This window comes from Juglans regia, chromosome 4, assembly GCF_001411555.2.
Source record: "Juglans regia cultivar Chandler chromosome 4, Walnut 2.0, whole genome shotgun sequence".
Lineage (NCBI taxonomy): Eukaryota > Viridiplantae > Streptophyta > Magnoliopsida > Fagales > Juglandaceae > Juglans > Juglans regia.
In genome coordinates, this window is record NC_049904.1 from 24,303,724 (window position 1) to 24,447,902 (window position 144,179).

At 35.1% G+C, this 144,179-nt stretch overlaps 9 protein-coding genes, 1 long non-coding RNA gene and 1 pseudogene across 18 annotated transcripts in view; 7 read left to right on the plus strand and 4 right to left on the minus strand.

Moving 5' to 3' along the window:
- LOC108990269 (endoplasmic reticulum oxidoreductin-2-like) overlaps positions 1–141 on the plus strand; it is an 8,586-nt gene extending 8,445 nt beyond the window's left edge. For all 5 annotated transcript variants that reach the window (XM_018964181.2, XM_018964180.2, XM_035689889.1 and 2 more), the window contains one exon: positions 1–141. This exon is cut by the window's left edge and continues 160 nt beyond it. The gene's annotated coding sequence lies outside the window, so the exon portion shown is untranslated.
- Positions 142–2,870: 2,729 nt separating this feature from the next.
- Positions 2,871–6,210, minus strand: LOC108990183. The gene is made up of 4 exons (XR_001995945.2): positions 5,871–6,210; positions 4,680–4,792; positions 3,445–3,539; positions 2,871–3,291 (listed from the first exon to the last, which is right to left on the minus strand). It is a non-coding gene; the product is annotated as an uncharacterized LOC108990183 (long non-coding RNA).
- Positions 6,211–13,449: 7,239 nt separating this feature from the next.
- On the plus strand, positions 13,450–16,035 carry LOC108990277 (p21-activated protein kinase-interacting protein 1-like). Its single transcript, XM_018964194.2, has 3 exons — positions 13,450–14,246; positions 15,293–15,590; positions 15,670–16,035. Exons 1-3 carry the CDS (start codon positions 13,596–13,598, stop codon positions 15,741–15,743), a joined length of 1,023 nt encoding a protein of 340 aa, XP_018819739.1. The 5' UTR covers positions 13,450–13,595; the 3' UTR covers positions 15,744–16,035.
- A 5,728-nt stretch (positions 16,036–21,763) lies between these two features.
- Positions 21,764–26,968, minus strand: LOC108990192 (pentatricopeptide repeat-containing protein At4g19191, mitochondrial-like). Its single transcript, XM_018964077.2, has 2 exons — positions 24,427–26,968; positions 21,764–21,969 (listed from the first exon to the last, which is right to left on the minus strand). Exon 1 carries the CDS (start codon positions 26,929–26,931, stop codon positions 24,772–24,774), a length of 2,160 nt encoding a protein of 719 aa, XP_018819622.1. The 5' UTR covers positions 26,932–26,968; the 3' UTR covers positions 21,764–21,969; positions 24,427–24,771.
- A 5,704-nt stretch (positions 26,969–32,672) lies between these two features.
- Positions 32,673–33,960, minus strand: LOC108990202 (annotated as a pseudogene).
- Positions 33,961–49,579: 15,619 nt separating this feature from the next.
- Positions 49,580–61,608, plus strand: LOC108990278 (putative ALA-interacting subunit 2). Of its 5 annotated transcripts, none has more exons than XM_035689718.1 (10): positions 49,580–50,629; positions 50,725–50,775; positions 55,602–55,704; positions 56,922–56,983; positions 57,078–57,152; positions 57,258–57,374; positions 58,645–58,715; positions 59,339–59,636; positions 59,969–60,258; positions 61,178–61,608. In XM_035689718.1, the coding sequence occupies exons 3-10, from the start codon at positions 55,626–55,628 to the stop codon at positions 61,227–61,229; spliced, it is 1,044 nt and encodes a 347-aa protein (XP_035545611.1). In that variant the 5' UTR covers positions 49,580–50,629; positions 50,725–50,775; positions 55,602–55,625; the 3' UTR covers positions 61,230–61,608. The 5 variants fall into 5 exon arrangements, with proteins under 5 accessions (XP_035545611.1, XP_035545612.1, XP_035545610.1 ...); XM_035689719.1 differs by having other exon boundaries at positions 50,728–50,775; XM_035689717.1 differs by having other exon boundaries at positions 49,580–50,775.
- An 18,349-nt stretch (positions 61,609–79,957) lies between these two features.
- Positions 79,958–88,818, minus strand: LOC108990201. The gene is made up of 5 exons (XM_018964090.1): positions 88,374–88,818; positions 88,098–88,268; positions 87,949–88,049; positions 80,940–81,005; positions 79,958–80,143 (listed from the first exon to the last, which is right to left on the minus strand). The coding sequence occupies exons 1-5, from the start codon at positions 88,816–88,818 to the stop codon at positions 79,958–79,960; spliced, it is 969 nt and encodes a 322-aa protein (XP_018819635.1).
- Positions 88,819–91,436: 2,618 nt separating this feature from the next.
- Positions 91,437–101,633, plus strand: LOC108990241 (CBL-interacting serine/threonine-protein kinase 23-like). The gene is made up of 16 exons (XM_018964133.2): positions 91,437–92,303; positions 93,918–93,980; positions 94,208–94,279; positions 94,393–94,500; positions 94,705–94,785; positions 94,995–95,048; positions 95,144–95,269; positions 97,365–97,454; positions 97,539–97,658; positions 97,761–97,886; positions 98,421–98,537; positions 98,701–98,742; positions 99,069–99,125; positions 99,390–99,464; positions 99,725–99,797; positions 101,405–101,633. Exons 1-16 carry the CDS (start codon positions 92,124–92,126, stop codon positions 101,428–101,430), a joined length of 1,410 nt encoding a protein of 469 aa, XP_018819678.1. The 5' UTR covers positions 91,437–92,123; the 3' UTR covers positions 101,431–101,633.
- Positions 101,634–105,203: 3,570 nt separating this feature from the next.
- Positions 105,204–107,648, plus strand: LOC118348217 (receptor-like protein EIX2). Its single transcript, XM_035689252.1, has one exon. It carries the CDS (start codon positions 105,204–105,206, stop codon positions 107,646–107,648), a length of 2,445 nt encoding a protein of 814 aa, XP_035545145.1.
- A 14,232-nt stretch (positions 107,649–121,880) lies between these two features.
- On the plus strand, positions 121,881–131,860 carry LOC118343686 (CBL-interacting serine/threonine-protein kinase 23-like). Its single transcript, XM_018964136.2, has 15 exons — positions 121,881–122,844; positions 124,675–124,737; positions 124,964–125,035; positions 125,155–125,262; positions 125,471–125,551; positions 125,710–125,763; positions 125,852–125,977; positions 127,321–127,410; positions 127,496–127,615; positions 127,719–127,844; positions 128,371–128,487; positions 128,631–128,687; positions 128,804–128,878; positions 131,041–131,116; positions 131,561–131,860. The coding sequence occupies exons 1-15, from the start codon at positions 122,665–122,667 to the stop codon at positions 131,584–131,586; spliced, it is 1,371 nt and encodes a 456-aa protein (XP_018819681.2). The 5' UTR covers positions 121,881–122,664; the 3' UTR covers positions 131,587–131,860.
- Positions 131,861–140,909: 9,049 nt separating this feature from the next.
- Positions 140,910–142,546, plus strand: LOC108990199 (receptor-like protein EIX2). The gene is made up of 3 exons (XM_035689253.1): positions 140,910–140,975; positions 141,152–141,990; positions 142,141–142,546. The coding sequence occupies exons 1-3, from the start codon at positions 140,910–140,912 to the stop codon at positions 142,544–142,546; spliced, it is 1,311 nt and encodes a 436-aa protein (XP_035545146.1).
- Positions 142,547–144,179: the final 1,633 nt, after the last annotated feature.

Below are 144,179 nucleotides of genomic sequence, written 5' to 3' on the forward strand. Positions count from 1 at the left end.
ATATTGCTGGTTTTAAAAATTTTGAAATCTTAATAGTGAACATTCTGCACTCTTATTTTTCATTATTTCTTTTTCGCTTTTCACAATGTGAGATCTGTTACATCATGCGTCGGAAATTTGATAGTAGAATTCGCAGCAGTATCTTTCCTCTTGCTAGCTGAGTTTTTTAGGGATATCTTTTATTTTTCATTTCAGTGTTATGTTTTTAAGGGGGAAGGGGAGTTCCTTGAGCTGGGTATTTCAGGTCTTTACCAGACTTGTTTCTTTTCAAAATGGAGGAGTTTGCCAGACTTTTTAATTTCAGAAACTCAATACCCATGAAAAAGAATAAAGCAGGAAAAAAAAAATGAAAAAGGAGATGAAACCATCCATAGGCAGATACCATAGACAGCCTCTCCTTGTCGCCAGGCTCTGGCTTTGTCAATTTTCTGTAAGTTGATATATTATAGGCTGGTTTGGATAGTGAGATGAGATGAGATAGTTTTAAATTAATTGAATAAAATATTGTTAGAATATTATTTTTTAATATTATTATTGTTTTGAGAATTAAAAAAATTGAATTATTTATTATATTTTGTGAGAATTTGAAAAAACTGTAATGATGAAATGAGATGAGATGAAACTATCTCTGAATCCAAACAGGGCCTAAGGTTGTTGGAATTGGAGGGATGTAGTTGCTCAAAATTGGAAATACGAAAGGCCATGTTTAGTTTGCAAATTTTTGAGAAAATTTAGAGAATTTTTGAGAAATTATTGACATGTATTGTTTATTGGGTTTGTAAAAGAGGAGAATTTTGAATAAAATTTTCAAAAATTATACTCAACCTTCGGTTTGCTTATCACATATCACACACCTGCCTACTCATCAACCTAGTTCGTCACCACGTCACGGTCTGCCTTTCTCCCTCACTCCTTAATCCTTACTCACCCAGACGAAGATCAAAGTTCTCACTCTCCATTCTCTGCACAGCCCCTCCCAGGCGAAGTCCACCGAAACCCTCAATCTTCACTCATCCAGACGAAGATTGAATCTCACCCACTCTCCCTTCTCTGTGCAGCACTACCAATAATGGCCACCAGAAGAATATTAGCTCTCAAAGTACACAAACAAATAAATGAACGCTCGAGCAAAAATCCAAACTAGTACTCCTCGAAGCAGCTGAGTTAAGCTTCGCTGGATTGCTGTTGCTGCCACTGAGTTTTTGAAGAGTTTTGAGTGATGAGAAACCTATCAAGTTCAACCTCCAAGATCATCTTTGACAAGTTGGTTCCACCCAAAGGGTGTCTTCTTTTTAGGCTCAAAATTTGTTCCTTGTTGCGGTCACAGAAAGTCATCAATTTTGGATTATTGCATTTGATATATGTACGCCACAAGGCTGCACACCCAATGGTCACTTCTCTCTCCTTGAAAACCTAGGTCTTTTTTGGACAGTTGCTTTTGGTTTTACGAAAGGATTTTGTTTTACTTTTTTTGAGAAGAAAATGAGGAATAAAAATGTGATTTTTGAAGTGTTGAGTTAGGTGTGCTATAGAGAGAATTGTTAAATCACCAATCCTCCTTGAATGTAAACGGAGATAGGATTCTTTGCTGTAAAATTTAGAAAAACGATAAGCTTTCTTTTTTCCAGATTTGCTCTCAATCTCTCTCGGTATCAATGAACATAATATCATGCTTTTTGTTAAAATCTGTATGTATGTTTGTATATAGCTCGCCATAAGATCCTTTCGATCCAACGTGGTTACAAACACACTCACATAGGGGTGTAAAAATTAATCGGGAAATCGGAAAATAGGGGGAACTGGTTCGATTTTGGACCAGTCCGGGATCGGTTCCCTTAGTTTCAAAACCGGCCAGTACCAGTCCGTTTATATGCTTTTTAGGATCGGACTGGATCAGTTCACTATATTATATATTTTTTTATATAATATATATAATTATAATTTTTATAATTATATATAAGATAATGTTATTATAATTTATGACATAAAATTTTAATCTTAAACATAAAAATTTATTTGATCATATGATTTAAACATAATATATATATATATATATATTAATAACATTTTATGACTTAATAACTTCTCAACATATTTCTTTTGATAACTACATAATACATTAGTAATACTAATATATATTAGTATATTAATTACATTTTATACCATAATACTAATACTAATAAAATCAGAAAATCGGACCGAACCGGTAAAACTGGAGGTACCGGTTTAAGATAGTAACTGATGTGTAATCGATTTTCAAAAATGTAAAATCGGTACATACTAGTTTGGTTATAAATTTTGTCCAAAATCAAACCGGATTGGTTACACCCCTACACTCACATTGATAAAAATTACTGATCTTAAGTTCCAAACCACATTGATAAAAACTGGTATCATATCCAATCCATGGCCATGCAATTTTGTTTTTAATTTTTCTTAGCAATAGGGCAGGGGAGTAGCCATAACAGCATCTTTTATTTATTTAGGAGCCCCTATAAGAAGGGGCGTAGACGTGGGAACCTGATCTCAATACCATCAAAAGCATAGCTTTATAAAGTCAGAATGCATTAATAATAAACACTAGTCTCATCTAATTCGTGTTGTGCTTGTTGACACCAGAATCCATAGATGAAGCCAAGGATTACAAGTTCTATAACGTACACCTCAAATTGTCAGTTTTTTTTTAATCATTAAGTCAATCAAAAATAAAATATATGAAACAACTTTGATGGTCAGATTGTAATATATGGTGCAAACACCACAAAATATTTATTTGGAGTGTAAATTATCAGTTTTGAAATTTTAAAGTGCAAATTACAAACACTGGTAGTAATTTGGGAACATAAAATGTATTTTTCAAACAATAATAATAATAAAAAAAACATGCTTTACATTTCGGGAATCGGGATAATATCAAACCATATTGTATTCCATTGACAGTATGATATGTACAATACAGTGCACCAGCGTACAAATTCTCAATGAACCATAGATTTTACATTTCTAATCCCCCTCTCTTCCGACTTCTCAGTATCAAGATTCGGAAAAGTGCCTCATATAATGAAGCAGGGAATCCATGCAACACTGGTTGCATCAAAGCATCTGTAAACAGAAACTTCAAACATAGATGGATGTGACTTCCTGAATGGTGCAGCTGAAGCACTGAACACCTAGCGGGCTGCTAGTTATGCAAAAAAAATGAATGACAAACACAGGGTACTGAGAGAGGGTACACAGTCCAAAAATTGTGGAGATACCTTCGTTTTCTGATTGAAGATTAATGTTTGTACCCTGTCATGGTCCAAGAAAACCTTAAAATCAGGAACATAACCTATACAAATCAGAATTTCCTAATGCAAAACCATTAATCTTCGAAAAGTTATGTAAAAACTTGAACAAAACAGCAGAATTTGCTAATTCAGAATCATCAGATGCAACTCTTACATTAATATCAATGCCTAGCGGGATTTTTTTACACGTTTGGAAGGCCGAATTTTATCTTTCTTTGAATCCTCTGGAATCTTCAAGTCAACAAATGGCTGCAAGCATATTTAAAATCCGACTGAAGTGAGAATCATTATGATATAAAACAATTCATGATATTGTCAAATCTAGACCCTTCTTTTCTCTCAAGAAAAGAAAAAAAGGGCAGAAAACGTAACAAAGAAGTTTCTTCAGTTGACAATTAGCTCTATGATGGGTTTTACTAGAAACAATTGTCCGATGTCAAAAAAGTTAGACGACTTAAGAAAAATGTAAGATTAAGCACCAAGGGAAAAGGATCATAATGCAAATATCAAGAAATTAAATGGGAGTTAATCAACCCATGCTAGACATATAGGTACCATAAAGTTTACAGGCAAGTGGCTCCAACATTATATCTATAGGTCACTAGCCTAAAATTTTTTATTTGCAAGCCTCTTTATTGATATACCAGCCGCACCAATGATTTGGAAGCTTGCCACATTAGCTTATATAAAAAAGTATTGGGACTTTTGAGTCATGTTATAAATATAACAGGTCCCACAGTAAGTGGTGTTATACACCAAGCTTGTAAATAACACAACTCATTGCTTAATTTGTCATGATCCATTCTCAGCTGTGAAAAGGAATTGCACAACTTGTCAAGGTCCGTCCTAAGTTATAAAGAGGAAGTTCTCCCTATTAGTGTCTGTTTAATTTTCTTGTGCCACAAATTGAATGCGCTGTGTTATAATAAGTGACTGCAAGTGTCTTTGTTCATTCTGTTAGACCATGATCATCTGTTCAAGAAAAATCTAATAAATTATCAAAATTATTTCAAGTTATCGTATGAAAATTCGGTTCTAAGTCTAATGTGTTTTAGCTTTCACTCACTTTCAATAGACCATTTTGCTGAATCTTCTTTTTGTTTTTCCTATGAGTAGTTCAAGAGTAATAAGTATCAAAGAAAACCATAAGAGGTTACAAATGCCTGACACAGGTGACCTGGTAAATTCGATACATGGACAGACTGAAGTAGGAAACGTGGAAGGACACTAATAACCATCTTGATGGGTGATTCTATAATCAATTTTCAAAAAGAAACTTTATGCACTGATGACTATCTGAATACATCAAGATAACAGAACATAACAGCAAACAAATGAGTAAAAATATGGTAATATATAAATCACAAGTAGAAGGGCATTATTTCTAACCTCTTCCCAATTTCTTTGAAGTTCCAAAAGCTCTTGACAATATGAAAGGCACTCCGCATGGTATACCGCAGCTAACTCTTTTATCAAGGCCTTCCTTTTAATAATGCCAATCACTTCAAAGAAAAATATGGCAAATGTGAGGTATAGAGCAGGATGATTGTCAGTCATTTTCTATAGCTAGCAGAAACTAGACAGCCAAATTATTAATGAACAAATATTGATGCTTTCCTTCTGTTAAACATTATATCTGAAATATCCTGCCTGCTGATCTCATATCAATAACCGAGTTCTTTAAACACAAGTATTTCATTTAGCCACAAGAAGTCACTGGCATGAAAAGCATGCATAGGTCCAAACCTTTTGAGACATCACGTTCACAAAACTTAAATGACATCTGGAGTAGTTGAAGTGCATACATAAGTGGGAAGAAACAACTCCATAACTACAACAATAACTTCTTATTTTCATGAATGACAAAGATTGGATTTTGAATTTCTTGATTTCATTGTTGGTAGAGGATTTTTTTTTAGAGCGACCAATCCCAGGCAGTTCAAGCAGCATACAAATAGAATTGTGAAAAGCCAGCTAAATTGTGACATAACATTCCCGTTTCACTATACACAAACAGACATTGCAGTGCAAAGTTGTTTGTTTGTGAGTCCGAATCACTTTATGGCATCGTTTTGTAGAATCAGACAGCAACTGGCCTTGGTCACATAGCTAGGGTGGTAGGAAGACCGATGTATAGAGATAATATGACATCTACAAGATGCAGAGTCAGCTATGCTAGCGTTTGTGTGGAGGTAAACGTGTCAGAGGATCTAGCAAAATAGCTTGACCTGATAGGTGAGAATGGGGATTGGTGGAATACTTATGTGGAGCATGACTGGATTCCTGCAATTGCAAATCCTGTAAGGTATTTGGGTATTCCGGAAAAGCTAACGCAAACAATACCATTACCCTATCTTTGCCAAGATAATAATCTGAGAATGCTACATTCTACATAAAGAACTAAACACACAAGATCGCAAACCCTAAAGATCGTCGATTAAAAAAAAAAAGATAAATATCCCATGAATTCTCACGAGAATCAAGTAAAACTAAACCGAACATATACTATTACATTATTCCTATCTTACATAGAGGAGTCAAAAACCCTAAAACACAAAACACAGAGAGAGAGAGAGTTACTCCGACTAGGATCGAACGGTGATGGTGGTGGCTGCGGAGGATGGGTATCGGCTTGAATTGGACGCTGAAGAGGCGGCGCCGGAGGAATCGGTTGTTCCGGATCTTGGACCATGTTCTGGTGGGGATTATTGGAATAATGCGTCGCAGGTTGTGGTAGACAGGAGACATTACGGGACCGAACGAAAAGGTTTTATTTTTGTTAAGAGCCGAGCATCAGAATAAGAGAACTGCCACGTCATAAAAAAATATTTCAAAAAGATTTTGCTACTAATCAGTAATCTCAACTGCCCGATTACGTCAGACCGCTTTCCCCGCAAAATGCTTTTCATCCCAAAGCCCTAAACACTCTCGCCACGCGCCTACATATCTACTCGTGGTGGTTTGATTCGAACCATCTGTCGTTTGTTATTTATTTATTTTTTGTTATGTTTCCCCTTCTCCTAATTAGGGGTGTAATCTTTTCTATATTTTTCATCTAATATCCTCTCACAGGATTTCTTGGAGTAGAGGATTCTCTCTTGTCATGTGCAGGGTCTCATCGTTCATCTTGATTCTACGATACATTATTTCTCTCGATGCATACTGGATACAATATGAATCCGAGTCTTGAATTATTGTGTGCACACTTGTCGTTAACCAAGCAGGAGGAAGAGGTTCTAAAGATTGAGGAGCATTCCTTGGGGGATGCTCTTGTTAGGGGCAAAATGTGTTTGTTGTTCAAGTTGTTAACCTCCAAACACTTTAACAAGGAAGCGTTTAAGTCTACTATGAAGAAGGTTTGGCGTCTTGTCCATGCTTTAACCATTCGTGACTTACAACCCACGCTATTTATTGCTGAGTTCGAATATATGAAAGATAAAGACCGTGTTAAACGTGATGGCCCTTGGAGCTTTGATAAGCAACTTGTTCTAACCAGTGATGTGGACGGATTGAAACAAACTCACCAAATTCATCTTACTGAGGCTCTGTTTTGGGTCCGCATGCATGACCTACTTGTTATGGCACGGAATGATACAATGGGAAACCTCATTGGGAAGGCTTTAGGCAAGGTGGTGGCACTTGATATAGAACCTGATGAAATGGCCTGTGGTGAGTTTATTGTATCAGGGTTTGCATGGATGTGTCAAAGCCTCTTTTAGGTGGAAAGAAGGTCTGTGTGAGCTCATCTCAGCCCGTCTGGGTGAACTTCACATACGAACGTCTTCCTAATCTGTGTTACCTCTGTGGTTTGATTGGACATAGCTATCGTGATTGTGATCTTTGGGAGGAGTCTATGAATTCCTTGAAAGTATCTAAATTTCTCTACGGTCATTGGCTCCATGCAGGGGGTGATAAAAGCCCTACTCTGAGTCGTTTCCACCAACAACTTGATCAGCGAAGCCCATCGGTGCACTCTGAGTATTAGGCCTCCGGTGAATCTGAGAATAACCATCAGATGGAAGTTTTAGTGGATCATTCAAATTCTAAGTATGTTTTGGAGCAGTTACACCAAGGGGCCAATCCAAATCACGTAGGTTCCAAAAAGCAGTTACACTATGAGGCCAATCCTAATCAAGTAAGTCCCAAAATGCCGTTATTTTCAGTTTATTGTGATGCAAAAAATCCGGGTTCTGGTCTCTATAGGATATCTGGTGCTAAAAAATGAGTTTTAAATGATACATGTTTGATGGGGGTTTCTGAGGATTTTGTTGCTAATGGGGGTATGGTAGTAACTACTGAAGAAGTTGGTTTTGGGACTCAAGTTGGTGGGACTGAAGAAGCTTTGGATGAATTCCAACTTCAAGTCATTGATTCATGTAAATGGAAAAGGCTCAAGCATCCTTGTATGCATGACAAACTAAAGATTAGTTATCAGATTGGTGCTAAAAGGGCTTCTGTTTCAAGTCCTGGAGTGGAGGCCCCTAGAGTGTCTAAAAGATTGAAAAATAAGAAAAAATTGGGTGAGGAAGTAGATGGTATTAATCAAATTAATTCGGTGGTGGCTAATGTTCAGCCCCACTGAGCCCCATGAGGATCCTAAGCTGGAATACTCGAGGGCTTGGGAACCCTCGTGGTATTCGAACTCTTGTTGATTTGATCAGAAGAGAAGATCCCGAAATTTTGTTTCTTCACTTAGAGCTGCTGAAATGGAACTATGTAGAGTGAAATTAAAGTATGCAAACTGTTTAATTGTTAATGCTCGGGTGGAGGAAGATTCAAAACAATGGTTCTTAACTGGTATTTATGGCCAACCTAAAGCTTCTAGAAGAATTGAAACTTGGAATCTTATAAGAGGGTTGCCTAGAGGTCATTCAGACCCTTGGCTTGTATTTGGTGATTTTAATGAGATCCTAACCTAGGGAGAAAAATGGGGAGGGAGGAATAGACCAGTTCAGCAAATGTTAGACTTCTGCAAATTATTATTTGATTGCAATTTGAAAAATCTTGAGTTTAGTGGTCTGAGATACACATGGTGTAACAAGAGGGAGGACTCAGCTCTGGTTTCTGAAAGATTGGACAGATTTTTGGGGAATCTATCATGGTGCAACATGTTTGAAAGGACTGTTGTATTCTATGGTTTTTCAAGTTCTTCAAATCATTTACCACTGTGGGTCGATATTAGGGGAGTCCAACCAATGATAAAAAGGCCTAAGCCATTCATATTTGAGGCTATGTGGTTAGGGGAAGATGGATGTAATCAGATTGTGACTAACTCTTGGAATGTGCTTGGTAATCAGTCATGCTTAGAAAATGTTATGTCAAGTATCTCTGGTTGTGCTACTAAATTACAACTATGGAATAAAGACCAGTTTGGTAGAGTTCATTCTAATCTATAGAAAGCAAGGCATAAACTTAAACTGGTGCAACAAAAGACCCTTTTGAACTAAACTCTGAAGAAGTTAATGTAGCATTTGAAGAAGTTCATAAATGGTTGAGTAGGGAAGAAGTGATGTGGAAGCAGAGATCTCAAGTCCTGTCGTTAGATGAAGGTGACCAAAACACAAGGTTCTTCCATGCTAAAGCATCTCAAAGACAAAAGAAGAATAAGATCATTAAACTCATGGATGAAGGAGAGAACATTGGCATGAAGGAGAGTGATGTGATAACCTCATCATTAACCATTTTAGTTCCTTGTTTTCCTCTTCAAGTACTCATAATATACCTTATGTGCTTGATAACATAGATAGCAAAGTCACAGAGGAGATGAATGCAGATCTTATTAAGTCATATTCTGTGGATGAAGTCGGTAGAGCTTTGAAAGAATTGCACCCCTCGAAGGCTCCAGAACTTGATGGCATGCCCCCTTTATTCTTTTAACAGTATTGGCCTCAAATTGGTAATTCTATATTTGCTGTTGTCCTCCATGCTTTAAACTCTGGTGATTTCCCACAAGTAGTCAATTATACCTATATTACCATGGTTCCCAAGAAGAAGAATCATGTTAGAGACAATGGCTTGACCCATTAGCCTCTGTAATATAATATACAAGCTAATATCTAAAGTCATTGCTAATAGGATTAAATATGTCTTACCTACTGTTATTTCAGAAACCTAATCTGCCTTCTTACTTGGTAGATTGATTTCGGATAATGTCCTTGTTGCTTATGAGGTTCTTCATTTTTTTAAAATGGAAAATGAGGGGTAAGAAGGGTTATATGTCTCTAAAGCTAGACATGAGTAAATCTTATGATAGGGTGGAATGACCCTTTCTTGAAGTAGTTATGTTAAAAGCTTGGTTTCCATGAGAGATTAATCAAACTTGTTATGGAATGTGTTCAAAGTGCCTCATTTTCAGTCTTATCAATAGAGCTCCTACTGGACATACTATTCCTTCTAGAGGATTGAGACAAGGAGATCTCATTTCTCCTTATCTATTCCTATTGTGTACAAAAGGTTTAATTGGTTTGCTGAGGAGAGCAACAAATTCAAACTCCATCCCCAGTATCAAAGTCTGTCGAGGGGCCCCAAGCCTTAATCATCTGCTGTTTATAGATGATAGCCTCATTTTCTTTACTGCTAATGTTGAGACTAATCACAGATTACTTGGGCTATTGAAAACCTATGGGGATGCTTTAGGTCAGCTGATTAATCTAGACAAGACTGCCATGGTGTTTAGTCAGAATACTTAGGCTACTAAAAAGAGAGCTATTATGGAACTGTGAGGTAATTCACAAATTCAGCACTATGACAAGTACCTAGGTTTAACACAATTGATTGGTAAATCAAAGATGACTGCATTTGCTGATATTAGGCACAAAGTATGGTTGAAATTACAAGGATGGAAATGCAATATATTTTCTCAACAGGGAATGGATGTGTTGCTCAAAGCAGTGGCTTTAGCTATTCCATCTTATGCCATGTCTTGTTTCAAACTTCCTCATAAGTTGTGTGTTGATCTTGAAGGAATGATAACAAGTTACTGGTGGGGATAGAGGAAGGAAGAAATAAAGATCCATTGGGTTAGCTGGCATAGTATATGCAAGCCTAAAATTGTAGGAGGTTTAGGTTTCAAAGATTTGGAAACCCTCAATATGGTTATGCTAGCTAAACAAAGTTGAAGGTTGTTGCAGTACATAGATGGTTTGTTCTACAAGGTTTACAGTGCCAGATTCTTCTCTAATTCTAATCTATTTGAGGCCCCTCTTTTTGCATGGAGAGGGATATGGGAGGCTAAGAACCTGTTGTTCAAAGGAGGCAGATGGAGCGTGGGTAATGGTAGTAGAATTCATATCCTCAAAGACTCTTGAATTCCTGGTTTTCAAGAACTAAACAAAAAACCTTTTGTTATTTGTAACCAATACAGAAATGCACAGGCTGAATTGGATGATCAAGCCTCTTCTTTAATTGATTGCAATACACATTGGTGGAATATATCTAAGACCAGGACTCTCTTCAATCCAAAAATTGCTAGGCGGTGTTGAGGATTCATCTCAGTTTTTCAAATGAACCAGACAAGTGGATTTAGGAGCATGAAAGGAGTGGAGTTTTCAATGTTTGAAGTGCATATAGATTTTTCAGAGGTTAGTCACCATTAATACATGAGAGACATCAACTGAGGCCTCAAGTAAGAATTTCTGGAAGGCTATGTGGAAACTAAAAATTCCCCATAAAGTCAGAATGTTTGCATGGAGGGCATGTAAAGAGATTCTTCCCACAAAGTCTAACCTGGCCAGAAAAAGGGTAATGGTGGATGACTCTTGTTGTTTCTGTGATAAAATAATGGAAGATTTAGCCCATGCTCTATTCTTTTGTCCAACTATACATCAATTTTGGGTGAACAATTTTGTTATTTTACAAAAAGTGGAATCTTTTAGATCTTTTATGCTAACTGCTATGGAGATTTATTCTACAAAGTCTGCTGAATGTTTAACAGATTTTATTCTCACGGCATGGGGTTCTGGTATAGAAGGAATAAGATGATTCATGAAAGTATAAAGTTGCCTCATCAACAAGTCATAAGCTATGCTCTCTCTTTGAAGGGATCTTTGCCTACAGGTTCTCAACAGTAGGTTTTGGTCAAGAATCTGAATTATAGGTGGAATCCTTCTCCACCAGACTGGTTTAAACTGAATGTAGATGGGGCACTTTTCTTTGACTGCAATAAAACTAGAATTGGAGCTATTCTCCGCAGTGATTATGGTGAGGTGATCATGACCCTTAGCAAAGTAGAAGAGAAATTTTTAGAACCAGAAAATGTGGAGGCTATGGCAATTTTGAGAGGTCTCCAATTATGTTTTCAGACTGGCATTCATAATCTACTTATTAAAAGTGATTGCTTACACTTAGTAAATGAGATAAACAGTGTTGCCGAGCCTTGTTCATCTATGAGAACTGTGATTATTGAAATTAGAAAACTTAGGCTCAGATTTATGCATTGTAATATCCAACATGGCTTCCACATGGCTAATGCAGTAGCTCATCACCTAGCAAGGCATGCTTGGTCTATTTCTGATGTGGAATTGTGGTGGCATGGAGTTCCTTATTTTATTGATAATGTTATTTACATGATGCCTTTTCTTGTAAGCACTCTTAAGGCCCTTTGTACCTATTTGCAATAAAGTTATTTTCCTATAAAAAAAAAAAGAAAAGAAAGGGTGTAATCGATCTGGTTCGGTTTAGTCAGAAGAATTTAGATCAGATCGAAAATTTTGATCCATCCTTTTTCCAGACTGAGATCAGACTGAACTGTTAGCTATCGATCCGGTCGATCCAATTGGTCCAATTCTATCAGGGTCAGTGTAAAATGTGCCAAATATACAAAAATTTCAAAATCACTTTTAATGTATATTTTAAAGTCCACAATGTTTACACTTCTTAATATAAACTATTTAACTTTATTTACACATTAATTGAGCTCTTTAATGTGAATTTTGTAATTAACTCATTAAAAAATAATTAATTATAATTATATGTATGATGTTAATAGTTACTAACTTAGTACTCAATGGTATGTAAATTATATTATGATATTTAATGCATAATGACCTATATTAAAATTTTAACATTTTATACATGGGTAATGAATAATTGTCATTGACCATAGATATTTCATACTTACTATTAACTTAGGTATCTTACAAAAAATTTACCTAATTACTTTAATTAGATATAGATACTAAAATATGTATCATTGCATATAATATTATGATTTATCATAAAAAAATAATATTATGATTTATCATAAAAAAATAATATTATGATTTATCATGATTCATATAATATATTAGTTAATTGATAGCATATGCTATCAATAATTGTATAGTTAACGCTTTATATTGTCAAAGGTGATAGTTTAAATGAAAATTACATAATTAATTTACATAACTACTATATAAAATAATATATATAATATTTAAAAATATATATAATTATATTCAGTTGGTCCAGGGTGAAAAAACCTCATCCTGGGACCAGATCAAAAACTCAAATTTCCCATCTATTAAGATTGTAATTGACCGGTTTCACTATCTGTTCGGTCCGGACCAATTGGAACTATTAGGTTTGGTCAGATTTTCCTGTCCGAACAAAAATTTTACACTCCTACTCTTAATCAAAGATTGTGAGTAAGAGGAAGTGAAAGTCTCTTTCAACCAATCCAGACAAGCAAAATACAGAACAAAACAATCCATTACGGCTTTAAATTCAGATTACATCAAAACCACTTCAAATTGCTCCCCTTATGGGAAGTGGGTGGGGTCAAATCATTGGTTTCAGATATCTCTTTTATTTTTGTTGTATTTGTTGATTTGGGATGATTGTTAGAGCTTTCACCATTTTAAATCTTATATTTTGTGATTGATTATAATATATATAGATAAATGTTATTTATTATTTCTACACCACGTATCAATATATGATTAATTATTTTTATTTTTATATTTAAACACATGAGTAATGCTACATACAATCGTAGAGTACATAAGCACCGTGTAGTCGCTTTAAAAAAAATGAGATCTATTATTAAAAAATTAATTTCTTTTCATGTAAATCTCATATTTATTTATTTTTTTTAAAATGACTGTACGACACTTGCATACTCATGATTGTAAGTATCATTTCTCTTTATATATATATATATAATATGCTTGCTTAAAACAAAACAGAACAAAAGAAAGAAAGCAGAAAAACTTGTTTTTTTCGTCTCTTTTTCTCCCCTAAACCCTACTGACTAAAACCTCGTCTTCGTCCAGCTTAGATTCTTACTTACACACCGAGAGAGAGTTAGGAGAGACAGAGGAAGCAAGGATGAGTCTGATAGCAGGCTCATACGAGAAATACATATGGGGCTTCAAACTCAAACCCCATGAATCCCCACACCTGATCCTGACCCCACTTTTCTCGTACCCATCCCACCAATCCTCCATCACCACCGTCGCCTCCTGCGGCCACTACGCTGCCTCCGGCGGCTCCGACGACATTATCCACCTCTATGACCTCCCTTCTGCCTCCTACCTCGGCTCCCTCCACGACCACTCCTCCTCCCTCACCTCCCTCTCCTTCGTCTCCCCTCCCAACCTCTCCTTCCCCCGCAACCTCATCTCCTCTGCCGCCGACGGCTCCGTCTCCATCTTCGACGCCGACCCTTTCGTCCTTCTAAAGTCCTTCCGCCCCCACAGGAAGGCCGTCAACGATCTCTCCGTACACCCCTCTGGAAAGCTGGCTTTGACAGTTGGCCGCGATGAATGCTTGGCCATGCTCAACTTGGTGAGGGGGAGGAGGAGCTTTTGTTGCAGGCTGGGGAGGGAAGCGAGCATGGTGAAGTTTGATTTGGGTGGGGACAGGTTTTTCATGGTTGTGGAGGACAAGATTGGGGTGCACGAGGCGGAGGATGCCAAATTGCTATGTGAGTTAGAGAACCCCAAACAAAAGCGCGTTCTTTGCGTCGCGCCCGGCGAGGTTCGTTTTTATTGGGCTTTCTGTGATTTTGGGTGCTTGGTTTTGGGTTTTAATTTAGTTTTTTGAAATTGGGTTGGGGCTATTGCTGTTTGCTGAATTGTTGTCCAAATTAATGGTGTATGTTGATCACATTCCGAAAGGTAAATTGACGTTCTGTTGTTGATAAGATTTTTGGGGGAGCGGGGGTGAAATGACTTTTTGAGATTTAGATACTTTGTTGCTGAGACGGCTTTTAATCTTTGAGCAGTTTCCTATGAACTCTGGCAATATATGGTGCATACATGCGTTGTATTACTATTTATAAGTTATTAGATCTTATACAATGATGGCGCATCGTGTATGATCCCTTACCAAAGAAAAAATTTTGATAAATTTTTTTTTTTTTTTTTTATAATTATCAAAATTTTAACAATTTTTTCTTTCCATACCAAAGAAAAAATTGTTAAAGAAGTTTATGGTCTCAGTTAAATAACATAACCATAATTGATCATAATGAGCCTCTAAAACTGGCATAAGAAGGTATATTATGCTTTTTATTGCAGAATGCTTGTTTTGATTCAAATTGATATGGTCAAACCATAATTCAACCTTCCACTTATCCTATGAAGAATAACCATGAAATAGAAAAAAATACAAGGAAAAGTGATGTTCCCCTTGGCCATCATGATATTAGCTTTAAAACATGTATGAGTGGGTGGAGGTAATTAGTTGGATTTTGTTTTTGTAATTGAGATAGACACGTGAGGTTGCAAAGTATCACCATTTTTAGGCTTACACGTGATGTAAACTTCTAATTCTTGACAGTTCAGGGACAGAGTTCTTGTGGGACACAAAAAAGATCTTTCATTTTTATGAGATTGTATTTCCTTCTGTCCTTGGAATTTTCAAAACGAATCCTACTTTCTGGAGTTAGAAAAGCAACTGAATGGATTAAAGTGGATACCATTTTCTAGTTATGGGTTTAAGTTCCATTGAACAACCATCTCGGATCTTCTTGACAATTTCTTGTCTCATTTTAATTACTTAAATTTGTCCAATATTGACAGAATGGAGTTCTATATACTGGTGGTGAGGACCGGAATATTACTGCATGGGACACAAAAAGCGGGAAGGTTGCATATTGCATTGAAGATGCTCATTCTTCTCGTTTGAAAGGTGTTGTTGTGCTCACAAGGAACGATGGTACTGCTTCTGTTGATGATCCGTATTTAGTTGCATCTGCATCGTCAGATGGTGTTATACGCGTCTGGGATGTTCGCATGGTCATTAAGGAAAAGCCAAATCCGTTGGCCGAAGCTAATACAAAGTCTAGGCTAACTTGTCTTGCTGGATCATCTCTCAAATGTGAGTGTGACAAGTTCCCCGCCTGCATCATGTTCTTGAAAGTTTGTGAATCATTAATATGTTCTTGCTTCTCTTTCAGCTTTCAAACAACCAGGACCTGGAAGCAAGAGTATTCAGAAAGAAGAGCTGGATGCAGAGATGGAAGGATCATAGCGTTAATAACACGATGATGATTTGGGGAAACTGCCTGGTTGAATTGCTTTTGGGTTCTCGTTATGAAATTTATTGTGTTCTGTTGAGCCCATCATGTCAACCCAAATGATGGGCTCAACCAGTCTAAGTGATAAGTTTTGACATTTGTGATACCTGCTTATATTAATTTTATTCAAATTAATCCAAGTTATTGAATGGAAAGTAATATATGTAATTGCTTAACATTTTTGGATTGTACTTTGGAATTGGGCATCTGCTATTATGTACTTCATGGGGCCTGTTTTTATGATTTTCTAGTTTCTAACTTGTAATTAGGTGTACTCTCTTTTATGCTCTCTGTTCTTAGATTATGTCTAATTACTTGGTTTCATAAATTTATTTTTACCTATAAAAAAAGAGAAATGATAGTTATAGTCGTGAGTAGGCAAGCGTCGCGCAATCATTTTAAAAAAAATGAATAAATATACATGAAAAAAATATATTTTAATAGTGGACTATATATTTTTTTTAAAATAACTGTACGATATTTGCGAACTCTATGATTATATTTAGTATTATTTAAAAAAAAATATTTGTACCGTACATCACTATTAATCATTACTTGAAACGTTTGGTAAGATGCCATTCAAAATCATGAGGAGAAGATATTCTAAAAAGAGAGAAATCATGGGGAGAAGATGAAGCTGATGTGGATGAACGGTGGTAAATATTAGCTTATAAAGAAGTCAAATACTAGTTAGCTTCTTGTATACAGATATAGCCACGTGTATTTTACACTTTACCGCATGTAAATACTTACACATGTACACAGGTTAATAATCTATATACAGTTAATATACAGTTACAAATTACGATTCCCACTCTTTTTCTAATTCCTAAATTCTCTCTGTGTTTTCCCTTCACCAAGCTTTCACTGTGTCTTCAATTTCTTGGATTAGTTGCAATGGCAATCCAAGTTTTGTCATGGTATCAGACGGTACCTTTCTCTTTTGATACAGAACTTGAAGTTATGCTTGGAAGGTAAGATAAAATGAGAATTTCTGAATTTTTTGTGAATATTGTTAAGATTTATGAGTTGAGAATTTGAGATGGTTTTAGAAATTTTTGTGGGTCCCATAATCAAGTTTTATTTCAAGATTAAAGATTTTCAAGATTTCTTCAAGAATCAATGGGTTCTCTCATTGTTCCAAATGTGTGTAATGAAGAGTCGAGCCCATACTTCTTCATCATGGAGAAAATTTAAGAACTGTACTGATTACACAACTGCTTAATGAAGATAATTTTCATATGAAATTTATTATGCATCAGCCACTATTTACTCACACACCCCACATCTATAACTTTTTCATAGGATGTGAGAGTGTTTTTCATAAGGTTTATGGGTGTTTTTCATAAGGTGTGTAGTGTGGTGTGGTGGATAATGACTGATAAGAAGAATTTTTCTTTTCATATGTGGAAGAGTTCAAAATCTATGGCAATTAGTGCCAAGAATAAGATTGTATTCGTGAATGAAAGTTTGCCCAAGCCCACTGAAAATGATCCCTTGTGTCCTTCTTGGTTAAGGTGTAATGATATGGTAATATCTTGGCTCGTTAATTCAATTTCCAAAGATACAGCTTTTACTATCTTGTTCATGGATGCATAATAGATTTGCACACAATAATCGCCCTAGAATCTTTCAACTTTGGAAATATATTTCAACCATAGCACAAGGGCATAGTTCTGTGAATATCTTTTATTCTCAATTAAAAGGTCTTTGTAATGAATTGTTAACACTTAAACCTATACCAATATGTGGTTGTGAACCAGTTTGTACCTGTAGTTCTAGCAAGCTTTTAATAGAAAATCAAGAAGAGAAAGTTTCACAATTCTTGATGGGTCTTAATGACTCATATTCTCAGTTCAAAGAGCAGATTATGTTGATGGAACCATTCCCTTCTGTTAGCAAAATTCTTTATTTACCTTTACAAGAAGAGAAACAAAGAGGGATTCTGATTAGTAATGCATAGAATGTTGATACCTCCACTATAACAACAAAAATAAGTCTTGGTTCTTCAATAGTAAAGAGTAATGGTAGATCACAATAAGTGGTAAACTACAATAATGAAAGACAAGGTGGTATGTAGTCACTATGGCTATAATGGTCACATTGTAGACAGATGTTATAAAATTTATGGTTATCCTCCTGGTTGGAAATCTACAAAAGGCAAAAATGTTTTGTCCAATGTTGTGAATCAAGTAACCAATGTTGATGAATCCTCCCAAGTTACAACTATTTAAGAGCGGTGTAGGCAACTACTTGCTTTACTTCAAACTACCACATATACAAAATCTGCAGGAGATCAATTTGGATTGCTGCAATCTGCAGTGAATTAGGTTGGGCTATTGCCAACACCCATTTCAGACAATAATGCACTTACAAATCTGTCAGGTAAAATTCATACGTTGTTTTTAATTCTTATTTTCATAAACCTTATTCCCATGAATATAAACCATGGATCAAAGATAGTGGAGCTACTGTCCATATGGTCAATTTCACTTCTTATCTTAGTTCAACATCTTCGACTATCGATCATACAATAAAACCTCCAAATGGAGCCACTGCACATGTAACTCATAGCTTTTCATTGTGTTCCTAGCTTAAAATGTTCAATATCTTGAAAAATGTTCTTTGTGTTCCTAGCTTTTCATTCAATCTTATTTCAGTAAGTAAATTTTATGTGGATCTGAATTGTTGCTTGATATTTCTAACCAATATTTGTTTTATCCAGGATTTGCATTCTTAGATGATGATTGAGTTGAGTGAGCAGCAGCTGATCTATACTATCTATTACAGGATTCTGCAACAAGCTCCAAGATTGTCACAGTTCTTCCTCATTTTATACATAATGTTTCTTCTAGCCATTGTCCTTTTGACTTGTGGCATTATAAGTTAGGTCATCTTTTTTTACCCCAAATGGTTAGTTCTCAATAAACTTGTACACGATTCCTTGTACAGTTTGCCCTTTGGCTAAACAACATAGACTTTCATTTCCGTTGAGTCATAGTGTATCACATTCTCCTTCTGAAATAATACATTGTTGCATTTGTGACCTTTCTCAATATCTTCTCTTGATGCCTCCAAGTATTTCCTTACAATAGTTGATAATTGTTCTAAGTCTACTTGGCTTTATCTCATGCATGACTAGAGGTGTAACCGGTTCGGTTTGGTCCGGTTTTGAATATTTTTTAGAACCGAACCGGTTTACACTGATTTTGAAAACTTAAGAACTGATACCGGACCGATTCACCACCGAAACTAGAACTTTCAATTTTTCTGGTTTCAGTCCAGTCAGGTTCGATTTTTTTAATTTTACGGATAAACGAAATCATACTCCAACAAAAGCTTAGCAAGTGATTGACCCATATCCCTCATTTTATGTAAAATGTTTTATTAATTTTATGTTATAAAATTAAACATAAAAATAATATTTATATGTTATATCAAAATTCAAATGTTATATTAGTTTTATGTTATAAGATTAATAGACATGAATAATAAGATTTTAAGATTTCATGTTATATTAATTATCAATTCAACATATAATATAAAAAATCATATAAAAATATTTATATATAATAAAAAAATATATATTTACTAGTCCGGTTTGGTTCAAACCGGTGTTTTAAACTCAAAACTTGAACCTAACCGAACCAATTTAGAACCATACTAAACACACAAGTTCGGTTCGGTCAGGTTCACCGGTTTTTTTATTTTTTTTATAGCCCTATGTATGACAAGGGTCAAAGCCAACAATTAGTTCAATCCTTTTTTACATTAGCTTGAAACTCAATTCCACATAAAAATAAAGGTTGTCAGATTTGATAATGGCAATGAATTTCATATGCGTGATTTCTATGCCTCTAAAGGAACCATTCACTAAAAGACTTGTATTGAAACACTACAACATAATGGAGTGGTTGAAAGAAAACTCCAACACCTATTGAATGTTGCTCGTTTCCTAAGATTCCAAGCTCACCTTCCATTGAGATTTTGGGGAGAATGCATCTTAACAACAGCCTACCTAATCAATAAAACCCCTAGTCCTCCCTTATCAAACAAATCAACATATAAAATCCTTTTCTCTAAAGTTCCTGCCTATTCTCATCTAAGAGTTTTTGGATGTTTATGTTTTGCTTCTACCATCTCTAGAAATAGACACAAATTTGACCCTTGTACAAGGAGATGTTTATTTCTTGGATATCCATTTGGAATAAAAAGGTTACAAGGTTTTTTACCTTGATAATCAAACTCTTTTTGTTTCTCGGGAAGTAGTTTTCTTTGAAACAACTTTTCCTTTTCAGTCACTTTCTCCTCCCACTTTTATTCCATATACTTCTTTTGTTCCATCTAATTCTATTGTTCTTCCTCGTCCAATTTCTAACACTACTGCTTCTTTTCCTATGTCTTCTCCTTCTATTGCTGTCTCATCTCCTTCCATTCCAATTTCTATCTCTTCCTTGAAACTTCTAACCCTCCTACTTAGGTTGTCCTCTAGAGCTCGCAAAGTATCAACTTACTTGCAAGATTACCATTGGAAGTTAGCCATTGCCCATACTATCTCGGCACCTAGATAAAGACATTGGTAAATCCATTGTTCCTTATTTTATTTCTTCATTCCCTTCTTACCAAAAACGGTCTCCTACTTGTAAGTCTTTAGGTCTTTCTGTTTCTACCAATTTTGAGTCTAGAACCTTCAAACAATCTATTTAATATCCTCATTGGCGTGAAGCCATGGCTGTTGAAATAAAACCATTAGAACTTAATCATACCTAGACTCTCACCACCTTACCTGATGGAAAAAAAATTTATAGGTTGCAAAAGGATATATAAGATCAAGTATAAATTTGATAGCAGTATTGAATAGTATAAAGCAAGGTTAGCTGCCAAGGGTTACACTCAAATTGAAGGTCTTGATTTTCAAAAAACTCTCTCTTGTGGCTAAACTTGTGACAGTCAAATACTTTCTAGCAGTAACTGCTTCTCGAAATTGGTTTTTTCACCAGTTAGATATTAACAATGCATTTCTTCATGGTGACTTAGATACCTCTATTGACATCCCACTTGGTTTTTCTCGTAAGAAGGAGCATGATGTATGTAAGCTAAAAAAATCTTTATATGGTCTTAAACAGGCATCTTGACAATGATTCTCTAAATTGTCTTCAGCTATTACTTCATATGGTTTTATTCTTTCCCAAGCTGATCACTCATTATTTACTTTACATACCTCATATCACTTTGTACTTTTGGAATATGTGGATGATATAATAGTGATTGGAAATAATCTTTCAATATATTTTGAATTTGAAGTATTTTCTTGATCAAAAAAGTTTAAAATTAAAGATCTTGAAGATTTGAGATTTTTTTCTTAATTTAGAGATGGCTTGGTTTGCTAAAGGAATTGTTCTCAACCAGCACAAATATGCACTTGATATTATTGAAGAATCTGGTTTTCTTGGTTCAAAAGCTCTCAAAATTCCTATGCAACATAATTTGAGGCTTAGCAAAGATGGTTATCTTTTACAAGATGCTTCTCTTTATCACAGACTTATTGGCCGCTTTATATACTTGACTATCACTAGATCTGACTTTGTTTATTCAGTTCAAATACTTAGCTAGTTCATGTATAAGCCTCGACAATCGCATCTGAATGTTGTTCATCGCATTTTTAGGTATCTAAAATCAACCCCTGGTTAGGGATTATTGTTTCCAGCAGTTAGTGATTTGCATCTCAAGGCATTTACAAATATAGATTAGGTTGGTTGCCCCAATTATGGTAGATCTGTGATAGGTTATTTAGTATTCTTTGGCGATGTTCTTATTTTTTGGAAATTCAAGAAACAAAAAAGAGTATCTCACTCCTCAATAAAGGCTGAGTATCGGGCCATGGCCTCAGCCACATGTGAAATTACTTGGCCCATTTCTATCCTTCAAGCTTTACATATTCCTCGTCCCAAGGAGCTTTTCACATTGCTGGAAATCCAATATTTCACAAAAGGATCAAGCACATTGAGATCAATTGTCACCTTATTAGAGAAAAGTTACAAGCTGGAGTCATAAATATTCTTCATGTTTCTAGCCCTCATCAGCTTAGTGATATTTTGACCAATCCCTTGGTGCATCCCAATTTCATCTCTTTCTACGCAAGATGGGTGTCATAGACTTGTACACTCCGAGAGTAATAGCCTACAAAGAAGAAGTCAAGTACTAGTTACCTTTTTGTATACAAATATAGCTACCTATAGTTTACACTTTATTGCATATAAATACCTACACATGTACACAGGTTAATAATCGATAAACAAATACGAATTATGATTCTCTCTCTCTTTCTAATCCCTAAATCCTCTCTCTCTACTTTCCCTTCACCAAGCTTTCGTTGTGTCTTTAATTTCTTGGATTAGTTGCTATCACAATCCAAATTTTGTTAATAAAAGCTCATATTGAAGGCTTATGTTCCCAAAATTACATATTTTTATAATTACGAAGAATGAGAAAAATACTAGTTTTTCTTTCCCTGTATCTTCTACATTATATACATTTTACATTCGAAAATGATGAGAGAAGCTGAGCTTGATAAATGCGAGCAAAAAGTTTTGAGTCTGGCATTATGCTGATGGATTCGTCAACTTTACCACTTCCCAAAATTGTATTCTTATCTTCCTTTTCCCCTTAAACGTAACAAATGCCTCCTCATTTAGTTGTAAGACTCAGTTGAAATCAACTCAGTTGTAAGATTTAGTTTAGTAAAAAACTCAGCTTAGCTCAAAATTCAAATGCAGCGGCGCTCAAATGGGTTATGAGCATCCCATATTCTCATGGACTTGAATGAAGTAAGGTATTTTTTGCGAGTAATGCTAGATATAATTATGAGTTGTGTTTGGGCATCTATTTACTCACTTTTTTTCAAAATGAGTGTGGTGTTTGGGCATTTTATAATTGTAAATATTATTTTTCATTTTTTACTCTTACACTTTGGTCTGGGACTGTAAATGAACCAGTCTGCTCGATAGCCCGCTCGGTACTTGTTCGGTTAAACTCGAATCGAACTTGACTCGTGAAAAAAAAAGCTCGTTCGTGAAAGTAGATACCCGCTCTAATTATAAATGATACATACCCGACAAAACTTGACTCGACTCAACTAAGACTCGTTAAGGCTTGCTCGTTTATGCTCGAGTCGACTCGTTAGCTCGACTGAATTAAAACTCATTCATATATTAATAAATATATACATACACCTATGTGTACACACACATACACACACATATGTAATAATTAATAGTATAAGCATATCACTTTTATAATTAAATATATAATATATAATTTAATTACTCATGTCTATATAGCAAATATACGTCATAAGTATATTTTATAATTTGTATAATAATTAGTCGATAAAATTTAATAATTTCATATACTAGTATGTGAGAATCATATATGAAATAGATATATGCTATCATATTAAGTGTATGTATTAATAATATATGTAGGCATATAATATATTATTATTTTGGATAAATATCAACTAGTTATATATTAATTATTTATAAATTTCTTAAAATTTTATAATTCAATAGAGGTTCTACTCGTTAGTTGTATAAATTCAATATCAGATTTTTTAATTTTTAATTTATTTAATTTATTAATTATTAAATCTTATTCAAAAAAAGAAAAAAATAAACAGTTCGAGCTCGAGCTCGAGTTGAGAGTTTAGCTTATCGAGTCGAGCTCGAACAAAAAATAAAAAAAAAAAAATCTCGAGTTCAAGCTCGAGCTCGAGATCGAGTATTTTGAGTCGAGCCGAGCTCGGCAAGCCAAAGACCGGCTCGGCTCGTTTACGGCCCTACTTCGGTCCGCTATATCTACGTCTCAAGAGTACATCCAAAGATAACCTTTATGTGTCAGTATTCGGGTCAAAACCTTACCCACATCAGTGAATTTATATTCTTAAGTCTGATAAAAGAACACACCAGACACGTAGGAATTGCAGTTTGACCTTATTTTACAAAGCAACTTCACCAGGAAAAATTAACTAACTAAAATTAAGAAACAAAACAAGAAAATAAATATTACCAAACAAGAATGAGTAATTTTTTCTTCATTTTCTTTTATGAGAAATGATACTTGCAGTCGTGAGCGTGCAGTCGCCGTGCAGTCGCTTTGAAAAAAGTGAATAAATAAGAGACCCACTTGAAAAGAAATTAATTTTTTAATAGTGGACCCCACTCTTTTTCAAAGCGACTGCACGGCGTTTGCGCATTCCACGACTGTATGTAGCATTATTCTTCTTTTATATATGTATCTTTATCTATATCTTGGGCTGGCTGCATCAGAGATTCAGATGTATGGGTTGGTATATTGAGCTGTGAATGTAAAATGGAGCCTGATCGAGTGAAGTCGGTAGGAACACGTAAAAACAAATAATCAGAAGCTATTGGCCATTCCCTGATGGGATTGGAAATAAGACACTTCGGTTGTTTTTTGTGTAGACTAACCAAATTTGTGATTATTCGGTATAGTTTTGCAGAGGATGAACAGGGAAAGAATTCTTTGCACTGTATAAAAGAAAGGAACGCAGGAAAAAGGGGAAAAAAGAAACGGTAGAGGGAACAAAGGTTCCTCACGGAGTTCTAAAATAAGTACCTTTGAAACTCTGTAAAAGGTCGTATCTTTTCGGCTAGTGTGAGAACAAGCCACAGTAGCTCTAGCCCAACTTGTTCACTTCTTCGCCTAGAAAAGAAAAACCCGTTTGCTTCTTCCTGCCTTGATTCTATTTCGCATCTGACTCCTGTAAGAGTTAGTCCATCGAAAAGCTCGTAGCTCTAGTCCATTAACATAAAAAATTTAACTTCTTTGCCAGAATCCTTCCCATGATATATACCCCTTTTGACATCAATTCAAATGCATCCATCTCTGCGCAACTCGACTAATGGCTACCACATGTGCTTTGCGTTTCCAAAAACTTTTCCAAAGAACTAAACTGAAGTTTTAAGACCGTGTTTCTGAACTCTTGTTTCTAGCCGTGATTTCAACCTCTATGTTTCTTAAAAGGGTATAGATATCATCCGACCTAGGATGAGATTTATCAGCAACACGAAACTCGTGTACATGTCCATTTACTTCTAGCCAGCTCGAGCCAGGGGTTTTCTTCAATCCTCTATCTCTAAGAAAGCTCCTCATTTTAGCAACCCCATCCCACTTTCCGGCTGCAGCATAAATATTTGAGAGCAATATGTAATTGCCAGCATTTTTTGGTTCCATGATAATAAGCTTCTCTGCGGCAAACTCTGCAAGCTTGGTGTCTGAGTGCATCTTACAGGCACTTAATAATGGGCCCCACACTCGAGCATCTGGTTTGAAGGGCATAGTTTTTACAAGTTCTCTGGCTTCAGTCGTTTTCCCAGCACGCCCTAATAAATCAACCATGCAAGCATAGTGTTCTTGGGTTGGTTGGAAACCATAGCTTTCCATCTCCTTGAAACACTCCTGGCCTTCTTTAATGAGGCCAGAATTTACACAGGCTGTCAATAGCCCAAGAAAGGTTACTTGATCCGGTTTCAAATTTGAATGCTTCATTTGGTTGTACAAATCAAAACATTTAGGTGAGTCTCCATGCTTAGCATATGCACCGATCATAGAGTTCCACATGATTATATCTTTACCATCGATTTTCTCTTCATCAAAAATCTTCCGAGCCATTTCTATATATCCACATTTTGCATAGCTGACAAGAAGTGCGGTATTAACGGAGGAAAGTATGTTGAGGCCTAATTTCAATGAGTACCCATGAATGTATTTTACATTTTCTAATGCCCCAATATTCACACAGACAGGCAAAATGTTGATAACTGTCACAAAATCTACTCTCACTCCTTCCTCTTTCATCTTGCCAAAGAGAGACAAAGCACCAATGCACTGATCATTGGTCACATATCCTTTAATGATTGCGCTCCATGAAACCACAGTCTTGTTTATCAATGAATCGAAGATCTTCCTAGCTGAACTTAAATGGGTACACTCACAGTACATGTCAATAAGAGAATTATGAACTGATACTTGATAGTCTGAACCATTTCTTATTACATAACCATGCAATTGCTTGCCCCACCCAATAGACTTCAACTGTGTGATTGAAGAAATCACAGGAAGTGCTGTGAACAAATCAGCTCTAACCCCTGTTCTTACCATACACTGCAATATTTCAATGGATTTCTGGGGGTACCCATTTTTAGAATATGCTCCAATCAATATATTCCAAACAACACAGTCCTTCTCGGGCATTTCCTCGAATAGGAATCTTGCATATTCCAGACTACACAACTTACAATACATGGACAATATTGCTGTATTCACCGATAATTCCTCGCACAAGTTGCTCACAACAACCAAACTATGAATGGCCTTTCCCGCCCGTAACGAGTTCAAATCAACGCTTGACCTTAACAAGTTAATTATAGTATCTGAATCCGGCTCAACCCTCTTATTTCTCATTCTCTTGAAAAGTCGAAAACTCTCCTCGGAATCTCCATTTTGAGAAGCCTCAAAAATCAAAGAATTCCAATCATACAAATCACAATTAGACTTTCTTTCAACCAGCTGTTGCTCATTCTCAAAATTACCGCAGCTCCTATACATCTCTACCAAAGCAGTACCCACCAAATAAAATGAATCAAACCCGAGTTTCACCACTTGCCCATGAACCTTTTTCCCATATCCAGCATCTGGCAAACAAAAACATGACCTCAGAACAAAAGGGTAGGTATCTTCATCTGGGTACATGGAATTCATGACCATTTCTTGGTACACCAAAAGGGTTCTCTCAAACTCACCAAACTTGAACATATTTCTCAAATTCGAGCTGTAAAGAACTGAACTTGGGTTACTAATGGAGTTGAATACTTGTTGGGAAAGATGGAGGAGGCCAAGTTTGCCATAGCAGTCCATGAGTTGGGAAGAGAGTGCTGGGTTTTGGTGTAGGCCATGGAGGGTGAACCTGGCATGGACTTGTCGAAGTTGTCGGGGTTCGGTGCAGAGATCCAATAGGGAAGAGAGCGTGCTGAAAGGTCTGGTTTGGGTGGCGGGAAAGTGTCGGAATTTGAGTAGGAAAGGATCGTGGAGGAGATGTCTGAATCGTCGAATCCGAGGCATGTTATAATTAGCATTTCGGTGGCTTCCGATTACTGACTATTTTACTCGGATTTTAGCGTTTATAGGATGAGCAGTGATACATAAAAAAAAAAAAAAATCTTCTTCACACTCGACTGTTGATAGAAACCCAGCTCACCTAACGTGCTGGGTTTCAAAACAAAAAAAAAAATATGTTAGGTGTGTAAAAAATGTAATGTACAATAGACTGATATCTAGTATTTCTCTAAATAAAAGCCCCTAATCTATCTTCATGCTTGGCCAAATTAATGAAAAATTCTAGATATAAGTTCTTTATTTTTTTACATCACTTAAAAATATATAATTTTATTTTTTTATTTTCATATTTCTTAACATGTGAAATATGAAATATGAAATATAATGATAAAAAAATAAAATTACATATTTTTAAGTAGTGTACAGGAGTATGAGGCTTCTGTGTAACACGTCTCTTAACCAATATCACACTTCTTTATATTTCCCTATTCTATTAAAATTTAATCTCCATATTGAATTATTCATTTACTCTTTATATAATAATGAAATATTATTATTTTAATAAATTTTTTATTTATTTAATTTTTATCACATTTTATACTTCTATAAATCAAATGTTAATAATAATAATATTCAAATTAAATTAATATTAAAAAATCATATTTTTAAAAATTATTTAATATTAATAACAAAAAAAATTTGATTAAACTCATTTAAATTTCTATCTAAATTTCTTAATTACAAACCAAATAATATTTTTGTTTAGAGTGAAAAACTAATATTTTAATATTTAATGAACCTGCAATAATCTTTTATCTTTGGCCAAATACTATAGTTAAAATCTAAATTATTTTAGATATGCCCAATCTATGAATTTTTTTTTTACATAAATTATCTAAATTTTAACCATCATTCTGTCACGAAATGCACACGTGGATAAGTGAGGTTCAAAAAAGAATTAAAACTGTAAAACACAGCTCTCTGTATTCCCGCTGCTCTCCTCCAAATCGCTTTCTTTTCCTGAGAAACCCATTGCCCAAAGAAATTGTGCATCACTCATTCGCGCTGCCCTCCTTCCGTTGTACTAAGAAGCCTATTGCCCAAAGGGAAGGTAATCACCTCTCTCTCTCTCTCAAATTAACAAAACCATTTCAAACCCAACGAATATAACTTTTGAATAAGAATTCTAAAACCATTCGCGTGCTTATGAAATCAAACAACTCCTTAAAGATTGAAAACAATTAAAACAGAAAGGGAACAAAATCTGATACTGGCATTTACGAAGCAGGGTGTCCAACAATTGCCATTGTTGTCTCTGTAAAATTAAAATAATTTGTTATCACGTGTTTATTTTCATGTTCGATGTTGGCTGTAATTTGTAATTGATAGGAGGAGCTAGGTCTTGCATGAGTTGCAAAAGGCACCATGCTTCCAGACTCTTGCAAAAAAAAAAAAAATTTAGTAGTATAAGTGGCAAACCTGGAGAGATTTTGGAAGGATATTGTTTTGTGTTGAACTGGAATTTGCCCACAAGAATTTATTTCAGCAAAGGGCAGGTCTATTAAAAAGAAAAAGGAAAAGGGCAGATATCGCCATTTCACAATTTTTTTTTTTTTTTTCCTTAAGTAGTTTTTATTTTTTCAGATTTTTTAAAAGTTTCTTAAATGAAAATACCGTTTTATTTAACAAAATCTAGCTCTGATTTACTTGGTTTTTCATCTTCTTCCTCACTTTTACACATTTTCTTCCACTTTCTCTCTTTCATTCTGATCGGAAGTTTAGATGAATTTGAATAGTGAATTGAGATAAAATAAAAAATAAAAAATAAATAAAATATTATTAAAATATTATTATTATTTTAAGATTTAAAAAAATTAAATTATTTATTATATTTTATGTAGAAATTTTAAAAAATTATAATGATAAAGTGTAATAAGATGAAATATATCCAAATTGGGCCTAAGATCAAGACTAGTTTAGAGAGTGAGATGAGATGAAAATTTTATAAATAATAGTAAAATAGTTTGTGAATAGTAGTAAAATAGTTTGAGTTGATTATTTTTTGGATTTTGGGAAGGGACATAGAAAAAAGTTGAATAAAAAATATTATAAAGTTAAAAATATTGTAAGAATATAGTTTTATAATATTATTTTTATTTGGAGATTTGAAAAAGTTAAAATTATTTTTTATTTGAAAGTTTGAAAAAATTGTAATGATTAGTTTGAAAATTTTGTATTTAAACTATATTTGAAAATAAAATGAGATAAGATAAAATGATATGAGAATTTTGTCTCTCGTCTAAGTCTCCAAACAAGCCAATTACACCGCGCACTTATATAACGTGGCAAACAGGGTCTAAAGAGAAATTCATAAACCGGACAAATGAGAATAGGGACAAAAGGGTCTGGGTCTGCCTATTCTTTCCTTCTATAAATTTCGAAACAGTCCCACTTCTAAGTGGTCAGGTTGTTTTTTTAAGTATAGCAGCCTTCCTTTACACTGCTGACTCACTTAAAATGAGTAGCACAAAGGCTATCCCAAGTGCAGGTGGATATCGCGTAATAATTAGGAATAAATTTCTATATCGTCTCCTCAGGAAAAGTTACTTAAAATTAAACTCGTTTAAGATGGTGAAAATATTCACAAAGGAAAAATAAAAATGATGGTATGTACAATGAATGGAAGAGTGCAACAATAATGAAAAGGGCACTAGTCATGAACTAGATTCATATTTTGGATTTTTGAGTGTCGAAATGAAATGTAAAAACAAAACTAACAAATTAAAATTAACAATAAAAAAGTTCAACTAAACTAAACAATCTTAATTAATCTGAAAATTAAACAATAAAACAAAAATTATTTAAGTCTTAATTAAGTTTTAATCGATTTAATATGCAATGGAACTGAGTGATTAATAAAACTAATCTAAAAATTAAACTAAATTAGAAAGTAATTGACAAAATACGAAGTGAAAATTGAAAAGTCCCAAAATCAAGATTCTAGGATTCATCCTTGTATTCAAATCACAAATTCTCAAAATTAATCCATAGCAATTGTAATCACTGTTAAATGAAAGCTTAAAAGAGTAAGGAAAATAACGACATTAAGTAAAATAAATAGCAAATAAATTTTCCAAACTTTTAAGCCAAAAATCTCAAAAATACTCCATAAACTTTAAACTGAAATTAAATAAAAAGTAGGGAATGAAAAGAGTAAGCCAAATAAATGGATATAGAGGCGGTAGGCAATGGAGGCAGCGGCAGATGGATCTTGGAGGAGTTCTTCAACTGTGCGGCGCTGCTGCGTCTTCTTCTTCAAGCCGGAAAAAAAGAAACCTCTCTCTCGTGTGGAGTTCGTATGAAAAATATATATAAAGAAATCGTGCCTCTTCTGTAAACTAGAGTCCATTCTATACAGGAAACCTTGTAAAGATATTCGTATACTTACTACAAGAAAATCATTTTAATCACATTAATACTTTGAGTTCGACACAAATAAATAATAACAGAATATAAGTCATTATGGATGAACTAATAGTGTCATTGAGATCCCTTCTTTGGGAGTGAACTACAACACACAAAATGTTTCCTCTAATTTTAAATTCTGTGGATGAACTAGTTTTATCATTAGAATTCTCCGTTGAGAGTAAACTTTGACATACAAAGTGTTCCCTCCAGCGTCAAATTATATAGATGAACTAGCTGTATCACCAAAAATCTCATTTGGGAGTAAACTCTGGCATACAAATTGTTCACTCTAACTTTATTTTGATGGATGAACTAGTAGTATCATCAAATTCCTCTTTTGGGAGTAGATCTTTATACACAAAATTGTTTACTTCAACTTTACTTTAATAGATGAACTAGTAGTGTCATCAAAATCTTCATTTGAGAGTAGATCTTGACAAAAAAAATTGTTCACTCCACCATATCAACCTTACTATGGGGTTTAATGATTTGTCACCAAAATTAAGAAAATCTTGTAACTTTGGGCAACCAATCTTTTCTTTAATTTTGATATAAATCATTTGCCCCATATTAGATAAACAAATATATATAGCATGATAATAAGAGCCAAAATAAACAATTCATACATGTATTTAATAATAATAACTTGTATATAATATTTAATAAAATTTAAAACATGTATGTAACAATAATAACATGTATATAACAATAATAACATGCATAGAAAATAAAATTTAATTAATTTTAATTTAATTTAATTTTTTTAATAAATAATATGACCGGTCCGGGTCTAAGCCAGACCAGTCTAGTAATCCGGGTCGATCCCAGTTCATTTCAATGGGTTGGGCCTAATGATACCCTTTCTCCTTTTTTTCTTCACTTTTATTGGGCTGGTCCACAACAGTGGCCAGTAGGCCTGTTTGGTTTGTTGTTTTCATTTTCGATTGGGCCAGTGCCCATAGCCCTACCCAGTAGCCCAACCCTTATGGCATAACAAAAACCCTAGTCTTTCTTCAACCTTTAGAAGTTCAGCTGCTGCCCATTCTTTCTCCAGATCGTGAGTTGTCACGGCTACTACTTGTCACCGACGAGGAGAGGACCGCAAGGGTCTCTGTCCACCTCCTGTGGCCAACCTCCAGGTCACGTGCCACTTTCTTTTTCTTTTCTTTTTCCGTCCTTACTTGAACACTACCGCGGCAATGGGCTTTAGAGCCCTCTATCGCCGTTATAGGGACGTCGGCGAGGAGTTCGACTCCTCCTCCCAGCGTCGGCCTTTCCCACATATCCGACGAGAGCCATGAACAGGCAGGGGCAGTGCCCATTCGAGACTTCATAGCCCCTCTATGTCGCCCCTCAAGGCCAACTCATTTACACCGCCGGCTTGTTAAGCCACCGACCACCATACACGGTGCTCTGCCCCACACCTAGTGACTACACAATACAAGGGTTAAACAAGTGCCTCACATGGTGTTTCTCCACCCCTCAACATTCATTCCCATCGCAACACAGTATAAAAGGAAAATGATATTTACAACAATGCACAATACAACAAAGGAAAGTGAAAATAAAACCCAAGCATGATTAGAAGGCAATACGTGAAGAAGTTTCTCTTCCTTCAGCACAGACTCAATATGGCAAATTTGGAATCGATACACTCAAAACTGAAATACATTAACAAATGTTAGTGTATCACTACATGTTCTTTCATAAAAAATAACAGAGTTGATGTTTAAAAACATCATCATAATTTTATGTGTCAGATCAAAAGGATAGTATTTTCAATCTATCCAACAAGATAAAATCACAGATTCACTAAAACATATATTCACTGTATATTTCATCAAGATCATAAAAAATCTATAACCTGACTCTGATACCACATGTTAAATATTTTAACATGAACATTAATAATTGGATCTTCGATTTTCTATAATCCACAATAACAAAATAATAACAGTTAGAAAACGTACCTCATTTCATCTAGCTTAAATAATCTGATTTGACTATGAGAGAATGATTATCCTAACAACTTTACATCCGAGTGTTTCCCGATGGCTAGAGGCACAATGATATTGTAGGTGAGAATCCTTTAACCTCTCAGCCCTATTTATAGACTTCTGACCATCAAGAAATCTAAGCCTTTGTATTTGACTGTGATAAGAGATATAGAGTTAATCTTATGTCTTAGGAGTTTTCTTATCCCATTATAATCTATATATTAACTGATAAGTTTTGAGCTATTTCAAACTTTATCAAGATAGGTGTGTGGGACATAGAATTTAAATAAAAATCTTACAGTACATGCATAGCACCTTGCTTTTAACCACACTGCCGTGGATATAGAACCTAGGTGCAACCATGATCTAGACCACAGACGACATCAATGTTCTCATCTTATCTCCACCCATATCCTCCATGTAAACTCCATCAAGCCCCGCCCCTTTATCCACCCTGAATATAGGCAAGCTCGGGTGCACCGAGGTGGCCAAAAGGTGAACCAACCACACACTTTTTGGAGCAACAAAGAATGCTTGCAACAGTGGCTCCAACCATGCCTTGTTCCACCCCAACTGTGAGAGTTTCACTCATTTTCCTGTCACAAAACCTATTGAAATCTTCACTAAAATGCCTTGTCCCCTTATTCAAGACCTCCTCCCATGTCAACTCCTGAAGCAAGGTGAAGGACTCAAAATTAGCCTCACATCGATCAATCGGGTTCAATATTTGATTCAAGGTGTTCTTTTGAAACCCAACATATTTGAAGTCCTCATAGAAAGCTTGGTTCATCAAAACCTCAAGGCAGGAAATCAAGCTTCTTGGGTTCTTCGAGAGTGAAACCTTTATATCATAAGATTGTAGAAGAACTGAAATTCTTTCATATACTTTGTTTCCCATTTGCCTGAGTTGCATAGTGAGCGTGTGGCACAAGAGCTGGACCGAAGATCGAGCCTCCTAAATCGAAACCAGAAAATGCTCAATCACTTTGTCATTAATGCTCAAGGAGCCGTGATGATTCACCAGCCGATTACTGTGGCTCTTTCTTATTTGATAGCCTGAGTTGGTGCTGCACTCTTCGAGGCCAGACTTCAAGTTATGGTAATAAATCTCGAGCTTGTTGAGCTTCATCTCTAGCTCAGCCATGGAGTACTTAAGCCTTGAAGCTTCAAGAAGAGACTCGTCTCTCTTTCTCATAGCCTAAATCAGCTTGTGCAAGAGCTCAGCCACTGCAATCTTCCACTGCTCCTTTCTGGCCATCGTTAACGCATCCGTTAACCTCGGGCTTATCCTCGTTAGTGACGAAAAGATGGCCTTTAATATGCCATTGGGACTCGCAATTGACGAAGACTGATTGTTGATACCATTGTTGTCCAACGGAACCACTGAGAGCTTCTCACGTGCACGTGGGCGGCACTTGCTACACGAGACCGAACCGTCCTCTTCGGTCTCCGTTGTATTAGACTCTGAGATCTTCTTATTGTTGGGTTTGGCACTTTTGTAAGTTTCGATTGTCAGGAAGTCAGTATGGTTCGACGGAGGTGGACAAGAAATTTTAACAATCAGAGGCATGATTCGATGCCGAGGAGTGGGCAACTTCTGGCCAATCTGACAATGGAGTTGGGATTGCGTAGCAGAAGAGAGCAGCTGATCTTCAGGATTTGAGAGAGAGAGAGAGATGAAACACTGTGAAAATGAGGGAAGAAGAAGAACGTGGGAGGGAAAGAGGGAGCCGGAATATAATAAAAAAATGACATTCAGATTTGCTACAGTACTTTTCAAATATGAAAAGAATGATAGAATTACTGTAGTTCATATTTTAGATGAAATCAGTTTAACTAATTCAATGTGGACTAAATATGGATGATATTAGTTAAATTTAAAGATGAAAATGCATTTGTCTAAGCCAATGCCAATGCTCGAGCACTAGTAGTGGACTCAACTTATTTAAATTCTGGCCAAGGTTTAACTAGGTTGCACAATAATCCACTATAAGAGCAGTAGAATCAACAAAGTTTGGCCAAAATTTGGCTAAAGAATTCAGTTCTATAAATTTAGCTAGTCACTTTCAAGAATACCAAATAACAGACTCAACAAATCTATCACTATTTTATTAAAATATTGATTTTGATACTTTTATTTATTTTAATTCTAATTGTAATTTGAATATTTATTCATTATTTAAAAAGTACATATTAATTTTCTAAAGTTCAAATTATTCCTAATGGATATAATTTTCTAACGGTCTTTTTTTTTTACAATGGTTCTGTTCTTTCAACTGATATATTTTTTCATCAGTCATACTTTTCCAACCGATATATTTTTTTAACGGCTATATTTTTCCAACGGTCATATCTTTCTAACAGATATATTTGTTATTGCCTTATGTTTTCCAATGCTATATTTTTAACGGCTATATTTCTCCAACAGATATATTTTTGTAACGGCAATATTTCTCCAATGGTTATATTTTTCACTATAAAACATAACATTTCCTCAGCAATTTCATTCGTTTCAACTCAAGTGTCTCTGTGAAATCTTTTATTTTCATTTTCTCTCAATAGATCGTTCACTTTTTCACAAAATCACTCTTATCGATTTAGATTTTAACGGAAAATTTGAGATAGAAAGACAATCTGTTTTCGAAGAAGAATGATCAAGCTCATGTGGTTATTCTAAAAATTCACATAGATTCATTAGGAGTGATCGATTGCAAGTCCACCAAAATCTTTTACGCGACTATTTTGCCGATCCTCCAATCTATCCTCACAGATACTTTCGAATGAGGTTTTGAATGATTCGTTATATATTTCTTCATATCCAAGCTACGATAGAAGCCCATGAACCTTACTTTGTCCAAAGATAAGATAGAGCTGGAAGGCTTGGTTTTTCTTCCCTTCAAAAAATAACAACTGCTCTGAGGATGCTTGCATATGGTGTCACGACTGATTTTATGGATAAATATTTAAAGATTAGAGAGACTACCGTAGTAAGAAGCGTAAAAAATTTTGTCAAAACAGTTGTTTCAATTTTTTCTGAAGAGTACTTAAGGAAACCCAACAATAATGACATTTTTAGATTGCTCATAGTTGGTGAGAAACGTGGATTTCTAGGTTTGTTAGGGTGCATCGATTGTATGCACTGGAAGTAGAAGAACTGTCCAATTGCTTGGCAAGGTAATATACTCTGGTCATATCCATGAACCAACAATTAGTTTAGAAGCAGTGGCTTCTTACGATCTATGGATTTGACATTCTTTATTTGGATTATTGGGATTTCATAATGATATAAATGTATTTGATAGATTATTTATATTTTTTAACCTTGTGCAAGGGCATACTCCAACACCATTAATGGTCATAACTATGCAATGGGGTACTATCTTGCTGATGGTATTTATCCGCAATGGATAATATTTGTTAAAACCATCTCAACTTCCCAAGCAAACAAGAAAAAATACTTTACTGCAGCCCAAGAGTCCGCAAGGAAGGTTGTGGAGCATGCTTTTGATATACTTCAAGCACAATTTGCTATAATTCGTGGATGTACACGATTTTTTCACATTGAAACACTCAACGATATTATGATGGCATGCGTAATTTTACATAATATGATCATTGAAGATAAATGAGCTGACAACGAAGAAGAAGAGTTTGAATATGAACAGTTGGCAGAAAGCACACATGATCCAGTGTACATGCCCTACACCTAAATTTAGCGAGTTCATTCAACGCCATCATGCTCTTAGAGATAAGAAAATCCATTGTCAGCTCCAAGTAGACCTCGTCGAGCACTTATGGCAACAATATAGTGTTGCATAATGCATTATGGTTGTATTAATATTTATTATTGTATTAATGTTTATGGATGTATTGGTGCTCTTAATGTTTTATGGTGTATCGTTATATTAAAGTTTATGATTATATTAAAGTTTATAGTTGTATTAATGTTTATGGTTGCATTAATGTTTATAGTTGTATTAATATTTATGGTTGCATTAATGTTTTTATAAAAACATTAATACAATCATAAACGTCAATGCAACAATAAAATTAATACAACCATAAATATTAATGCAACCATAAACATTAATACAACTATAAACTTTAATGCTATCATAAACTTTAATACAACAATAAACATTAATACAACTATAAATTTTAATACAACCATAAATTTTAATATAACCATACACCATAAAACATTAATACACCAATACAACCATAAACGTTAATACAACAATAAAACATTAAGAGCACCAATACAACCATAAACATTAATACAACAATAAACATTAATACAATAACAAACATTAATATGACCATAAAGTATTATGCAACACTATATTGTTGCCATAAGTGCTCCACGAGATCTGTTTGGAGTTGATAATGGATTTTCTTATCTCTAAGAACATGATGGCGTTGAATGAACTTGCTAAATTTAGGTGTAGGGCCTGTTGACACTGGATCATGTGTACTTTTGGCCAACTATTCATATTCGAACTCTTCTTCTCCGTTGTCAATCCGTTCATCTTCAATGATCATATTATGTAAAATTACGCATGCAATCATAATATCGTTGAGTGTTTCAATATGAAAAAACTGTGCAAGTCCACAAATTATAGCAAATCGTGCTTGAAGAATACCAAAAGCACACTCCACATCCTTCGTTGCGGACTCTTGGGCTATAACAAAGTATTTTTTCTTGTTTCTTTGGGGAGCTGAGATGGTTTTAACAAATGTTGCACATTGCGGATAAATGTTATTAGCAAGATAGTATCTCATTGCATAGTTATGACCATTAATGGTGTAGGAGTAAGTTGGAGTATGCCATTGAGAAGGGTCATAAAATATAAATGATCTATCAAACACATTTATATCATTATGAGATCTTAGTAATCCAAAAAAAAAAAAACATGCCAAATCCATAGATCATAATAAACTACTGCTGGTTCATAGATATGACCGGAGTACATACCATGCCAAGCAGTTGGGCAGTTCTTCCACTTTCAGTGCATACAAGCGATGCTCCATAACATACCTGAAAATCCACGTTTCTCACTAACTGCGAGTAATCTAACAATGCCATCATTGTTGGGTTTCCTTGAGTACTCTTTAGAAAAAATTAAAACAACTGTTTTGAAAAATTTTTTTAGGCTTTTTACTGCGGTTGTCTCTCCAATCTTTAAATATTCATCATTAAAAGAAGTCGTGACACCATATGCAAGCATCATCAGAGCAGCTGCTATTTTTTTAAGAGAAGAAAAACCAAGCCTTCGGTTCCATCTCATCTTTGGACAAAATAAGATTTATGTGCTTCTACCGCAGATTGGATACGAAGAAATAGAGAACAACTCATTTGAAAGTATTTGTGAGGATAGATCGGAGGATCAACAAAATAGTCGTGTAAAAAATTTTGGTGAGCTTGCAATCGATCACGCCTGATGAATCTATGTGATTTTTTAGAAGAATCACGTGAACTTGATCATTCTTCTTCCAAAAAAAGTTGTCTTGCAATTTCAAATTCTTTGTCAGAATCTGAATCGATAAGTATCATTTTGTGAAAAAACGAACTATCCATTGAGAGAAAATGAAAATAAAAGATTTCACAGAGACACTTGAGTTGAAGTGAATGAAATTATTGAGGAAATGTTATGTTTTATAGTGAAAAATATAACCGTTAGAGAAATATAGTCGTTACAAAAATATATCCATTGGATAAATATTTCCATTAAAAATATAGTCGTTGAAAAAAATATGACAGTAAAAAATATATCCATTAGAAATATATGACCGTTTGAAAAATATGACCGTTGAAAAAATATAACTGTTGGAGAAATATAGCCGTTAAAAAAATATATCTGTGAAAAAAATATGACCGTTGAAAAAATATATTAGTTGAAAGAATATGACCATTATATAAAAAAGAGCGTTAGGAAGTTATATCTGTTAGGAATAATTTGAACGTTGGAAAATAATGTGTACTTTTTTAATAACGAATAAATATTCAAATTATAATTAAAATAAATGAAAATATCAAAATCGATATTTTAATAGAATATTGATAGATTTGTTGAATAAGCCATTTGGTGTTCTTGAAAAGTGACTAGCCACTTTTTGGCCAAACTTTGTTGATTTCACTACTATTGCTCTAAATTAATTATCTTTCATTCCCTTGTCGATGTTAGGTGTCTCGTTGGTCTGTATATTTCAGTCTACCATCCCCTGTTTTCATACTAAAATACCAACCAATTTATGAGGCCTATGCGCTACCAATATGGGAGATACATGGGGGATTCATGCCTTGTAATCCAACAACAATTCTTCATGGATCTATTGAGCTAGCCCTTAATGTGTACTTCCTATTAAGACTGAGTTTGAATGTTGAGCTGAGGTGAATTCAGTTCTTTATGAATAGTAGTGAGTTGAGTAGTGAATGAAGTTATGTGGGCCCCATCTAAAATGAGTTTATATGTATTTGGATGTTAAGATAAGTTTAGTACTTTTTATGTCAAGTTGAAAAAGGTATAAAGCCCACCTATGATTGGAAAGTTATTGTAATGATTGAAAAGTTATTTTATTATTTCCTTAATTAATAAAGAAGATAAATCAAACATTATTTTCCTCCATGCATGTAAAAAAATTAGAACAAAAAAAAAAAAAATTCCACCCACTATAAAAATAAAATTTAATTACTCCAAATTTATAAAAACAAAATTTAATAAACACTAATAAAATTTGTATGGTTGAAGGCCACATTTTATTCTATTATTGATTTACATATTATTTCATTACTAGTAAAAAAATACCAACAATTGCTGGAGGAAATTAAAATTCGTATGGCTGAAGGCCACAGAGAGTTCGCTTGAGATTCACTCGAGCTGAAGTTCGAGCGAACTCTCTATGAGGGGTTCGCTTGAAGCTCGAGCGAACTCTCTAGATCATGTATCCAAGGGTCATTTTGTGCTAAGCAACTTGAGTTAACATGTTTCTGAATTTAGTAATTTGTATCTCGTTATTACATATATTCAATTTTTCACATAATATATAATAAACAATTATGCTTATTAAAGCGGTTATAATGTTATCAAATCCCAAAATAATAATAATTGTAAAAATATATGTCTGTAAGAAAAACATTATTGACAAGGAGAAACAATTTGTTAAAAAACATCTACATACAACAATGTACACTAGCCAATCTCAAAATATAGTGATGACAGACCGAACACATGAATTGAAGAAATAAAAGTAAGAACAAGTATAGACACGAGAAAGACATGACATGCATGGAAGTCATCAAGAAAATATATTCAGTTGGTACACATTAAGGGTGCGCCTTAGGGCCCCACATAACTTTATTCACTACTCAACTCACCACTATTCATAACAATTGGTTGGTACACATTATGGGCTGGCTCAACAACAATTAAGGGCAGCATTTACCACTTGAGCCAACCCCTAGAGGGAAGAGAGAAATGGAGAGGGTAGAGAAAAACATGGCGTGAATCCCCCCATGTATCTTCCGTATTGGCAATGCATAAGCCTCATAAATTGGTTGGTATTTTAGTCTAAAAACAGGGGATGGTAGACTGAAATATATAGACCAACGAGACACCTAACATCGACAAGGGAATGAAAGACAATTAATTTAGAGCAATAGTAGTGAAATCAACAAAGTTTGGCCAAAAATTGTCTAGTCACTTTTCAAGAACACCAAATAGCAGATTCAACAAATCTATCTCTATTCTATTAAAATATTGATTTTAATATTTTTATTTATTTTAATTATAATTGTAATTTGACTCAAGTGGTAAAGGCTGCCCCTAATTGTTGTTGAGCCAGCCCCTAATGTGTACCAACCAATTGTTATGAATAGTTGTGAGTTGAGTAGTGGATGGAGTTATGTGGGGCCCATAAAAAATGAGTTTAGTTGTGTTTGGATGTTAAGATAAGTTTAATACTTTTTATGTCAAGTTGAAAAAGGTAAGGGGCCAACCCATGATTGGAAAGTTATTGTAATGATTGAATAATTATTTTATTATTTTCTTTACTAATAAAAAAGATAAATCAAACATTATTTTCCTCCATGCATGTAAAAAAATTAGAACAAGAAAAAAATATTTCACCTACTATGAAAACAAAATTTAATTACTCCAAATTTATAAAACAAAATTGAATAAACACTAATAAAATTCGTATGGCTAAAGGCCACATTTTATTCTATTATTGATTTACATATTATTTCATTACTAGTAAAAAATACCAACAATTACTGGAGTAAATTAAATCAGTAAAACGTCCAATGGACTTGGCACTCGCTCGTAGTTAGCTTAAGACAATGAGGTCTCTCTTGAGTAGGTGCATGAGGCGGGAATAATTTTGCTTGTTGCATTTAAAATCCGCACAAGGGAGTTGGTTATTTCCAATCTCGTTGCCTTCATCCCGTGTTCCTCCTCTGTACGTTTTCCCCACTTTCATTTTTCCTTCCATTTCTCATCTCGAACGTGTGTCATTCCGCCTAGAAGTGTAGCGAAATCCTCTTCCACTCAGGTAAGCCTATGCTCTTCAATTCCTCTTCCATTTTGCATATTGTTAGAAATTAGAGATTTGTAATTTAACGTCTTGAGGAAGTTTGGGTATTTTGATTTTTCATCAAATGCATTGAAATACAAGCATTTTCAAGACTGAAATTTATGTTCTTGCATGTGTACATTGTCCTTGTAAAAGTTGGGAAGTTTTGCATTCAACATTATGAGAGATTTTTTAAATGTATTGACTGAGCACCAAGTGCTCGACGAAATGCCCAAATGAGTCATGCATTCCGAGTTTGTTGTGTATTGGCCTTAAATTTTACCCATTATGTTTACCCAATCGAGTCATGCATCTCGGACATATATGACTGCAATGGATTAAAAATGACTACTTTCTTTTATATTTTTTGAAAGCAAACAATTCAAAAATGACTCATTTGAGCATAAACTTTCTATGCTCCTATATTGGTCTTTCAACTGACAATTGAGAAACCAATGAATTACCAAGTTTAATGAAAAATCTTATTTACAATACATATTTATTGATGTATAATTTATAAAGTAAATGAGTGATATGGGAATCTACCCTTGTTAGATGGTATTAACAATATTTGTATTTTTTACTTTTTAGGGCTGACATCACATGGTCTAATTTTATAAATATCAAACTAATATTTTTATATATACATGTTTATAGCCTCGATATTAATGGAAAAAAACACCATATCTTTGCTATTGTTCTGGGCTCAAACTCACTCACTCACTCACACAATCAATGTGTTTCAAGTATTTGTTGAATATCACCCTATACATTAGGTCATTCACATTAATTTACCTCAATGTTTAATTTTCTTTATTATGCCTATAGACAAATACCATGCGAAAGGTGTGAGGCTGGACAACTCCTTTTGCTCCCGCCCAATCAGTGTTCCATAATGCTCAAGCACAACAACTCTACACTGAAAACTTTTCAAAGCACATGCCCATTATTAAGCATGAGATCTCCCTAGGTGAGCTTCAGGAGACTATACTGCTTCATATATTAGAGTCTCTCCAATGGGTATCATTAACGACTAGTCTCCCCCCTCCGTCTGTGGAATTAGTCTAGGAGTTTTACTTGAACATTCATGACATCTCACCCGATGGTTCATTTGACTCAATCTCCGGAACATCCACTTTCGAGTCAGTCCGGGCATATTAGTTGATTTGCTTAACGCCCCTCTTGTACTGAGGCCCCATATCCCTATGCCAGCACCTTTGGTACTAGCAACTCTGCTATCCATACCCTCTTGTGTGGATATGAGGTTAGTTGGGATGGTTGGACACTGCTTCCTACCAATAAGTTTTTCCTTGACTATCTCCTTCTTAGTAGGGTTGTCCTCACTAACATTTACCCAACTGCCCATCATAGTGATATCGGCCTTGATAGAGCCACTCTGCTTTATGCACTGATCAATGACGTTCTCATCGATCTAGGAAGTCATGTTTCCAAGGTCATTCTAGAGGCTTATCAGTCCAACAAAATTCGGACGAGATTGCCTTTTGCGAGTCTTGTCACTCACATTGTGATGTTTCACTCTGTTCCTATTCTAGAGACGGAGCCTAGAATCCTTCTGAAGGCTCTTATTGGTCGTAAGACCATTCAACTGAGTCGTGCGCACATTCGCCCATTCCCTTTTTATGATGAGGATCCTGCACCCAGTTCGCAGCCGTCCCGTGCTAGGCCATCAGGTTCTCAGCTATCTAGCTCGACACCATCCACGCTTGCACTAGATCCGAATGAGCCGGGAATACAAATGGTACTTGATTCTTTGAGCTGCATCCAAACTCGTCTTGATCACATCAATAGTTGCATCGATAGTCGTCTTGATCACATCGTTGCTAATCTTGAGCACATCGATACTCGACTCGATAGTCTAGAAGGCCATGTCATCGCATTGAGGATCATCTAGATACTCGCATTGATAGCGTGGATGCTCGCGTAGATGGCTTAGATACTCATCTTGAGCGCATGAATACTCGTTGTGAGTCTGGTATATCATTTCGATACCTTGGGTGGCCGCTTTGATATGCTCCAAAACGCAGTGCTACGACGCTTGAACGAATTTGAGGAAGCTTTACTAACAAGCAGTTTTGAGGATGATGCCCCTGTAGGTAACGTTGGTCACATTGTGCATCCTCCTCCCGATGGTGGTCATTAAGCCTTAATCTTTTTTTTTTTTTGTAATCTGTCATAGGATACAACTAGGTGGGACTAGGTTGTAAAAGAAAAACATGGAATTTTTTAGGGCACATAGGATTTGTACTTCTCTTTTATTTTATCAAACTCAAGTAATGATTTGTACTCCTTATGAATATTTTCTTGATGACTTCTATGCCTGTCATGTCTTTCTCATGTCTATACTTATTCTTACTTTTACTTCTTCAATTCATGTGTTTGGTCTGTCATCACTATGTTTTGAGGTTGGTTAGTGTACAATGTTGTATGTAGGTGTTTTTAACGAAATGTTACTCCTCATCAATAATGCTTTTCTTACAGATATATATTTTTACAATTATTATTATTTTGAGATTTAAATAACATTATAATGGTTTCAATAAGCATAATTGTTTATTATATATTGTGTGAAAAATTGAATATATGTAATAACAAGATACAAATTACTAAACTCATAAACATGTTAACTCAAGTTATTGAGCACAAAATAGCCCTTGGATACATGATCTAGAGAGTTCGCTAGAGCTTCGAGCAAACCCCTCAGAGAGTTCGCTTGAATTTCAGCTCGAGTGAATCTCAAGCGAACTCTCTGTTGCCTTCAGTAATATGAATTTTACTGATTTTAAATTCCTCCAGTAATTATTGGTATTTCTTTTACTAGTAATGAAATAATATGTAAATCAATAATAGAATAAAATGTTGCATTCAGCCATACGAATTTTATTAGTCATTATTCAATTTTGTATTTATAAATTTGGAGTAATTAAATTTTGTTTTTATAGTGGGTGGAATATTTTTTTTTTGTTCTAATTTTTTTACATCCATGCAGGAAAATAATGTTTGATTTATCTTCTTTATTAGTAAAGGAAATAAGAAAACAATTATTCAATTATTACAATAACTTTCCAATATGCCTCATACATTAATTTTCAACTTCTCATTCGTCCCTAAAAGTAATTTCTTGTGATGAAATTTAAATTTCGTCCCAAAAAGTTGATGACTTTACAAAATCGTTCGAACGTTAAAATAACCGTTCGAACAGTATTTTCTGTGCCGAATTAAATCGTCTAAAAAAATTTTTCCCGTTCGAACATCAAAAAATACGTTCAAACAGTAAAATTTGGCGGATAATTACTTTATTATGGCGGGAAAAGTTCAAAAACGTTCGAACGATAATTTGTTGTGTTCGAACGAAAAATATTTGGTGGCAAATCCTGGAGGGAAGGTTTCTAAACCGTTCGAACGGAATATATTTAGTTAGAACATATTCAAGCACCACATTTATACATTCGAAGGTATAATATTAATCTCGGTACGAAACTCAAAATATAAAAAATATCTATCATATATACAAATTCATTAATTAATTTTATGTAATTAATTTTAAAATATTTTAATGATTTCTTTTACGTTAAATAAGATTTTTAATTAAATAAATATTATCAACCACAGATATATTAATCAACCAAATAAAGCAAATTATCAAAATGCCATATATATTGTTCATAACTATAACAAAAGAAAATATAAATAAAAGAAAAAAACTACTGTGATGCGAGGTCTCTACACACATCCTCGACTGCAGCTAATTGTGTCTCTACCTGTGTCAGTCGAGTACTAAGTGTGACCTGAGTTGCATTATTGGCATTAATCGTTGTACGTAACTCATTAACCTCTGTACGTAACCCAGAGACGGTAGCCATAATCTCTGTACGCAACTTAGACATGGCAGTATGCACTGCATCAATCACTGTTGATGTGTGTATGTCGATCTCAGCAAGCAATATGTCAGCCATTTTCTCGCAAATATATGTGCGTGATGCCTCAGCCTGTGTAGATGTCTCACCAGCCGATACTCGAGTATCTCCCGGCTGTGCATCTCTTTGAATCTTAGCCCTGTCAGGAACAGCCACACGAAAATGAAATCTAGAGTGTCTCGTGCTCCGTGATAGGGTGGTGCTGTTGATCGGTGCCATCGGAAATCGGGAACGCTCGGCAGGTTCAGACACAACCCCGGCATGTAGCAAAAATCGAGTGATGAGGATCCCAAATGGCAGTATATCTGTCGTAATGAACAGTGCCTCTGATCGGATCCTCTCAAATATATAACCAACGAGGTCAATTGGCATGCCACGAGCGACCCGTATCATAAATCTCGCTCGATCCATGCCGACCTCAGTCTTGTGCTGCCGTGGGTCAATATTGTTGGCAATGATCAAATTCATGATCTTGAAGAAAGAAGATAAATCTGCCTGCCTAATACTCTTCGTCCCATCGTACACTGGAGCATCTGGACCAATAATCAAGTCTCTGACCTCATGATCAGCAAGTGTATCGATCTCATCTGTGTAATCTGGTCCCTCGTCCTGAGACATAGCTGCATCACCTGAACGATCAGACTCTCTAGGCGGCAGGTTTGGATAGGCATCAAGAAGCCTAGGAATACCCAGATATGCAGCGAGTCCGTCCGTTGAAAATATGACAGGAGCTCCTCAGACACAGATCCTATATGCCCCTCCATCGTCTGGGCTGGCAGCACCGAGCTCTTTATAGAACTCAGTAACGATCTCAATGAAGGAAACGAGATCCATTCCTTCTTCTCGCTGATCTAAGATTGATGCCCAACTACGATCATTGAATACTGATGGGAGGGAATGACCCTCCCATATAAGAGTTACAAAATCAGACAGTTTTACCTGTCGCTCAAGTAAAACGGTCTGCCTAATCGATTTGAAAAATAATGAGATTCACTATTAAAAAATTAATTTTTTTTATGTGGGTCTCGTATATATTCATTTTTTTCAAAGTGATTGTGCGGTATTTGCGCACTCACGATTGTAATTATCATTTCTCTTAAGATAAACACAAATAATTTCATACCAATAAGAATACCTCCATCCTAAACACACCTTTAATTTATTTCATCTCAACCTGTGTCAATGTTTGTAGCAAGAAGTAGTAAGGGTATGGTAATGACTATATCTTTACTACTCCAAAGAGCATTCTCATATGCTTTTTTTATATATGAAAAATGCTACTTTGTCTCTTTAAACGTATCGCTCGGTTTGACCGCTTGGTGAAATTTTTTTTTTTTAACCGAATGATGATAAAAGTGATTTTAAGTGTATTGGGATATATATATTTTTATTTTTTAAAAAATATTAAAAAAATGTGATTAAAAAAAAAAGAAGGTTACTAGCGGTAACACCGAGTAGCACCGCTCTAAATACATATGTGCACTCCTTTTCATAACTTAAGATTACCCATGAACACAAGCACAGTTTTATTCTAAATTTTGAGCCAAACAAGTTTCTCCCAGATAAAACCCCAACTTCAAGTCTGTATTTTTAACTCCCTTCCTCAAACAACGACAATCAAATAGGTCCTATTGATGAAGTTTTTAGCTTCATAATGTTCCTTGGGCTTGAAGTGTTAACAAAACCAATAATAAGTTTGAGTGGTGTGACAATATAAAAACTGTTTAGGCGGACCATTTTACTTGCGTGACAGGTAAAACTGTCTGATTTTGTAGCTCTTATATGGGAGGGTCATTCCCTCCCATCAGTATTCAATGATCGTGGTTAGACACCAATCTTAGATCAGTGAGAAAAAGGAATGGAGCTCGTTTCCTTCATTGAGATCGTTACTGAGTTCTATAAAGAGCTCGGTGCTGCCAGCCCAGACGATGGAAGGGCATATAGGATCTGTGTCTGAGGAGCTCCTGTTATATTTTCAGCGGACGAACTCGCTACATATCTGGGTATTCCTAGGCTTCTTGATGCCTATCCAAATCTGCCGCCTAGAGAGTCTGATCCTTTAGGTGATGCAGCTATGTCTCAGGACGAGGGACCAGATTACACAGATGAGATCGATACACTTGCTGATCATGAGGTCAGAGACTTGATTGTTGGTCCAGATGCTCCAGTGTACGATGGGACGAAGAGTATTAGGCAGACAGATTTATCTTCTTTCTTCAAGATCATGAATTTGATCATTGCCAACAATATTGACCCACGGCAGCACAAGACCGAGGTCGGCATGGATCTAGCGAGATTTATGATACGGGTCGCTCGTGGCATCCCGATCAACCTCTTTGGTTATATATTTGAGAGGATCCGATCAGAGGCACGGTTCATTACGACAGATATACTGCCGTTTGGGATCCTCATCACTCGATTTTTGCTACATGTCGGGGTTGTATCCGAACCTACCGAACGTTCCCGATTTCCGATGGCACCGATCAATAGCACCACCCTATCACGGAGCACGAGACACTCTAGATTTCGTTTTCGTGGGGCTGTTCCTGACAGGGCTGAAATTCAGAGAGATGCACAGCCGGGAGATACTGGAGTATCAGCTGGTGAGACATCTACACAGGCTGAGGCATCACACACATATATTCACGAGGAGATGGCTGACATATTGCGTGCTGAGATTGGCGTACACACATCAGCAGTGATTGATGCAGTGCATACTGCCATGTCTGAGTTGCGTACAAAGATTATGGCTACCGTCTCTGGGTTACGTATAGAGGTTAATGAGTTACGTACAGCGATTAATGCCAATAATGTAATTCAGGTCACACTTAGTACTCGACTGACACAGGTAGAGACACAATTAGCTGCAGTCGAGGATGTGTGTAGAGGCCTCGCATCGCAGTAGTTTTTATCTTTTATTTATATTTTCTTTTATTATAGTTATGAACAATATATATGGCATTTTGATAATTTGCTTTATTTGGTTGATTAATATATATGTGGTTGATAATATTTATTTAACTAAAAATCTTATTTAACGTAAAAGAAATCATTAAAATATTTTAAAATTAATTACATAAAATTAATTAATGAATTTGTATATATGATAGATATTTTTTATATTTTGAGTTTCGTACCGAGATTAATATTATACCTTCGAATGTATAAATGTGGTGCTTGAATATGTTCTAACTAAATATATTCCGTTCGAACGGTTTAGAAACCTTCCCGCCAGGATTTGCCACCAAATATTTTCCGTTCGAACACAACAAATTATCGTTCGAACGTTTTTGAACTTTCCCCGCCATAATAAAGTAATTATCCGCAAAATTTTACTGTTCGAACGTATTTTTTGATGTTCGAACGGGAAAATTTTTTTGAGACGATTTAATTCGTCACAAAAAATACTGTTCGAACGGTTATTTTAACGTTCGAATGATTTTGTAAAGTCATCAATTTTTTGGGAAGAAATTTAAATTTCGTCCCAAGAAATGACTTTTAGGGACGAAAAAAATTTCATCCCTAAATAATTTCGTCCCAAAATCTCAAATTTGTTGTAGTGTAAACTCATCTTAACATCCAAACACATCTAAACTCATTTTAGATGTACCCACATAACTCCCTCTACTACTCAACTTATTAGTATTCGTAAAGAACTGAGCTCAACTCAGCTCATCTCAACTTAGTTTAACATCCAAACGTAGCCTAAGTGTTACAAATTGAGAATTTAACGTGATCGACTCAAAATCAACATTCTTATTCGAAATCTGTTATTTTTTTCCTTTGCTGCTTAAAAAAAAATGAGGAAAATCAAACAAGTTACCAAATTTTCCAGCTTTTAAAAGAATCAAAAGCTTTTAACAAAGCTTATATTTTTGGCTTGTAAAAAGAACAATACCAGCCAGCTCGTAAGCTAACAAGCATAACTTAAATTGTCAAGACTTTTCTCATTCCAAATGAAAAATCTAGGGAACATTAATTAGATATTCTGATGAGGACGAGTTGAAGCATTTGAAACATTAATAGGGACGTTCTTCCACAAGCACTGATCACCTTCTTCTTCGAAGAAACAATATATAAGCTTCTGAGATTATAAACCTTGGTTTTATTTATCAAAAGTACACACTTTGTCCACATCATCCATCGCTTATGACTATGGAAATCATTGTCCTAATTAATTTCATCAAAAGGTCAGAGAAGAAGACTCACCTTTAAAGGAGCACACATGGAGCATCAACCTGCTCCAAAGTCCAATATAATCTCCTCCCAGCTCTCTTCACCCCAAACCTTGAACAACTTCCCTAACTATCTTATCATAAAACACCTTATTAGACAGTTCATTTGTGCTTATTAAGTCATAAAAGATCGATGGTCGATCATGTCGCATCGATCAAATAGTGAGAACCAAAAAACCAGGCCATAGAGTACTTGGCTTCTCATCTATCTCTGTCTGTGCAGACGTGCATTACACCAACACCCCAACCTACAGGCCCTTCCAACCACCACCCTCCAACCCTTCTCAGTATAATAAAAATGCTTGAACCACCCCCTCACAAAAACCAGCAAAACCCTATTCATTAACTTAGTGAGAAACAAGTTCATGCAAATACATCTTAACAAAGCTTCTAGCAGACCATGCCACTCATCATAATTAACAGATCTAAAATTCTAAAAATATTTTCTGAATAGAGAATAGTTATGTAATTCCCAAGCCGAGTTCACTCAAATGCCCTTTTTGCTTGTCTTTGCACAAATAATGTTTCAAATGCACACATAAAATAATAAAGCCGAAATATCACACTAAAAAATAGACTTCGGTGAAGGTTCACACAAATGGGAAAATCTCTTTTGCTTACCCGGAAGGAGCGCGTCCTCGGACCCGTGATTGCCTATCTGTTGAGTGCACGGCATCGGTGGTCCAACTTCAAGATGGCGGTTCGGCGCTTGTAGGGAGTCGAGGTGGTGCCTATTCTGGCTTTGGGCATGGTGGATTTATAATGGATTCTCCAATATAGCTGTTCATAACCTCCCTCGGATAGCCCACGAGCAATGCAGATGGCAGAGGATGCAGGAGACACTTGGGCACGGGTTCACAGTGGCGAAAATAAGGGTACAATATTCGCTTACCATGGAGCACGGGTTCTGGGAGAGGCTGAGTGAAAGCTGACAGCCGTGCTTACCATGGAGCACGCGGACAACAGAAGGCTCACGGGGACACAGTGGGTGAGAGATTCAACATCAGCTGGACGTCAGCAACGTTGACCAACAGATGCGAATGGGTCGTTCGGAGAGGATGACGGAACGGGATGGGCTTCAATTCAAGTCTCTGCTGCCGTTGAAGAAGACAGAATTGGGGGCTGTTATAACGTTGAGGAGGGGCACGGCTCTGGTTTGGGGAAGAAGGGCTTTGTGTGGGGAAATAGAGAGAGAGAGAGGGTGTAATGCGGAAGGGCAATGATACTTACGTACTGCTACTCTGCTACCCAGGCCAGTGGCTTTTTTTTTCCTTCCTTTTGCACTCTTGAGCAACGAGTCTCAGATGTTCAGAACACAAATTTGATCGCGCGCCCAAAACAGTCTCGTCACTCTCTCCCTCTCCGGTCCGAGCGGCCCTCAGCACCCATAAGCCATAGTCAACAGTGCCGACCCGATACAAGTTTTCTTCGACTCAGTCTCTCTTTTCTTTATCAGAAGCCCTTGCTGTGTGGCCACCGTTCAACGGAGCAATCTCATGTGAGAACACTTCTCTCTCCCTCTACTTCGCCTCTCTCCTACAAAAACTCTCTCTTTCTGTGTCTCGGGTTTGTGTGATTTGGGCTAAATAACAGCAGGTGCTGTCCTTGCCGCCGCCATGCACAGACCCCCTCCCGAGCCTCCAGGTAAGCCGCACACTTTCCCTCTTATTCGCCCCTTCAACTTTCGTCTATACTTAAGATTCACCCCTTCAACTGCATTTCTTTTGATGCCATTTGCATTCCATTGATGTAGAATCTGACATGTGGAAAAATTCTCGTAACGTAAGATGAAATAACTTAATTTTTATGTTGTCGCACCACTCAAACCGATTATTGGTTTTGTTAACACTTCAAGCCCAAGGAACATTATGAAGCTAAAAACTTCATCAAAAGGACCTGTTTGATTGTCGTTGTTTGAGGAAGGGAGTTAAAAATACAGACTTGAAGTTGGGGTTTTATCTGGGAGAAACTTGTTTGGCTCAAAATTTAGAATAAAACTGTGCTTGTGTTCATGGGTAATCTTAAGTTATGAAAAGGAGTGCACGTATGTATTTAGAGCGGTGCTACTCGGTGTTACCGCTAGTAACCTTCTTTTTTTTTTAATCACATTTTTTTAATATTTTTTAAAAAATAAAAATATATATATCCCTATACACTTAAAATCACTTTTATCATCATTCGGTTAAAAAAAAAATTTCACCAAACGGTCAAACTGAGCAATACGTTTAAAGCGACCAAGTAGCATTTTTCATATATAAAAAAAGTAGATGAGAATGCTCTTTGGAGTAAGGGTGTTCATCCGGGTTCCAGACCGGGTATCCGGGTATACCCGGCCCGGAACCCGGGTATCAAACCCGGGCCGGGTTTCGGCCCGGGTATACCCGGATTATCATCCGGGCCGAAACCCGGATGATTTGGGTTTTTACAACCCGGCAATCCGGGTTCCGGATTTCAACCCTGATTTTTTTTTTGCCTTTAGTATTTAATATTTTTCAACCAAAAAAACAATGCTGAAAAACTTTTTTTTTTATTTTATCTAAAAGCCTATATTCTAGTACAATTGTTCTTAGAAAAAATGTTCACAAACATATTTTTATATTTAAAACAATTATTGCCTTTTTAGCTATATGCATCTTAAAATAATTCAATATTTATCATGTAAAATGCATGCAATAATGCAATTCACTACATATTAAATTACATTACATTACAAAATAAAAAATTACAACATATAAAGTTAAAAAAATATAAAAATTACATATCAAAAGTGGATTGTAAAATTATATATCAAAATTACATGCAATAACATAAACTTCTTCTGTATTGAGTGAAGGCTTGAAATCTCCTTTCCTAGTAATAAAAAACAAAAGAAAAACAGTATATTATTTCAATAAATAGTATTAATTGAATTCAAGCAATAAGCAATAAACTTGTATAACTCATGTTGAACTAAATGTAACTTAAATTCATGTTGAAATGATTTCACTACGTTATTTGTTCATCTGGTTCTGGTGTTGATCATGAAGATTATGATGGTTTCTTAGAATATCTGGGTCCAAATAATGATAAGGTCATGCCTGAAAGAGCACCCAAGCATCCCTGTCCAGCATAAACAAAGAGGTATGGCTGCATTATTCCAGCCATCCACAACAAATCTAGCAACATCCACATCATCCAGAAAACAACCAATCAACAAAGGCTTATTATAATTGTTTCTTGGATGTTTTAGATGAAGTCAACAGCCTTAAGATTATTAGGTGGCATGATATTACCTCATCAATAAGAGAAAGGCCAAAATAAAACATTGTCTTGCATTGTCACCAAAGTGTGAGGTGCAAAGCTCAACACGTTATGTTGATGGACTTGCTGTTTTAATACAATAATAGCATGTTTCTACAGGGTTTCTAATCTCTGGTAAGCTTTGGCAAGCAAATTCATATTTCGAGTTATCTTAAAACCAAAAAAAAAAAAAAAAGGTTGGCGTTATTATCACTAGATTTCTAGGTCCTTTCTTCTGGATCCCAATGTGCATGCTGGGAAGACATATGTATGCATGACTAATTTATATATAGAAACACCAAACAACTATGTACTATGTACAAGAATAGTTATACAAATTAAGGTCAAAAGACAAGGTTCTGATCAAACAAGCTCAGCTTGTAAAACGAGGGGAGGCCATCGTAGAAGATGGTAATTAAAAACCGTCGACCCAAATTTACAAGTTCCAAATCATTAATCTAAAAATCCGACATTTAGCTATTCTATTGTTTTTTTTCCTGATCTTATCAAAATTTATCTAAAAATCTAATTTTTTTTCCAAACTCTACCCAAAAACACAACTAATTTTTAAAAAATAATCTAGAAAAATCAAATATACCGCATCCTAAAAACCATTTCTTCCAAATCATAACAAATCTTCATTATATATATATATATATATATATGTTTTCGGATATAACAGATCTAAACAAATCATAAACAGATACTCAAACATTCAAACAGATCTAACCCATAAAAATACTCCTCAAACATTCAAACATTATCATAAAAAAAAAAAAACCCAAAATCAACAAATAGAGAACAAAACAAAGGGACGAAAGAAAAATACCCAAACGGAAATACGTTCTAATCTCTTGGATCCCAAGCTCAAGCACTTCCACCATTCGGCATCGCAGATGGCAGAGAGGGAGATAGAGCAGATGAGATAGTGATTTCGAGAGGGGCTAGGGTTTCACAGACGCAGAGCAGAGAGAGAGAGATAGAGCAGATGAGAGAGTGATTTCGGGAGGGGCTAGGGCATTGCAGACGCAGAGCAGAGCGAGAGAAAGAGCAGATGAGAGAAACGAAACGGGGGGAGGGAGGCGTAGGGCATCGACTTTGCAGAGGAGAGAGAGAGAGACAGAGTGAGAGACGGAGTAGATGAGAGACTTGAGAGTGTGATTCGAGGGGGCGGGGGGCGTAACGATGGGTTTTATATCTAAACCCGGGTATCGGGTTTGAAACGGGCACCAGGTGTAAAAACCCACATCTGGGCCGGATTGGCCCGGGTTCAAGAAAGCGGGTATCGGCCTGGGGTTATTCCGGGCCGAAACCCATAACCGGAACCCGGATAACCGGGTTCGGGACCGGGCCGGAAAAAAACCCGGCCCGGATGAACAGTCTTACTTTGGAGTAGTAAAGATATAGTCATTACCATACCCTTACTACTTCTTGCTACAAACATTGACACAGGTTGAGATGAAATAAATTAAAGGTGTGTTTAGGATGGAGGTATTCTTATTGGTATGAAATTATTTGTGTTTATCTTAAGAGAAATGATAATTACAATGGTGAGTGCGCAAACACTGCACAATCACTTTGAAAAAAATAAATATATACGAGACCCACATAAAAAAAATTAATTTTTTAATAGTGAATCTCATTATTTTTCAAATCGATTATATGACTCTTGTGCACTCCACGATGGCATGTAACATTACTCTTATCTTAAATTTACTTTGAAAAAATTTAATTGTAAGTAATTTTGCATACTAATATGTGCACACATTCAATATGATTGGTCAGAAAGTAGATTTTATTGAAAACATTATTAATTTAAATTTAAAATATGAAGACAACAACATTAATACGTAAATTACTACGCAAACTTGCTTGTACATAACAAAACTCATATACTTTACATCCACAATCTTAAGCCATTGCTTTCATCTACATATTACCTGGCATTGTTATATATTATGATTTTTGGCAACAATATCGCAATCCCCTTTTGATATTACTTAAAAACCTCTCTTTTAATAATTCTCTTCATTCGGATATCTATCTCCGAATCCAGATAACAATGCTACTACATAAGCTCAATATTAGATTCTATTATCCAATTTTTTATCTTTTAATTTTTTATTTTATTTTTATCTTTGTATGCTGAATTGATTTTAACTAGACATTTTGTCAAAGACTCTTGTTATGTGATCTAAAAAAGTCTTTTACATCAAATGAAAGAAAAAAGGACTTGAAATAAATAAATATAGAAAAATTCTAATATGTCGCTTGAGTTTGTTTTCTCATTTTGACGGTTCATGTATTTATTTATTTATTTTAATTTTTTATTTAGTGATTGAAAAAGTAATTTGTAATGTATTGGTATATATTTTTTTAAAATATTTAAAAATATTAAAAAATGTAAAAAATAGAAGAAATAAATAAAAAAAACTTTATACTAGTAGGCACGCTCAACGGTCAAATTGGACGACACGCTAGGACGACTCATAAATATATATATAGAAGTATTAAATGTATTTAAGAAAAATTTATAAAAAAATATACATTTACACTTGTTAATTATTATTGATATGTTGAAAATAAATTTAAAATTCAAAATTTTATATATAAAGGTAAAAGAATCTTTCTCGTTCAGTTCTCCTATGAAAGCTTAGAATATAGCAGAGAGTTCAATTTCCATCACCCGAAGCAATCCCTCCGCTTATTTTGATTCCATACGAAGGACTGGGGTCTTAGTTCCAGGTAATGCCAAAATCTGACGCCTCCGAAATTCATTTCACTTTCCGGCGAATTTCCATACCCATTTCCGCGCGCCTGTTCGGGGCTCGGGATCTTCACTCAAGTTATCAGGTATCCCCTATAGTTTTAGTACGATGATTGGTCGCTGAGAAAATGTGGGAAAATAACAATAGAAATTGGAAATATGTTAGGACAGCTAAAGTCTGTTACCATTCGTACTGTTGCTGAGAATGTTATGAAAAGCGAAAACAATGTACATTTACAGTCAAAGAAATATGATCATTTGGGAAAGCAGAAAACGAATTCATTAGAATTTTATTTCTAGATACCAAGATAAGGAATTTAAACTCATTGTTTTGTCGCTGATTCTGTAGCGTTATGCACCTAAGTGAGCCAAAGAATTCTCATTAGAACTAAAGGACTGACTTCAAAAGATAAGTTCTGTGCAGTGGCATTGCTGAAACTTGGAATTAATGGACGTCGATGGAGGAGGCGTCTCGGCAGTTGCAACAGGAGACCGAACAATTCCTATACATTCTGGGAGACATGAAGGTAAATTACTTGTTTTGTGTTGTTTTTTTTTGTTTTTTTGCAACTTCTTATTCATGATATTATTGGTTTCATGGGAAGATTTTCTTAATGGGTTGTGCTTTTCCGTTTTAAATGATTATGTTGTAGAGGTTGTAAAAATAAGTAAGCCGCGTGATCACATTCACTTGCTACCACTAATTAAAGTACTGAATACATATACCTTAGATCCATGTAGGTTTTGATATCTTAATTTTCTAATATGTTAGATAGTATGACTTAGATATTAGTATGATTCAGTGAAACGACCTAAAATCATTTGATAAACGAACATATAAGGATTTTGTAGAAATCTGGAGGGAAGGGGACCTCAAAATAATTCCATCAATGATTTTATAGTTACATATCCCATTATATGCTAATTGCATATCCCTTAGTTATATGTTCTGTTAATTATCTATTTTGCTGTTTTCCTTTATTATTTATTGTTACATTAGACTGAGATTTTTGCAATGGGTTCAAGAGATTAAGACACATTATTCATATTCTCAAGAAGAAATTCCATACATCTGCTTTTAGATGTATGTCAATCATTTTAAATCTTTTTTCTCCGAATTATCTACTAGAGTTGTTTTAACCCTCAGCACCCCTGTAAACTTCCAGAAAGAAGTGTTTACAGTTCTGCACCTGATTCTAGCAAACATATGTTGTGCCTAAATTTTGTTCTCTCTCTTTTCACATAGGGGCATTTAGTTACCAAATGCATGAACACAAATAATTCGTAATGGGCTTTCATGTCCTCCAACATCATCCTGCATGTGTCTCAGATGTTAGTGTTTGTCGAATTATTTTGGAATAAGTAGCGAATCATCAAACTTTATAACTGAGGTCGCCATCCATCTGAATCTTGTTTGGAACTTTTATCCCAGAGAGTTACTGGTCAACTCCACCATGCTAAGAGGATCAAATGCTGATCTGGTCCACTTCACTGCACATTTTTCTGAGTTAATCTTGACTCTGTTTTGGAAGAATTAGTAAAGTGAATTATAGGGAACAAAAAAATCTATAATTAGTTGAGTTTATTTTGCCAATATCTATTGCTAATTACTTTTGGGATTTAGAGGCGATGTTCTGAAAAAATACCCATCAGCACACTGTCAATTATTTTTTTAATAGACATATTTGCTCTTAATTTAGTCTAGGTTAATTTATAATAAGTCCCAATATGGTACTTTTTGCAGCTTTCTATCAGTTTACACAGCAGAAGCTCCCTGCTTGTAAACCAGTCCTAACACCATCTTGGGTAACTTCTCAGATACTACTATTTGCTTCTGACTTTCATAATCTATTATTCATCCTAATTTGTGTGTTTGTGGTGCGGAGAATCTCTTATGCAGGTCATTTCTATATTTCTATTGATGGGTACCATATTCATTCCTATCGGCCTTGTTACCCTTCATGCTTCCCAAAGTGTAAGCATTCTCTGTAGTTACTTCTAAACTTATCATTTTGCTGCCTGCATGCCCTTTTGTACCTTCATAAATGCAATGATTATTTATTTGAAATTTGGCTTCTAGGTTGTTGAAGTTGTGGACAGATATGATATTGAATGCATACCGGAAGCATTTAAAAGCAATAAGCTGGGATATATCAAAGACAGCTCAATTCCCAAAAACTGTTCTCGCTTCTTAAAGGTGTTTTATTTTATTTTTAAGATTTTCTGTTTCTCACATCTCATGACAATTCATGTAAGTAATTAACTATGAGTTTAATAAAGCTTTTGAGGATTTCATCATCCAAACTTTGTCAATACTTCTTTAATATCTACAAACATTTCTCCTCAATATTCAGCCATCATAGAGTTAGCAGATTGCAAAGTACTGACATACATCTCTGGAGAATCCCAACCATTTTGCCCATGAAAACATTGATGTTATAATTGAGTTGTCTAGATTGTTCACTTAGGATAGTTTGTTCCCTAAAGAAGAAAAAGAAAGGACAAAAAAAAAAAAAAAAGGGCTTTGGTACCATTGAAATTGGTGGAGTAATGTGCTTCCAGTTGTCCAAGAAATTAAATTACATTATCTAATAGGAGTGAGTGGAAGAGCTGGTAGATGGACTTCTATAATTCAAAAAATCTGGGAAGAGAGGTTTCTTGAACAGTCGGACTGAGGGATTTTCACCTTGAGTTATCCGAGGTGTACTTGCGGAAAACTCCTTGCCAATGGCTTGTGCACCCTTGAAATTAATCAAGACACTGTTCTTGAATGTCTAGTGCCAATGAAAACAATTGACTAGTCTTTTTGAAGTATGAGCTCAAATGTGGCATGCACCCTTTTTTTTTATGATAGGGGGAACCACCCCACGGCAAAGCCCTTAGGACTCACCCATGGAACCTAAACCCTTGGGGAGAAATGTAGTGTGTACCTTCTTTGGATCATTTCAAATGATTCCAAAACCAATCCCAACCAAAAGTGTGGTACTTGAGTCATGCCACCTATGATGTAATAGTTAGGCGAGAACGTCGAGGATTTATGGGGGGAGATTGTGATACCCTACACTAAGTGAGTATAGGAAGATGGTGAATGTGATCCCATACTACTAAAGAGGTACAAGTTTTTGCTCTTTATAAGTATTCCGAGGACCTCTTATTACATTGACTATTTGTTTTCGAGTATGGGCCCATACATGACTTGAGCCTTCCTTGGGTCATTACATAAAAGATCTTTTAGCTGGTTCCTTACATTTAGGCCCAAGTGAATGAAAACAATCTGTATGCAATACATGGCCACGTAAGCTAGTAATGGGTGACCATTCCCCCTAGAGCTTCTAGGTTTAATTAAAAAGGTTTAGGCCTGGTTTGGATAGTGAGTTGAGATGAGATGAAAGTTGAAAACGACTGCCCTTCATTCCTTTTCTATTTATTCTATTTTCTTTTTTATGCATTTTTTAAATTCCTTGCAGGTGTACAAACGAATGAAAGCCCCAATTTACATCTACTATCAGCTTGATAACTACTATCAAAACCACAGAAGGTGAGAGCTCGTTTGTTTCCTTTTCCAATGTATTGATTGGTTCTTTATCAATAATCATCGCTTTCTCCGTTACCTTTTAGTTGATTCTTTTATAATTATGTTTTACGTAATTTGTTTGTATATCATACCTGAATCTTTTTATGGGCTTCTTGATAATTTTATGGTTCTATGGTTTTCTTCCAGGGTAATATGGTGATTTCTGACTTGTTTGCTTCATATTTGAAGTATCATCATGTGGCTCCCTTTGGCACTTTTTTGCTGCAATAGAAAATAATGGAGAAAGAAATAATTTTTAAAGATATCTACCTTTCCTCCTCTATGGACTGTAATATACAAAAAGTTTTAAAGGTCTTGATGATTTTAAGAATTGTCTTGGTCAGATGGAAAAGAGATCTTGGAAATTCTTTCCTAAACTTTCTATTCTTTACATTCCATGACCGAACTTTTCTTCTATAAAGTTTGGAAAATCCTATCATTGATCTGTTGCTGGAATTGAGAAATTCACATTTCTTTAGAAGGCATCTAGGAGTCTTTTTTTGTCTGACCAAATGTTATGAAATTTTATACTGTTAGTTATCTTAACTGTGTGATTTCACTTGGTGCGAACTCTTAACATTTTTCAGGTATGTCAAAAGTAGAAATGATCAGCAGCTCTTGCATGGACTAAAGTACAATGATACAAGTTCCTGTAAACCTGAGCAGACCAATAATGGTCTTCCAATTGTCCCGTGTGGATTGATAGCTTGGAGTTTGTTTAATGATACATATAAATTTATTCGTGGGGCATCTGAGTTGAAGGTCAACAGAAAGAACATAGCATGGAAGAGTGACCGTGATCACAAATTTGGGAAGCATGTATATCCCTTTAATTTCCAAAATGGGACCTTGATTGGTGGTGGAAAGTTAGATCCAAGAATTCATGTGAGTAATAGCAGTAAACAACAATTTTTTTTTCTTTCTGTGTTCCCATGAAATCATGAAATTGAATATGATTTTAAGTAATTACAACCCCAAGTTACATGCTTTTTTTTCTGTCTATTATACATTCCCGACTCACAAAGCATGTATCCAAACTGAGTAGGTTACTGACAAATTTAATTTAAAAATAGTAGGTTGCATCATTCAAATATGTTAACTCTGTATTCATCTGCACCATCTCTATTTTAATATTGACTGATATGCGAGTTCTAATGGTGTTTTTGGGCTTGCCTTGTTCTTATGTACTTGGTTGCGGGGGTGCTACAAAATGATAGCTAAGTGATCAAGAAGATCTTATAGTATGGATGCGCACTGCTGCTCTCCCTAGCTTCAGGAAGTTGTATGGTAGAATTGAAGAGGATTTAAATGCAGATGATGTTATAGTAGTCAACCTAATGAACAATTACAACACCTACAGTTTTGGTGGGAAAAAGAAGCTTGTACTTTCAACATCGAGCTGGTTAGGAGGGAAGAATGACTTCCTTGGGGTTGCCTACATTTCTGTTGGTTCTTCTTGTATATTTGTCTGCTTTGTTTTCATACTGCTTCATATGAAATATCCAAGGTAATATCTCAGTAAATACACATCATAACTTGCTGTCTCAGCATATTCATCCTCCGCTTCATCTGTAACATAATGCCTTGCATTCTAACAACTAGATCTCAATTCTTTCGATAAGTTGTTAACTACTTGAATTCTTTCAAAACCCACATGCTCGCACATGGCCATTCATTCTAACCGACTAACATGCTTTCAGTTTTCATATCTCAGACGCTTACTTTGTAATATTTAAATTTAGTGTTATGCTATATGTGACGCCTCATCCTACTCCCATCCCACGATGTTGATGTGATACTATCCATCAGCTTGGATCGGCTCTTGTTTAAAAATTAAAAAAATAAATAAATAAATCCAAGGCTGATGGATAGTACCACATCAGCATAGTGGTATGAGGGTATAGTTTTTAGCATTTCTCTTACATTTATTGCTACACTATTGTTGTTACGGTCACCTTTTTAATCTAACAGGTTTCATTTCTATCTCAACTATACAATTGGTCGCCATATGTATAGGGAATGTGTGGTATGTTATACAGAATGTTTGCCATATATATGGCCATGAGTTTGGGCCTTAACCTTATCCTCTGTAAATGAAGATTTGTTTAGTAAATGAAACTTACTAATAGATTGGCCGTTCATAGTGATGAAGATGAAGAAATTAAAAGCCAAACATTTGTCTTAAGGTACCCAGCACTATACCAGGTTTTGCCATCAAGATTTGCATTGTTCTTTCTGGCGCTCTAGTCTCACTGCTATGCATAAACCGCCTTCTGCAGATAGTCATATGGTTCTATAACTAAATAATTACTACAGATGGCAAATAGTAAATAGTTATATTTCCAGTCTGATCTATCTCAAGTTGCCAATCTTGTCACTTTTGTGGAAGCTTAATACGGTCTGTATCTGTTGTATTGCTTTTGCAGGCCTTATGGGGGACACAACTTATTTGTCTTGGAACAAGAGAGGCATTTGTAGTTGAAAAGCTGATGCTGAATTAGGCAGATCAATGATTTGAATTTTTACAAAACAGGTCACACACATTGGATACTATTACTTGAAGTCTGCTCATTGAAGTTGCACATTCCTGGTGTAAAGATATATGGAGCTCTTTGGATATGCAGAAGACACCTTAACAATTCGGAAACTTGATAGTCGGTTTTAAGGTGTTCTAGTTTTTGCAAGTTACCTATCTTCCCTTTGTTACTATGACATTTGTGATTATAATCATTTACATAGAGAGGATTGGTCATCAATGGATGATGACTTTGAACATCATATGTTTGCATTGATCTTGAAAGACCGTGGCTGAATCTGAGAGTGTATACCGATGTACTGATTGTCAAAATTTGATATCTGTTGAATCTAAAGACTATGTGATAGCGTCCCAATTACAATCACATTAGTTCTAGCAAATGGCAGAAGGATGATTTGGTCGCTCTTGATGGTTGAGAAATCATGTGGGCTTGTTTGATTGAATTTTTCAGAAAACTTGTTGAAAATCTCTCTTCAAGGAACAGAAATAGTGATCATATTCATTTACAAAAATAGTCGAGGAGAGAATATACGTAACGAAACATGTGCGTACACATACATATATACATACATACATACAAACAAAGGATTCAAGATTTGCAAAAGGTGTAAGTTATTTCACATTCTAATCGTGCCAAGCACTCGCAAACAACCATCAGATGTACAATTTCTTTACCTTCCCTGATCAGTACTTATCAAACAACAAGATGTCTATACAAAAAATAATAAGAAAAGAAAGAAAAAAACACAGGCAGAAGAAACAACACGAGTCTCTTTGGCAGAAAGTCGAAGCTGTTGTTCTCAGTTCCTAATTCTTCATCAATGGTCTCCAGTTTAGGAAAACTAGAGTAATATTTCCCATGGGATATGAGAAGGTTTGGTGCAACTTCACCCCAGCTTTGCATTTGCATGATGTACCTCACCTCCTTCACCATCTCTGTACACAGAACTCTCTCCGGGTGGTATCAAGGTAACACTTCAATGCTATCACAGGCTTCAAGAGCAGATCAGAGGAATCTTTGCGTTGGAGAATAGCAGAGTGGGTTAGCCATATATGCTACTTATAAAGGAACAAGTTGGGCAAAAAGTGCCAAAAAAACAGGTGGTGTTGGTTGGCCAAGTCAAGGATTTATTGGCAGAAATTAAGCCACGAAAGCATGAAGCCTTGAAATGGATATAGATCTTCTAGCGAATCTAAACATATGCAAGAACGGTCAAAGTTGTATTAACATCGCTTGGCATCAACCTGCATGGCCGCAGTGATTTGCTCAAACTTGACCAGATTAATTATAGAACCTTCTAATACTTTCCCTACATCCTAATATTTGATCACATTCATTGGTCTAAAAATTTTGTTAAATCAGTGCTGATGGTTTTAGAAATTAAGTAATTATGATTTTTATATTTATCATATTTAATGCATTGTATTTTATTTGGGATAAAATTTCTAAAATTGACCCGCTAGTCAAACCCGTAAACTCGTGAAATTGACCAGAGAAAAATAAAATAAAATAGAAAAGTATTACTGTCACGAAAATATCTCATAAAAATAAATCTAAAAGCTTATATGACTTCGTATAATATGTTATATCTACTTTACAATCTAATGTACCACATCAGTTTGTAGATTTATTTTTGTAAAGTATAATTCTATTTATCATCCTCACACCACAACACACACCACACCTATTAATTTTTTTTTTTTCATTTTTCCTATAACAAGTATATGATGTATGGATAATAAGTAGAATAATTCAATTAATTTAACAAGAATAAAAAATAATTTTAAAATATATAAAGTGTGTGGTATGAAATAATGAGTAGCATCCCTTGTTTATGAAATCTTTTTGTGACTTAAACAATTCTCAATAAAATAATAGTTAAGGTAAGGTTTCTCTAGAGTCATTTTAAGATCTTAATTAATTTATATGGGTTATTCATATTTCCATGGGGTGTTACAAAATTTCCCCTTAAATTTCTGACTAAAAACCCAATGAAAGTGCTAGTCACGTACGTCCACATCACTTCTAGAATTTGAAACTTTCCTAAAATCACTTCTAGAACCATTTTCATAAATTATCCAATCTACGTGGAATATTATTCATATATATATGAGAAATGATACTTGCAGTCGTGAGCGTGCAGTCGCCGTGCAGTCGCTTTGAAAAAAGTGAATAAATAAGGGACCCACCTGAAAAGAAATTAATTTTTTAATAGTGGACTCCACTCTTTTTCAAAGCGACTGCACGGCGTTTGCGCATTCCACGACTGTATGTAGCATTGCTCTATATATATATCCTAGATGGGTTTTTTATTTCCTAAGAATTTTCAGATCCTAGTTTTTTTTTTATTATTTTCACGTGGTGGGAGCTAATTTGAAAAATGATAAATTAGACAAATGGTTTGAATTTAGAGCGTGTAAAGGTGTTTTTCTCTTTTTCAAATAATTTATGCGGGACCTACATGACGTGAACTTATATTTAACCTTGATCAATTTCTTAACAAAAGCTATAGCCTCAAAAGTATATTATGCTCTTTCTCGAATTGTTTATAAAGAATAGGAAAATATTAGTGAAATTTCTAAAACTTATCACTCAATTTTACTGTTTATATATTGTAATTTTTTAATTTTTTATTTAATGGTTAAGGAAGTGATTATTAGTAAAATTATATATATATTTTATTTTTTTAATGATTCAAAATGTTGAAAAAATATTTGAAAGAAAATCAAAATAAAAAGAACAACAAATTTATAACTAGGAGTACACCCAACAGTAAACGCTTGGTAGCCCGCTAGCACCATCCATACGAATAACTTATCGGCTATCGTTTGAATGTTAAAATATGTTGAGTTGAGTTGTAAATAATAATATTTTATAAACTTTATTGAGTTGGGTTTAATATTTTAAGGTTGAGATGAGTTTAAATTTTTAGGTTAAAATGTATGAAATATATTGAGATGAGTTTAACTTTTTATAGAAAGTTTAAAAAGTAGTGAATTTCATTAATAATTAGTTTGAGATGAGTTAAGTTTGATTCAACAACCAAATACAATCTTACTGTTGGCCGAATAGCCAGCAATAACCCTCTTGGCATGTTTCAGCCATTAATAATGATACATACAAGGTCAGATGTATAAGTCACGTATAGTCATTTTATAAAAAAATAGACTTCACAATAAAAAAAAGTATAACAAATTTATTTATTTTTTATATGATCTACTTGTTTATAAAAGGAGCATTGCTACGTTCATCGAAAATGGGTCCTGAATAAGGATCTCGAACAGTGTATTTCATTTTTTTCTTTTTTTTTTATGTATTTTTTTAATCATCATAAATATTTTTTTAAAAAATAAAAATTTACAACATCATTAAAAAATATTTTCTTAATCATTAAGTAAAAAAAAAATCATTCGAGACACAAATTTGAGATTATTTTCGAGACCCAAAGTATTTCTCTTGTAAAAGATTTAAAAGAAAACTTATACATTTTAAACTTATTTCTAGTCTTACTCGCCAGCCATACATGTTATATTTTAGAAAGAATTTACATAACTTTCTACTATTTATACATCACATTATATATTTTTTAATTATTATTATTATTTTTATTAAATATTTAATATATAAATAATAAATAAAAAAATTAAATTATTTTAAAAAGAATAAACTTTTAAAAAAAATTTAAAAAATATTAAAATTTAAAAAAATATGATGTATAAAAATTGTAGAAATTATATAGCAATGCTCTATATTTTATGCATGGGATGGCCGGCCTTCTAGTAGCCCCGGCCGTAGCCACATGTTTATGACAGTAACCTAAGAATAAAACGTTGCAGCAAGCTTGTCTTTAATCGAGAACCTAGAAGTCAGGCGATTTTATTATAATAATAATAATAAATAAGAAGATGCAAGGAAAGAGGTGAAGATTATAATGAAGTAGCATGAGTTGTTTCATGGAACTGTCAAAGAAATTGAAGTCCCCACTTTGAATTTAGAGATGAGTTATAATAGGATGAGATGATATATAAATAGTAAAATAAAAATTAAATTATTTATTATATTTTATATGAAAATTTAAAAAAGTTATTTTATGATTTGAAAAAATTAAATTGTTTATTATATTTTATATATAAATTTAAAAAAATTATAATGATAAAATGAGATGAGTTGAGATGAGTTTTGAATGTAAACGAGACTTTTCATCCTATGGACTTATCTCAAGTTAAACAGATAGAAAGAGATAAATTTTATTATTTATTTTATATATTAACACTCTTATCATGTGTGTGGGTCAGACTTTTTCTTAATGAATGATCTAACATTTGAAATATTTAATTAAATAAAATAAAGTGTATAGTCAGGATTCGAACTCAAAATTTCTACTATAATATTATGTAAAATCCCAACTTGTTTAAAAAATTAAAGCAGATGAAAAAATAAAAATTTTATTATTTATTTTATACAATCTGGAAATTTGAAACGTATGATTCTTTCCTTTTCTTTTCCGGATCGGTGATGATCTGGAGCAACATTTCGCAGAAAAGAAACATCACATTAGAGGCACGAGTACATGCATGCAGCAAAGAAAAATTTACAAAATATTATTTACTCCCTACATGCAGCAAAGAAAAAGCTCCTTTCCAAGCATACAACTGACAAAATCAGTCGAGGCTAAGCCAGTTAAGCACACTGGCAGTCGGGAGGACTGTGTTTGTAGCCCGACAAGGACTTCGGCACTTTTAAGAAACACGTCCACCGGGTGGACAAGAACGATGCTGCTGCCTGCAGCTGATCATATATCTCCATGGATTCGTTTTCCTTTTCTTCTTCATAGATTGTTTCCAAGGACGTTATTTGGAGCCTGGAAACTGTGAGAAAACGAGGCGGCGCAACCGCAGAGAACGGGGTTAATGGTGAAGCAGGGGAGAGAGCTCCTTGGCTGATTACTGGCAGTTGGGATACCTGCGTGATAAGGATGTAAGCCATGGTGTTTTTGGGGGTTCAAATATGCCACTCAGAAAACCTCAAGTGTTTGTATTCATGAAAAAGCAGGGGGGATTGGATTGAATTTGAGCTCATTTGGCATTCTGGGTTCAATTTATATAGGCGCTGTAACGACAGTGTGCTTTTCTTTTGGGTGAACTCAGAAACCGCGTCGGCCGCAATACAAACAAGAGTAACATGACTCTGCTTTATGAATTAAATGCAAGTTTTGGAGCTTGCTCATCTGGGGTCTCTTTCAAATTAGGTCCTTTTTCTCCACTAGTTGCCTAGTTGGGTAGTTTTCAATGTGGATAAGGGTACTTCTGAATTAATTACGTTCCCTGGTCTACACGACATGAGATGCCTATCCCTCTGCAAACTTATAGCGACAGTGGTTTTGGCGGTGGCTCTAATCATGGAGGATAGATATGACAAAGGCAGGAGGACTGCCCACGTAGTACTGGCAGTACTTTAGCGGCTGTGGATGGTTTCCGGCATGCGAGATTGTAATTTTTTTTTTTTATAGTACTGCACTGAGTATTTTTTAAACTTTTATTGCAATCTCTTTGATTGATCCAAGTTATCCTGTGGTTCTCTCTCCAAAGTGGAAAATTTTCCAGTACTGGTTCTCTTGGTGTTTTTGATCAATTTCTTGTGTATTTATTTTCTTCAACTTATTCCTTAGATGATTATCTCGTCGTGTAAATATGCATTTACATCTAACATCTGCATCATCATGCGCCGCCGTGCCGTCAGCATGATTGATGTATCATTGTCATATTTGGTCGACAGCTGCCCCCACGTGATATGAGAAAAGGAAGTGAAAAGAAGCGAACCTAGCAAGTTGCCAAGTCCCTCAAAAAGGTATGATTTGGCTGAAAAACATTTGAATATTGACTGTTCATGCCCTGGATAAGAGGTCAAGCTGTCGACGCGTTTGTAAGAAGGGAGAAGAAAGAAAGAAGAAAAAGAATGAAATGGGTTTGTTTCAGTGAAGAAAAACTCTAAATTGTGGAACATGGCGAAGATGATGGATGCCATTGTAATGGGGGCATCCTCATTAACGAATTGTCCTAATTTCCAGGCATGTGATTTGCAGGAACATTGGCAAAATCAATTCGTACGTACGGTTTGGTACCGTATATGCTCTGTCTTTGGCTCACGAATATCCTCTTTTTTAGGGTCGTTCAAAATCCCATCATCTCTGCCCTGACAGATCTCTGGTATCAGAAAGCATAACTCAGTTTTGTTCGATCCCAAGCGACATGGAACAAAGAAACTCATCTGCTATCACTATCTGGTTTAGTACTTGATCCAAATGAGAAGAACATTACTTTTTGCAGATTTTGGAGAGGAAATCAAATGGAGCATTGATAGAGGAAGTGATCATTGTTCATCCTAAGATGGAAAAGAAAATCAAATAAAGGAGGTAATCTTTAGAGGGTTCAATGCGATCTTGCTTGGTTGAGTTGTTAGTTATCGAGATAAGATAAAATGAAAAATTTGTAAATAATAGTGATATAGTTTGTGAATAATAGTGAAATGATTTAAATTAAGATTTTTATAAGGTTTTAGAAAAATAATAGAGAAAAAATTGAATAAAAATATTATAAAGTTAAAATATTATAAAAATATAATCTCTTAATTTTTTTTTTTTATATTTGAAAAAGTTAAATTATTTTTCTGTATTTTGTTTGAGATTTTGAAAAATTTGTAATGATTAGATGAGAAATTTGAAAATTTGAAATTAAAAAATATTTGTATTTGAATAGTATTTTTTTTTAAGAAAAACTGTTATCATTCATTCATCAGAAAAACTTACAGCCATGATCAGATACATTATGGGATGTCTCCACATCAAACATGACATCATAAACCAAAATAATGCATTCAGAGCTCCACCAGTACACTATTTACTTTTGTAACTGGTCTGGTCTTCATTATTTCTGATACTCTCTACAGACAAACGTCCAAAAGATAACACTCTCTGCCTAAAGAGACACTCAACCTCACCCTTTATAGAAAGAGTGGACTCGACATTTATAGACAAACGTCCGAGAGATGAACTCTTTATTTATTTTAATTAACAATAAGGAAAATAAAAATGAAAGCAGTAAAATAGATGTAAAAAAGGACGTATTACAGTTTGGACCAACTCTGATAGACTCTGGAACTTGTGACGGCCCATGAAGGCAACACACATGTCTTTTTTCAGCCACAAATGTCTGATCTGAAAGGTCTGATGTTGGCGAGTCCAGTGATCTAGGTTATGTGTCGAGAAGAGCTGCCAGAAGAGGTGATGCGTGAGAATCACACGTGGTGATTTTTGCAAAATCACTACTTTCATCCAAATGATTTTCGACCTATGAATCTGTCTGTGCCACGCATGTCTTTCGGGAGTTGCTAGAAAGCTGTAGATCTATTTTTTTCGGCCTTGAAGAAAGTAAAATAAAACTAAGCAAAAGAAATCTTGATAGACAAGATGGGTAAATGTAGGAATGAGGGAAGGAGAGTGAGGAGGAGGAGGAAGCTGAGGCCTACTCCCTCTCCGGCAAAAATAAGATCTGGAACCCTTAATTTTTTATGAAAGAGAGAAAGGGAGGGAAATGAGGCGCCTAGGGTTTAAATGTTGAGATGAGATAAAATAACATGAGATGAATTGAAACCATCTATAAAACCAAATAGAGCTATTCTAAAAACATCTTTTTTAATCCATTAATACTGATTTGAGATTGTTAAAAATTCCTTCTACTATTTATTCTTTGTTGAAATATGTTAGAAAAACTCTATCTTGCTATTTGCAAGTGTGAAATGACAACTAATTCCAAAAAATTAAGCTGATGAGAAAGTGTAAATTTTATTATTTATTTTATATGTTAACGCTCCCTTTCACGTGTAAGCAAAACTTCCTTGAAGGGGATAAAATATCTCAAGCCTAAATAAATTAAGTCCAGCCCATCAAAGGGGCCCCCACTAGAAGAAAAATAAGAAAAAAAGGAAAAATAGGCAAAGAGAATACAAAAATGGGACAAGAAAAAAGTGAGTATTAAAGGGGAAAAATGAAGGGACGGAAAATAAGAGAAAATAGAGAAATGAAGGAAAGTAAGTCAGGCATGCCAACTAGGAGTGAAATAAAGTTGCCATCCAGAGTGGTGAGGAATAAAAATGGATCAGATTGGACGAGAAAGGGATTCAACTCCGGCTTCTTTTTCAACAGCTTCTTCAACCTCACGAAGAAAGCTCCAACAAGAATATCTCATTCGCCAAATAGATCTCCAACTCTCACTGTACAATGAGAAATGAGAGGCTACGACAGACTGTAAAACAATCATATTATAGTGGATCTCCCCTTCCTAAACGTCTGTGAACGTATGCATTATGTTGAACCATGTAAATTTGTGTGTCTCTCTCTCCTTTATTTTTCATTCACCATCATGGATGTACGCACCAATGATGTACAGTGGCATCGAACCATTGTCAAGGGCTCCAGACCACACTAATCGAGGCACAAATCGTCATAGCAGGCAGGGAATGAATATTTCTTCCATTCCGGCTTGTTGTATAATTTTTTCGGCATTAACAATTGGCGCCTTCTGTGAGATCTAAGTTACTTTCCACATCGAAAGCGGGAGAAGGATGATTTTTCGGCGTGCTATATAATCCTCGAATGAGCAGATAAAATTTTTCCAAATAAGTATTCTCAACCTTTCAACTTTTTATGAACAACACTGTCACAAAAAATGGGCAAGTGAATCCTTTTTCACCAGGCAGGAACCCAAGCTACTCGCCACTTAAGCTACAAATGCTCAGTACACTATGCAAAAAGAAGGGGGATACGTGGGTTTGTCTGTGCACTTAGGTGCACAGTGCGTAAAATACCCCCGACAAGCCACTGTGCATTATGCACTAGACATGTCAGGCATGGCACTATGACGTGCATGTCCTAGGCATCCATGGCAGGCACAGTGCCATGCATGGCAACCCGATGGGTGCATAGTGAGCACTTAGAAGTGCCCCGGCCCCTTCGTGGCATGATCAAGGGGCGGCAACGGCGGTCACCATATGGACCACTGTCATCATCTGTCTCCTGCAGGGTAGTCCCCGATGACCCCCCTCCCCCACGCGAAAGTGGCTTCGCCATGCGAACCACGTGCACGGGCTGGCACGTCGTAAAAACCACTCGACTCGACATTGTCGTGGCACATAAGGGACTTCGACAACCATCAGATGGAATGTCGGTCCTCTGTCTCCACCTGAATGGCCCCCGCCCACAATGGCCATGTGCACGCAGCCCAGTGGGGGCACGGGGACTTACACTTGAGATTTATCTCGAGCTAACTCTATGGGCCCAATGAAGGAGACCGACAACCACCACAAGGGTCGTCGACATTTTCTACTGCAGTCGGGTGGTCCCCGGCGATACATACCATGCACGGTGGGCAATGGGTACATGTTGCCCCATGCACTTCGAAAGGAGCCCCATTTCTCGTGGCCCCCACAAGCTGGCAAGTAGCTGCCCGCCATCACCAAGACTGCGACGTACGTTGCCAAAACCACCCGGTGGCGGATATCTCTATCACGGACATGCACTCAGACCACATGAAGTGTTGGCCGGCCACCTGGTGGCGGACACCTTTTCCCTCGACCAACCACATACATCCTAATCATGTTCATCCCACCATGTGCGTCTCGGCCACTACACGTGGGCAAACAAGCGACCATATGCATCTCGGCCATGCATCTCCCGCCAGGTGTATCTAGGCCATTTTTGCTCCTCCATGTCCGTCCCAACCATGTTTGTCCCGGCTATGTGCATCTCAACCACTCATCCTAGCCACTACATGTGGGAAAATGAGCGGCCATATGCGTCACGGCCATACATCTCCCACCATGCATGTTCTGGTCCCAAGGTTGGACCATTTGCACACTTCGAACAGTTGCACCCGACGTTGGACCACATGCATGCAAAGGGCAACCACCATCTCAGCCACATGCAAACGGTCAGCCACAGGCAGCTATCTCGCCATGCATCACTACCTCACTATCTCAGACTCATGTATCACGTTCTCACTCGCCCAGACTCATGCATCACACTCCTAGGTCATGGCTCAAACTCCTCGACAATAGTCAGCTCCAACCTTGCCTAACATTAGGTTTCATCGGCCATGACCATCCCACCACGTACACTAACTAGCACCTATTGTGCACAAAGTTTCTAGGCTACTGGAAGTTGCACGACTTGAACTTGGTTGGGCTCCTTGATCAACAGCGTTCCCCAACCCCACTTGCTTGGACATGAAGTTTCTCTCCTTAGTTACTCGGGCACAAAGTTTCTTGCCACAAGCTCCATGGCAACATGTCCTCATGTTCCTCAACCCTGTGCTTTTGCCCATGTTGCGCGCATGCAGCGTGCACCATACATAAGCCTCGCGCGACACACGTAATGAAGCACTGGGAATAACTCGATCACAGGCTTCCAGGTCCAGAGCTAACCAACTACGAACCACCCAACCATGGAGTGAGTTGCCCAGCCACACAGCCCTCAACAAGCACAACGTGCTTGGCCATAGTGCTTTACAAGGCCACTGCGGATTTTGCTTCATGATGAAGTTAAAAAGAGGGGGGGGAAGGAATAGCATCTGACATCAGACAATTTCAGTCAAGCAAAAAATTGGCTACAACGGTTAAAGCACCCCGATTTGTCTCTTTCAAAAATTGTGTGAATTTATTTTTACTAATAAGATTGGTTTTTGTGGCGTGAAAAACCTTCTACATATCCCCACTTGGGCGTCGTTCATTCGTTTTAATATATCTCCATCATAATACATTGCCTAGCATCGTGGGCACCCAGATGCTCTTCATCTCTGAAACATGGCTACCCACAAGCCTCACCGACACTCCTCCAACCTTCGCCACTCTCTAGCAGAGTGATTCATGTTTGCAAACTTCACATTTGTGATTTTTGTTATGTACGCTAACAGGGTTGGCTTTTTTAGCACGAACAAGTATATTTGTCAACAAAGTCGAGTCCTTTGTCTCATCACGATGCAAAAGTTGGACAAAGTCCCTTAATTTCCCAACCCTCATGCCAACAAAGTTGAGACTCTTGACTCGTCGCGATGCAAAAGTCACACTCAAGTCCCTTGATTTGTTGACCTTCACGCCAACAAACCGAGTCCCTTGATTTGCCACGAAGTTTAGGCCTGGCACCAATCCTTGGACTTTCCCAGACGGCCAGTCAAACACAAGTCCCTTGACTTGTTGACCTTTGTGCTACATCGTGCAACAAGCCAAGTCCCTTGACTCGCCATGAAGACAGGCCAGGCACAAGTCCTAAGACTTGTCCAAACGGCCAGTCGGACACAAGTCCCTTGACTTGCCGACCTTCATGCTCCAAATCAAGTCCCTTGACTCACCACGATGTCAGGCCGTGCACAAGTCCCAAGACTCTCCTAGACAGCCCGTTGGTTGGACATAAGTCCCTTGACTTGCCGACCTTCATGCTAAAAGCTATGTTCCTTGATTCACCACGAACTTTAAACCGAGCACCAATCCTGAACTTGCCCAGACGGCCAGTTGGATACAAGTACCTTGACTTACCAACCTTTGTGCTACAGGCTGAGTGCCTTGTAGGTCGGGCACATATCTCAGGACTTGCCTAGACAGCTAGTTGGAAACAAGTCCTCGACTTGCCAACGTTCGTGCTACAAGTCAAGTCCCTTGATTCGCTACAAAGTTTAGGTCAGGCACAGTTCTCGAACTTGCTCATACGGCCAATCGGAGATAAATCCATTGACTTGCTGACTTTTGTGCCACCAAGATGAGTCCCTTGACTCGACCCTGAATAGTAGCACCAGCACTGCATCTTCCCTACCAAACACCGAGTGTTACACTCGTGCCACAACAACCGCCTCTGACCTTCACCATACTCCAACAAGACAGTTCAGATTTGTAAATTTTGCACTTGTAATTAGAGATTATTTACACTAATCGATTTGAATTTTGTAGCACTATCAAACATCTCATACTTACCTTCCTGTCGAGGGTCAATAAGTGAGTTGAGCCTTATGGCAGCCCGACTAGCCTCACGGCAAAGTGCGGATCCAGTCTTTCGGCTGCCAGACATTTCTCCTGAGACAACATCTTCTCAGCAAACGCCTTCTCACTCCGAGTGTTACACTCGTGCCACAACCGCATCTCCCGAGTTATCTTCAGCAACGAGTCAACAAACAGGAAAGGCTAGGGACTGCCCATCTCCCCAGGCGCCCAATAGGCAGACAGGTCATTAGATTGCCCGATCTTTGCACTCCAAGAAAAGCTCTGCACTCGCACTTGACGCAGTCAAGACAGCCTCCTGCTTATCTCACCAAGATGAGCTCCGTGCTCGCACTTTACACTATCCAGCCTATCTCCCACACATCTCCAGTCAAAGTCGAGCTCCATGTTTGCACTTCACGTGGTCGAGCCCATCTCCCACCTAACCTCGTGCTTGGAAATCCTTATCTCTTAATGCAAGCAAAACAGAAAACTAGAGACCCGCTCCTGAAATTTGCTTTTCTATGGGTACCTACGTATTTATGCATTTTTGTTACATATTTTATTTTAAAGATTATCAATATACTTTTTGGAACAAATTGCCCCTAAGAATCGCGGGTAACTGAGGGGGATAAAATACCCCAGACCCATACAAATCAAGCCCAGCCTATCAAAGGGGCCCTCACTAAAAGACAAATAAGATAGAGGAAGAAAAGACAAAGAGGAGACAAAGAGGGCAATGGAAAAAAGAGTGTTAGAGGGAAAATAAGGAATGGATGGAAAAGAAGAGAAAATAGAGAATGTAAGGAAAGCAAGTTAGGCACACTAACGAGGAGTGGAATAAAGTTGTCGTGCCTCAACCACTCCCAAGGGGAGGAATAAAAAGGGATTAGACCAGATGACCAGACGAGAAAGGGATTCGACTCCGGCTTCTTCTTCAACAACTTCAACCTCACGAAGAGAGCTTCAACGAGAATATCTCCTCCACCAAATACATCTCTTATTCTCACTATACAGTGAGAAATGAGATGCTACGAAAGATTGTAAAACAATCATATTATAGTGGATCTCCCCTCTCCAAAAACTCGTGGACGTAGACATTATGCCGAACCATATAAATCTGTGTCTCTCTCCTTTATTTTGTTTACATTTATTTTCCATTCACCGCCATAGATGTATGCACTGACGGCGTACAGTTACACAAGACCATTGCTGGGAGCTCCAAACCACATTGATCAAGGCACGAATCATCATAGCGGGCTGAGAATGACTCTTTCTCCCCTTTTGGCTTGTTATATGATTTTTTCGGCATTAACATTCCTCTCAAGGAGTGGGCCCGAATATATAAAATATTTAATTAAATTGAGTAGAGTGTAGAGTTAAGAGCTCTGATATCATGGAAAATTATTACTTGTCCCAATAACTTAAACAGATGAGAAGAAATAGATTTTATTATTTATTAAAAGGTTTTATTGACTACGCTAATTGGTCTCTTGCTAAATCCTTTCTTTCGATTTTGTCGAGGGTTGAGAGGACTGCATATTTAAACACCTGGCATTTGACCCATGACCGTGTCCCGATGGATAGGATGTTACTACGATTAGTTTTCACGAACACACACTCTATCATGTACCTTTATCACAAGAAGAAATCTTCCCACCGATCAGTCTACTGTTACTCAAATAACAGCTCCCTAATAGAATTTTTCCACGTAACTCCTCCATTTTACAATCCATGTGCCTGACTATAACTGATAATCATAGGTGAAAAAATATCCTCCCTCGTGAAAAAATCCCCATCCCTCCCATGGGAAGATCCCCTTCTCCTCTCTCTCTTCTACCGAAGTTCCCACCCTCCACTGAAGCCCGTTGACCATCCCTTTTTCCTAGAACCAATGTCAGCGAAGTCCCTCGACCTCGGGCCGTGACGCCACCCTCCCATAACCTTTCCCCTTCTCCTCTTCCACCTCGAAGCCCCCTACTCTCCCCCTCTCCCTCTCCCAAAACCAAACCGTGAACTTGATTCTGTCGTGGACTTTCAAACCATGAACCAGATTTTGTGGAATTCCATATTTGAGCCGTGGTGTGAATCAATTGGCACCATCTCTCAAAACCCCCGACATCATGACACTCGAACGACGGGATTGGTACCGTTGCCGTTCTCAGCCAACAAGATCTCCAAAATCTCTAGTATGCCCTTTTGTTCGAGTTTGGAATTCACATAACTCGCGTTTGGTGGCAAAGATATCTTGTTTTTCAAAATCCTAATAAAATGATATTGATATGAATGTAAAAATAAAAAATTAATAAACACAAAATTGAAAATTCCAGTAATCATTATCAAGTGATTTCTAAGTTCAAATGGACAAAAAGAATGGTAGAACAATTTTTATCTATCCTGTTAGTTTCAATTCACTAAACTATAATCCAGTTAGTTGTTTTCATCGTACATGAGTAACCTTTCTTGTCAAAATGCTTGAGTCACTCCGTTAATGTGCCCTAGTGGACATCTTAGCAATACTTGGGTGTGTTCAAGTGTGTACGCTTACTAAGCTGAAGTTATTGTACATTACTAATATCATCAGTATTAGGTTACGGAGAGGACAAAACATATAAGTTGAGGCTCAAATTTACAAATGAAATAAGTCCCAGGACACTTAACTCAAAAGGAAGGGCTAAAATTAAAGAATTACTATACTGAAGTAGTGGATATATTAGGTTAAAATGGTGTTGTTACTATACTGAAGTGTGGTTTGCATGTAAATTATTAGACTATCTCACATTCTTCATCCTAGGTAATCACGTTAAAATGGTGCTATTACTATACTGAAGTGTGGTTTGCGTGTAAATTATTAGACTATCTCACATTCTTCAGCCTAGGTAATCACCCAATACAGTTGAGAATAAAAACCAGGATAAAAAAGTAAAGTTGACCCAAATAGAACAACTAGTAAGTGCAACAAGACTTCGAGGTGGTAATGTAATATTTTTCACATATACATTAAAGAAGATTTTGATTTCTAATTTGCTTCTCACAAAATAACAAATGAAGCTCAGAACACAGGAAGTGCTACAGGCACAAAGAGATTACACAAAGTAATCTCACAAACTGATGCAGTTTCATGTAATCCGTTAGATCTACTTTATAATAAAAGTAACTTTACGATTTGACGAACCATATCATGCCACGTCAGTTTGTGAGATTATTTTTGTGTAATTCCTTTGTGGCTAAAGTATTTCTCTTTTAGTTATCCATATTTCTAGAACATCATACAACTCACTATTTACTCTTTTCCTTTTTCCATTTAAATAGTTTTGATAGTTTGGGGTGTGGAACATGTACTTCCATTATTTTGTTACAATAAGTCTAAGTGATCACAAGATGATGTGTATAATTGGAAAATGTTTATCTATTTTACAGCAAATGACAAGTTCAAGTATCAATACTGGTTCAAGTTTGTGGACTTCAAGAGGGAAAGACAACGTTCGTGCGGACAGATCACTTTGCTATTGTGGCATCCCATTGAAACTATGAATTTCTGGAAAGGGTAATAGTTTTGGCAGAAGATTTTACAACTATCCAAATTATAAGATCAATAAACAATGTGAATTTCTTGAATAGATTAATCTTGAAAGTGAAAAAAATTAATGCTACAAGATGATGTTGAAATTAGCTAAACAAAGGAATGAGAGGTTATTTCATGAACATGTAATGATCGAATGAGCTAAATTTAAAGCAATGAAAAGAAGTATACGGGAACCTTGAAGGCGTTGTTGACATCATGATTGTTTTTTTATTGCGATTTGTGCTGCAATTTTTATGTATCCAAAAAATATTAGTATATGTCGAATAGTGCTACGACTCATTTAACCTGTTGTACTTTGTATGACAATTTTTGGACAATTGATTGTAATGAACATGTGATGTAATTAGTCGTGTTTGGTGAATGTAATGAACATGTGATGTAATGAGTTGTGTTTGGTGAATATTTTGGAATGTTATAGATAGGTTTTGAAATTTTATGGACAGGTCTAGGAATGGAATGAATATGTAATGGACAATTTTTAAAATATTATGGACAAGTTTTGGACATGTTATGGACAAGTTTTGGAATAGCTACACAAAGCTAAAAACCAATCAAGAAACATCCACAATTCAAAACACATTGTTAAATTTCAAAGTTCATGCTCAGAATTATATAAGTTCAACCCAGAATTACATAAAATCAATCCAGAATTACATAAGTTCAACCCACACCTCCCAATAGAAACCAATAAATCACAAAGTTCAGTCCACAAAAGCTTCACAAAGTTCAATCCACAAAAGCTTCACAAGCTTCTAAACACAAACGCTTCACAACCTTCACAAGCTTCAATCCACAAACACTTTACAACCTTCACAAGCTTCTTGTCACATTAATCACAAAAGACTTGATAACATACAAGTTAAATTTAAAAAAATCCATGTCACATTGCCTAGTGCAAAAAATATTCTCCATAATATAAGAAAAAACAAAAGACTTAATCATATATATAAGAAAATTTCAATTAAGAATTCAAGTTTTAGCAATCGACCTCAGTTGTATGCCCAATATCCCTACATAAACCATGATAAAACACAAAAAAAAAAAAAAAAGTGAAGGTCTTCGATTAAAAACCAATAAATGACGAAAATTTTAAAACTACAATATCTTATTGAAGGACAGTTGTTCCTAGCATGTCCCTCATTTTTGCAAATGCTACAACGTCTTTTCTTCGTTCCTTCCATCTCTCTTGGGTTCTTTGAACTACTCAAAGAAGAAATCACATTCACTTCATCATCCACGTTGAGTCCATCTTCCACATTCACTCCATCATCCATACGGACTCTATCTTCCATATTCATTACATCTTCTACATTCACATCACATTGTTCTTCTACACTTTTAGCCTCAAGCAGTTGATCCTTCACCTTCTACACATATGTGACTCATCATTATCTTAACTTCATCACTATCGGAACTCCAAATTTGATCCTTCGTTATAGAATAAGAAACACAAAATAAGAACTTCAAATGCTAGCCGAAAAACCAACCCAGTACCACATGATTTTGAGAAAGAATCACAAACCTCCAAAATTATGCCTTAATCTCAATAACCAATGATAAGCAGAGCGAAAAGAGTGCAATAAATATTCCATACTCTATTTTGCCAAAAAATTCGTGGAACCCAAGAACATCCATTCCATTATATTTCTAATCAGTCCTAATTACCCCAATTATTTTCAGAGGCATGTGTGGCAAGTATGAGAGGAAAATAAGTGCAAAAATCATTCAGTGAAAAAAGTAGGTGCAAAAATCAAACCATGAAGACGACAATTGTGGTGGGCGATGGCAGTGACCTCTGTCGACGAGAACGACTACTGTGGTGGGTGATGGTTGCCCAGGTGGGTGAAGGCTGTGATGGGCGACGAAACAAGCTGAGGGAGAAAGAGCTTTGTGGGGGTAACGTAACTTGTGGGTGTGACGACATTGTCCAACTGTAGCGGCGATAGACTTGGTTTGATGCGGCAGTGGTTTGGGTTTGGTGCGGCGGCAGTCTATTTCTTGTGTAGACTATGGCCGTGTAGATTTTGTAGCGTTGAATTTGGGCACTCGTTTCTCTTTTGAATTTAGAGTTCCGTTGATTTAATCAGATGAGATTAGATTCATTGTGTCTAGTGTAAAACTTTATACGTGGCTTGTTTTGATTGGTGGCTGTTAAACGCCCAATATCAGCCCGACCGTCCCAAATTGGAACTGTTATCACAAACCAATCAATACAACAACCAATGCAAAGTAAAAGAAACAGGATAAGCTACTAAAACGACACTACTGGATCCAATCAATATACCAAAAATATTGTCAGATCATGAAAAAGTTAAAATGGGCCAAAATATTACTGAGAAAAGTGCAAATTTGGAGACTATCCATCCTAACAAGAAGCTTATCTTTTGAGATCTTTCATTTTCCATCCACACTCTGACACATACCAATATATGGTCCTGTAGTTTTGCTGATCAGAAAAGTGCAAATTTGGAGACTATCTATCCTAACAAGAAGCTGATCTTTTGAGATCTCTCATTTTCCTGCAGACAGCTGCCAAGAAATGGTCCCAGGCGAAGGTAATCTCCTGGAAATTTCTTAGAAAACCAGGAAACCAGGCTTTTCGCAACTAATATCAAAAGCAAGAGGCGGCACAAACTGTCAAATATGATATTGAAACCCTTCTTGGACTATTGTCTCTGTTTAAGCCTAGCATGGCCTTATAAATCCCATTGCATGCCTTGGGTATTTCATGCTCATCCCCAACAAAGCCTACCTCTTTGCATGCCCTTCTCTCTCTTGGATTCAAACATCACCTTATATTTTCATCCTTTGCTCTGTGTTTCACCTAAAAAAAATGGCCAATTCACGCATTGCAAGGTTTGTCTCGGAGGTTGCACCACCACAGTTTATTAGTGTCATCAGGCACAGAGCATCGAAGATGTTGGATACAATAAATGAAGAAGAAAGAGATGCTGACCCTAACAATTCCCGTGCTGCATCTCCAAGAACTTCTTCTTCTTCTTCTTCTTCTTCTTCTTCTTCTTCAATTCCCACCATTGCTAGTACTGCCGACTGTAATGCCGTTCTTAAAGAAGTTCAAAAATCATTTTCACTCTTTGATCACTGAGAGCCAAGAAGGCTGAATACATAAAATCGAAAGCCTCGTAGGCCTTGAGCGCTTTGTCATGTATTTTCTTTCCTTTTTCTTCTTTAGCTAAAGGCGCCCTGGAGAATTGGTCAGAAGACCAAGACTTGCTGAGACTGGAGAGGACCTGTTTGTGCAAGGCAATGAATGGACGGATGGAATTATATATGTTGTAATCTGCACTGTTCATAGATCTTTTCTCTAAAACAAAAAAAAAAAAGACCTGACATTGGTAATGGTTTAGCAATGGCTGGAAAGGAGCACAGTTCAGGAGAACTACATAAAGTGGGGAAAGAGAAAAAGAAGCCAAAAGAGCTTTCTTTCCCTTCACTTTTTACCTCCTCAAACCCTGATCTTTTTCTCCAAACTTCACCATGCATGCTGTTATGATCAATTTATTTATAGTCCAGAAAATGAAGGCTCTCCATAAGCTTCTATGTTTTCATGTTGTTTTAAATAAGAAATGTCCACAACCTATGTATTTCTTCTATTGGCCATGCAACAATAGAAGCCCAAAAAAAAAAAATTAATAAAAGAGTTGGGTGATATAGCAGTAGTACTGTAGTACAATGGCAGCAACTAAGCTGCTGATTACTTCTATTCTCTTTTTTAAATTTGAAATTTTTCAAAAATTAACTTTCCATCCTCGATCATTCAAGAGTTTCTGGTTATTTAATAAAGAGAAATTCTAATTTTTCTTTTTATAAGTAAGAAAAATTATCAAATTAAGACACGGAAGTTAACATTGTCGTAACACTACTGGAGTTGCAGGCAACTAAATCAATTATTTTTCTATTTCATATCAATGACTACATCTCAATAATGTTGCGTGTTATCCTTAGAACGTTAGATCAATAGCTTCTCTTTGAGAAATCAACTAAGTTAACCATAAAATTAAGAAATAGAGGCCCTTAAATGAATACTTTTGCTGCATCAGGTCTCCAAAGTGAAACAACCTTTATCAATGGAACAATGTTGGCAATGGAAGCCTGCAAAATGAATATGTAACCTCAAGAAAAGGATTGGCTTTGAGGACTGGGCACTGGTCGCAAAAGGTCATTTTTCTTGTAGTAAAAGAGATTATTTGTGCAGTTTTTTTTTTTTTTTTTTTTCAAGTTCATTGCACTTCTTTTGAAAAAAAATGCGTGAGTGGCATACCTTAAAATTATATAAAAGTATATATATATATATATATTTATATATATAACATTGTTGTATTTTAAATATACAAGTAATTATTACTTTTTGTTATGAATTAACATCCCATAGTTATTACCTAGTGAGAACGGCTACAGATACAAAAAGATTATATAAAAGTAAATTTATAAAATGACGTAATTTTACGTGATCCGTTAGATCTATTTTATAATAAAAATAATTTTACAATTTAACGTACTATATTAAACCATGTCAATTTATGAAATTTTTATTTTTATATAATCTTTTTATAACTAAAATATTTGTCGTAGCTAAAATGAAAGAAACGACAAAAGAAGTACCTGGTACCAAGGCAAGGGAGGAAATCGCTCGGGAACTCTCAAATGGACTGGCAACAAATGAGCCTGGGCCAAACACGCATTGGATTGAAGTTTGAAGTATGGATTTCTTGTCAATCATATTTCTGTTCTCTCTAGATTTAATTTATTCATTTTAAAAGATTAATATCGTAATTTTCTTACAAGCTTTTGATTTCTAGAAAACACATATAACTTAATATATATATAATGTTAATGATACTACAAGAACTTGTTTATTCACAAATTTTGACTCGTATTAACATTAATTTAAACGTTATTGTTGATGCAATTGGTCGAACAACCAAAGTCGCCTTTAGTCCTTTAGTTGCCTGAAAATAAAGAGAAAAGACAAAGCGAAAAGGGTCGACAAAGCGGCCCAATAATAAACTTTCCAATGCTCAAATCAACAGAGAAAACTAAGGCGGTTCTAAATTATTAGTATAAAGGATTATCCACTTTCTCCTCTCGTGCTCCCGACTTTTTAAGGGTTTGTTTGGAAAGTGAGATTAAATGAAAATTATGTGAATAATAGTGATATAATTTATGAATAGTAATTAAATAGTTTAAGTTAAGATTTTTTATTGGGTTTTAATAAATGAGAGAGAAAAGGTTAAATAAAATATTATAAAGTTAAAATATTGTTAAAATATAATTTTTTAATATAATTTTTGTTTTAAAATTTGAAAAAGTAATATTACTTTTTATGTTTTGTTTGGAAATTTGAAAATTTTATAATGATTAGATAAAAAAGTTGAAAATTTGAAATTGAACAATGATTGTGATTACGTGATGTTTGAAAATGAAATTATGATAAGTTTTGAAATGAGATATATAGATCATTTCACTTCCCAAAGAGCCTTAAGTTTCTTTCAAATAGGGAGTAGGAGCAATTATTCTAGGTTAATTTCCTCTGTCTTTTGAGAGACAAAATTCACTATGCAAGGATGTTTTGAGAATTAGATTGGTTACAATCTTAGAAGTAGGGGTGGGGCGGCAAGGCACCGCACCCCGTCCACTTGTCCTCCACCACCCTGCCCTGCCTGAGCAGCACAAGCTATCCCATTTGTTAGATGCCAGGGCGGGATGCCCTACCCGCTTCTGTGAAAGGCAACAGGGGCAGAGGGAAGCTAAGCCCTGGCCACCCACACCATACCCCTCACCACTGTCCAAAATAATTATAATTATATAAATATATATATACATATATGAGTGCGGCTACTCTGCCGCCCCACTCTTACTGCTGGGCGTACCGCCCAACGTTTTTTTTTTCTCTTTTTTTTTTTCACATTTTTTTAATACATTTAAATATTTTTAAAAAATAAAAAAAATACACCAATACATTTTAAATCACTTCTTTAATCACTAAGTTAAAAAAAATTATTTTTGACCAGCGGTCAAATAGAGTGGGCAAAATGGGAAGGCAAAGTAGCCTTTTTTCTACATATATATATATATATATATATAATTCATTAATAAAATGACGTCGTTCGAGTTTCCCTCTCCTCCTGTTGAGTCTCTCTCTCTCTCCCTCTCTCTCCCTCTCTCTCCCCTCCCATTGCCGATGGCTCTCATTACTCTAAGTTTTTCTCGAGTCTCTTCATCGTTTAGGTATTTCTCTCGGTCTCTTTCTGACTCTCTCTCTCTTCATCATTGTGGATGGAGTTAAGATTTTTTAAATTTGTTATTGTTTTGTATTTTTGGTGTTTCCCACGAATGAAGTCAGCGGCCGCCATTCGCCCCCCGGCATGCGAACGGGGCACCCACCCCCGAGATGCTGGATCAAATTTTAGAGTATAGACCCCCTGCCCCTACCCAAGCCGGAGGTGGGGTACAGGAAGGGGATACCTGCTCCAGGGTTGTTGTAGCACCAATGTTTTTAATCTCGTACCATATCGGTACAAGTATTATATATATTTCGTATCGGCCCAAATATCGGTTTATATTTCGGCCTGTACTGGCCTGTAATTTTTTTTTTTTTCATTTTTTCAAACTATAAACTTATTTTTTTACCTCAAATTCAGACTAAATTATTTATAATTTATATATATGTATTTATATATTATTTATTTATATACAGACTATTATTTTAGAATATAATTTATTCATATATTAATTATCTTGAAACGGTATATGAAACGATATCAATAATAAAATATTTTATTTTAATATCTTAATCGACACAACGTCTTGTATGATATTCAAAACATTGGGTAGCACCCCTGCATAGAATAGTGGCCACTTGAATTCTATTTGATAGAATTATTGGATCCAAGGATTGGGAAAGCTCATAGCTCTAGCCTCTGGGTATGTGAATATGCATCTTCCTTACCAGGCTAGGATGAAAATTTGTTCATCTCAGAACAGGCTGAAGAGCGGGACCCTCTGCTAAGTTTGAGCATTTATAATGGTTTGTGGACATTCTAATTTAAAATAAATGATAAAACACTATTTTATCTATTTTAACGAAATGACTGAAATGTATTCTACAGCTTATATATTATTTCTCTGTATCATTTAAAATATTATTTGTACCATTTTTTATATAAATATATTTACTTCCTCCAACTACAAATAATCTTATAATATCTTAGATCTTATAATATTTTCAATATCTCCCCATTTACTAATATTTTAAGATTATTTCTTGATATTTTTCTCAAAAATTGTGCATATACAATTAGGGTGTATAAGTATTCTCAAATATTTTATTTTCAAATATCACTCAAATATAAAATATTTTTCAATATAAAATCTTCAATTTTTTCATCTAATCATTTCCTAATCATACAATTTCTCCAAACAGTTAAACAAAATACAAAATATAACATAACTTTTTAAATTTAAAAAAAAAATATTTAAACTATTTTTTAACTCTATAATTTTTTTATTTAAATTATTTTTTTATTTTCTCAAAATTGTATAGAATATTCTAACTCAAACAATTTTATTACTATTCATAAATATTTTAAATATCCAAACAAGTGCTTAGAGCATTTTCATTGGATTTGTCAAATGCATATTCAAATTTTAGCTAATATCACATGAATTTATATTTGTCTATTTCATTTAAATTCAATCTCCACGTTGGATTATATATTTACTCTATCTATTATAATAAAATATTATTAATTTAATAATTAATTAAATTTATTTTTATCACATTTTATAGTTCTACCAATTAAATGTTAAAAATAATTATATTCTAAATGTTAAATATTAATTATATTCTAATTAATTTAATTTATTTGTCTATAGTGAGAAATTAGTATTTTAATATTTGATGAATCAATTATAGTTAACTATATTTGGTGAAGCACTAAAGCTGAAATCTAAATTATTTTAAAGATGTCCAATCTAATATGGGGTCGTTTTGGCACATATTATCTAAATTTTAGCCATTTTTTAATTTTGATCAAGCCAATAAAGATGATCTTAGTTTGCATCTGCTTTTCCTCTTAAAAGAGAGAGAAAAAAAAAAAATCATTCTTCCTTGAATTTGTCTATATTTTAAATCATGATGAAGTGTAACTGATTGTCTAAATTATTACTTATTTTATTATTTTCATCGTATGATTGCAATTATTGAGGGGTAGATATGATATTTTATCAAAATTATTAAGTGTGTTGACCTTAAGGCAGCATCTAGGGATTGCTATTATTGAATTTATAAATTGGTGCTAGTTGTTCATCAAGACGTTGGCATAATCCAAATCTACAGTGATTGATTGGTGTTAAATCTTCCCCACATCTACAGTGTGCTTTATTGGTTATTTAATTATTGAAAACTTAATATGATTTAGAACGAAAGAGACATAATATATGAAACAGATTTTATATTAATTTCTTAATCTTTTATATTGTTCGGAATATAAGGTTCAGGCAATCTTTTATTTCAGAAAACCTTTCTTTCACTCTAAAAAAAAATAAAAACTTTTAGATCTGAGTTTTCCTGAAGGAGGCCTCGACTTCTTTCTCTCCTCCCTCTCATTTTATTCTTTCTCATTTCTCCTTTATCTTCTCATTCTCATTTCATCTTTTCTTAATTTATTTTTCTTTCTTTAAGACTGAAAAAATCAAATCTACAGTATTTCAGCAACTCTCGAGAGACACGTGCAACATAAGAAGATTCACAGACTGCAAATCGTTCGGGAGATAGTGATGGTTTTGCTAAAATCACCACAAGTAATCCTCACGCGCCGCTTACAACTGTGTGTGGTCCATATGTGCCACACACGCCAGATCACCAGAATCACTATTACCAGATCTTGTCAGATCTGACTTTTGTAGTTGAAAAGAGATAAATTTGTTACATTTATGCGCCGTCAAACTCTACCGATGGGTGTGCAAACTATAATCCATCTTTTTTTGTTCTTGTTTTCCTTATTATATAGTAAAAAGAAAAAAGTAGTTCGTTTCTTAGACGATTTTTTCATAGAGGTTGAATCCTCCATTTCTATGAAGAGTGAGATTGAGTCTCTATTTAGACAGAGTTCTGTCTCTTGGACATTTGTCTGTAGAGAGTATCAATAGCAATAAAGTCTAGATTAGTTCAGTAGTGTACTGGTAGAGTTCCAAATGGTTGATATGGTGATATCCCTGCATGTATCGATTATGGATATAAGTTTCTCTTGATGAATGAATGAATGATGACATTTTCCTTAAAAAAAAAAAAAAAAAAAACAAGAAGATATAAGGGTCATTTAATTTTATACCCTAAAATATCTCATGTCCAAACCCATATTTTGTTATGAACCATAAGGTAAGATTTGCCCAAAAAATAGATGTAACCTTAGTATATACTCAAAAACTTCACCAAAGTTTTGTATGTTTATCTTGCCTCTTTTCCTTTTTGTAATTTTGTTCTAATTAAAAAAAATAAAGAATTAATCAGCTGAGTATTACACGACAGAAAACCACACATACTTCCTTAATTCAAAGATAAGCTTCATTTTTCTGCCTCTTTTATCTTTGCAATTGATTACAATAAAGTTTAACTTGTGGAAAAATAGAGAGAGGAAAAATAGAGAGAAGGGGAGATAACTTGTGATTTATTACGATATATATGCCTTAACCCATACGAAATTTTATAAAAGTAAATTTATAAATTAAAGTGATTTAATGTGATACGTAAGATTATAAAATTAGTTTTACTATAAAATAGATCTAACAGATAACATAATAGAATGCTGCTACACTCACCACTCTCAGCTACCGCTGGGAGCTACCATTAGTTATAGGGTTTTATTTTATTTTTTTTGTCTTTTCATACATGTATTTTCTTAACACTTTTAAATATTTTTTAAAAAATAAAAAAATCATAATATTATTAAAAAATATTTTCTTAATCATTAAGTAAAAAAAAAATTAAAAAAGTAAAAGTAGAGTTGAGCGGTAAAATGGAGAGGAATGAATAGTATTATCCAACACAATATCACGTCAGATTGTGAATTTACAAATAGGACAATTCCGTATGAGATAAAACTCACGTAATAATTGGTATAATAAATGCTTGATATCAATAATGATTAACATATGAGAAATAATTTATACTATTCTTAAATAAACAAGTCTCATATAAATTTTTTGTAAAAAAATATATCACACTTTAAAAAAAGGTATAAAAAATTATTATTTATTAGTAGAGTCTATTTTTTTTACAATAGCTTGTATAGAATTTATCTATAAGAGATTTATACTTAGTATTACTCTTAATATATATAGGTTATCCAAACTTATGTTGAATTTTCTTTGGTCAGGACACCTGGTGGATGTCACGACTGTACTATACTTCAAATTGTTTTTTGTCACTTTCTCTTTCAAATGGCATAGGTTTAATCAGTCCATTTCCACTTCATTAAAATACTAATACCTTATGGTTATAATGATAGATGTATTATTGGGAAACTTTTGTGTCTTTTTCTTTCCCGGCCCCTTCATTATTTTAATTGTATGTACTACCACATGTCCATGTTCTCTCTTGTGGACTTATTCTTTTGAATTTTATAGATTATCCGGCTATTTTAATTCCAGCACTGTGTTTTCTACACTCACCATAACTTTTTTTTCCGAGTTCAATGCTCTCGGAATCCAATCATATAATTTGGACAAAACAAACAGTTTCTTCCTCCTTTTTTCTAAGCAATTTTTATGATACAACATTTATTGTTATGATTGTAATTGATTTTTCAAGTAGCATAACTGTTAAATAAAGTGTTTTTTTTTTTTGTTGTGCAAAGGACATCTCATTGATAAAATAGATCAATTCCAGAGTTTGTCTAACAAGACATTACCTAAGATAATCTCAGGACCCCCCCTCGATCATTACAATCTCACTCTCATAACAGAAACTTGACTTAGCTAACTGATGTGCCATACAATTTCTAGTTCTTGGAACCCATGAAACCTTCCAATCTACCATCCTTTGAAGCATTTCTTGTATATCTTCCACAATTTGTCCAAACCAAAGCCAATTTTCACCCTTAGTGTTCACTGCCTTCACAAGCACCTGTGCATCACCTTCAAAGATAACATTACCAAAGTTAACTTCATTACATAGTTTCATACCTCTACACGAAGCAAAACATTCGGCTAAAACTGGTTTTGAATGAAATGGCTTGTTGACAAACAGCGATGCCAATATCTCCCCTTCATGATCACGCACAATCACCCCAATTCCCTTTCTCCTTGCACCTTCATCAACTGCTGCGTCCCAATTGGCCTTAATGAAACCTTCAACTGGTTTTTTCCATCTTTGAGCAATATGCCTTTTGGATCCCCCTTGATGAACCCCCTGCCCTTACTCCTATGCTTCATTAAACGTCTCCAATATCTCATCAGTACCTTGGATTATCTTCCTAGGATCCATCATCTTGCCTTGAAACATGAAGTGCTTTCTTCTTAGCCAAATCCTCCACATAGCAACAGCTACCCATTTCTGCTCAGCTTCTGTCAAACACTCACTAAATCTCTTCCATAGCTCCATAAATTCACTTTCGTTCACACTCCATTTTTGAACTAGGCTAGTATTATCCGCCCATATGTCATTGGCTACAATACACCTCCATAGCACATGAGTGACTATTTCTTCATCTTCCTTATAGATCATACACAAAGGATTCGTAAGAACTTGTTTCTTACAAATGTTCTTCCTAGTTGGCAACACATCTTGACTTGCTTTCCACAAAAAGTGTTTCACTGTCCCTGAAATCTCCAAGCTCCACAGCCTCTTCCAGCATTTCTCCAATCCACTCACCACTGAGGAGTCACCCGACTCACCCCTCTTCATTCTCTACTGTTGAAGTACAGTATAATACCCACTTTTCACAGTATAAGACCCATCATTTGTATACCCCCAGTAACATTTATCAGGACCTCCAAGATGACTTATGGATAAATTACAAATGTGCTCAACTTCCTCATTCTCAAATGAATTTTAGGTGATGACTTACACCTAGAGTTGTTTTAAATTTTAAAGGCATTATTCAAATGAATTTTCAATTGGTTATCAAAATTAATATATTAATTATTTCTTATGATCTGGTTGATTTTTAATTTAAATAATGCAATAAATTTGGTTCACCTCCTCTAGATGTATTTGACTATTGATTTCAGGGTCTTTGCTTTACTGCTAGATATTGATATCAACTTTTTAGCTGATCTCAAATAGTTCTTTATTTTTTGAGCCGTGTTATCTATAAGTTTCATATTTTATATATTTATTTAAAAATATATTATTTTATTTATTTATCTTATTTTATTTATAAATATATCTATCGAATGTGAGATTTAGGTCTAAAATATTTTTCACTCTTTTACTTGCATCTTACTTTTATTGGTGCTGTTTAGAAGACTGCGCAAGTAGGATCGCATTCATATTTCACTGTCAGAGCATTAGCATTGGATTCATCATTTTTATCTTTAAAATTTGATGAAAAGTACATATTTTTCATAAATCCAAAACCTCTCTATCCATAACCCCACATTGGATTAACCATTAGATTCATCAAAATAATAATATAATATTATTTCGTTAATAATAATATTTTTAATTTATTTTTTTCATATTTGATAATTACACTAATTATATGTTAATTAATAATTTAATTTAATATTTAAATTATTATTTCCTAACTTAAATATATTGTGGCTCAAAATTGGGAAACAATAATTTAAATAAATAAAATAATGGTTATAGAGTGTGAATAGTGAGTCTTCAAATTTGAAGATGAAGATGAATGTACTGTAACTAAAAGCTTGACATTTGAGCATATGGTGAATCTAATACCAAGATTTTAAAACCAAAATCATCAAATTTTGAAGATTGGACTCATTTGATGAGTCCAATGCTAGTGCTCTCACCCGATGCTATGGAGGGTCCCACTCCAGCATCCATTTATTAATATTGCAATAAAGAAAGATGAATAATGATGATTAAAAGGAAGGATGTTATACTTAATGTTTATAACAATCGAGTAACATCTTTGACATGATGCATAATTATGTCAATCATCTCTTATAATTGATGTGACCTTTGTATTAATCCTTATCTTAATTTATTATCTTTTTGACAATATAATCCTTATCTTTGTCATCCGTCCTACTCCTACATTCATAATTTGTTTGTTTGCCCGTTGCTTCCTGTTGATTTTGTGTATTCTGATTTATTTTTGTGGCGGTCGGATGACAATGATTTGTTATTGTTTGTTAGTGAAGTTTCAATAAGGCTTGGATAGAGAGTTTACGCAACACTCACTCGATATATCATTTGAGCAAATATATGAAATAATATTTACTCGAGATTCGTTTAAACAAATAACTCAATAATTATGAAATTAAGATTTCCGCCGTATAACTATATATATATATATATGCGCTTGTTATTAACATTATAACCATCTAAAGCAGTTTATTTTTGTCTAAAAGTATATTTTATCATTCTTAGTCTTATAAACGTAGACACGTTGTCGAACTATATAAATCTATAAAGTGTAATTGATTTATTATTTTACTTTACTTTTCTTACATCGATTTCATAACATTTCATTCTTAATTTTCTATGTTATATTTTGTTGCTTATTTGGAAGTTTTTAATAAACAACTGATGGTTTTTACAAACTTTCAATTTATGCAAAAAAATCATTGCAAAAAAAGAAAAGAAAAAGGCAAGCCTTTAGACCTTACGGAATATTGAAGAGGAAGCAGTGGATCCCTCCAATAAGGGTTGAACTCAAAACTCAATACATCTAATCATTATAATTATATTTTATTTAAAAATTTAAAAAATTTATAATAATTAAATAAGATGAATTGAGATACTTTCTAAATCCTAACAAGTTCTTAATGCTTCATTTATTTTTACAGATGAGATGAGATGAAATGAGTTAAGATTAAAGTTAAAAAATTAAATAAAAAATTATTAGAATATATATTTTTAATATTATTTTTTGTTTTAAAATTTAAAAAAGTTAAATTATTTATTTTATTTTGTGTGAAAATTTAAAAAAATTATAATAATTAAATATAATGACTTAAAATGAATTGAAATCAGATAAATTGTAAAATCAATAACATAACGACGCTTAAAACATAACGAAAGATAATCTTTCATTATTTGTTTTATCTATGAATTTGTACGTCAATATTTGCACGTATTTTCTTAGATTTTTACACATTAATTATAATGATATAATATATTGATTACATTTCCATAATCGAAACTACGTGAAAGAAGAAACATTTTCATTCTAAATTTTATAATAATTCAGTTACAATCATACACGTATTGTTCATGAAAATGATGGAACGTACGGAAATAAATCACGAGAAAAGACACCACCGCGTCACGCGCGAAGCGGAGCGATTGCAGTGGCAGTTGCAGTTCCGTTCCTCGTTCCACTCTGCCAAACCGATATAAAACAACGAAAAAAACACCGAAACCATCGCCTTCAAAGCTTCTAGCTCTTTCAGCTCAGTTCAGTTCAGTTCAGCTCCCGAAAAGCACTCAATTCGTGTTCGGATCTATTACGCCTGCTTCTATTCCATTATCAAATCCGAAAACTTCTCTCCCTCGAGATCTCTGCCTCTCGTAAAGTTTCGCCGTTTTTTTTTCTTATCCTTTTTGTTGATCTCGGACGCTTATTTCTCTTTCTTGATTAATTCATTCACGCTTCCATAGCGTGCTTTTTTCTTAAGCCTTTGAGTTTTTTTATTATAGTTTCCCTGTTCCTGGATTTGGATTCATGGGGCTCCTGGATTTGGATTCAAAGCCCGGTGTCTCCCCCTCCTCTCTCCGAGTAAAACTGGAAGCCCGGGTTTGATTTTCATTAGGGATATTAAGACCGATTTTAGGGCCTTTTGGTTTCCGTTTGAATTTTAGTTTTCGAAAAACAAAGAGGAAAATGAGGATGGCGAAGTCTCAGGTATGGCAACCCTGCAAGAAGAAGAGGTCTTGATCCGTAAGCTCTACAGAGAGCGGAATTCGATTCTAGAGAGGGTGAGAGGGGGAGAGACAGAGAGAGAGGGGGGAGAAACTGAGGAAGTGAAGGGATTCGATTGTGGAGTGGAGTGATTGTGAGGTTGGAGAGGGAGAAGATGGCGTCGCGGTCCAGCAATAACATCAGGACACGCGTGGGGAAGTACGAGCTGGGTCGGACCCTGGGCGCGGGCAATTTCGCCAAGGTCAAGTTCGCTCGGAACGTCGAGACGGGCGAGAATGTGGCAATCAAGATTCTCGACAAAGAAAAGGTTTTCAAGCACAGGATGATCGTCCAGGTCTCAATCCTAATTTTTATCTTTTTTGCGTTAGGAGTGAGATGTGTTTTTCTTTTTCGTTCGCTAAATTCATTGGGTATTAAATTTTTATGTTTTGAAAAATTACGTTTTTTTAATTATTTTTTCATTTTGGAATGATAATATCATTAGTATTGGATTGAATATCTTATTCTTTAAATTTTGATTAATATGTAATTTTTTTACATTTAACTAATCATTCAAAACTTAAAATTTATATTGACTTAGTCATCACACTCTCTATAATAATAAAATATTATTATTTTTTATTATTTATATTTTTTTAATTAATTTTTATTTTATTTTTATAATCTTTAATAATTTCCAATAAATTATATTTATTTTTATTTTCACAATCCAACAATCTATAATATAATAATCTTATATAGATATAGATGGTAAAATCTTATACGAATAAAAATCTCATATCTATAATATAATAATTTTAAAAAATATTTTTAGATTTATTATAGTTTTTTTTATATTTAAAAAAAAAATAGATTTATATAATTTAGATAAAAATAATTTAACTAATTGAATGTAGAGTAAATATAGATAATATTTATTAAATTTAAAAATAAAAATATATTTGATTAATCTAATGTCAATACTCTAATATCTGGTGATTGACTGTTTGGTTTTCGAGAAAAATAGCTAAGAGCTCGGAGCCCGGAGAAGAATTTTCTGTACTTTTAAATCAAGAACAGAAACAGTCAACTTCGGCGTGATGACATAATGAGTTCGTCATTTCGTGACCAAATCAATGTACAGGGCATTTAAGGACTCGTTTGTTTTGGAAAAATATTTCATCTCATCTAATTATTATAATTTTCTTAATTTTTAATATAAAATAAAATAAACAATTCAACTTTTTCAAATCTCAAAATAAAAATAATATTAAAAAATATATTCTAACAATATTTTATTTAACTTTTTAACTTTAATCTCATCTCATCTCATCTCATATCCGAAAACAAACTAGGCTTAAGTTGTATTGAACTTTTACAAGGGAAATGAATTGTTCTTGTACTGTATTTTAGTAGGGAAATAGTGGAAAATCGTCTTTTTGGAGTATCTTTTCTTGTTCCCAAAACAAAGGAAAAACAGAATTAAAGACACATGAAACTCAGTTAATTCAGTTTTATACCAAACAAATGAATTGAGCTGAATTCTATTAAGCCTGCACAATTTACTAATGTATGATTTGGTTTTGAATCAAGTGTGTTTATACTATAATAAAATCTTTTGTGAAAAGAACTAGCCAAATTAAGCGAATTTTTGTGTATTATGATTAGATGTAATTTATTTGTCTCTTGTATAAATATTGAGACTCAGGTTTCTCTTATTGTGTGTATGAGTCTGTTTTTTTTTTACGTCTAATTTTCTGTTGCTGTATAAAATGTAAACTAAAAAAGAAAAAGAAAAGAAGCAACAATTTGATTGCCAGATGAGTTCTTTACACCCATTCTGGAACTCAGAAAATTATTTGAAATGTGGGCGTGCAAAGATTTTGTTGAAATTGAAAATTGATTTTCTTTCAATCTGCATATCAATGTGTCTACCTTAACTATTTTCTGGTTGGTTTTTCCTGTGCAGATTAAGCGTGAAATCTCAACGATGAAACTGATTAGACACCCAAATGTTATCCGTATGTATGAGGTTAAAGAGCACAGCCACCTTTAATTTTATTTTCACCTACTCTCAATGCTGTGGCATGATTTGTGATTTCAGGGTCTTTTTCATGCTTTACTGCTAGATATTGATATCAACTTTTTACCTGATCTTTTTCTCTGTCCTGGATTTTCCATATATTTAGTACTTACCCTATAATGTTTTTTGATTTACTTCTGCATCTGGATTGATTCCCAGCAGTGTTACTTGTATAGGCGATGGCTAGCAAGACGAAGATATACATTGTTTTGGAATTTGTGACTGGTGGGGAAGTTTTCGACAAAATTGTAAGATAGTGGTCATCTGCTGCTGATGGCAATCCTATGCAATCTGGAATGAAGTGCGTTGTTCATTCTGTTAATAATCCTCCACGGTTGACTCATTTTTGTGCTATATCCAGGCACGTAAAGGGAAGCTGAAGGAAGATGAAGGTAGAAAGTATTTTCAGCAACTTATCAATGCTGTGGACTACTGTCATAGCAGAGGTGTATTTCATAGAGACCTAAAGGTGTGATTCCTCATTGTTGCATTTGCTATCCACTTGCTGGCTTATGTTTTGATTTAACATTAACCGTCATGTTTTTTTTGGTTTAACATTAAATAGCGCAGTTGGTGGTGATAAACTGTTTTTTTTTAATGTATGTTCCAATGTTATTGCACCTATCCCTAAAAGAAGAGAAATATGATATTATCGTGGTTTGGCATTTTGCAGCCAGAGAATTTACTGCTGGATGTTAATGGAGTTCTTAAGGTTTCAGATTTTGGATTGAGTGCGCTACCACAACAAGTTCGAGTGAGTAAAAGCATATCATAAAAAATGTAATCCAGAACTTAATATGAAGTGGTTGTTGGTTGCCACTGGTCTCTAGAAGCCCCACTTCTCATTCTGACTTGCTCATGCCTAACACGATGGTTTGGGATTTATTGATACTATGGTGAATTATTGTTTGATTTACATAATCAATTTATATAGTCATCTTGCTAATAATCTTCTCTCTTTAGAAAGATGGGTTGCTCCATACAACATGTGGTACGCCAAATTATGTTGCTCCAGAGGTATATTGGCTTTTGGTTCAAAGTGTAAACTACTATTTCAGTATTTCTTTAATCTCATAACCTTCGGTTTTTTCAATGGCACTACACCTTTTTAGGTGATCAACAACAAAGGCTATGATGGAGCAAAGGCAGATCTGTGGTCATGTGGTGTGATTCTTTTTGTCTTACTGGCTGGCTATTTACCTTTTGCAGAATCCAACCTCGCTGCATTATATAAAAAGGTTAATTGCTGTCTCTGTTTCTATTGACTCATTCTTCAAAGTTTTATGTAGTGTCTAAATTCTCATTTGAGTCCAGTCATCGTTTTGATCCTAGTGAACTAAATTTTTCTGTGAAAACAATTAGCTTTTTTGGACAGTCAAACTATATTGCTACAAACGTCTTCTGAGCAAGAATCTCATCCAAATCCATAGTAATGTTTTTTAATCTTTATTAGAATGCCCAACGTTTTAATCAATCAAACTTGCACTTGTATGCTATTGCATTACCTAATGTAGAACAAGAAACTAATTTTTCAAATAAAATAATGTTTTGTGTATGTAAGAGTGTGAATTTGTGTGTTTGAAATCCTATTTACAACCACTAAGGCTCATACATGTTTTGTGATGTAACTTGATGGTGGAGGAGGAAATAGTGCAGAATATTGCTACAAACGTCTTCTGAGCAAGAATCTCATCCAAATCCATAGTAATGGTTTTTAATCTTTATTAGAATTCCCAACGTTTTAATCAATCAAACTTGCACTTGTATGCTAGTGCATTACCTAATGTAGAACCAGAAACTAATTTTTCGAATAAAATAATGTTTTGTGTATGTAAGAGTGTGAGTTTGTGTGTTTGAAATCCTATTTACAACCACTACGGCTCATACATGTTTTGTGATGTAAATTGATGGTGGAGGAGGGAACTTGTTGTAACATATGAAGCTGAAGTAGGCATATAATTTCTTCAGTATAAATTGGAACAAAACTGAATGATGGTCGATGAAGTGATGCACAATTGCATTGGCTTCCGACTTTGTCAGCTTTGAAAATGATTTGGTGCAAAGTATATTTTAGGACTAGATGTTTCTTCTTTGTACATCAAAATGTAGACTGAGTTGTTAACAATGACGTTTTAACTTCTTGGCAAAGGTTAGGGTTAACATGTGCCAGTTTTTGACCTAAAAGAGAGTGGGTGTGAAAATCTTGGGTGTTATCAACGAAATATTTTTGCCCCCTTTCCTCCATTGTGAGGTGTTATATGTGTAAGAAGAATGGGGAATCGGTGAACCATCTTTTACTCCATTGTGAGGTGGCAAGAATTCTATGGGCGGAGATCTTTTCTAGAGCAGGCATTGCTTGGGTAATGCCCAAGAGGGTAGTTGATTTATTTGCATGTTGTCAAAGATGCGGGGCCAATTCACATATTGAGGATGTATGGAGGATGATTTCTTTATGTATCGTGTAGTGCTTATGGAGTGAAAGGAATGGTCGAAGTTTTGAAAACAAGGAGCGTTCTCTGGATGAGCTAAGAAGTTTCTTCTCCATAAATTATTTTTTTGGGCATCCTTGTGTGTACTCAATGGAGCTTGCTTTAATGATTTTCTTGTATCCCTTTCCAGCTCCCTTGTAATGTAACTCGGTGTGTGCTGTTTTTAACCTCCTGTGTACTTGGGCTATGCCTATTTACTTCTATTAATAAAATGTTTGTCTGTCTTATAAAAAAAAACATATCGTGTGCCCCTTTCTGGAAGCGATGCTTCTTGTAAGGAAGCAGAGTGCGGGAGAAAAATAGTGGTCGGCTTTTGCCCGTTTGTGTTTAGGAAAGAAAAATAGAGTATCTTTGTAAACATGCCGTCCTTAGGTCTTTTTTGGCTTAACATTATCACCAAGTGTTTTGTTTTTGCTTGTTTTCTGTGGCAAGTGCATAATACAATGCACACTGCACGTTGACACCATGCCTTGCCAGGATTGAATTATTTCACCAATCCAGTCACTGAAATTTTACCCAATTTATCTGTTCTTGAGGTTTCACTTCCTTGTTCTAAGTCAAGACTAAAATTAAATATAGATTTGACTTATGTGATCTTGCTGTGCCCGATGCAAGTTGCATTCCCACATTGAGTTTTTAGGTTCCAGTGGTATTGTGTAGAGTTATTAGGACATTCTCCTTTCAAGTGTGAAGCTGTAGCTTTTTTTAATTCATAAATCTTACTGCATTACTTTGCATCCTCTCTTCAATAATGCTATGTATACAATACTCATGGAAAAAGAGTACAGCTCCCAGAGAAGTGGGAATTTGTTGGTCTTTAATGCTCTTTACCTGTAAACAACAGATATTCAAGGCTGACTTCACATGTCCCCCGTGGTTCTCCTCAAGTGCAAAGAAACTCATTAAAAGAATCCTGGACCCTTGTCCCTCAACAGTATGTTATTGTCTCTCTCAATTTTATTGTTTACTATTATGTATTTCATTTGTATTGAATATTTGAGCTAATTGAATGAAACAGCGGATTACAATTGCTGAGGTCATTGAGAACGAGTGGTTTAAGAAAGGATATAAGCCGCCTAGTTTTGAGGAAGCTGATGTTAGTCTTGCCGATGTGGATGCTATCTTCAATGAAATCGGAGTAAGATTGGTCTTCTACATGCATAAACTTTAGTTTTAGTTTAGTTTTTTGGTTATATGGTGCTAGCATGTATTTTGTACTTGCTGTTTCCCATTTGGATAGGGTTCCAAAGAGCTTGTCGTTGAGAGGCGGGAAGAAGTGCCTGTGGCACCTGTCACTATGAATGCATTTGAGCTCATCTCTACATCTCAGGGTCTCAACCTCAGTAGTCTCTTCGAGACCCAGATGGTATGCTTGTCTTTGGCTGTTGAACTTGGTATCAAGATATCTGGCTTGGTTCTACTTGTAATGAAAACCTGATATTTTAATTGTGCTGAGGAAACACCTCATTATATATCATATGAGATAATCTCTTGTACACACCTCATTGTAGATGGATTGTGCATTTTAGTGTTTTTAAATGAAATGATTATTGCTTATAAAAAAATTATATCCTATGAGACAATGATGATCACTAGGCTTAATTGCCTTCTTAAGGCTTTTCAAAAGGATGTGACTGATTCTTTTCCCTTTGTTACTAGGCTTAAGCATGTGATATATGTTCAACTTTGTGCTCGAAATTCACTTGTAGATTCTGATATTCTCCAATTATATTTGAAATTTAAGCCTGGTTGAGTTTTCAAAGTAAGTGCAGATAGAAATAGTCATAATTTTATTTTAGAATTCTATAGTTTTGAAAGGTAACTAACTTGTTGGTCCTCTGTTGTTATTGTTGGATTGATTCATAGACATTAAACTTGGCTGGCGTGTCCTTGGTAACAGGGCTTTGTTAAAAAGGAAACAAGATTCACATCCAAATCTCCTGCTAACGAGATAATCTCAAAAATTGAGCAAGCTGCAGGGCTTCTTGGTTTCAATGTAAAGAAAAATAACTTCAAGGTGCAGTACTCTCTCTCTCTACCTTGAAATTATTGGGGGGTGAGTTATTTTATTGATTTCTCAACAATTATCAATCGATTTTTCTCTCTTTTGTTGGATTCTTGATTTTTCTGTATGGGATTTTTTTTTTTTTTCGATTGGTACTTACTCATCCAACTGGTAGGTCTTGAAGTCACCATCTCATCCTCCATACCAGTTTTATTGGGTAAGGAAGTACCATTACCATTTGAGCCAGAGCTCCTTGGCATTCTTAGATGGAATATTTTATTGCGTGGTTACATATAAAGACCCGTGAAATTGTATTCAGGTGCAAATTATAGTGCTAAGTTCTATCTCCAAGTGAGATTTATATAGAATCTTAACTTCCTATTAAAAACAATATCTCATAGTTGAAGCATTTGAGAAACATATTGGATGAATTGAGGTAGAGAAATCTAGAAGTTCAGCTTTAGTCTTAAATCAGTCAAGCGTTCAATTATCTTCCGCTTATGATAATCCCCTTCTTTCTCCCTCATATTTTACCCATCTCAGTTGAAGCTTCATGGTGAAAAAACTGGACGTAAAGGTCATTTAGCCGTGGCAACAGAGGTACATTTATTCTAAGAATAATTCTACGTAAAACTGTGAAGTGCATAAATGTCGCATAATTGGTTTAAAAAAGAGTGGGGTTCACTATTAAAAAATTAATTTTTTCATGTGGATCTCATGTTTTATTCACTTTTTTCAAAGTGATTACATGGCATTTATGCACTTCACGATTGTATGTAGAATTACTCTTATTCTAAACCCTTGCTTTCCCTTCATATAAGCATCGTAGTTTGATCCGGAACCATCTAAAATTTCTATTTTCAGATTTTTGAGGTGGCGCCCTCACTCTACATGGTTGAGGTTCGCAAATCTGGAGGAGATACACTAGAATTTCACAAGGTATATTCTATGATGTGATGCACGTTGCACTCTGGGTCGGGACTCTCCTGCCGAAGTTATAGGAATGCATGAATTTGGAATCGAATCCAAATTGTTGAGTCCATTGTACTATCATGATGGCTGAAAACGAAAATTTATCCCTGCATGTTGGGTGGACTGGATAGCCTTCATTTAGATATTTGTTATTATTCCTTCTTATAAAATAATTTATTTTCTTCCTCACCAGCTCATGTTTGCAATCAATCATCTTACTATTGCAGTTCTATATGACTCTTGCTGCGGGGCTGAAAGATATTGTTTGGAAAACTGGAGATGGAGCAGAGGAAAGAAAAGGTTAGATTTCATTTTCGTTCATTAATTGCATAGTGCCGGTTTTGGATTCTTTAAAAATCTATCGGTCTTTTGCTTGAGGCTAAAAGTATGCAAAATGTTTTTAGTTGCACAGGGCTTCTTTATGGCATCTTATTGGCCGTTGCAAGATTCTTAAAACAGAGCCTATAACTTGCTGTGAATTGCCTTTCATAGGATTAAGAATTTTTTTTTTTTTCCCTTAACCTGAAAGTAAACGTTATATCATATGAACTCTTGGAGGCTGCCTGGTTTGCTTTCAAGATTAAAATCCAAAACTTTGAAAACTTCTAATCTCATCATTACAACTTTTCCAAATTCTCATACAAAATAAAATAAACAATTCTACTTTTTTAAATCTCAAAAAAAAAAAAATAATAAAAAATATATTCTAATAATATTTTATTCAACTTGTTAACTTTAATCTCAACTCATCTCATCTCTGAAAACAAATGAGGCCTATCTCGGGGATGTTTGTTATGCGTTTGATATAGGGGTGAGCACCGACATAGTCGGAGTCCGATTCTCCTAAATCCGACTCCGATTTTGACTTTGTCGAAGTTCAAATCTGATCTCCGAATCCGACTCTAACTCCGACTTGTGTAGTCTCCGATCCGACTCCGACTTCGACTTGTCGGAGGTGAGTCGGATTTGAGTTTTTTTTAGGTTCATATTTAGTCTTTTTTTTTTTAAAAAAAACAATCTTTTGCGGGCTTTCAAATTTTAGTTTTTCCAAAAATTAAAAACTAAAAATAAATCATTTACTATTGATTTATTCTTTATTAATATCTAACTTATTTTCATACTAGACTTGTACTATAGTGTCTAATTTTATGTTATCATACTATAATATTACATATTATTTCTAGTGTCTAATTACATGTTATTATACTATAATATTATATATTATTAACTTATTATATTAGACTTATTTCTATACTAGGCATATTATAGTGTCTAATTACATGTTATTATATTATATTAGTGTCTAACTTATTTCTACACTAGACTCATTTCTAGTGTCTAATTACATGTTATTATACTTAAGTAAATTAGTATTATGTGTTATTAACTTATTATACTAGACTTATTTTAATACTTTTTTTTATAAGCTTATTTCAATATTAGTGTCTAACTTATTTCTTTACTTGATTATGTATGGTAGTAATACTATGATGTTTACGTATATATACTAAACTATTATTAGTTTATTTATATTATATTAGAAGTATATTATTTTATAATCTCATACTAGTAATCTCATACTAGTATATTTTTAGAAGTTATATAGCTATATAAGTATACTAGTATAGATGATAAATATATAAATAAATACATATTTTTATAATATATGTATAATATTGAAGTCGGATTCGGAGGGCAAAGTTGGAGTCGGAGTCGGATCAGCGACACCTCCGACTAACCAAAAAAAAAAAAAAAATCGGAGTCTAATTTGGAGTCGGATTTTCAAATTTTTGCTCAATCCTAGTTTGATGTATTTATGTATCAGAAAATTAAGCAAAAATTACATATGCTTTCCAAATATTTGGTGAATTTGCTTTATTATTTTCCTCTTGCCTTTGATTCTACAGTTGAAGGTGTTGCGGCATCTGGATAAGGGGTTTCATCTGGCATTCATGTTGTGATTGTTTTCCCTAGGCTTCCTGGTGAAATTATTCGAAACGATACATTATGGTTTGTACTGTTGCATGTTGAGTGTGTCGTCTTCACTTGACCCTCTGATTCTGAACCGGGTTCTTAAGACTCTGGATGTTTCTTCTTTGTTCAATTGGGTATCATATATATATATATATATATATATATATATATCTCTCATATTTTTGTGCCCAATTGTGGTTGGGATTGGAGTATTAAGTTGGTAAAACTTCTCAGTTTGGTGGTTGGTTCCAAGTCGGAAACGTTAAAGTGGCCATACGAGATTGTCAAAGAAAAGATATGTCGACTAATGAGAGATGTGGGTAAAGAAAGCGAATATTGGAAGAAAGCACATTATACAAATACTCCAGTCTTCTACATGTATGAAAAAAAGATCCTAATTTTCTTCGAAGTTTTCAGGGTTTGGTCCTAGTTTCTCTGTTTTCTTCTTTCTTTTACCAAAAAACTATGTTTTATGTTGTGAATAGGGGTGGGCAGCGGGGCCCCGCTGGGGCCCCGCCCCACCCCCGCCCCACCCCCACATTAAAAAAAAAAAATTTATTTATATATATTAAATAAATATATTGTATATAAATATACACAATTTATAAAAGACTTAAAATTATATTCAAGTCATTGGATTGCTTTGACCTCCTAGGCCAATCTTTATATAGGAGGCCAAGGCAATACAATAGTCATCTTTAAGCAATGTGGGACTTAGTAGTAAGTCCCACATTGCTTAAAGATGACTATTGTATTGCCTTGGCCTCCTATATAAAGATTGGTCTAGGAGGCCAAATCAATCCAAAATCTAACTCTAATGAGTTTAAATTTTTTTTATATTTATAAATTTTAATTTATTATTTAAATTATATTATAATTTTAGTCTAAAAAAATATTTTTAGACCAAAAAAATTTTTTTTTTAATATAATGGGGGGGGTGGGGCGGATGGGGGTTGTTCCCCCGCCCCCCGGCACCGGGGTGGGGGACCCCGCCCCCGCCTCCCGGGGGCGGGGTGCGGGGGAAAAACCCCCATCACCCGCATGGTGCGGGGCGGGGGGCGGGGGGCGGGGGGCGGGGAGGGGGTGCCCCCGCCCCGCACCATGCGGGTAGCACCCCTAGTTGTGAAGACATGAAAAGAGGGATGGGCTCACTGTACGTTACTATGTCTAGTTTATTGTATAAAAATTCTCTCTCTCTCTCTCTCTCCCTCACTAAACTCTAATCAATTCAGTTTCCGGGTCAGATTAGTTTCATTAAACAAATCAAGGTACACACACTTTGGGTTTGGGGAACTCCCAAACCCAACGATATTGCAGCCACTAACCAGGCAGAAGAGCAATAAGTTCCAAAAACACACAAGAAAGTAAGGATTAGCAGTTAAAAAAGTCGGATTTTGTTTGTTGTAAATGGCCTTACGTTGGAAGTTCTACACAGTGTAGTTGTCAAACGAGCTTCATGCACATACATCCTCGATTTTAGATGCAGCGGCGGAACCAGTAATTGTGTTGAGGGAGGGCCAACTTTTATACTGTGTGACATATTTATATAAAGAGTAATGCTAAATATAGTATTAGAGTGTGCAAGCTTTACGCACTTCATTTGAAAAAAAAAGTGGAGTCCACTATTAAATATTAATTTTTTTTCATGTAGGTTCTAGATTTACCTTTTTTTTTTTAAAGGGAGTGGGCATGACTTACACATGATCCTAGGATTGCAAACATCATTTCTTTTACGTAAATTAAACAGAGATTGAAAAATCATAAAAACATAACTATAAACTATTTTTCATATAGATCATCGACCTTAAATGATATATATATATATTTTTTTTTCACTTTAGATTCCATATTAAGAAATTCAATATTGTATAATAAAAAACTTTGGGATCCATATTGATATGTTTATTATTTCTACTAAACTTAGTTTAATTTTTAATTTGGAGAAGCCATATCTTTAAAAATAGATAATATATAGAAATTAAACAAAATTTTGAGACTATAAAAAAAAATTGGAGAGACAGTTATAGGTATATGGAAATTTTAAAAAATTTTAGAGAGCCTATGGAGATTATAATTTTTTTTTTTTAGGGAGGTCATTTCTATATTTGTAGAATTATGTATAAAATTTAGGGGGTATTTTATGATTTGATAAAAAAGTTTTGGGTATTTTCTATATTCAGATGCTCAGAGATTGTGAGATCGGAAAACATGACTTCTTACCTTCAACGAAACTGTGAAAGATCCGTCATGTCAACTTTCTTCTTGGGTTGGTCAAAGCCTCAAAGTTGTTGTAAATGGATTGACGTTGCATATTGCTACAACCGAAGAGGACATGCAGTCAAGCTTGACCTTAGTCACTTTCTAGGATTGGAAGCCGGCAATGCATGGCTTGTTTATTTTACATGGACTAATGTTGTGCTGACATGTGTCAGTGTCCTACTAATTTGTAAGAACACTCTCATTGAATTAACTAGAAGCTAAATCTAATGAGAATTTAACTATTGAACCATAAAATGTATCATATTGGAATATATCTATAGTAACTTCTAAATTTATTTTCAAATTTGAAAGACACTGTTTATTCATCAAATTCATTTTATATCATTTATTTCTCCTTCGATGTCTCTATCAATGTCTTTCTAGTTTCTATTTTTAATCCACAATTTAATTAGAATATGATTACTAATTAATATATAATATTATGAATAGTAAAATATGATAAAATAAAATAAATTAATAATTAAAAAAATTAAATATTTTTGAAATTATTAGTTATTCATTACTATATAATAAATAAATATATAATCTAATGTAAAAATTTGATGTGAATAATTAAAATCAAATTCATCTTATATTATTATATAATAAAAAAATAACTATTTTAATGTGAAGATTTATATAAATAGAATAGTTAAAAATTAAATTTATATTACTAATTGCTCTAAGATCACTACTATAATTTTGTTTATGGAGGTTGCATTATTTTTCATTGGGTAGAAAAGTCAAATTTTGTTTTTAGTGAATGGCCTTTATGGAAGTCCTCATTACTCATTCCAAAGCTGCCAAATGCATTAAACTTTCAAATACAGCCAACCCCATCTGTCAAAAAATGTCCATAATATCCTGCAGGGAGCCTATGGCCTTTATATGAGGATTTCGTACCCGAGGATTTCCTTAATCAGCTGTTCAAGTATTTCGAAAAATGGCTGGCACCCTCAACTTCATGTGCATTGCTTATCTCTTTTCCATTTTTTTCTTCTTTCTGTTGGGACCTCCCCACCTAGAAGTTATTAAACGGGCTTCATGCACCTGGACCCTCAATCCTAGATGCTTGGAGATGGAGAGGAAAGCACTTCTTACCTTCAAAGAAAGTACCAAAGATCCACTAGGTCAACTTTCTTCTTGGATTGGTGAAGATTGTTGTAAATGGGTTGGTGTTGGATGTGACAACCACACAAGACATGTGGTTAAGCTTGACCTTAGTCCAAGTACTTGGGATATCAAAAGATTGCAAGTCGAAAGCCTACAATGGCTTGCTGCTTTACCTTCTCTCGACGGAGATGTTTGGATTCGAAAATGACTTGAGATGAACTGAGATGAGTTGAGATGGATTGTGAATAGTAATGAAATGAGTTGTGAATAGTAGTGAGATTTGTGAGTTAAAGTTGCTGAATAGTAATAAATAGTAGTGAGATGAGTTGAGATGACTTGCGAATCTAAACATGCCCTAATATGGGGAATGCTGATCTTGACAATGTGTCAGATTGGCTACAAGCGGTGAATATGCTCCCTTCTTTATTGGAGCTACACCTACGTAAATGTGGACTTGTAAGTCTTCCGCAGTCTATTTCCTTCATCAACTTCACTTTGCTTTCAGTCCTTGATCTCTCTGGCAACAACTTTAAATCCCCAATACCTTGTTGGTTGTCAAATGTGAGTGGCCTTTCGATACTAAATATTGCAAACAATTACCTTCATGGTGCCATTCCTGATGCATTTGCTAATTTGTACTCCCTAAAAGAGTTGGATCTTTCAGGGAATGGACAGATTGAAGGTCTACTACCAGCTGGTCTGGGAAATCTCACCAATTTGCATACTTTGTCTTTACGTAGAAACAATGTTACCGGTGTAATACCAAAATCATTTGCCAACCTCTGCAACTTGCGAACGTTTGATCTCGAGTTGAACAATATAGGTGGGGAGGTGACTGAGCTTGTGCACGGCTTGTCTCAATGTTCTAACAGCAACCTAGAATCATTATACTTGAGTGGTAATGAATTACTTGGGGGAAACATGCCCTACTCATTGGGAGAGTTGAAGAATTTGAAATCAATTGAGCTCAAGCACTGTTCTTTTTGGGGCTCAATTCCCGATTCTATTGGGAACTTGTCATCCCTAGAAATACTTGACCTTCAGTACAACCAGATGAATGGAAGCATTCCCGAAAGCATTGGGAAGCTATCAAAGATTCTATCGTTGGATTTGGGCAATAATTCTTGGAACGGTGTCTTAAATGAAGCACATTTTCAGAACCTCTCTCGATTAGAGCGGTTGGATTTGTCATCAGATTTGTCTAAAAGTACATTGGCTTTAGAAGTACATCAGGACTGGGTTCCTCCTTTCAAGCTACGGTATGTTGACCTGCATAAGGTACATATTGGACCATGGTTTCCTACATGGCTTCAAACTCAAGATGAAATCTGGTTCCTTAACCTCAACAATGTTGGCATTTCTGACACTATTCCACATGGCTTTTGGAATTCATGCTCGAGTATCACCAATTTGAGTATGTCTGGTAACAAGCTATACGGACAGGTACCATGCTTTCAAATTCTCCCTTCGGCCAATTACATCGATTTGAGTTCCAATAAGTTTGAGGGTCCCCTCCCACTTTGTTTTAGTAATTTGAGCCAGATATATCTAAATGATAATATGTTTTCTGGGCCCATCCCTGAGAACATAGGTGAACTACTACCTAGGTTATCTCATTTGGACCTTTCTTCAAATTTTGTTGATGGAAAAATTCCCCTTTCTATTGGAATGCTGAAAAATTTGACAGCTCTTAGTTTGAGAAACAATACGCTATCCGGGCATCTCCCTCCTTGTTGGGAGGATTTACAATACTTATACTTCTTGGATATAGCAAATAATAATATATCTGGAAGTATTCCAATCTCAATGCAAAATTTGACTTCACTTTCTGTGTTATCATTGCACCAAAATCATTTTGAAGGAAAGTTCCCTTCTTTCTTTAGAAACTACAAACAATTGCGAAGCCTCGATGTTTCAAGAAATAGATTTTTTGGAAACCTACCAACATGGATAGGAGAAAACTTACCCTATCTATTACGCTTGAACCTTAGGTCAAACTTCTTTAGTGGGCACATACCTCAACAATTATGTCTTCTGGTTGGTCTTCGAATTTTAGACCTTGCACATAATGAGTTTTCAGGAGGAATCCCTCCATGTCTGGGGAACTTTACTGATGCTGACAAAGTGTTTCGAAGTGTCTTTTTTGTTGAGAAAATGTCGGTGGTTTCAAAGGGAAGAGACTATTTGTATCATTCGACTCTAGATCTTGTTTATTCCATAGACCTTTCATGCAATAATCTATCAGGCGAAATACCTGATACCATAACAAGTTTTTCAAGTTTGGTCAGTTTGAATTTGTCAATAAATCATTTGAATGGAGGGATTCCTGAGAATATTGAAAATCTGAATGCCTTAGAATCGCTTGATCTCTCGAGAAATGCGATTTCTGGTTCTATCCCCGACAGTTTAGCTTCTTTGAACTTCTTAAGCCACTTAAATTTATCATTCAACAACTTGTCTGGAAAAATTCCACATGGGAATCAACTTCAAACACTCAATGACCCTTCTATCTATCAAGGCAACTCTTTACTTTGTGGTCATCCTCTTCTGACAAAGTGCTTGTGGGATGAAACTGAACCTGGTCATGTAGCACCGATTGATGATGGCGAGGTGGACGAAAATAATGAAGATGGAACTGACTCACTATGGTTCTACGCTAGTGTGGTGGTTGGTTTTGTTGTTGGATTTTGGGGAGTTTGTGGGACCCTTATTGTTAAAACATCATGGAGGCTCGCTTACTTTCGGATGTTTGATAATTTGAAAAACAAGATTGCTATTTTCTTTACAGAGGAAGTTGGGGAGTAGAAGCTGAGCCTATTAACAAAGGAAAATTCATTGACATGCATGCATGGTTCCTTCTTATTTTGTTTGTTTTCGTACTCTTTGTTTTTCTATTTTTGTTCTAGTACTACTCTTTGTTGCTAACTGATCAGGAGAAGGATGGTCTTATTCATGTACGTGATCTCTTGTACACACCTCTTTGCATGGATTGGGCATTATATTGTTTTTCAAATTGGAAGTAATTGATTCTTCTGGTTTTGATACTAGTCTTAAGCACCTGATACGTGCTAAACTTTATGCTCTAAACTCACATGTAGATTCTGATATTCACATCCAAAAATTGAGCAAGCTGCCATGCACATTGGCTTCAACATAAAGAAAAGTAACATCAAGGTGCAATATTATATTGACATGATGAGTAAACTAAAGGAACTTATCTCCATCTCAGAACGATATATGAGAGTTTGAGTTTGTATGGCTCAAACAGGATCACCCAAACACTAGTTATAACATATGAGTAATAGAAAGTTTTGAGTTTCTTTTATCCTATTTTTCAATCTATCCTAAAGAAACGGATATACCTGAAGATGAGACAAATCAAGATCTTGTGACTTATTGATAGTGGTTGTGAGTGTAAGATAGACTGAGCTTTTGCGTTTTTAAAATTAAAAATTATATTTACAAGCCAGTGTGAAGGATACACCCTCCATACCTTTGATATATCATGAATTGATTTGCAAAAGAAATTTAAAACTAATGAATCAAATGGTGACATGCCAACAATGTAAAAAGTGTATATTCCACTCCGGCTAGTAATTAGCATTGCTTTGTTGGCCGAAAACGAAACTTTATCCCAGGCTTATGGGTGGACCGGATAGCCTACATTTAGATAGTGCTATTATTCCATATTATAAAACCATTTGATCTTCTTTTATCCTCATCTGCTCATGTTTGAAATCGATCATCTTAACATTGAAATTCCAATAATAAGAGTCTCACAATTGGGCTAAAAAGATATTGTTTGGAAAACCAGGATGAAGCAGAGGAAAGTTTGGATTCTTTGTTACACCTCTCTCTCTTATATTTTGGTGAAAATTTTAAGCGTAGCCAACTGAGGTTGGGATTCCATTTTCGAGTATTTCCTTGGTAAAATATCTGAGTTGGGTGGCCGTAAGAAATTGTCAAAGAAAAGATATTGACCAATGAGAAAGCTTGGGTAAAGAATGTTGGGTTTGTAGAGCTTGGTTTATTTTTGGGACGGCCCAATTTGATAACCCGACCTAACAAAGAGCCCTTTATATGGATATACCTAAAGATAAGGAAGATCAAGATCTTGTGACTTACCGCCAGTATTTGTGAGTGTAAGAGAGAGTGAGCTTTTGCATTTTTGAAATAAAAAATTATATTTACAAACCGTTGTAAAGGATAGACCCTCCACACATTTGATATGACACAAATTGATTGGCAAGAGAAATTTAAAAATAAATCCTCTTGTAAATCAAAATATGAGATGTCAACAATGTAGAGAGTGTATCTTATAATAAAGTAGCATTGCTCTGTTGGCCGAAAACCAAACTGTATCCTAGCATGTTGGGTGGACAGGATAGCCTACATTTAGATAGTGCTATTATTGCATATTGTAAAACTTCTTTTTATTTTTTCTCATCAGCTCATGTTTGTAATCAATCATCTTAACAACATTGCAGTTTTACAATAAAGGGGAGAGACGTTGAGAGGCTGGGATGTACGACAATGGACCGAGAGAGAGAAGGTGGTGGTCGTGGTAAGGGAGGTGGCGCAGTTGGTTGCAAGACTTGGTTAGTCCGGCTTGAAGAAGAAGGAACAGTGAGAGAAGAGAGAGGGAAGCGCTCGGAGAGAAATGGAGAGGAGAATTTACCAGCGTGAGGCAGAGTGATCGGCGGTGGCGCTGGAAGATCACGGAGGTGAGCTAGAAGATCATTGTTTGTCTTCTACCGCAGTATCAGCCAGAACTTCTGACTATTTTCAAATTATTGACTTTCCTCCTAGAACTCCAGTGGCTGAACTCGATCACTTACACTCCAACACGAAGTAAGCATGCACTCAAAGAGAGAGAGAGAAAAATACTAGAAAATTCTTCACAAGAATTTTCTAACACTCAAGCTCTTGGATCTCTCTTAGATCTCCAAGCTCTCTCAAAATTAATTGATCCAAATATCCAATCCTCAACCGAAATCATCAATTAAATAAACAGCCCAGTATTTTATCTGTAGTAGAACTCTACTGACGGACTGAGTCTATTAGGAATTTCAGGTGCAGTAGGAATCTGCTGACGAGAGGACTCTGCTAGAATACGAGTCTGCTGACGTATCTGTTGACACTTGGCGTTGAGTCTTCTCATCAGATATAGTTTCCACTCAACTGGATAATTCCAGACTCCTTGAACTTCGGATACATACTCTCAAGACTTATCTAAGATATTATCTAATAACTGCTTAATTCAAATTAAATGTTCTTAGATAAAGAGAAAATATTTACATTCATCCAATCTCAACAATCTCTCAACTTAAATAAATCTCTATCGTTCTAGTCATCTAATCCTAATCAACCATTTTTACATTTACAATATATATATATATATATATGTGTGTGTGTGTGTGTGTGTTTTCTAGAAAATATAAGTAAACTATTGCCCATGTTAGCTGTGTTGGACCTCTCTTCAAATTCTCTTACTAGCATAATTCCCTTTTTCTGATGGAATTTTAAATTGAGGCTTCTTGTTTTGGGGAATAATATATCTGTTTTTCTTGGATACAGCAAACAATAATATATCTGGGACCATTCCAAATTCAAGGAAATAATCTTGAAGGGGGCTTCCTTCTTTCTTCAAAAACTATACAAAGTTTTTTTTTTTTTTTTCTTTTTTTATACATTTTGGGAGTTTAAATTCAAGACCTCTATTTTGAAAGTTGAGAATTTATGCCAAGTAGGCGAAGCCTTTGGAAACTATACAAAGTTGTTGACTTCCATTCCACGTGCCTTTCTGGTTAAGTTCAGTTCATTAAACAAGCCAAGGTACACTATCTTTGCCCTTTGGTTGGTCAAAATTAGTCATTTCTAGGATTGGAAGTCAAACATGAATGGCTTGTCGATTTTATATACTCGTTTAGATATAGAAATCATTTCACTTTATCTCATCTTATCTCATAATTATAATTTTTTTAAATTTTCACATAAAATATAATAAATAATTCAATTTTTTTAAATTTTAAAATAATAATAATATTAAAAAATAATATTATAATAATATTTTATTCAACTTCTCTAAAACTATCTCATATCATCTCATATCTCCTCTCAAAATACCTTGACATGGACCTTAACTGTCAACTTTAAGAATGTGTCAAATTGGCTAGTGGTTAATGAATAACTATAATCAAAAGTATCTACACTATACATCATTCACGTAACATAATTTAATTTAGAAAATATCATGTTATATTCTTTTCATACTCTCTAAACTTTTAAATTTTTTAAATTCAAATTTCTATTTTTTTTTAAATGGATTGGTGCGGTACTGACATGTGTTAGTGCCTTATTAATTTGTAAGATCACTATTGTAATTTTGTTTGTGGACGTAGCATTATTTTTTCTTTGGGTAGAGAAGTCGGATTTTGTTTGTAGTGAATGTCCTTTATGAAAAACTTTATTAATATTGCTCATTACTCATTCGCTAACCCAATATTATTTCAAACATAAACATTAACCAAAGCTGCCAAATGCCTTGGACATTCAAGTAAAGCCAACCCCATATGTCAAAAACCTCCATAATTTCTTATATGCGAAGCCGACGCTAATGCTGGGAGACCTTAGGGCTAGGTTTGGATACAAAAAATATTTCATCACAATATTTCATCTCATCATTATAATTTTTCTAAATTTTCACGTAAAATACAATAAATAATTCAATTTTTTCAAATCTTTAAACAATATTAATATTAAAAAATATTATTCTAACAGTATTTTATTCAACTTTCATCTTAACTCATCTGATCTTAACTTACTATCCGAACCTCCATACTTGAAACTTGAGTCAAAATAATTGTTGCCAGTAAATATGAGCAAATGTTATAACTGGTTTCAAAGGAAACTATCTGTATGATTCAATTCCGTCCATGTCTTGTTTAATGACTTCCTTTCAAGCAATAATCTATAAGGAGAAATACATACCATAACACGAAGATTATTGTTTGTGGACGTAGCAATAATCTATAAGGGTTTAGAGCTGCTTTAGAAGGCGGAATTTATTTGATCTTGAGAAGGAATAAGTTTACATGGAGTAATAAACACGAAGATGAGACATTTACAAAAAAAATGTTAGATAGGGCAGTGGCCAATTCAAGATGGTCACAAATGTTCAATGATCATTGGGTGGAAGTGCTACCAGGTAGAAGCTCAGATCATAGGTCAATCCTGTTGACAATGAAGAAGCAAGGTGAAAAGGTTTGGAGGAAGAGGAGAGTTTTCAGATATGAGGCTAGTTGGGCCAAGGAAGAAGGCTGTGAGGAAGCTATTAGAGGGCTTTGGCATTCAATGCAAAGGGATATGCAGCACCATAAGATATAGGCTAAGCTAGAGTCATGTAAGGTAGCCCTTCAAAGGTGGAGCAGACAAGTCAGAAAGAACAAAAGAGATTAAAGAGAAATCTGATTTACTAAAACAGCTTCAAGATTCAGAGAGCAGTCATAATGTTAAAGAGATTATAAGGGTTTAGAGGGAGCTGGGGGCACTGCTTGAGAAGGAAGATCTTAAATGGAAACAAAGGGCCAAGAGAAACTAGTATATAATGGGGAATAAGAATACCAAATTTTTCCATGCATGTGCATCTCAGAGAAGGAGGAAAAATGTTATAAAAAAAGTTATGGATGAGCAAAAACAACTTTCAATAACCAATAAGACATTGAAGGGGCATCCAATAACCTTTTTAACAATCTGTTTACCTCAACAAGGCCAAGTGCAGAAGACATTGTAGTGTGTGTGCAGTAGGTGGAGTCTCGAGTTACAAGTGAGATGAATGGAAGATTGGTTAGGCCTTTTTGTAGATTGGAAATTGAGGATGCTATCCAACAAATGGGTCCTTTGAAGTCACCTGACCCAAATGGTTTTGATGCTTGTTTCTACCAAAACCATTGGGACACAATAGGCGAGGAGGTTTGTAAGGCAGTGTTAAGTTTTCTCAATGGTAATTCTCTTATCTCTACTATCAACTTCACTTATATAGCACTAATCCCCAAAACAAAGAGCCCTTTGTATGTTACTAAATTTAGGCCTATTAGCCTTTGTAATGTCATTTACAAAATTGTTTCAAAAGTGCTGGTAAATAGGTTGAAAGGAGTTCTATTAGATATCATCTTTTCCAACCAAAGTGTCTTCATACCTAGAAGGATTATTACTGATAATATAATTGTCGTATATGAGGTTCTGCATACTATGAAGATAAGAAAGAAAGGCAAGAAGGGAAGCATGGCCATCAAACTTGATATGTCAAAGGCCTATGACAGAATTGAGTGGGTCTATTTGGAGGCTATAATGGAAAAACTGGGTTTCTACAGTGAGTGGATACAACTGATTATGAGATGTGTTTCTTCCGTCATTTACTCAGTTTTGGTTAATAGAGAGCTAGGTGTAAAAATCTATCCTTCGTGGGGACTAAGGCAAGGGGATCCACTTTCCCCATACCTATTTATAATGTGTGCAGAAGGGTTTAGTGTTATAATTAATAATTCTGATCAACAAGGTGTTACTAGAGGAGTTTCAGTTGTAAGAGGGGAGCTGAGAATCAATCATTTGTTATTTGTCGATGATTGTGTTCTATTTGGTAGAGCCAATGTGGAAGAATGGAGAAAATTGAAAGGGATACTCAGCACATACAAAAGAGCTTCTGGTCAATTTCTTAATAAGGATAAAACAGTTGTGTTCTTCAGTTCTAATACTGATGCAGGGACTAGAAGACAGGTCTTGAGGGAAGGTAGGGATATGGTGAAAGGGAGTTATGTGAAATATTTGGGGCTTCCTACTCTGGTGGGTAGTTCAAAGTTTAACACATTTAGGTGCTTAAAAGAGAGGATTTGGCAGAAGATAAATAATTGGAAGAACTCATTTCTTCCGTGTGCAGGGAAAGAAATCATTATTAAAGCTGTTTTGCAGGTTGTACCTTCATATACTATGAGTGTCTTTAAGCTGCCAAATAAGCTTTGTACAGAATTGAATGGTATGCTAGCTAAGTTTTGGTGGGGCAATCAGCAAAGAGAAAGTTGTATTCGATGGAGGAGTTGGAAGAATATGGGGCAGTCAAAAGGAAAGGGGGAGCTGGGATTCAGAAACATAGAGATCTTTAATACAGCCTTGTTGGCAAAACAAAGTTGGAGATTGTTGCAGAATCCTCTTTCTCTAGCTGCTAAGATCTACAAGGATAAATTCTTTAGACATTCCTATCTGTTGCAGACAAAACTGGGCTACTCACCTTCACTGATATAGAGGAGTGTATGGGGTTCTTTGGGTTTATTGAAAGAGGGATTAAGGTGGAGGGTGGGAGATGGTAACAAGAATAAGATTTGGGGCCATAGATGGTTACCCACTCCTTCTTCCTTTTGTGTGTAGTCTCCAATTACTATTTTGAATGAAGATGCAAAAGTTAAGGAGCTTATGGTTGAGGGTGAGAAGAGATGGAATGAGAACTTAGTTATATCTATATTCACAAAAGAAGAAGCAGATCATATCTGATGCATTCTCTTAAGCAGAAAGGAAGGGGAGGATAAGCTGTTTTGGGGGCCTAATAGTTAAGGTTTTTTAGTGTGAAAAATGCTTATTATTTAGAACAAGGAAGATTAAAAATGGCACAAGGGGAGTCCTCCAGAGGGGTAGAATTAGATGGTCGATGGAACCATACATGGAAACTGAATCTACCTGGAAAGTTGAAATTGTTTATGTGGAGGGCAGGTAATGATTTGTTGGCTACAAAAACGAATTTATTTGTTCGGAAAATCAGTGATGATTCAAAGTGCCCCATATGCCTCCAAGAGGATGAGTCTGTTATGCATGTTCTTTGGCATTGCCCTGCTGCAAATGATGTATGGGTTGGGTTTCTAAAGATAGTGCAGAAATGGAAGAGAGAAGATGAAGTAGATCTATTGAGTTTATGGGGGAGATTGTCACAAAAGCTCTGCAATACTGAAATGGAGGAAATAGCTGTCATAATGAGAAGCCTATGGATCAGAAGAAATGTTTTTATTTTCAAGAAGAAGTTCACTAGTCCAAGTTGTGTTATCGGATCAACAAAGAATGCTTTGAATGAGTTTCATCAAGCTCAGGTTCTACGAGAGGGGCTGGAGGGGAACATAAGTGCAATAAGAGGGGAGAAAATATGGTTTCCACCGTAACAAAATATGGTCAATGCTAACTGGGATGCTGCATTGGATGTTAAAGCAAGGAAGATGAGAGTTGAGGTTATAATCAGAAATTAAAGGGGAGAGGTCATGGCACCTTGTCACGATTAGAAAAAGAATGTTTTTGAACCAGCTCTAGCAGAATGTTATGCCTTGAAAAAAGCAATGAATTTTTGTAGGGACCTTAATTTTGACAAAGTAACATTTGAAGGTGATGCATAGGTTGTTATAAACGTTGTGAATGACCGAGTTGAAGATTTGTCTTTAAATGGCAGTATTATCGAAGAAATGAAGATGATGCTTAAAGGTTGGCAAGGATGGAAAGTCCAATATTCACATAGAGATACTAATACAGTAGCTCACAAGTTAGCAAAAGCTACTCTAAATTCAGAAGAGGAGAAAGTGTGGATAGAAGAAGCTCGAGATTTTGTTTTAAATAGTTTACATTTTGACAAATACTGTATTGATCAACAGTCTATATGAATGAATGAAGAATGTTTTATAACTGCATCAAGTCTCCAACGTGAACATCCTCTGATTGATGGAACAATATATGCAAGGGAAGTCAGCAAAATGGATCCATAATCTCAAGAAAATTATTAACTCTGAGGGTTGGGCACAGGTCCTAGACCCAAACCCATCGGCTGTTAGTAGACTACTCGAGCTACTCCCGCAACGAGAGTGGGTTGCCGTGTGCCAGCTTTGACATGCTTGTCATGCACGCACGCATGGTACCTTGGCGTGCCCATACCCATCATGAAAAGTGAAAACCTCATCACGATAGGCCCTTATTTCCTAACCAACGTTAAGACAAGTGACCACTACAAGAGGTATCACATTTCCCAGCGATTCGTTTTTGCTGGGAAAATCGAAAAAATCGCTGCTTATAACCTTTCCCAGCGATTTATATACTTTAAGAGCTTACTTTGATGCAATTAGTAGTTTCAGAGACGCATTATAAATTGAATGAAAGTTTGAAGGGCCAAAGTGTAAGTAACCCAAAAAGATATGATTTGTATAATTTTTTAGTATATAAGCGAATTGCACTCATTTAAAATATATATATATATTAATTATATACTTTAAGACAGTATATAACATTATAAATACATAAGTAATTATTATCTTTTGTTATGAATAACATCGTTATTAGCTAAAAAGAAAGAAACGACAAAAGAGGTACCAAGGAAAGGGAGGAAATCGCTTGGGAACTCTCAAACTGGCGTTAAATGGGCCTGGCCCAAACACGCATTGGATAAAATCATAAAAGTTTAAAAGTACTGAGATTCATATTTCTGTTCTCTCAATAATTTTAAATTTATACATTTTTAAAGATTAATATGGTAATTTTTTTTATATGCTTTTAATTTCTAGAAAACATATATAACTTAAATTATAATGTCAATGATACTACAAAAATCTGTTTATTCACAAATTTGGACTCGTATTAACATTAATTTAAACATTATTGTTGATGCAATCGATAAAACACTATTTTATCCAATTTAACTAAATAACTTTTGAAATGTATTCTACGCCAGCTTAAGTATTATTTCTTGGCACCATTTAAAATATTCTTTTTACCCTTTATAGATAAGTATATTACAAATAAATTTATAATACTTCATATCTTTTAATATTTTCAATATCTTCCCATTTACTAATATTTTAAGAATGTTTTTTTTCAGAAAATTGTGTTAATACAAATAGCTCTTACTCTTCTTTTCCTCGTAGAAGAGAAAAAAAGAGTTATGCTCTTTCTTCTTTGGATTCGTATATCTTAAGCTCCCGTTTGGATAGTGAGATGAAATTAGATGATTTTAAATAAAATTTAATAAAATATTATTAGAATATTATTTATTATTATTATTATTATTTTAAAATTTAAAAAAGTTGAATTATTTATTATATTTTATATAGAAATTTAATAAAGTTATAATGATGAGATGAAATGATATAAAAAAAAAAAAAACCATTTCTATATTCAAACGAGCCTTAAGACTTTTTTGGATTTGTCTATATTTTAAATATTGATGATTGAGAGGTAGATCTGATATTTTATCAAGGGCGGTGCTACTCCCACTGCTGGGAGCTCCCACTGGGGCTCCCGCTAGTTGTTTTCTATATTTTTTTTTTTTACTTTTTTTTCATGTATTTTTTAACACTTTTAAATATTTTTTAAAAAGATAAAAAAAATTATAATATTATTAAAAATACTTATTTAATCATTAAATAAAAAATAAAAATAAAAAATAAATAAAAATGTCTCAGCGGGAAGAACGAGTGGAAAGACTAGTATTTTCCTTTTGTCAAAAATATTAAGTGTTGACCTTAGGGCAGCATCTAGGGATTGCTAGTATTATTGAATTTAAAAATTGTTGCTAGTTGTTCATCAAGACGTACGTAGGCATAATCGAAATCTACAGAGATTGATTAGTGTTACATCTACCCCCACATCTACAGTGAGTGTGCTTGATTGGTTATTTAATTACAGAAAACTTAATATGATTTAGAACGAAAGAGACATAATATATGAAACAGATCTTATATTAATTTCTTAATCTTTTATATTGTTCAGGATATAAGGTTCATTATCTTATATATTTCTATCCTATTTTATACCCTAAAATATCCCAAGTCCAACCCATATTTTGTTATGAACATAAGCTAAGATTTGCCCAAAAAAATCGATGTGACCTTAGTATATACTCGAAAATTTCACCGAAGCTTGTATGTTTATTTTGCCTCTTTTTCCTTTTTGTTGTTTTTTTTTTCTCTGATTAAAAAAACTAGGTAGAGGACTTTTCTATCTGGTCATGACTACAGTACCACGCTATCTACTAAAAATTAAATGGAGTCTTAGATGGCAGAAAATCACACACTTAATTCGAATTTAAAGCTAAGCTTCCTTTTTTTTTTTTTTTTTTTTCTGCCTCTTTTACCTTTGCAATTGATTACAACAAAGTTTAACTTAAAGAAAAATAGAGAGAGGGGGAGATAACCTGTGAGCTTTTACAAGGTAAACACGCCAGTTATAAAGAGATCTCATCAAAATAAATTTATAAACTGATATGGTTTGTTATGATACGTCATATTGTATAAAATTAATTTTACTATAAAGTAGATCTAACATGAAATGGATGTTTAAATCCCTTACCAGGCTTATGGACAGTGCCCAGCACACCTGTGCTCACCAATCTGCCACAAGGACGCAACCCTAGGAGATCACGTTGCATTAAAGGAGACAACGTGGTGTTCTGTATGGAAGACAGACACCTCTGACATGGGAAACAAAGAATCACCTCTACAGGCATTATAAAAGCTAAGCACCAGGTTAAAATTACTCTCTTACAATGATAGGGAAAATGATAAGGTTACCACCTTCTTACTACTTATTTACTACTTTTTTTGTATTTAATTTTTTTTTAATTTTTAATTTTACTTAATGGTTAAGTTAGTGATTATTAGTAAATTTATATATATTTTTAATTTTTTCTTAATGATTAAAGATGTTAAAAAAATACTTAAAATAAAATGATAAAAAAATAAATACACTATAAGTAGTAAATTGGTAGTAGATGGATAGTAACCCTATCACTACCCTTTCTCATATACAAAATTATCTCTAAAGAGTTGAAAATTGGTGTAGGCATCAATTATGTTTCATAAATCCGGAGCCCCCACTTTTCTTATGTTGCACATGATTGAGCCCAATGATCAGTATGCAAAATATGTCATTAACAGTGACTCTGTCTGTAGGATATGTCCTTGACAAAGTGCACGACACAACCCACTGTCCCTGACAGAACGCACGGAGGGTGGCCGCACTCACCAACCTACCACAAGGACGCAACTCGAGGAGGCCACGTAGCATTAAAGGCGACAACATGGTGTCTCATACAAAAGATAGGTACCTCTAACACGGGATACGGAGGACTACCTAGACAGGCCGTATAAAAGCTGAGGACTAGGTTACAATTACTCTTTGGTATATATAGAAATTCTCTCCTAGGAGCTGAAAAATTACTTAGACATTGGAGATGTTTCATCAACCTGAGCCCCCCACTTTCCTCATATTGCAAGTGATTAAGGCCGGTAAATTTGTGTGTGAAACACATTATTAACATAACAGATTATAAAAAATCACGTTAATTTATGTATTTACTTTTATAAAATTTATTTGTAGATATAAGAATTTTATATAATATAAAACTCACGTAATAATTGATATGCATCAAGATTATGGCTTGACTTTTTAAATCTCGATTCTTTGTGGTTAATAATGCAAGACATCAATAATGTACAGACAACAGATACACTAACATTTAGGATATCGAAACTTTTATTGAATTTTCTTTGCTCGGCACACTTGGGGGCAGGCACCACCGTACTATACTCAATTTTATTTTATTCAAGTTACTTTCCCTTTCAAAGTGGCATTAGTTTAATACTTTAATCGGTCCATTTGCCCTTCAATAAAATACTAATATCTTATGGTTATAATACATGTATTATTGGGAAACTTTGTTCTTTTTTCTTTCACCTTCATTATTCTACTCTCTTTTATATATATATATATATATATATATATATATATATATATATATATAGAAATTGTATGTCCTACCACATGCTCACGTTCTCTCTTGTTGACTTTTTCGACATTTTATAGATTATCCGGCTATTTTAAGTCCAGTTCTTTGTTTTCTCTTCTCACCACCAACTTTTTTTTTCCAAGTTCAATGTTCTGGGCATCCAATCATAGAACTTGGTCAAATTTTCTAGGCAATTTTGATGATAGACTATGCCCAATAAACAATTTTGGACAATTTTAAGCTATTTTTTATCTGGACTTGAGGACGGATATTACATGAAGTTTGTTATACAACATTTATTATCATCTCTGTAGATTTTGTAAACAGCATAAATGTTTAACGAAGGTTCGGTTTTGATAGTGAGATGAGATAATTTTAGATAAAAATTATAAGTTGAATAAAATAATATTTTTTTAATATTATTATTATTTTTGAAATTTAAAAAATTTGAATTGTTTATTATATTTTGTATGAAAATTTGAAAAAATTATAATGATGAGATGAGATGAGATGGAATACTTTCACTATCCAAACAGATTTCATATATATTTCTCTCATTTTAAACTTTCAAATTCAAGCAAGAACCTATAAATTATTAATCCAAGACACTTGATCCGTTAAACTGGAGATAATATAATTCCTCCATGGGCAATCGGCCCAGAGTTTTCTTATTCACATATCAAATAATGTACCATTTCCTTGGGTGGTAGGAATTTCATTCTTATTTGCATTTATGATCTTCATTTGCACCAAATGTGGAGAAATGCAAGGAAAATTATTAAGTTCATTAGGCTTCGTTTGGATACTAAGAAAATCTTATATGATATGTGAATAATAGTGATAATAGTAGTACTGAAATAATAGTGAATAATAGTGAAGTAATTTGAAAATATTTGATAACGGTTGTATTCTCGAACAAACTTTTTTTTAATGAATACCTAATTCCTTTCATTAATATTTCAAAATCAGTTCATACATGACAATCATTTTATTACAATAGCCTCAATGTCTGTTGGTCCTTCCTCCATCCATGATCTATCATCCTCCATATGCACTGCCTTTTTTGCTAATACGTGAGCTAGCTGCACAATTACCCTCCCTGTAAATAAATTGAACTTTCCAACATTTTCTCATGGATAGGATATTCTTGATCGATGCATGTCTTCCACCAGCCAGCCCAAAACCTGTCCAGTCTTGAGCCTTGCCATTAACAGCTTGAGTGACACTCCTTGCATCTCCTTCATAAATCACCTCTTTGATATCGATATCATGACATAATTCCATTGCCCTTCGCGCTGCAAAACATTCAGCCATACTGGAAGGACCAATACAAGTTCTGCTTGCACATGCTGAGAACATATTAATTTCACCCCCTGCTATTCCTTGCTATTAGACCAATTCTCATCTTCATATTATCATTATCTATTGCTGCATCAAAGTTGACTTTTGTAATGCCTTCACGTGGTGCATTCCATTTAGTAATTATTCTAGAAAAATTATATACATAAGCCTTACATTCCTGCACACCATTTAAAAATATGTAAATTTATTCTTTTACCTTAATGTTTTATGAAATATGAAATATGAGGATAAAAGAGTAAAATCACACGTTTTTTAAGTGGTGTGCAGAGTGTGAGGCTTATGTGTAGCATAACTCATTACTCTATTATGTAGCTCACTTGCTTTTCCACCCCCTTATCCATCTCTTGTGCCTCCCAAAAGTCTGTTAAATTCACCGAGATCCTTTAAATTTTTCTTTCGTAACCTATTTTAATACATCTCAACTCATCTCATCATTACAATTTTCTCAAATTCTTACACAAGATATAATAAATAATTCAACTTTTTCAAATTTCAAAACAATTTTCTCAAATTTCTATATAAAATATAATAAATAATTTAACTTTTATTATATTATTCACAAACTATTTCAATCCATCTCAACTCATTTCTGAATTTAAATTACTCTTAAATATGACTGCCAGCTCTTCCATTGTCTAGGCTTATATGATATTCGGAGACCGTACCTAGCTTTACTTTTTATATTATATATTTATTTTATAAAATTCAAATCTTAAATTTTATATTTCAAATCAAAGGTATACAAAATTTCGAATATAATTATTGATTTTTAAATATCCTTTTTATAACTTGAAAACGGCGGACTGTTCAGAGTTGACCACGTTGCAAACACTCTCGCTGATTAGTGACACACCACGTGACGCGCGAAGCGGAGCGATTGCAGTTGCAGTTCCTTGCTCCTCGTACCCGGTACCACTCTGCCGAACGGATATATATATCGATGAAACGATAGTAAAACCACGAAACACACCGACCCCGAGTCCCAATCGCACTGACAGTGACACCGCCTTCAAAGCTTCAAGCTCTTTCAGCGCAGCTCGGTTCAGTTCAGCTCCCGAAAACCACTCAATTCGTGTCCGGATCCATTACGCCTGCTCCTATTCCATTAACAAATCCGAAAACTTCTCTCCCTCGAGATCCCTGCCTCTCGTAAAGTTTGCCTTTTTTTATCCTTTCCTTTGTGTTGATCTCGGACGCTCATTTCCTTTTCTTGATTAATTCGTTCACAATTCCATAGCGTGCTGTTTTCTCACGGCCTTTGAGCTTTATTATTGCTATTATTATAGTTTCCCTGTTCCTGGATTTGGATTCGTGGGGTTCATGTCTGATTCAACGCCCGGTGTCTCCCTCTCGTCTCTCCGAGTAAAACTGGAAGCCCGGGTTTGATTTTCACAAGAGATAATAAGAGGGATTTTAGGGCCATTTGGTTTATGTTTGAATTTTAGTTTTCGAAAAACAAAGAGGAAAAATGAGGATGGCGAAGTCTCAGGTATGGCAACCCTGCAAGAAGAAGAGATCTTGATCCGTAAGCTCTTCAGAGAGCGGAATTCGATTCTAGAGAGAGAGAGAGAGAGAGAGAGAGAGAGAGGGCGGAGAAGCTGAGGAAGTGAAGGGTTTCGATTGTGGAGTGGAGTGATTTTGAGATTGGAGAGGGAGAAGATGGCGTCGCGGTCCAGCAATAACAGCAGGACACGCGTGGGGAAGTACGAGCTGGGTCGGACCCTGGGCGAGGGAAATTTCGCCAAGGTCAAGTTCGCTCGGAACGTCGAGACCGGAGAGAATGTGGCAATCAAGATTCTCGACAAAGAAAAGCTTCTCAAGCACAAGATGATCGTCCAGGTCTCAATCCTAATTTTTATCTAATTTGCGTTAGAAGTGAGATGTTTTTTCCTTTTCGTTCGCTGAATCCCTTGCGTTAGGAATAAATTTTTATGTTTTGAAAAATTACGTTTTTTTAATTGGTTTTTCATTTTGGAGTGATAATACTGGGGATTGACTGTTTGGTTTTCCAGAAAAATAGCTAGGAGCTCGGAGCCCGGGGAAGAATTTTCTTTACTTTTAAATCGAGCAGGGCTGCAAACGGTACAGTCCGGTTCAGTCCAGTCGGTTTGATTTATTTTTTTTAAAATAATTAATAAAAAAAATTTATTTAAAATATTAAATTTAATTAAATAACTTATTAATATAGATCATATAATAAATTTAATAAAAAAATATTTTATATGATTAATGATAATAAATTAGATAAAAATTATATTATTAATTTATATAATTACTATATAATTAACTAATTGATATTATATATTTATTAATTCATAGAATATTAACAAGTGTTAATAATATATTTAAAATTTTATATTGTTAATAGTGATAGGTTAGATGAAGATATATATAAAATATTATTAATTTATAAAATATTAACAAATATTAATAATATATTTAAAAATTTATATTGTTAAATTGTACAATTATTATATATAAAATATATATTTTATTTTAATTTTTCATTCGGTCCGGTTCGGTCCGAAAAAATCCTGGACCGTGGACCGGACTGAATGTTTTCGATCCTCTAAAATGTGGACCAGACTGAACCGGTCTAAATCTCGGTCCAGACCGATCCGGTCGGTCGTTTATCACCCCTAATCAAGATCAGAAAATGTCAACTTCGGCGAGATGACATAATCTGTTTGTCATTTCGTGACCAAATCAATGTACAGGGCGTATAAGTTGTATTGATTGTTTTATATTTTTTCCTCTTCACAAGGGAAATGAATTGTTCTTGTACTGTATTTTAGTAGGGAAATAGTGGAAAGTCGTCTTTTTGAAGTAGTATCTTTTTGTAACAAAAAAAAAGGAAAAAACAGAATTAAATGCTCATGGAACTGAGGGCTTATGTGAAAATAAATCTCATTTCAAAATTTTCATTTCATTTAATCACATCTCAATCTCAAACATAATTTAAATACAAAATTTTCAAACTTATTATTATAATTTTTTTAAAATTTCAAATAAAAAATAAAAAATAAATCTAATTTTTCAAATTCCCGAACAAAAATAATATTATAAGGGTGGCTCTACAGCCACCGCTCCCGCTCGGAACTACTTTTAGTGTAATTGTTGTATTGTTTTTTTTTCTTTTTTTTTTATATGTATTTTTTTAACAATTATAAATATTTTTTAAAAAAAAAATAAAAAAATCATAATGTTATTAAAAAAACACTTACTTAATTGTTAAGTAAAAAAAATAAAAAAAATGCAGCGGGAGCTCCTAGCAGGAGATGAGAGCGGTGAGAATAGTTTTACTCATTGTAAAACTATATTATAATAATATTTTAATTTTATAATATTTTTTATTTAACTTTTTGCTCCGTTGTAATTTATTTGTCTCGTGTACAAATATTGAGACTCAGATTTTCTTACGTGTGAGAGTCTGTCCTTTCTTACCTCTAATTTTCCGTTGCTATAGAAAATGTAAAAAGAAAAAAAGAAAAAGAAAAGAAGCAACAATTTGATTGCCAGATGAGTTCTTTACACCCACTCTGGCACTCAGAAAATTATTTGATATGTGGCCGTGCAAAGATTTTGTTGAAATTGAAAAATGATTTTCTTTCAATCTGCATATCAATGTGTCTTACCTTAACTATTTTCTGGCTGGTTTTTCCTGTGCAGATTAAACGTGAAATCTCAACGATGAAACTGATAAGACACCCAAATGTTATCCGTATGTATGAGGTAAAAGAGCACAGCCACCTTCGTAATTTTACTTTTACCTTATGCCATTGTTGTGGCATGATTTGTGATTTCAGGGTCTTCGTGCTTTACTGCTAGATATTGGTATAAACTTTTTACCTGATCTATTTCTCTGCCCGGGATTTTCGACATGTTTAGTACTTACCCTATAATGTTTCTTGATTTATTTCTGCATCTGAATTGATTCCCATCAGTGTTACTTGTATAGGCAATGGCTAGCAAGACGAAGATATACATTGTTTTGGAATTTGTGACTGGTGGAGAACTTTTTGACAAAATTGTAAGATAGTGGTTCTACTGCTGATGACAATCCTATGCAATCTGGAATGAAGTACGTTGTTCATTCTGTTAATAATCCTCCATGGTTGACTGGTTTTTGTGCTATATTTCTTGATCCAGGCAAGTAAAGGGAGGTTGAAGGAAGATGAAGCTAGAAAGTATTTTCAGCAACTTATCGATGCGGTGGACTACTGTCATAGCAGAGGTGTATTTCATAGAGACCTAAAGGTGTGATTCCTCATTGTTGCATTTGCTATCCACTTGCTGGCTAATGTTTTGATAATGTTAACCATCACGTTCTTATTTATTTTTGCTTTGACATTAGTAGTGCAGTTGAAGGTGATAGACTGGTTTTTATGTATGTTCGTTCCAATGTTATTGCACCTATCCCTAAAAGAAGAGAAATATGATGTTATCACGGTTTGGCATTTTGCAGCCAGAGAATTTACTGCTGGATGTTAATGGAGTTCTTAAGGTTTCAGATTTTGGATTGAGTGCGCTACCACAACAAGTTCGAGTGAGTAAAAGCATATCATAAAAAATGTTATCCTGAACTTAATTTGAAGAGTTGTTGGTCACCACTGGTCCCTAGAAGCCCCACTATGGCGAATTATTTGGTAGATTTAGGTAAGCAATTTCTGTAGTCTTGTTTCTAATAATCTTCTATCTCTTTAGGAAGATGGGTTGCTCCATACAACATGTGGTACGCCAAATTATGTTGCTCCAGAGGTATATTAGCTTTTGGTTCAAAGTGTAAACTACCATTTCTTTAATCTCATGAACCTTTGGTTTTTTTGTTGGCACCTCGCCTTTTTAGGTGATCAACAACAAAGGCTATGATGGAGCAAAGGCAGATCTGTGGTCATGCGGTGTGATTCTTTTTGTCTTAATGGCTGGCTATTTACCTTTTGAAGAATCCAACCTCGCAGCATTATATAAAAAGGTTAATTGCTGTCTCTGTTTCTATTGACTCATTCTTCGTAGTTTAAGTAGTGTCTAAATTCCTATTGATCCTGGTGAACTAAATTTTTCTGTTGAAACAATTAGCTTTTTGTACAGTCAAATATATTGCTACGAATTTTTTCTGAGAGAGAATCTCATCCAAATCCATAGTAATGTTTTTTAATCTTTGTTAGGATTCCCAACATTTTGAGCAATCAAACTTGCACTTGTGTTCTAGTGCATTATCTAATTTTAAGAATAAAACAATGTTTTGTGTTATTGAGAGTGTGACTTTGTGTGCTTGAAATCCTATTTACATGCTATATGGCTCATACATGTTTTGTGATGTAACTTGAGGGTGGAGGAAATAGTGCAGAATATTGCATAGGATTAGGAGACATGTGAAGGCAGGGAACTTGTTGTAACATATGAAGATGAAGTAGGCATATCATTTCTTCATTACAAATTGGAACAAAACTGAAGGATGGTCAATGAAGTAATGCGCAATTGCATTGGCTTTTGACTTTGTTAGCTTTGAAAATGAGTTGGTGCAAAGTATATTTTAGGACTAGATATTTCTTCTTTGGACATCATGATGTACACTAAGTTATTAAAATTGGCTTTTCAACTTCTTGGCAAAGGTTAGGGTTAACATGAGCCAGTTTTTGACCTAAAAGAGAGTGAGTGTGAGAATATTGGGGGTTATCAACCAAATACTGTGTTCCCCTTTCTGGAAGCGATGCTTCTTGTAAGGCAGCAGAGCAAGGGAGAAAAATAATGGTTGGCTTTTGCTCATTTTTGTTTAGGAAAGAAAAATAGAGTATCTTTGCAAAATGCCGTCCTTAGGTCGTTCTTGGCTTAACATTATTGCTGAGCCTTTTTTTTTTTTTTTGACAAGTGCATAATGTTCACTGCACTCTGAAACTATGCTTTGGATTGAATTAATTTACCAATCCAGTTACTTATAAAAAAATAATAATAATAATAATTTATCAATCCACTCACTGAAATTTTACCCAATTTATCTTTTCTCGAGGTTTTGCTTCCTTGTTCCAAGTCAAGACTAAACTTAAATATTGATTTGACTTATGTGACCTTGACTGAGCCCGATCCAAGTTGCATTCCGACATTGAGTTTTTAGGTTCCAGTGGTCTTGTGTAGAGTTGATAGGATATTCTCCCTTCAAGTGTGAAGCTTTAGTTTTTGAATTCATAAATCTTATTGCATTTGCATCCTTTCTTCAATAATGCTCTGTATACAATACTCATGGAAAAAGAGTACAGCTCCCAGAGAAGTGGGAATTTTTTTTAGTTGTCTTTAATGATCTTTACCTGTAAACTACAGATATTCAAGGCTGACTTCACATGTCCCCCATGGTTCTCCTCAAGTGCAAAGAAACTAATTAAAAGAATTCTGGACCCTAGTCCCTCAACAGTACGTCATTGTCTCTTTCTCAATTTTATTGTTACTATCATGTAGTTCATGTGTATTGAATATTTGAGCTAATTGAATGAAACAGCGGGTTACAATTGCTGAGGTCATTGAGAACGAGTGGTTTAAGAAAGGATACAAGCCGCCTAGTTTTGAGGAAGCTGATGTCAGTCCTGTTGATGTGGATGCTATCTTCAATGAAATAGGAGTAAGATTGGCCTTCTACATACATAAACTTTAGGCTTTTGTTTAATTTATTTGTTATGTGGTGCTATCATGTATTTTGTACTTGCTGTTTCCCATTTGGATAGGATTCCAGAGAGCTTGTTGTTGAGAGGCGGGAAGAAGGGCCCGTGGCACCGGTCACCATGAATGCATTTGAGCTCATCTCTACATCTCAGGGCCTCAACCTCAGTAGTCTCTTTGAGAAGCAGATGGTATGCTTGTCTTTGGCTGTTGGACTTGGTATCAAGATATCTGACTTGGTTCTACTTGTCATCAAAACCTGATATTTTAATTGTGTTGAGGAAACACCTCATTATATATCATGTGAGATAATCTCTTGTCACACCTCGTTGTAGATGGATTGCGGATTTTTGTTTTTAATGAATTGATTATTGCTTATAAAAAAAATTATATCATATGAAAAGATGATGATTGCTAGGCTTAATTGCTTAAGGCTTTTCAAAAGGATGCGATTGATTCTTCTTTTGTTACCAGGCTTAAGCACTTGACATATCATAAACTTTGTGCTCAAAATTCACTTGTAGATTCTGATATTCTCCAATTAAATGTGAAAATTAAGCCTGGTTAAGATTTCAAAGTAATTGCTGATAGAAATAGTCATGTAATTTTGTCTTTAAAATTCTATAGTTTTGAAAGGTAACTAACTTCTTGTCCTCTTTTGTTATTATTGGATTGATTCATAGACATTAAACTTGGCTGGCATTTCCTTGGTACCAGGGCTTTGTTAAAAGGGAAACAAGATTCACATCCAAATCTCCTGCTAACGAGATAATCTCAAAAATTGAGCAAGCTGCAATGCCTCTTGGTTTCAATGTAAAGAAAAGTAACTTCAAGGTGCATTACTCTCTCTCTACCATGAAATTATTGTAACTGTCTTCTAAATGTAAAGAAGTTCAACTTTAGTCTTAAATCAGTCAAGTCTTCAATTATCTTCCACTTCTGATAATCTCCTCTCCCTCATTTTTTACCTGTCTCAGTTGAAGCTTCATGGTGAAAAAACTGGACGTAAAGGTCATTTAGCTGTGGCAACGGAGGTATATTTATTCTAAACCCCCCCCCCCCCCCCCCTGCGGTCCCCTCTCTTTCTCTTCCTATAAGCATCTGTTAGAATTAGTTTGATCCGGAACAGTCTAAAATATCTCTCTTTCAGATTTTTGAGGTGGCGCCTTCACTCTACATGGTTGAGGTTCGCAAGTCTAGAGGAGATACACTAGAATTTCACAAGGTATAGTCTATGATGCGTTGCACTTTGTGGCATCAATTGTTACGAAACTATTTATCTCTTGAGAGGAATTCTTTCCTCAAATGGTATAGGCCATGGTCCCTAGACTTCCTTTTTTTTTTTATAATTAAAAAAGTAAAACTTTATTAATAGAAAAAAGCATAACCCAAGTACATAGGGAGTATACACAGAATTAGGGGTGGGTAGCAGGGGCCCGCACCCCACCCTCGTCCGCCCATCCTCCGCATGGGGGGGCCGGCAACCCCGCCCACGCATGCGGAGGCAGGGGCAGGCTAGCCCTAGCGGGGCCCCACCCCGGCCCCCACGCCGCCTACTTACCATATATTTTATACAAATATATATTTATACATTTATAAATATATGTTGATAATTTTACTATATATAAATATAGTAATATGTATTAAGTATAATTTTTACTTAATACTTTTTGCAAGTTATAGTGTGGTATAGTGTGGCCTTTATATAGGAGGCCAAGGCAATACAAGTGTCCCACTTAAGCAATGTGGTCTTTATTAGTTTTTAAATTATAGTCATATTTATAAGTTTAAATTTACAATTTAGGTTAAAAAAAAAAATTTTTGTGGTCACTTTTGGGCCTAAGAATAATTTTTGTGCCTAGTGGACCATAGGCACTATTGGAGTGGACAGGGGGGGCAGGGTGGGGCGGATGAGGGGTCCACCCCCACCAGTCGGCACCGGGGCGGGGGACCCCACCCCTAGGATGAGGGTGCGGGGGTGAAAACGGGCTACACCGCCCCCGCATGGGCAAGTAGTACCCCTACACAGAATATAGCTAAGTACCACTAAGCACTAGTAAGAGATACAAGCAAATTATGAAAATTGTCTCATTACAAATAATGACCGAAGCCCAAGAAAATAATATATTGAATAATATATTATAAAAGAATCTCTTCAGCACTTCCAAGGAACGCTCTCGGTCTTCAAAACACCTCTTATTTCTCTCCATCCACAAGCACCACATAATACGATGAGGGATCATTTTCCACACAGTGGCAATGTGAACATTTCCCCCAATACCTGTCCAACATCTAAAAATATCCATAACTCTTCCAGGCATATCCCTAGACTTCCCACCAAATATAGTACTGATTTCTCTGCCACCTAATATGGATGCATGTGTAGTGTAGCCAATGGACAATAGGAGTACATAGGCCCAGGGGTTAGGGATATAAAAGAAATGCGCATGCAGGGCATGTTTCTCCATCAGCTTGCATGTGCCACAACTCATTCTTCCGCATATCTTTCCAAACCGAGGATGGGCAACTTGTTAATCCCATCTCTGCAACATTTGTTTTTATATATCTGAAATTTGTTTTTATATATCTGAAATTGCCTGAATTTCAAGAAGTTCTTAGAAACAGATACGAGAGTAACAGAAAATTTTGAACTTATTCAATCTTTCTCTAATGATACTTATATATCTAAAGATGAGAGAGAGAGAGAGAGAGAATCTTGTGGCTTACCCGATGGTGATTGTGAGTGTAAGAGAGAGTGAGCTTTTGGTTTCCGAAATATATATATCAAAAGAGAAATGTTTGGTTCACAAAAAGATCTCACAAAAGTATATTCATAAACTGATGTGGCTTGTTGTAGTACATTAGATTGGAAAGTTATTTCTACTGACATAGCCCTCCATATCCTTGGACCTTAATCCTCTCCTTTCGTCCATGTATGAGGTATTTGCTGATCTAGACCAGGTGCAAGTGTGTGACTAATTACTTCAATGCGGTGGAGTCAAAGGCTTGAGAATTTTTTAAATATATTATGCTCCAGGCCTGCTCAGCCTGCTTCTGTCAGAGATGAACCATGGCAGCTTTTAGGCCACCGCTAATCATGGTACATGAGATTCACAGCAAGACTGGGACCCAGTGCATGCTCTGGATCTGGACTTCCCTGCCCAAGTTATAAATATGCATGAATTTGGAAATGGAATCCAAATTCTTGAGTCCATGGTACTTTTATGTTGGCTGAAACCAAACTTTATCCCTGCATCTTAGGTGGACCGGATAAGCCTTCATTCAGATATTTGTTATTATTCCATCTTGTAAAATAATTTTCTTATAAAATAATTTATTTTCTGTTTCATCAGCTCATGTTTGCAATCAATCATCTTATTATTACAGTTCTATAAGAGTCTCACAGCTGGGCTGAAAGATATTGTTTGGAAAACTGATGATGAAGCAGAGGAAAGAAAAGAAGGTTAGTTTCCATTTTCGTTCATTAATTGCATTGGGCTGGTTTTTAATTCACAGGGCTTCTTTATGGCATCTTATTGGCCGTTGCAAGATTCTCGAAACAGAGCCTCCTTGGATTTCTAAATGATTGGAGTATCGTTAATTGTGCTTTTCTTATGGCTAACCGCCAGTTGATGTGTAACCTTGCTATGAATGGCTCTTTTTTCAATATTTCTGAGCCAATAACTTGCTGTGAATTGCTCTATGTTTTAACAAAAAAAAAAGTTTTCTTAACCTGAAAGCAAACGTTATATCATGTGAACTCCCAGGGGCTTACATAGATCTCGGGACGTCTGCTAGTGTTATGCATTTGATGAATTTATGTATCAGAAAATTAAGCAAATTACATATGCTTTCCAAATATCTGGTTAATTTGCTTCCTATTTTCCTCTTGGCTTTGATTCTACAGGTGAAGGTGTTGTAGCATCTGGATAAGGGGTTGTTTCATCTGGCATTTATGTTGTGATCGTTCTCCCTAGGCTTCCTGGTGAAATTATTCGAAACGATACATCATGGTTTGTACTGTTTGCATGTTGAGTGTGTCGTCTTGATCACTTGACCCTCTGATTCTGAACTGGGTTCTTGACTAGACAGTGTGGATGTTTCTTCTTTGTTCAATTGGGTATCATCTCTCTCTTATATTTTTGTGAAAAAAGTTGATGTACCCAATTGTGGTTGAGATTGGAGTATTAAGTTGGTATTACTTCTCAGTTTGGTGGTTGGTTCCAAGTTGCGAACGTTGAAGTGGCCATACGAGACTGAAACAGAAGATATAACCGACAAGAGATGTACGTTCCTGTGTCTAATTTATTGTATAAAAAATAAATTCTCTCTCACTAAACTCTAATCAATTCAGTGTTCGGATCAGTTTAGATTCATTAAACAACCCAAGGAACACTTTGTAAAGACATTTGGACCCGTTTGGTTTTTACATGGTTTCAACTAGGGCTGAGACAAAAATCTGAAAATTCGGCTCCGAATCCGATTTCACTCCAACTCTGTTTCGACTTTGACAAAACAGAGTTGGAGTTGGATTTCTTTTTAATTTTTCAATTGGAGTCAGAGACAGGTGTCATTGGACCGACTCTGACTCCAATCCGATCTAAGTTCGACTTTATTCTCCTACTCCGACTTCGACTTTGCCCTTCAAATCCGACTCCGTTATTGTATATATTTTATAAAAATATGTATTTATCTATATATTAGTATAGTTATATAACTAGAACTTATATAGTTAAATTCAATAATATATTAGTATGACCTAATTATTATAATATAATATGCTTATACTATAATATAAATGGACTAATGATAGTTAAGTATATGTAAACATCATAATATAATTACTACCATATATAATCCAAGTATAGAAATAAGTTAGACACTAGTATTTAAATAAGTCTAGTATAATAAGTTAATAACACATATACTAATTTGCTAAAGCATAATAAATTGTAATTAGACACTATAGTATAAATCTTGTATAGAAAAAAAATTAGACACTAGTATATAAATAACTAATCTAATAAGTTAATAACACATAATCAAATTTACTAAAGTATTATAGCATGTAATTAGACACTAAAAATAATATGTAATACTATAGTATGATAACATGTAATTAGACAGTATAGTAAAAATCTAATATAAAAATAAGTTAGATTTTAGTATAGAAGTAAATTAGTAGCGAATGACTTAGTTTTAGTTTTTAATTTTTTTTGAAACAAATTTGATATTTGAAAGCCCACAAAAAGTTCTTTTTTTAAATGAGCTAAATATGAAGCTAAAAAAAAGAAGTCCAAAGCTGAAAGCCCAAAGCTGAAAGCCTAAATCCAACTTCGCTCCGACAAGTTGAAATTGGAGTCAGATCGGAGGCTACACAAGTCGAAGTCAGAGTTAAAGTCAGATTTAGGGGAATCTAACTTCGACTAAGTCGGTGCTCACCCCTAGTTTTAACCTATCTCATCTCATCTCAAAATCTAATCACTATTCAAACAAAAAACACTTTTCAATTTTAAATTTTTAAATTTTCAACTCTTTAATTTAATCATTATCCAATCATTACAACTTTCTCAAACTTCTAAACAAAAAAAAAAAAAAAATTATCTTTTTTAAATCTCAAAATAAAAATTATACTAAAAAATTATATATTTAACAATATTTTAACTTTATAATATTTTTATTTAATTTATTTTCTCTCATTTCTTAAAATTTCATAAAATATTTTAATTTAAATCATTTTATTACTCACAAATTATCTCACTATTATTTATTGATTTCTCATCTCATTGTGTAACGAAGAGAACTAGTCTGAAAAACAACCAAGCAGAAAAGCATCAAGTCCATAGGGCTAACGTCACAAGAAAGTAAAGATTAGCAGTTAAAAAAGTCTGGTTTTTTATGTTGTAAATGGCCTTATGTGGGAACTTTCCAACACTTTGTAGTTGTCAAACGAGCCTCATCCAGAGACAGACATCCTCGATCTCAGATGCTCTGTGATTGAGATCGGAAAACATGACTTCTTGAATCTTACCTTCAACGAAACTGTGAAAGATCCGTCAAGTCAACTTTCTTCATGGGTTGGTCGAAGTTGTTAATATAGATGGATTAACACTGCAAACTACAACCGAAGAGGACATGCAGTCAAGCTTGACTTTAGTCACTTTCTAGGATTGGAAGTCGGAAGCCTGCAATGGCTTTTTTATTTTTCTCTCTCAAATAACTTAGCATCCACCTTAATTGTCAAAGTTTAATATGTTCCCTTCCTTTCAACTCTCTCAAATTTTAAATTTTCTAAATTCAAATTCCTGATTTTTTCACATGAACTAATGTGGTGCTGACATGTGTCAGTGCCCTATTAATTTGTGTAAGATCACTACTGTAATTTTATTGGGTAGAGAAGTCAAATTTTGTTTGTAGTGAATGGCCTTTATGGAAATTGGAAGTCACTTTAGTGCTCATCAATCGTTCCAAAGCTGCCAAATGCATTAAACTTTCAAATAAAGCCAACCCCATCTGTTGGAAAACGTCCATAATTTCCTGCATGGGAAGCCGATTCTAAGGCCGGGAGTCCCTCCCACCTTTATATAATGCAGATTTCGTACGCGATGATTTCCTTAATTAGCTGTTCAAGTATTTCGAAAAATGGCTAGCACCCTCAACTTCTTGTGCCTTGCTTATCTCTCTCCCATTTTTCTCTTCTTTCTGTTGGGACCTCCCCACCTAGAAGTTATTAAACGGGCTTCATGCACCGAGACCCTCAATCCTAGATGCTTGGAGATGGAGAGGAAAGCACTTCTTACCTTCAAAGAAAGTGCCAAAGATCCACTAGGTCAACTTTCTTCTTGGATTGGTGAAGATTGTTGTAAATGGGCTGGTGTTGAATGTGACTACCACACAAGACATGTGGTCAAGCTTGACCTTAGTCCAAGTACTTGGGATTCTGACAGATTGCAAGTTGAAAGCCTACAATGGCTTTCTGCATTTCCTTCTCTCGTGTACCTTAATATGGGGAATGCTGATCTTAAGAAAGTGTCAGATTGGCTACAAGCGGTGAATATGCTCCCTTCCTTAATGGAGTTACACCTACGTGAATGTGGCCTTGTTAGTCTTCCCCAATCTATTTCTTTCATCAACTTCACTTTGCTTTCGGTCCTTGATCTCTCTCGCAACATATTTCACTCCCCAATACCTTATTGGTTGTCAAATGTGAGTAGCCTTTCGATACTCAATATTGCTAGCAGTTCCCTTCGTGGTGCCATTCCCAATGCATTTGCTAATCTTTACTCCCTACAAGAGTTGGATCTTTCAAGGAATGAATTTATTGAAGGTCCACTACCAGCTGGTCTGGGAAATCTCACCAATTTGCATAAATTGTCTTTACCTAGAAACAATGTTACTGGTGTAATACCAGGATCATTTGCCAACCTCTGCAACTTGCGAACGTTTGATCTGGGGTTCAACAATATAGGTGGGGAGGTGACTGAGCTTTTGCATGGTTTGTCTCAGTGTTCCAACAGCAACCTAGAATCATTATACTTGAGTGGTAATATATTACTTGGGGGAAACATGCCCTACACATTGGGAGGATTGAAGAATTTGAAATCTATTCGTATCAGGCACTAGTTCTATTCGGGGCTCGATTCCCATTTCTATTGGGAACTTGTCATCCTTAAAAAGACTTGACCTCCTGAACAATCAGATGAATGGAAGCATTCCCGAAAGCATTGGGAGACTATCATAGCTTTTGTCGTTGGATTTGAGCCAAAATTTTTGGTACGGTGTCTTAAAAGAAGCACATTTTCAGAACCTCTCTCGATTAGAGTGGTTGGATTTGTCATCAGATTTGTCTACAAGTACATTGGCTTTAGAAGTACATCAGGACTGGGTTCCTCCTTTCAAGCTATGGTATGTTGACCTGCATAACGTACATATTGGGCCACGGTTTCCTGCATGGCTTCAAACTCAAGATGAAATCCAATTCCTTAACCTCAACCATGTTGGTATTTCTGACACTATTCCACATGGCTTTTGGAATTCCTTCTCCTCTATCACCAAATTGAGTTTGTCTGTGTGATAAACACAAGCAGAGTTCCTTCCACTTAATAAGGTACTCAGTAACCACGAAACAAGACCCAAACAAGAAATCTCAAGAATGGTAGATCAACAGCACGAATATTAACAAGAACAAGTAAAAATAACAAGAAAAGTAAAAGGGTAAGAAATACAAACAGATATAACGTGGTTCGGCCCTAATGGCCTACATCCACGGCAGGAACAGCCTCAGAGATTATTCTTTATTGAGCAATCTTCAAAAGCCAAAGTATATATACAGATCAAGCCAATACTGAGCCAAAATACAAGCCTCAAAACAGCTTTATTTCTTCCCTCAGTAAAACCCTCAAATCCCTCACATATGTACAAAGCTCTCACTCGGTTCTCTTCACAAACGGCAGAAAACAATAGCTCACCCAATAATCCCGTAACCCTAACACGGCTAAGAGGCATATATATAAACACTGTAGAGATGACCGCACGTGTCCTTAATCCAGCGGCTGAAGAGCACAAGTCAGAAGGCCAAAAGGTTGCTCACGTGAGAATCACATGACCTCAACTCTGCATATCAATAAGTGCCGCTGCTTATCACCAAAGGGTCCCACTCTTATAAATGCTGCATACACACGGTGTTAGAGAAAAAACAATATATAGAGTGATGGGAGAAAATAGTTGACACATAACTCACAATTCTCCACCTTGACAATATTAAAACCATCACTTCTATCCTACTCTCATATCGGCTGTTCCTGCAATGTCCCTCTATTAGGGATCCTTAACATCCTGCATGTTAATAAGGTTCAGACAGTGTCTGAACTTAGCTACTGGAAGGGACTTAGTCATCATGTCTGAGGGATTTTCCTCAGTTGGAATTTTCTCTACTCCAACTTCGTTAGACTCTATTATATCCCTTACAAAATGAAGCCTAATATCTATATGCTTAGTCCTTTCATGATATACTTGATTTTTGGCCAAGTATATGGAACTTTGGTTATCACAATGTACAGTAATATTTCCATTGAAAATCCCTAATTCTCGTGATATACCATTTAGCCATATGGCTTCTTTTATAGCTTCTGTCAAAGCTATATATTCAGCCTCGGTAGTAGACAAGGCCACAACAGATTGTAAGTTTGACTTCCAACTAATAGCCCCTCCATAAGCAGTAAAAACATATCCTGTTAAGGATTTCCTGGTATCCAAATTACCAGCATAATCAGCATCTACAAAACCCTCCAACTCACAACCCCTTTTAACATTTGAACCATATTTCAGGCCCAAATTTATAGTTCCAGAAATATACCTTAAGAGCCATTTAATAGCTTGCCAGTGAGCCTTACCAGGATTACCCATAAACCTACTGACAACACTGATAGCATAAGTAAGATCAGGTCTTGTACATACCATAGCATACATCACACTTCCCACCATGCTATCATAGGGAATTTGTTGCATGAATTTAATTTCAGATTCTGATTCTGGAGCCTGGCTAGAGGACAGCTTGTAATGCTGACCCAGAGGTGTACTTGCAGGTTTGACTTGGTCCAAATCAAACCTTTTTAGAATTTTTAAGAGATAATTTTTCTGAGATAGGTACAAACATCCCTTTGACCTATCTCTAATAATATCCATTCCTAGAATTCTACTAGCAGGTCCTAGTTCCTTCATGTCAAATTCTGATTTCAACATACACTTAGCCTGTTTGATTAAAGCAGGGTCTTTACAAGCCACTAACATATCATCTACATAAAGTAAAAGATATAGTAATGTTCCATTAACATCTTTATAGTAAACACAGCTGTCATAACAGCTCCTTTTAAAATCATTTTCAAGCATGTAGTTATCAAGTCTTTTATACCACTGTCTAGGAGATTGTTTTAGACCATATAAAGATTTTTTAAGTAAACAAACTTGATTTGAGTTAATGTCTTTTATGAACCCCTCAGGGGGTTGCATGTAAATAACCTCTTCTAATTCTCCATGTAAAAAAGCAGTTTTTACATCCAGCTGTTCTAAGTGCAAATCATGATATGCAATGTGAGACAAAAGTAATCTAATGGAACTATGCTTAACCACAGGAGAGAATATCTCATTAAAATCTATTCCCTCTCTTTGAGTAAAACTTTTAGCCACTAGCCTTGCCTTGAACCTAGTACCTTCTACCCCTGGTATGCCTTCCTTTCTTTTAAAGATCCACTTGGATCCCACTAGTCTAACCCCATTAGGTTTGGTAACTAGTTCCCAAGTTTTGTTTTTATTTAAAGACTCCATTTCATCATGCATAGCAAGTATCCACTTAGTGGCATCCTTGCTGGATATAGCCTCTTTATAGGTCCTTGGTTCTTGATAAACAACTTCATCTGCAACAGTCAAAGCAAAAGCTGTAAGCTCAGCTTGACCGTACCTAAGAGGTGGTTTTATAATCCTTTTCTTTCTGTCTCTTACTAAATTGTAAGAATCAGAACCTGGTTTATCTAATTCCTCTGAGTTTGAGTCCTCAGAGTTACTGTTTTGCCCAGTCTTAGGATCTATTTGGGTGTTTGCCCTCTCCACCTCAAATTGAACCTTTTCCCTAGTGATACTAGGTCTTTGATCTACCTCTGACTTAGGTACCCTAGCCATTTCGGATTCATTAAAGACCACATCTCTGCTGATGATGCACTTATGTCTACCAGGTTCATCAAGCCACAATTTATAACCCTTCACACCCTCAGGATATCCCACAAAGATACACTTGAGAGCCCTAGGGTCTAACTTATATGTTTTTGAGTGTGCATAAGCTGTACAACCAAAAATTCTAAGATAATCATAGCTAGGTGGTTTACCAGTCCACATTTCTTGAGGTGTTTTGAAATTTATGGCAGAGGAAGGACACTTATTAATTAAGTGTGCTGCAGTGGCAGCAGCTTCTGCCCAGAAAGTTTTAGGTAACCCAGCATTAGATAACATGCATCTCACTCTCTCTAGAATAGTCCTATTCATTCTTTCAGCAAGACCATTCTGTTGGGGAGTTTCCCTCACAGTTTTGTGCCTTAAAATCCCCTCCTTTTGACAGAAAACATTAAACTCAGTTGACAAAAACTCTAGGCCATTATCAGTTCTTAAGACTTTAAGTTTCCTGTCAACCTGATTCTCAACTAAGGATTTCCAGTCCTTGAAGGTTTTAAAAGTGTCACTCTTGTGCTTGAGAATGTAAATCCATACCTTCCTAGAGTAGTCATCAATGATGGAGAGGAAATAATTCCCTCCACCATGAGAAGCTACTCTAGAAGGTCCCCAAAGGTCAGAGTGTACATAATCAAGGGGCTGAGTAGTCATATGAGTTGCCCTTTTAAAACTAATTCTTTTAGCCTTTCCAAAAATACAGTCTTCACAGAAAGGTAAATTTTCCAGACTATCATCAGTCAACAATCCTTGTTTGTGTAATTCTGAAAGTCCTCTTTGACTAACATGCCCTAATCTCCTGTGCCAAAGCACAGCTTTATTTTCAAAGGCATTCTGCACAGGGGATGCTTCCTCTACAGTGGTTTTTCCAATTAGAGTGTAAAGGCCATTTTTAATTACCCCTTTCATAATAGTGAGTGACCCTTTAGTAACTTTAAGGACCCCTGCTTCAGACTTAAAGGAATAACCTGAATTATCAAGTGTGCCAAGATAAATCAAATTTCTCTTTAAGTCAGGTATAAATCTGACCTCCCTCAAAAGTCTCTCCATTCCATCATGTAATTTAAGTCTTATACACCCAATGCCCATGATTTTACAAGATTTATTATTCCCTAGAATTACATGTCCACCATCTAATTCAGAAAAGGTTTCAAACCAGTCCCTGTTGGGACACATGTGAAAAGAGCAACCAGAATCTAAAATCCACTCTTTTCCAAACCCTACCTCAGATACATTCAGTACCTCAGCACTTTCATACCCATCTAACACCACTGCTACATCTCCATCCTCTTTAATTTTGTTACTAGTCTGAGTTTTCCTATCAGGACAATCTCTCTTGAAATGTCCTTCTTTATGACAAAGAAAACATTTTAACTGTTTTCCTTTTGACTTAGACCTTCCTTTCTTAAAATCTAATTTGTTTTTCTTGCCTCTCTTTTCTGATCTTCCTCTAACAGACAAACCCTCACCAAGATCTCTTTTGTTATCTTCTTGATTCTGTAATTCTCTAGCATGAAGAACAGACTGCACTTCATCTAGTGACAGAGTATCTCTACCATACATCATGGTCTCCTTAAGATTCTGATATGAAGAGTCCAAAGAACTCAGCAAGAGGATTGCTTGATCCTCATCCTCCACCTTAATGTCTATATTAGCTAGGTCTAATATAATTTTGTTAAAGGTATCTAGATGTTCCCCTATTTGAGTTCCAGGAGTCATCTTGAGAGTATATAACCTAGTTTTCTTACAAAGTCTGTTAGCCAGAGATTTTGTCATATAGAGGTGTTCTAGCTTAAGCCAAATACCAGCAGCAGTTTCCTCACTTGCTACTTCCCTCAAAACTTTATCTCCTAAAGACAAAATAAGAACACTATGGGCCTTTTGGAGAATGTCCTTATGGACTTCTCCCTTTCCTTCCTCTTTCGTAGAAAGGCCCCTTTTATCAAAGGTGAGAGCATCTTGTAAGCCCTGTTGGACTAACAGAGCTCTCATCTTTATTCTCCATAACCCGAAGTCATTAAGCCCTGTAAATTTCTCAACATCAAATTTCGTGGTCCCCATAGAACCTAAGCTCTTGATACCAATTGTGATAAACACAAGCAGAGTTCCTTCCACTTAATAAGGTACTCAGTAACCACGAAACAAGACCCAAACAAGAAATCTCAAGAATGGTAGATCAACAGCACGAATATTAACAAGAACAAGTAAAAATAACAAGAAAAGTAAAAGGGTAAGAAATACAAACAGATATAACGTGGTTCGGCCCTAATGGCCTACATCCACGTCAGGAACAGCCTCAGAGATTATTCTTTATTGAGCAATCTTCAAAAGCCAAAGTATATATACAGATCAAGCCAATACTGAGCCAAAATACAAGCCTCAAAACAGCTTTATTTCTTCCCTCAGTAAAACCCTCAAATCCCTCACATATGTACAAAGCTCTCACTCGGTTCTCTTCACAAACGGCAGAAAACAATAGCTCACCCAATAATCCCGTAACCCTAACACGGCTAAGAGGCATATATATAAACACTGTAGAGATGACCGCACGTGTCCTTAATCCAGCGGCTGAAGAGCACAAGTCAGAAGGCCAAAAGGTTGCTCACGTGAGAATCACATGACCTCAACTCTGCATATCAATAAGTGCCGCTGCTTATCACCAAAGGGTCCCACTCTTATAAATGCTGCATACACACGGTGTTAGAGAAAAAACAATATATAGAGTGATGGGAGAAAATAGTTGACACATAACTCACAGTCTGGTAACAAGCTATATGGACAGGTACCATCCTTTCAAATTCACCCTTTGGCCTATTACATCGATTTGAGTTCCAATAATTTTGAGGGTCCCCTCCCACTTTTTCTTAGTAATTTGAGCGAGATATATCTTAATGATAATATGTTTTCTGGGCCTATCCCTGAGAACATAGGTGAACTATTACCTATGTTATCTTATTTGGACCTCTCTTCAAATTTTCTTAATGGAAAAATTCCACTTTCTATTGGAATGCTGATAGAATTGCAAGCTCTTGTTTTGAGAAACAATAACCTTTCTGGGCCTCTCCCTCCTCATTGGGAGGATTTAAAACGCTTACATTTCTTGGATATAGCAAATAATAGTATATCTGGAAATATTCCAAGCTCAATGCAAAATTTGACTTCACTTTATGTGTTGTCATTGCGCCAAAATCATCTTGAAGGAGAGTTCCCTTATTTCTTTAGAAACTACCTACTCTTGCGAAGCCTCGATGTTTCAAGAAATAGATTTTTTGGAAAGCTACCGACATGGATAGGAGAAAGCTTACCCTTTCTATTACGCTTAAACCTTAGGTCAAACTTTTTCAATGGGCACATACCTCAAGAATTATGTCTTCTGTTTCGTCTTCGAATTTTAGACCTTGCACAAAATGAGTTTTCAGGAGGAATCCCTCCATGTTTGGGGGACTTTAGTGAAGGCAGCCGTGACAAAATGTTTATTGCTATTAACTATGAGCAAATGTTGGTGGTTTCAAAGGGAAGAGACTATTTGTATGAAGCAACTCTTCATCTTGTTCGTTCCATAGACCTTTCAAGCAACAATCTATCAGGAGAAATACCTGATAACATAACAAAATTTTCAAGGTTGGTAATTTTGAATTTGTCAAGAAATCATTTGAATGGAAGGATTCCTGAGAATATTGGAAATTTGAATGCTTTAGAATCATTTGATCTCTCGAGAAATGGGATTTCTGGTTCTATCCCCGACAGTTGATCTTCTTTGAACTTCTTAAGCTACTTAAATTTGTCATTCAACAACTTGTCTGGAAAGATTCCACGTGGGAGTCAACTTCAAACACTCAATGACCCTTCTATCTATCAAGGCAACTATTTACTTTGTGGTCATCCTCTTCCGACAAAGTGCCCGTGGGATGAAACTGAACCTGGTCATGCAGCACCGATTGATGACGGCAAGGTGGACGAAAATAATGAAGATAGAACTGACTCACTATTGTTCTACCTAAGTGTGGCAGTTGGTTTTGTTGTTGGATTTTGGGGAGTTTGCGGGACCCTTATTGTTAAAACATCATGGAGGCTCGCTTACTTTCGAATGTTTGATAATTTGAAAGACAAGATTGCTATTTTCATTATGGTTAAAGGAATATCTCCTTTACAGAGGAAGTTGGGGAGAAGAAGCTAAGGCTATCGACAAAGGAAACTTCCTTCATATGCATGCATGGTTCCTTCTTACTTTATTTATTTTAGTAGTTCTTTTCTTTTTCCTTGTTTTTTTTTTTTTTTTTTGGTTCCAGTACTTTGTGTTGCTAACTGAGGAGATCAGGGCTGGTCTTACTCATGAACGTGTTGCTATGTCTATTTTACTTGAAGTACAAGTTTAACAATTTGTATGGGATAAAAGAACTGAATTCTCTCTCATTAAGTCTAATAATCCAAAGCATATTACAAACCACATTGAAGGATGATCTCTTCTACGTATTCACCTCTTTGCATAGGCCGGATATTAGGCTTAAGCAGATGATACGTGCTAAGCTTTATGCTCTAAATTCACTTGTAGATTCTGATATTCACATCCAAAAATTGAGCAAGCTGCAGTACGTCTTGGTTTCAATGTAAAGAAAAACAACTTCAAGGTGCAGTATTATATTGATATAAGTTAACTCAACCAATTGATCTCCCTCTGAGAATAGTATTTGAGTTCGTATGGCTCAAATAGAAACACCCAAACACTAGCTATATGATCATATGAGTAATAGAAAGTTTTGAGTTTCTTTAATCCTATTTATCTCTAGAGAAATGGATATACCTAAAGATAAGAAAGATCAAGATAGAGTGAGCTTTTGCATTTTTAAAATAAAAAATTATATTTACAAACCGGTGTAAAGATACACCATCCACACAGTTGATATGACATGAATTGATTGGCAATATGCAATAAATCAAAATCAAATTATGAGATGTCAACAATGTAGAGAGTGTATCTTATAGTAAAGTAGCATTGCTTTGTTGGCCGAAAACCAAACAGTATCCTAGCATCTTGGATGGATAGGATAACCTTCATTTAGATAGTGCTATTATTGCATATTGTAAAACAATTTCTTTTTTGTTTTTTTCTCATCCCCTCGTGTTTGCAATCAATCATCTTAACAACATTGCAATTTTACAATAGGATGCCTCTAGAGGAACCGATGAAGGATCGATAAAACTTGACTAATAAGTGCAAATGCATTTTTTTTTTATCAATTTTATTTCAATCATTTTTATATATATTTAAATATTTTTAAAAAAGAAAAAAAAACAATTCACTAATAATCACTTGCTTAATTATTAAGAAAAAAAATAAAAAATAAAAAATAAAAAATTCAACCGGTTACTTTTATCGGTCAAAATTATCGGTTCAAATAGCATTTTCCTTTACAATAAGAGTCTTGCAATTGGGCTGAAAAGATATTATTTGAAAAATCAAGGAATGAAGCATAGGAAAGTTTGGATTCTTTGTTACACATCTCTCTCTCTCTCTCTCTCTCTCTCTCTCTCTCATATTTTTGTGAAAAGTTAAACGTAGCCAATTGAGGTTGGGATCCCACTTTCAAATATTTCGTAAAATTTTTGAGTTGGGTGGCCATAAGAAATTGTCAATGAAAAGATATTGACCAATGAGAAAGGTTGGGTAAAGAATGTTAAGGTTTGTGGAGCATGGTTTATTTTTGTTGCGGTCTAATTTGATGAGTTGAATTGACAAGGATTCATTACGGTTTGGTGGTGAATTTTCACTGAGGCTTGAGCCATGGAGTTTAAGCTTAAGCCGATAGGCC

Coding starts and splice junctions, on each gene's coding strand:
- LOC108990277 (XM_018964194.2), top strand. CDS start 13,596: ATGAGTCTGATAGCAGGCTCATACGAGAAATACATATGGGGCTTCAAA. Junction 14,247..15,292: donor TTTGCGTCGCGCCCGGCGAG/GTTCGTTTTTAT, acceptor CAATATTGACAG/AATGGAGTTCTATATACTGG. Junction 15,591..15,669: donor TGCTGGATCATCTCTCAAAT/GTGAGTGTGACA, acceptor CTTCTCTTTCAG/CTTTCAAACAACCAGGACCT.
- LOC108990192 (XM_018964077.2), bottom strand. CDS start 26,931: ATGCCTCGGATTCGACGATTCAGACATCTCCTCCACGATCCTTTCCTA.
- LOC108990278 (XM_035689717.1), top strand. CDS start 55,626: ATGGACGTCGATGGAGGAGGCGTCTCGGCAGTTGCAACAGGAGACCGA. Junction 55,705..56,921: donor ACATTCTGGGAGACATGAAG/GTAAATTACTTG, acceptor TACTTTTTGCAG/CTTTCTATCAGTTTACACAG. Junction 57,375..58,644: donor ACTGTTCTCGCTTCTTAAAG/GTGTTTTATTTT, acceptor AATTCCTTGCAG/GTGTACAAACGAATGAAAGC.
- LOC108990201 (XM_018964090.1), bottom strand. CDS start 88,818: ATGAAGAGGGGTGAGTCGGGTGACTCCTCAGTGGTGAGTGGATTGGAG. Junction 81,006..87,948: donor AAGAAATGCTTCAAAGGATG/GTAGATTGGAAG, acceptor TTCATTTTGCAG/GCTTCCATTGCCAACATTGT. Junction 80,144..80,939: donor GGAGACCTGATGCAGCAAAA/GTATTCATTTAA, acceptor TTGCACAAACAG/GTCCTCTCCAGTCTCAGCAA.
- LOC108990241 (XM_018964133.2), top strand. CDS start 92,124: ATGGCGTCGCGGTCCAGCAATAACATCAGGACACGCGTGGGGAAGTAC. Junction 93,981..94,207: donor ATGTTATCCGTATGTATGAG/GTTAAAGAGCAC, acceptor TTACTTGTATAG/GCGATGGCTAGCAAGACGAA. Junction 99,465..99,724: donor ATACACTAGAATTTCACAAG/GTATATTCTATG, acceptor TTACTATTGCAG/TTCTATATGACTCTTGCTGC.
- LOC118348217 (XM_035689252.1), top strand. CDS start 105,204: ATGGGGAATGCTGATCTTGACAATGTGTCAGATTGGCTACAAGCGGTG.
- LOC118343686 (XM_018964136.2), top strand. CDS start 122,665: ATGGCGTCGCGGTCCAGCAATAACAGCAGGACACGCGTGGGGAAGTAC. Junction 125,263..125,470: donor TATTTCATAGAGACCTAAAG/GTGTGATTCCTC, acceptor GGCATTTTGCAG/CCAGAGAATTTACTGCTGGA. Junction 125,764..125,851: donor CAAATTATGTTGCTCCAGAG/GTATATTAGCTT, acceptor TCGCCTTTTTAG/GTGATCAACAACAAAGGCTA.
- LOC108990199 (XM_035689253.1), top strand. CDS start 140,910: ATGACCGCACGTGTCCTTAATCCAGCGGCTGAAGAGCACAAGTCAGAA. Junction 140,976..141,151: donor AAGGCCAAAAGGTTGCTCAC/GTGAGAATCACA, acceptor CTATATGGACAG/GTACCATCCTTTCAAATTCA. Junction 141,991..142,140: donor AACATAACAAAATTTTCAAG/GTTGGTAATTTT, acceptor GAACTTCTTAAG/CTACTTAAATTTGTCATTCA.